At 47.0% G+C, this 121896-nt stretch overlaps 3 protein-coding genes across 4 annotated transcripts; 2 read left to right on the top strand and 1 right to left on the bottom strand.

Annotated features, from left to right (window-relative positions):
* Nucleotides 1–1239: 1239 nt before the first annotated feature.
* Nucleotides 1240–37327, top strand: PAPSS2 (3'-phosphoadenosine 5'-phosphosulfate synthase 2). Its single transcript, XM_058029228.1, has 12 exons — nucleotides 1240–1296; nucleotides 18760–18865; nucleotides 20291–20526; nucleotides 21402–21540; nucleotides 21800–21918; nucleotides 22038–22151; nucleotides 22756–22867; nucleotides 28311–28516; nucleotides 29937–30072; nucleotides 31554–31822; nucleotides 33505–33734; nucleotides 35319–37327. The coding sequence occupies exons 1-12, from the start codon at nucleotides 1276–1278 to the stop codon at nucleotides 35458–35460; spliced, it is 1830 nt and encodes a 609-aa protein (XP_057885211.1). The 5' UTR covers nucleotides 1240–1275; the 3' UTR covers nucleotides 35461–37327.
* Nucleotides 37328–38755: 1428 nt separating this feature from the next.
* On the bottom strand, nucleotides 38756–55130 carry ATAD1 (ATPase family AAA domain containing 1). 2 transcript variants are annotated; one of them, XM_058029232.1, is made up of 10 exons: nucleotides 54966–55130; nucleotides 51952–52126; nucleotides 50563–50661; nucleotides 50229–50349; nucleotides 48337–48537; nucleotides 47039–47145; nucleotides 45246–45335; nucleotides 43617–43667; nucleotides 41470–41606; nucleotides 38756–40174 (listed from the first exon to the last, which is right to left on the bottom strand). In XM_058029232.1, exons 2-10 carry the CDS (start codon nucleotides 52111–52113, stop codon nucleotides 40054–40056), a joined length of 1089 nt encoding a protein of 362 aa, XP_057885215.1. In that variant the 5' UTR covers nucleotides 52114–52126; nucleotides 54966–55130; the 3' UTR covers nucleotides 38756–40053. The 2 variants fall into 2 exon arrangements, with proteins under 2 accessions (XP_057885215.1, XP_057885216.1); XM_058029233.1 differs by having other exon boundaries at nucleotides 41500–41606.
* A 6786-nt stretch (nucleotides 55131–61916) lies between these two features.
* PTEN (phosphatase and tensin homolog) lies at nucleotides 61917–115103 on the top strand. The gene is made up of 9 exons (XM_058029231.1): nucleotides 61917–62062; nucleotides 79553–79637; nucleotides 85680–85724; nucleotides 90329–90372; nucleotides 94276–94514; nucleotides 99965–100106; nucleotides 102347–102513; nucleotides 109716–109940; nucleotides 111499–115103. The coding sequence occupies exons 1-9, from the start codon at nucleotides 61984–61986 to the stop codon at nucleotides 111682–111684; spliced, it is 1212 nt and encodes a 403-aa protein (XP_057885214.1). The 5' UTR covers nucleotides 61917–61983; the 3' UTR covers nucleotides 111685–115103.
* Nucleotides 115104–121896: the final 6793 nt, after the last annotated feature.

Here is a 121896-nt window from a genome sequence, read left to right as displayed (position 1 = left end):
TTCAGGGACCTGAGCTTTTCCAGCAGTGGGAGACCGAGGATTTGGGGCAGAGCTGTCAGTCACAGCATTTCTCTTCCCCTCACCTTCTGCCCTTTGTTTGCTGGGAGGCTCCTCTGAGTTTCCTTTCAACTTTATTTCGTATTTTTGCCAAACCCTCAGCGACCACCCTCCAGCACCGCCTATTTTAAACATCCCCTTTACCATCCTCATCCTCCTCAGGAGCTGCTTTTCCCTCAGTAGCGTTGTGTGGGCTGCCGTTCCTCCTCCCTCTCCCCTCCCTGGCCGTGGCAGCAGAGCCCCAAGCTCCTCATTTCAGGTCCCTTTTCCCAGGCACGGTGCCGGAGCTCCCTGCCCGCCCCTCACGGGGGCTGAGAGCGGGAGCTCCCTGCCCGCTCCTCACGGGGGCTGAGAGCCGGAGCTCCCTGCCCGCCCCTCACGGGGGGTGAGAGCCGGAGCTCCCTGCCCGCTCCTCCGGGGCTGAGAGCCGCAGCTCCCTGCCCGCTCCTCCGGGGATGAGGGCCGGAGCTCCCTGCCCGCCCCTCCGGGGGTGAGAGCCGGAGCTCCCTGCCCGCTCCTCCGGGGCTGAGAGCCGGAGCTCCCTGCCCGCCCCTCACGGGGGATGAGAGCCGGAGCTCCCTGCCCGCTCCTCCGGGGATGAGAGCCGGAGCTCCCTGCCCGCCCCTCACAGGGGCTGAGAGCCGGAGCTCCCTGCCCGCCCGTCACAGGGGCTGAGATCCGGAGCTCCCTGCCCGGTTACCGCGGGGGCCGGGCCAGAGCTCCCTGCCCGCTCCTCCGGGAGGTGAGAGCCGGAGCTCCCTGCCCGCCCCTCACGGGGGCTGAGGGCCGAAGCTCCCTGCCCGCTCCACCGCGGCTGAGGGCCAGAACTCCCTGCCCGCCCCTCACGGGGGCTGAGAGCCGGAGTTCCCTGCCCGGTTACCGCGGGGGCCGGGCCAGAGCTCCCTGCCCGCAGCTCCCTGCCCGCCCCTCACAGGGGCTGAGAGCCGGAGTTCCCTGCCCGCCCCTCACGGGGGATGAGAGCCGGAGCTCCCTGCCCGCTCCTCCGGGGATGAGAGCCGGAGCTCCCTGCCCGCCCCTCACAGGGGCTGAGAGCCGGAGCGCCCTGCCCGGTTCCCGCGGGGGCCGGGCCGGAGGAGGCGGTGGCGGGGGCGGGCACAGGGCGAGAGGGGCCGGCCCAGGGCCGCGCTACGTGTCCCGCAGCCCTTATAGGGCTTCCCCCGCCGGGCCCACCGCAGCAGCCGCAGCAGCAGCAGCACTATGGCGAGCCGCGAGCACACGGTAGGGACGCGCCGGGAGCGGGGCTGGGCTGTCCCCGAGGGTCCCTCTCCCTGTCCCTGTCCCGCGCTGGGATCCGCGGGCAGCGGCAGTTCCGGCACCGCTCGGGAGTTCGCCGCCCCATCCATCATTACTCGGCATGGATGGTTGGGCTGCCCGAGCATCCTCGGCATCCCGCACCTGCCCCGCGGGTCCCTCCGGGCACGGCCGGGGCTCCTGTCCTGCCCCGCTCGTGGCTTTTGGGGTGTCCCCTGTCCCGGTGCCAGGCGAGGCGCTCACCGCCGCCGTCAGGCTCTCAGCATCGCGGCAGAGCAAAGGAATCGCAGCTCAGTGAGAAATTCGAATTGCAAATCACGGCCGCGGCAGGCAGACACCGCGTTCCGCTCGCCAGCTGCCCTCCCCTGCTCCTCGGGGCTGGGTCCCTCTGGCTGTGTGTGCGTTTTCCAGGTTTTAAATCAGAACCAGAAGAAATCTTGACGTAAGTCTTTAGGGCTGCTTTCTGCTGGTTGACTCGCTTTTTTTCCCCTTAACTTTGCCATAAACTTTTCCGATGGATTTGATGCATTTTGGGCACAGTGGCAATCTGTCCGGGGAGGAATGCACCCAAACCCACACGGAACAAAGCGAGCCTGTGCAGCAGGGTGTTCTTGGAAAAGCAAAAACCTGTGGTTTAGGGATTATTTCAGGCAGGGGAGGTCCGATCCGTGAGCTGTGTATGGGAGTTCTGTTCATGGCTGTGACAGGAGAGAGGTATTGCTGAACTTCCAGAATAATCCCTCTCCTTTGCCTCCACCCTGGGCTGGAAAAATGACCTTTATAAGCAAGTTTGTGGCTGACCTTTGTGCCGTGGCTGTCAAAACAGATGCTATCAGCTTGACAGCTGTAGGTGGATTTTGGTGTGCTTATCTGCCAGGTATCCGTGGGGTGAGAAAAGGCGTGATTTGGCTAATTACAAGAGGTTTGGGGAGCGATGGTGAAACGGTGATGTCCCATTAGTGATCTTCCCGTGCCTTGCCAGGAAGATGTGGTTGCACAGAGTGTGAAGGAAGTTCTCTCTCCAAACTGCAACCTCAGCAGCTCCTTGGTTTCAGCCATCTCCAGTTGATATCAAAGGCCTGGATAAGGAATTTCACTTTGTTCAGGGTGCTTAGACCTGTTTTTTGTGCCCACAGACACTTTTTGTGGCTGCAACAGCCAGAGGTGTTCCATTTTAAAATGAAGACACAATAATTTATCCTGTTGAGATCCCTATTGATACAGCAGTAGGGTCATCCTTCCGTTGCCCCTTCTTATTCCCCATTCTTCATTCTCCCAGTAACACAAATCCTTATTACCCCTAAAAATCCCTGTTGCTGCTGAAACCTCAGTTTTACCACAGTTTCTCTGTCCCACAGGCTGGATTTTGTGAGGCTGGATGTTACCAGCTTTGTTCACTGAGGGGATGTCAGAGCTGGGTTTTGCAGGTGATGCTGTCAGCTGTCAGTTTTGGAAAGGCACAGCAGTGGCAGTGAGCTGGACCACGGTGTTATGTGACAAATTGAATAACTAGAAGCCCAGCTTTTAAACCCTCAATTCAGCCTGAATAATGCTCTCTGGAGTTTGAATCTGATGTGAGGATGCTTTAATTGCACACCTATTTATTAATTGTTATTACGGTAAGGTGTAAAGAAGAAAACTTTTTTTTTTTTTTTTGCTTCTGCATGTGTTGTCCTTAAAAATGAGCACAGCACCTGAATTCTGCCTTGTGTGAGGACCAGAGTCTTGGTGAGCAGGAACTTAATGTGGAACCACTTTGTGCTCCCTTCATTTCTGCTCACCACACTGCGAGAGGCTCGAAGTCCTCTAGGTGCCAGGCAGTTCCCTGCTGTCCCAGCCCTCCCCGACAGAAAGCATTTATTGCTGGCCGGTTTCAGGCCCGGCTGTTTGGGCAATGATGACCTTAGGGGCTCCGTGTCGCTCCTGTGTGCCTCCACGGCCAGCCCGGCTCTCTGTGGGGAGCAGGAGTGCGGTGCGGGAGGCGGGGCCGCCCTTGTTCATTGTCGGCCCTTGCACAGCGCGGCTTTCAGGGCAGCTCCCGCTCCCACCCCGCGGCATTTCCGCGGCCCGCGGCGCTTTCCCGACGGCCGGCAGGACACAGATGGAGCACTGTGCTCCGGGGAAGCTTGCCCAGAGCCCAGAGGCACAGCCCTGCCTGCCAGGGGCGCTGCCTGCGTGCCTTCGTGTCCCCTGGGCTGCGTGGAAGTGCGGCTCAGCGCATGGAGCCATTGCCAGTCCAGCCCCCGGTGAAGCTTCTCTTAGCTTTGCTTGGGGAGAATGAGAGGCCAGTACTGAAAGTGCCTTTTTCAGAGGTGTTCCAGCTTTGTCACCCGCCTGTCACCTGTCATCTGTCACCTGCAGCAGCATCTCCAGGAGTGTGGCTGGTGTGGCGTTGTCACAGGGCTTGCAAGGGTTGCAGGGTGAAGAGAGAGGTGAGAGTGTTGACCTCGTGTTCAGAAGGTTGGATTTATTATTTTATGATATATATACTACATGATAACTATGCTAAAAGAATAGAAAGGGAAGTTCTCAGAAGGCTGGCTAAGCTAAGAATAGAAAAAGAATGAATAACAAAGGGCTGTGTCTCAGCAGAGAGTGAGACCCAGCCCTGCTGTGAGTAGTCAGTAAATCCAAACATCTACCTGAGACCAATCACAGATCTACTTGTTGCATTCTACAGCAGCAGATAACCACTGGTTACATTCTTTTTCTGGGGCTTCAGCTTCCTGTGGGATCTCAGCACCTCAGGACTGAGGTGCAGAGTGACCGAGACCACCCTTGGGGGGCTCGGGAGTCCTGGAATGTTGCCAGAAGTGTCTGGTGGCTGGACTTTGATCCTACACAGGAGACGACACCTGTATGAGGATGGGAGGATTTCACTGGGGTGAATGGTGAAGGGATAAGTTAATTAGAGTGTGAAACACAGGGTTTAGGATTTCTGTACAGGGGGGTCTAAAGAAGTAAGATGGAGGAATTGGGGCGTGTCCTGTCCTTCTTCTTCTTCTTCTTCTTGGCCTCCATCTTCTGTGGTGATGGTGGCACTTTGGGATTGGTTATTACTAAAGGTGCACTGGTCAATAAGGGTGAAAGGTATTGGGGAAAAATGATAAATATTGTATACGTAATTTCGAGTATAAAGATAGGTGACCGCCCCGGGGGCTCTCAGTGTGCTCATGGCTGGCTGCTGTGCAGACCTCTGTCTTTTAGACCTCTAATCTTTTAGATAAATAACTAATAAACACTGAAGACCGAGAAAAAACCTGAAGCTTCTTCTCATCCTTTGGAGCACGGGCTGCCCAAGGCCACCCTGGGCCTTTCCAGGCCATAAAACAGCCGAGAAACCGACAGCTTCCCAGAAGGGAAAATCCTAAAGAAAGGATTTTTATGAAAAGATGTCTGTGACATGGCATCCCTGGCTGGCAGTGGGATGTGCTTCCACAGCCCCACAGGAACTTCTGCTGGCACACTTGTGTTTGTGTAGGGCTTATGTGCAAATGCTGTGGGCTTATTTAAATTTATTTAAAGACCGGCAACAAACCCACAAGATCAAATCAACCCTGAGGAAAGAGGTTTAGTTTCTTTGCCTAAAAGCTGCTCTCATGTTGGAAAAAGCAGAGCTGCAGGGCAGAGTTCAGGTGGACTGAGTGGTACCCCAGGCAGAGCAGGAACACATGTACATCTCCATCGATTTAACTGCCAAGCAACATGAAAGAAAAAGCTTATTAGAACACCCAAACCCTGCATTCATCACTCTCACACTTTCTCTTAACTGTTGCCTTGAAAGTGAAGAGCAAAACAACTTGAAAGGTGTTTATTTTCAAAGGTGTTAATTTCCAAAGCAGTTCTGAGTAGCTCATTGCAGTGACACTGCCTGGGGGACAGGGCAGCAAAGCCACGATTGCAGAGAATTAGCCTGGCTTGCTCTGCACTGAGTCACTCCATAAAGTGAGTTTTCTCCAACTCGTGTTTTATGCAGCGAGTCACAGGCTGCTTGTTCTTCCAGCATGATTTATCCTGTGGAGCACAGTGCCCAGCTCATTGCACCGTGACATCCAAAGGTGATTGTTTCCCATGCTTGAGATTTCTTGCTTGATTTTCTATTACTTTGTTTGCTTTGTATCTCTTTTCTTCAGAGACCGTGGAAAGGTGAGGTGATTAACTTCTGCTGCTTTGTTAATTACAACTTTCTCTCCTTTTCTTCACTGTTAGAAAGTTCCCTTTCCAGTCTCTTGCTGTTTCATTCACTTGGTTAACAACCACCCTCAGCTCTGTAAGAGCAGACAGGTTCGGGTTGGGGGATTTCAGGGAAGAAAAGCCAGGAAAAGTTGCAGGTTTTTAAATATGAATGCCTTCTCCTTTCCATGCTGATCCCTCCAGGGCTTGGGGAATGAAAGAACCACCTTGGTGTGGTCAGAGCACCTCTGCTGGTGGTGGTGGCAGTGGTGCTGCCACTGCCCACACATGTGCACTGCAGCTGCAGCTCAGATTTAGGCCAGGGAGTTTTGTTTTTCTGGAAGGTTTTCAAGACAAACTCTGACATATTTGCCTTTTTTTTTTTTTTTTTTTTAATTATTATTATTTTAACTGGGCTGATGTTGATCCTGGAGGGTGCCTTTAGAAATGAATAGCCTATCTGAAAGCAGGAGTTTTAGATAAACTCACAGCTGGATGTGCCCCCAGAAGATAAGGGGCACGCAGGGCCTGGTGTGAATGCTTGAACCTGTACTTTGGTCACACTTTGCTCCTCAAAAATCCATTAAGAAGAAGGCTGTGTAATTCAGGTTGCCATTTCTGAATTTGCTGTTATCATGAGTGGGGTGGCACAGCTGAAGGCAGTGAGAAATAGCTCCTTAATGGGCTCACAGCTTAATCATTCCCAAGTGAAAATTGACCCCGAGTGTATCATTAACAAAAGGAGGGATGCAGAAAAGCCCTGCCCGTGCCTCATGCCTCGGGATGCTGGGAGCTTGGGATTTGCCTTGGAGCTGGTAATTCCTTGCTAGCACTGCCTCCTGGCCCTGCCTGAGTGGTCTTTGCTCCTTTGCTCACAGCTTGGCTCGGTTACAGCTGCATGTGTCAGAAGCTTTGTCTGCTGAGTGGGTGCCAAAACGTGTTTGGAGAGCAGAGCTTGAGGGAGGAGCTGTTTTACACAGATTTGATTTGATTTTCTGTGAGCTGCAGCACTTTGAGTCTTGTTGAGAGGAGCTTTTTGTGTGCATTGCTGGAGAACAACCATCTGCACCTACATTTCCAAGACTTTCTGACCTGGAAGTCTTTGTGGCCTCTCTGGCAGAACAAAATGTTTTCTTCCATATCAAACTGTATTTTAGCTTCCCATTGTGGTGCATAAAATTGGGAGATCATTTTTGAGGCCTGCCCAGCCCTTCTGATGGGAAGACCATTAGGCTGTGTTGCCAGTGGGTGTTGGAAGAGAGGGAAAAAGTCATTTTAGAGGAGGGGTTCTTTACAGGGCTGCTCTAGGGGGGTTAACTGGGCACAATGGCACCCCAGCTGTGGATGAGGCAGCCCATTCAACTCTGGGAATGCTCATTGCATCCCTGGGAATGCTCATTGCATCCCTGGGAATGCTCATTGAAACCTGGGAATGCTCATTGCCACCTCTGGGAATGCTCATTGCATGTCTGGGAATGCTCATTGGATCCCTGGGAATGTTCATTGCATCCCTGGGAATGCTCATTGCACCTCTGGGAATGCTCATTGCATCTCTGGGAATGCTCATTGCCACCCTGGGAATGCTCATTGCATGTATGGGAATGCTCATTGCATCTCTGGGAATGCTCATTGCATCTCTGGGATTGCTCATTGCACCTCTGGGAATGCTCATTGCCACCCTGGGAATGCTCATTGCATCCCTGGGAATGCTCATTGCAACCTTGGGAATGCTCATTGCCACCTTGGGAATGCTCATTGCCACCTTGGGAATGCTCATTGCATGTATGGGAATGCTCATTGCAATCTTGGGAATGCTCATTGCATCCCTGGGAATGCTCATTGCATCCCTGGGAATGCTCATTGCATGTATGGGAATGCTCATTGCATCTCTGGGAATGCTCATTGCATATCTGGGAATGCTCTTTGCATATCTGGGAATGCTCATTGCATCCCTGGGAATGCTCATTGCACCGCTGGGAATGCTCATTGCATGTATGGGAATGCTCATTGCATCTCTGGGAATGCTCATTGAAACCTGGGAATGCTCATTGCACCTCTGGGAATGCTCATTGCATCCCTGGGAATGCTCATTGCCACCCTGGGAATGCTCATTGCCACCCTGGGAATGCTCATTGCCACCTTGGGAATGCTCATTGCATCCCTGGGAATGCTCATTGCATGTATGGGAATGCTCATTGCATCCCTGGGAATGCTCATTGCCACCCTGGGAATGCTCATTGCCACCTTGGGAATGCTCATTGCACCTCTGGGAATGCTCATTGCATCCCTGGGAATGCTCATTGCATCCCTGGGAATGCTCATTGCATCCCTGGGAATGCTCATTGCATCCCTGGGAATGCTCATTGCATCTCTGGGAATGCTCATTGCATCTCTGGGAATGCTCATTGCATCCCTGGGAATGCTCATTGCATCTCTGGGAATGCTCATTGCATCCCTGGGAATGCTCATTGCATCCCTGGGAATGCTCATTGCACCTCTGGGAATGCTCATTGCACCTCTGGGAATGCTCATTGCATCCCTGGGAATGCTCATTGCACCTCTGGGAATGCTCATTGCACCTCTGGGAATGCTCATTGCATCTCTGGGAATGCTCATTGCCACCCTGGGAATGCTCATTGCATCCCTGGGAATGCTCATTGCATCTCTGGGAATGCTCATTGCCACCTTGGGAATGCTCATTGCCACCCTGGGAATGCTCATTGCACCTCTGGGAATGCTCATTGCATCTCTGGGAATGCTCATTGCCACCCTGGGAATGCTCATTGCATCCCATCCAAGCTGCTCTGGTACCCTGGGGATGGATGTCAGGGATGTGGAGCAGCCTGGAGTGCAGAGGAGCTGCTCTTCACTCCTGTCATTTTTATGTCTTTGTGTTATGGGAGCTGAAGTCTTCATCTGCTGCTGGTTTCATTCACCTCTGCCCTCCTGTGGTTGTAAAAGTGGGGGTGATGGCACCCCCTGATGGTGCTGGGTGTTTGCCTGAATTTGTGAGGGACCAATTGACAACAATCTCCAAGGAAAATGTGGAAGTGTCCTTGGAGCAGCCTTTGGGCAGCATGGAATGACCAAGGGCTGTGCTTGCAGCTGCTCTAGGGAGGGGAGGGGAAATGCTGAGCAGCCACTCATCCAGGAGGGTTCCAACATCCCTGGTGCTGATTTAGGGCAGGGTCTGGGTGACCCTGTGTGCACTCACACACTGAAAACTCATCTTGCAGCTTGTGGGGCTCAGATACACAGAGAGATGGAGCAGGAAAACTTCGTCCTCCTCATCCTCACCTTGCACTGGTGTCCTGCAGCTGGTTTTGTAGAGCAGCACATGGAGTGGTGCAGCAGTGCAAACAGCCCTGTGTTCATCCCCCAGGAATTCTGGGGGCACTGAGAGGTGCTGAGTGAGGGGAAGGTCTGGCCTTGTCTGCATTCCCAGTGGCAGCCAGCAATGAGTTTATGGCTGGGACAGCAGTGCATTGTCCCCCCCTCCACTGATTTACAGCCTGAGATAGCAGAGGCTGTGCCTTTCCTCCTTGATGAACTTTCCTTCCATGAATTCATCATCATGGTTTTTTCCAGCCTCTGAACTTCTGGCCTGTCAGGCAAAGTTCTCCCATTTAACTATGTCCTGTGTGGTGCTTCTGGCTGAGCTCCCCTGAGCTCCTCCCCGCTGCTGCTTTTGCACTTTGAAAAGCCTAAAAAAGGTGCTGAGGTGGACAGAGGTGTCCTGTGGCCTGCAGGTGACCATTGACCCCACAAAGTCAGGCACATGGGGCACAGAGAGCGGGTTCAAGGCTGGACATCCAACCTGAGGCAGGGACAGGCACACACTGAGCCCACCAGCCTGGGCTGGAGCCCAGCTTTTCCCCTTCCATCAGGTCCTGCAGAGGAGAAGCCTCACAGAAGAATGAGTTCTTGTACAGAATCCCAGAATTATTGAGGCTGGAAAATCCCTGCCAGCCCCTGGAGTCCCAGCTGTGCCCAGTGCCCACCTTGTGCCCAGCCCAGAGCACTGAGTGCCACCTCCAGCCCTGCCTGGGACACCTGCAGGGCTGGGCACTGCAAAGCTCCCTGGGCAGCCCCTGCCAAGGCCTGGAATTGAATTCCAGAATGGAATGACAGAACTGGGATTGTGGGTGTGGAGTTTGAATAGAAGTGTGTGATATCACATGGTGGAAGAGTTAATAGTTTAAAGTTTTATGATACAGTAATGTATATAAACAAGATGGAGGTTTCAGGGCAGAGGCTGATCCTTCTTCTTCACCTTCTTCTTCATGGGTTTGGAGAACTGTGTAACTGGATAAAACGTCCACATTGCAGGCCATGGGTGGTTGGTTATTGGGTTAAAAGTAAAAATAATTCAGGTGTCATTTCTTAATTGGACAGTTTATCCTTAAAAAGCCTTGCAGAGAGAGATGCAGCTCCATTTTTAGTTTGTTACAGTGAAGTTCTGTAGAACTCTGGGTTTGTGAGACTGTGACATGGATAAGAACTAATTCACCCTTTGCATGCAGAAATTGCTGCTGCTGTCCCAGCTGAGCCTCCCCTGGCCCAGCCTGAGGCCCTTTCCCCTTGTCCTGTCCCTGTTCCCTGGCAGCACAGCCCGACCCCCCCTGGCTGTCCCCTCCTGGCAGGGAGTTGTGCAGAGCCACAAGGGCCCCCTGAGCCTCCTTTGCTCCAGGCTCAGCCCCTTGCCAGCTCCCTCAGCCCCTCCTGGGGCTCCAGCCCCTTCCCCAGCTCCCTCAGCCCCTCCTGGGGCTCCATTCCCTGCCCTGGAATCAGAACTTGATGCATTTTAAAACCTGAAGCTCCTTGAAACGCAGATCCTCTGTAGCTCCTGCTGCCTGTGAAACCCCTGGAGCTGCTCTAAAGGCAGAGGGTTCCTTTCCTCAGAGGGACATGCTGGGCATGATAAAAGGGGGTGTCTTACCCCCATATCACTGAGCCCTGCTCTGAGGTTTGGGGTGCCTGTCCTGCCAGTGCAGGAGGTGGGACATGTACAGTGCCATATTTACCATAGAGAACCACAACCCACAAATTCAATTCCTCTCATATTCAGGGGAGAAAATAAATTATTTACATGTGGATACAATTCCTACCTGGAAATCCTTTTGATACTGAAGTTAATGTGTAGTCACAATCTGTACCTTTGCCCTCTTTTCCTCTTGTTCCTGCACTCTGAGGGACTGATACTCAGTTTCCCATTTCTGGAGCCAGATCTTTCTCTCCAGGAGAAGGCAGGCTCCTGTGTTCTGGGTGTTTTCCTGGCAGGCATCAAACCAAGGCAAGTTCTTCTGCAATGTCAAACCCATTGTTTGCACAAGGAGCAGGGACCCAACTGCTCAGGTGGGTTCAGCTGGGGGAGATCATTTACCAGAACAGTTCTGAATATTCAACTTTGGGCCACCATGGAGGGGTTTCGTGTTTAAATTGTTCTTTGTGACAAAATGCTTTGTTTGTTAAATATTTGCTGTCCCTGCAGCTGTCCCTTGAGATTTCAGGAATGAAAATGGGCAGATTTGTTTTTATAACATCTGTCCTGGCCTTCCAAGTTTATCCCAAAAATGCAGGAGCACAGGGTGAGTCAGTGGCTTTTCTGCATGGAGGAAATGACAGCAGTGACATCACTTCATTCCAAGATAAGGAAACAGATTTCAGTCCCCAGCTGCTGATCTGGCCTCACAGTGTAGAAATCAGCATCTGATTTAGGGAGTTACTGGAACATGAGCCTGATTTTGTTGATTCTCTTCTCTTTTTTTTTTGTCACAACTTGATTGTGACAACCCAAGCTGTGTGAATTTATGCCAAGAGAAAAAATATTTGAGCTGCCATCAGCAAATAAGGTCTTGCTAAGAGCTCAGAAATTCTTGTGGCTTGAGAAAACACGGCTTCAGCTTAACAGCAGCTTGAAAATCCTGTGTTGGTGAGGTTTGGCATCTGCAGCTGTCTGGCTCCAGGCTGAAAGGCTGCTTGTTTTGGGGCACTGGGATGGCTCTGCTGCTCTCCTGAAGGTTTTGTGTGCTGTGTTCCTGGCAGGGCCCTGGGGGCAATGCCAAAGGAACAGGCAGAGAGTGCCAAGGAGAGCCTGAGCTGCTGGGCTTTATTCAGAGCACTTCATCCAGGCTGCAGAAAGGGATCCCAGCCCTGCACCCTGCCTGCAACCGGGGGGACACAGCAGTGGCACTGCCCAGCCCAGCCTGGGAGAAAACACAGTTCCTGTCACCTCCAGGTGCTGGGAGAGGACACTCAGCCCTGGGCAGGGGACAGGGGGACAGCAGAGGGGAGCAGGGAGCTGGTGACACAGTGGGGACACCAGGGAGGTGGTGGCACAGCAGGGACAGCAGGAAAGCAGTGGCACAATGGAGACACCAGAGAGGTGGTGGCACAGTGGGGACGGCACGGGGGCAGTGGCACAGCAGGAACAACAGGAAGGTGGTGGCACAGCAGGGACAGCAGCATGGGAGCAGTGGGGAGGTGCTGGCACAGCAGGGACAGCAGGAAAGTGGTGGCACAGCAGGGAGACCAGGGAGGTGGTGGCACAGCAGGGACAGCAGGAAGGTGGTGGCACAGCAGGGACAGCAGCGTGGGAGCAGTGGGGAGGTGGTGGCACAGCAGGGACAGCAGGGAGGTGGTGGCACAGCAGGGACAGCAGGAAGGTGGTGGCACAGCAGGGACAGCAGCGTGGGAGCAGTGGGGAGGTGGTGGGCTGTACAAAAGATGCCAGCAAGGTGCCACTTCCCCATCTGGGGCTGCCTCCTGGGGTTCAACAGGCAAAATTCCCAGGGTAGCTCCTCCCTGCTGGGGTTTTCCCTGGGGAAGGAATGGGGCTGGTCTTGCAGCATTTGCTGCCTCAGTGCAGTGAGTGAGTATCTGGGGAAAGCCCACAGGGTTTGGGTTCCAGGAGCTGAGCTGGAGTGTGAGACATGCCAAGGTTTCTCATTGTTCCTCAGTGTGATTGTAATCAAATCTCTGCTTCCACACACAAAAGCCCCGTTTTCCCTCTCTTCCTCCTTTTCTTTGGAGCAGCAGTTTTGCTCTTCTTCAGCAAATGCCTCTTTTACAGGAGGTTTTCCCCTCTGGTTGCTCATGGATACAGTATCACCCTTTTGCCACAGCAGCCCTGGTAAAAGAAAATAATTTTTAAAAGAAAAATTTGACACATGTAATTTTTATACACCAAATGCATCTGGTAGGAACAAATTTTTTTTGTTTTGTTTTTTTTTAGAATGCTGGCAGGAGTTGGGAGGGTTTTTTTAATGATAGAGTAGCTCACTCTCCTGAGGCTTAGGGAAGTGTTTGACCTCAGAATGACAGAACCTCCTGGGCTGGAATGACCCACAAGGATCATCAAGCCCAATTCCTGACCCTGCACAGGACACCCAATAATCCCTCCACGTGCTTGATCCCACTGCTTGCCTGTCAAAGTGAAGGCTTGCTTGATCATTCCATCATTTTAAAAGCCCATTTGCAAACAGGATCAGCTGCAAACATTTCAAAAGCCTCTATTTTTATTTAGCTCCAATTTTTCCTTCCTGCAGACGTGTCCAGGCCGCTGTACCAAAATAGGGTGTGTGTGAAACGCTTGGCTGGAAAAAAATGAATCATATTCCTGGTGCTGTGAGCTTGCCCTGTAAATAAAAAGGCAGCTGGGGCAGTCCTGACCCTGCCCTGGCTGCTGGGTCAGGGTTTCCCTGGGCTCTGAGTGCTGCCAGCTGGATGCTGGTGCTGAGTGAGCACGGGGCTGCTCAGCCTCAGCGTGGTTTCAGGAGTGAGAAGTGAAATCCCTCTCCAGAGCAGGATGCTGCTGCAGCCTGCCACGAGTGCAGCTCCTGGCCAGCTTCCAGAGCCCTGTCTGTGCCAGCTGCACCAGGCAGGGGTCAATTGAGGGCACCATGAGGAGCTGGGCTTGGATCTGATGGGCTTTCTGGTGCCTCATCTCCTTGTGCAGCATCACAGAGCTCTGCCTGCTCTGGGTGGCTGAGCAAGGGTGTTGTGTGCACTCAGGGCATCTCTCAAATGTCCTGCTCAGCTCTGGAACGTGGCACTTGCAGTTGGTTCTTGCTTTGCTCCCACTTGTGATGCAGCCACGTGTGGGATCTCAGCGCCTCAGGACTGATGTGCAGAGTGACTGAGAGCACCCTTGGGGGGCTCGGGAGTCCTGGAATGTTGCCAGAAGTGTCTGGTGGCTGGACTTTGATCCTACACGGGAGACGACACCTGTATGAGGATAGGAGGATTTCACTGGGTGAATGGTGAAGGGATAAGTTAATTAGAGTGTAAGACACAGGGCTTAGGATTTCTGTACAGGGGGGTCTAAAGAAGTAAGATGGAGGAATTGGGGCATGTCCTGTCCTTCTTCTTCTTCTTGGCCTCCATCTTCTGTGGTGATGTTGGCACTTTGGGATTGGTTATTACTAAAAGTGCACTGGTTAATAAGGGTAAAAGGTATTGGGGAAAAATGATAAATATTGTATACGTAACTTCGGGTATAAAGATAGGTGACCGCCCCGGGGGCTCACAGTGTGCTCATGGCTGGCTGCTGAGCAGACTCTGTTGGGCCAGGAGAAAATCTTTTAGATAAACAATTAATAAACACCGAGACCGAGAAAAGATCTGAAGCCTCTTCTCGTCCTTTGGAGCGCGGGCTGCCCAAGGCCACCCCGGGCCTTTCCAGGCCATAAAACAGCCGAGAGACCGACAGGCACGGAGGTGCTGGTTGAAGAACTGGGGATGTGGAGGCAGGAGGAGGTGCTGCCCTAAGGAGCAGAGTTTGTACTTGAAACCCTACTGGGAGATGGTAAAAGATGGTAAAATATTCATGCAATTTGTTGGGACAGCCCTAAACCCAAAAGGGCAAGAGAGCTGGGGAGGGGTTCTGCTGAGGAGCAGCTCAGGGAGCTGGGGAAGGGGCTGGAGCCCCAGGAGGGGCTGAGGGGGCTGGGAAGGGGCTGAGCCTGGAGCAAAGGAGGCTCAGGGGGCCCTTGTGGCTCTGCACAACTCCCTGCCAGGAGGGGGAAGAGCCTGCAGGGCTCAGGCTGTGCTGCCAGGGAACAGGGACAGGATGAGAGAAAACAGCCCCAAGTTGGGCCAGGGGAGGCTTAGATTGGATATTAGGAAACTTTGTCGTGGAAATGGTTGGAGAGCATTGGAATGGGCTGCTCAGGGGGTGGTGAAATCACCATCCCTGGAACTGTTCAAAAAACATGTGGATGTGGCCCTTGAGGACATGAATTAGTGAACACAGTGGTGGTACTGGGTTGATTGTTGGACTTGATGATCTTAGAGGTCTTTCCCAGCCTTAGCACCTCCATAAGTCTGTGATTATAAATATATCTTGTCTGGTGCATTTTCTATTAAATGTGCAGTGGTTCTGCTCCCAACAAGCATCACTGATGTCTGGGAGAGGCCCCACAGACCTCTGTGCTTTTACCTGTCAGATGAGAGGAGAAGATGCTCCCTGATAAGATCTCCTTGAGCAGTCACACACAATTGATGTGGGCAAGCACAGCTCCTCCTTTCCAGGGCCAATTAGCTCAGGAGGAGCTGAGGTCACTCTTTGGGGTGCCATGAACTGAGCAATGATGGCTCTCAGAGCACAGGACTCTGGTGGCTCCTCTCCTCTCCCAGAGGCCACATCTCAGGAAATCCTCCTGCCTCTGGCTGCAGCCTGCTTCCACACAGGAGGGCAAGAAGCTTCTTCCCTTTGGAAACTAAGCCTAGAGACCCTTGTCAGGACCCAGGACATCCCTCTGGCTGTCCTGAGCAGCCAAGAGCCCTGCCAGGGTTCTCACAGAGCCCAAAATGCCTGTGTGGTTTTGTTTATGACCCATGGAGCAAGTTCCCAACCTTAGGTAAAGATCTACAAGCCATAACAAATAAAGTAGAATGACAGTGAATTTATCACGGGGTGAAAAAGTAGATTTTGGGGTTTTTAGAATGGAGGTTCAGGGGGCAAGATGGAGGGATCTGGGTGTGTCCAGCCTTTCTCCTTCTTCTTCTTCTTGGCCTCCATCTTCTGCTGTGATGTTGGCACTTTTGGATTGGTTTAGAGTAGAAGCTCACTGTCTAACATAGGTGATGGGTATTGGGAAGTAATTGTAAATATTGTACACATAGTTTTTAGTATAAAGACATAACACCACCCCAGGGACAGGCAGAGTGCCTGGACTGTCCTGCTGGACAGACCTCAGCAGGACAGGAGAAAAGATTTTATAGATAAGGAGCAATAAACAACCTTGAGACCAAGAACTGAAGAGTTCTGACTCCTTCTTCGAGCGCCGGGCTGGGAAAAGAGACTTTCCAACTTTTCTTGGGGTTACTGTGACAAGCTAAAAATCCCAACAGCCCTTGACAGGCAGCTCAGTCAAGGCTGATCCTAAAGATCTCCGTGTCCCCCTGTTTGCCAACCTCATGGAGGGTTTCAGTAGGAAGGGAGACCAAAAACAGGGTTTGGTTTCTTGGTCTGCTGCAGCCTCAGCCCAAGGTTTGGAGTGATGTGTTTGCTTTTTTCTCATTTCCTGGATGAGGTAAGGCAGGGTGGGCTGAGCACTGAGCTCATCCAGACAGGGCCAAAGAGCAGAATTCCAAGGAATGGGGAGAGTGTGGCAGTGTCATCTTTAACCATCTGTCTGGCAGGGCATGCACAGCCCTGCTGGGACATTTATTGCCTTGTTTGGGGCTGAATTACAAATCAGAAGTTCTTCTCCCAAACCTCATTCCCTTGACCCAGACTATGACATGCTTAGTGTCCTAAATTGTCTCTGCTTTAGGGCCCATCACCTGATGATGATTGAATTATCTACTTAAATATGTTTGATTTGCAGTAGTGACAGGGTTAAAACCCCAAGAATCAAATCAGCAGGACAGCCCTGCATCTGATTAAACCCCTCCACTGCTTCTCTCTGCCTCCCATCCATCTTGCAGGAAATGCTGTTCCTAGGCAAAAATCTCTCCAAGATTTGCTGTCAGGCCATTAATGCTCAGTTTTCCTGGTGCCTCTACTCCTTTCCACCACAGCTCTGGCTTCCCAAACCATTCCTAGCTGGTGGATGATGAGGTGGAAGTTGGTCATTCCCATTCCCAGCTAATCAAGCTCCCAGCCCAGCCATCCAGTTGCTCAGGGTTGGGAAGAGTTTCCTGGGAAGTTCAAAGAGGGCTGGAAAACCTGAGGGGTTTGGTACCATCTGGAGCTCCCAGCAGGTGGGAGAGGTGTGACAGTGCTGCTGAATTGCAGAATTGCCCTCAGTGCTGCTTTGCCAAGCACCCAAAGGTGCCAGTGTGCAAAATAACAGCTCTGAGATGCTCACCCAGGGCAGCTTTATGGCACAGCACCCTGTACTTAGAACAATCTCCTTACATCAGCCATGTAGGAATGTGCCAGATCCTGCATCTTCCTGAGCTACAGACATTATCATGGCTCATCTCCTGTGGGACACAGCCTGAACTCCTGGGGATGGGAGAAAATTCATCCATGGTGCTGCTGTCTCGCCTCTGAGAGCTCAAAATGGTCAAACTTTTGACAACCCCCCACGAAAAAAGCCCACAAAAAGCAACAAAACAGAACAAACCACAGAAACCAAGTCTTGAGTTATTTTATTCTCTGAGTCAGAGGATGTGGAGCATTCACTCACCTTTTCTGGGGCAGGTCTAGAGATGTTTTGGGTTTTTTATAGGAGCACAGACTGGTTTGTGTTGGAAGGGACTTTAAAACCATCCAGTTCCACCCCCTGCCATGGGCAGGGACACCTTCCACCATCCCAGGCTGCTCCAAGCCCTGTCCAGCCTGGCCTTGGGCACTGCCAGGGATCCAGGGGCAGCCACAGCTGCTCTGGGCACCCCTCCCAACCTCACAGGGAAGGATTTCTTCTGTACAACTAACCTCAATTTCAGTCTGAACCCATTCCCCTTGTCTGTCACTCTGATGAACAGTCCCCTTCCAGCTTCCCACAGGCACCCTCAGATACTGGAAAGTTCTGTGAGGTCTCCATGTTGCTTCTCTTCACCTCTTCTCTTCTCTTCTCTTCTCTTCTCTTCTCTTCTCTTCTCTTCTCTTCTCTTCTCTTCTCTTCTCTTCTCTTCTCTTCTCTTCTCTTCTCTTCTCTTCTCTTCTCTTCTCTTCTCTTCTCTTCTCTTCTCTTCTCTTCTCTTCTCTTCTCTTCTCTTCTCTTCTCTTCTCTTCTCTTCTCTTCTCTTCTCTTCTCTTCTCTTCTCTTCTCTTCTCTTCTCTTCCCTTCCCTTCCCTTCCCTTCCCTTCCCTTCCCTTCCCTTCCCTTCCCTTCCCTTCCCTTCCCTTCCCTTCCCTTCCCTTCCCTTCCCTTCCCTTCCCTTCCCTTCCCTTCCCTTCCCTTCCCTTCCCTTCCCTTCCCTTCCCTTCCCTTCCCTTCCCTTCCCTTCCCTTCCCTTCCCTTCTCTTTTCTCTTTTCTCTTTTCTCTTTTCTCTTTTCTCTTTTCTCTTTTCTCTTCTCCTCTCTCTGCATATGTATCCAGGATATATTAATATCCTTGTTCCCTCCTCGTTCTTTCCCTTGTGAGTTGGGAACACCATCCTCACAATGAACAAGGTCTTGTGGATATTTCATGTGCAACATTCCTTGTGGAGGTGCTGATGCTGGAGCCAGGCTGTTTCACCTGCAGCCCTGCAGAGACTCTGTGGTCAGCAAGGTTAGGAAGCAACAGAATTAGGAAGCACCAAAATTCAGGCCTCTGGCTCAGTGCTGGTGCCTTGTTTGCTTGGGAATGCACATGGACACATCAGGGGTTGTTTCTTCTGCCTCCCATCCCATGTGTGCCCAGCTCAGGGCTGCTCCTGCTGCAGTTCTTGTGTTACACAGCCAGTAAATTAGCACCTTGTTTTGCAAGCCTGATTAAAATAATAGCTGAGGCTGTCTGTGTTTGAAACTGTCGAGAAGGCAGGGAGGGTGTCCCTGCCCAGGCTCTGTGTCCTGCCTGCCTGCAGGGGGATCAGTCACCTGGCAGAGTCACCTTCTCCCTGCTGGCACGAAGGCATCACCTGCAGAAACACCCTGGGCAGAGGCAGAGAGCCTCCAAAAAATGAATCTGTGCTGCTGAGACAGAAATCCAACTCACACCAAAGCACCGGAGTTCACCGTGTGACCCACCACACCATGCTACCTCATTGATGGATTTGCATTTCTCTGCCATCTGTTTGTCCCAGCAGACATTTCCTTTCACCCCAAGGAGAGAGCAGCCAAGGTAACAGAGGTGCTTTGTTGTGCTCTGTTTTCTCAGGGGTCCACCAACGTGGTTTACCAAGCCCACCACGTCAGCAGGAGTAAGAGAGGACAAGTGGTCGGCACCAGGGGAGGATTCCGAGGCTGCACAGTCTGGCTCACAGGTATTTCTGTCAGGCTGTGAAATGCAAGCCTGGCCTCACCTGTGCCAGTGTGGCTGCCAGGTGGGGATTTGGGACCTGCAGGAAACGTCAGCGCTCCCTGCGAGCCGCGAATTGCAAAACATCCCCACGTGGGAAAGGCAGCCACGCGGTGCTGGCGCAGCAAGATGTGCTCCCTGGCAGCTGCTGCCCAGAACCAATGTTTTTATGGATTTCCCAGCTGCTCTCAGGCTCCTTTGAACATGTCAGAGGCCCTCAGGGTAGCACTTGTTGTTCCCAAGTGTGTAGCTGAGGAAGCCTTGGCTCCACTCCAGCCAGGCTTTGACAGTGGAACGTAGCCGGGGTTGTGCGAAACGCGGATGTTTTCATTCAGGAGTTCTGGGAAGTTCATTGGGACATGCAGGCCTGCTGGGTTGGGTTTGAGGCAGCACGAGGCAGTCACCTTGTCTAGAGAACAAACACTCCCAGCCACAGAGTCACACTGGAAGCAATCCCTTGCATTTGTTTTGTTGCCCTTCTCTTCTGTCTTGAAGTATAAACTCGTTGTTTGGGGATTAGGGGCTGCCAGAAAGGACAATTGCATTTCCCATTTCTAATATTTAGACAAGTCTGTCTTTTGCCAGTTGTCCAGTTGTTCCTTTGCTTGTTAAATATTGGCATTTTCTTTGGCTGCTGGAGGATGTTAAAGGACATGCTTGGAAGGATTTGTAAAGCCATTCTGATTTGCCTTCCTGTCACCTTAATTTGTAGATGCTGGATTAAAGCACATTTCTGTTCTGTTCTCCTCCTCAATTCTGAAGTGCCCAATCTGCTTTTATATAGTTTCTGAAGCCAAAAGCCCAACCCAAGGCAATTTCCTTCCTTTTCTGAGTATTACTCAAAAATCTTGTGTCTGGAAGATTTGAGCTCACCTGGCTGATGGTTATTCTTTGAAATACACTCCTAGAGAAGCAGGTGATGGGGGCCCTTTGCTGCCAGAGCCTCTCCCACTCCACGTGGTTGCTGCAAGACCCTCTCCTTGGGTTCAGAATGGCAGAGCAGCTGGCTCTTGACAGTGGGAGCAGGGGGAGGAGGAGGAAGATGAGGAGAGACCTGGAGGAAGCAGCATCCTTTCAAACCTCCCCTGGTTCCTGGAACCTTTGTGTTCCAGCATGGCCTGGCAAGAGGCACTGCTGGGTTAGACCCCTCCAGAGGATGGGCTGTAGATGCTTTTCTCAGGGCATTAATGCCACCCCTCCAATAATAAGGGTTGAAAAGGTGAAGGTCCATGTATGAAGGTTCATCCTTCATTTGTGGAGGACAAATCCAACTTCCTTTAGGAGGGAATGAGGTAAGGAGCTTCAGACAGAAGGAGTTTGGCCACTGGTGTCACTTGTATTTCACTCTCTTGACCTCAAACCTGACCCCTCACTCTTCTGCCTCCCCCAGGCCTTTCTGGAGCTGGCAAGACAACCATTGGCTTTGCTCTGGAGGAGTACCTGGTGGCTCATGGCATCCCCTGCTACTCCCTGGATGGTGACAACGTGAGGCACGGCTTGAACAAGAACCTGGGCTTCTCGGCCCAGGACCGCGAGGAGAACATCCGGCGCATCGCCGAGGTGGCGCGGCTCTTCGCCGACGCGGGGCTCGTCTGCATCACCAGCTTCATCTCCCCCTTCACCAAGGTAAGGGTGGGAAGATCCCAAGCATCCTGCTCTCTTCTCAGCTTCACCTCACATGATGAGGATGGTTTGTGCAGAGGGTTTCCTAAATGCACAAGTGCTTGGTAGAACACTGCTGGCACAACCGCGCGCGGTCGGTGTTTGGAGGGCAGCGGCCTCGCTGGATAAATTCAGTGCTGCACATTGATGAAAATCTAAGATGAGTTTAAGATCTCCTTGCTGTTAACTCCTCAGAGGTAGGAAAGAGTCACAGAAGCAGCACAGAGGTAAATGCACAAATGCTTTGTAGAACGCCACCGACGCACAACTGTGCGCGGTCAGTGTTTGGAGGGTGGCAGACGTGCTGGATAAATTCAGTGTTGCACACTGATGAAAAACTAAGAGGAGTTTAAGATATCCTTGCTATTAACTCCTCAGAAAAGAGTCACAGAAGCAGCAGCCTGTCCTAGACCTATCACTGGTTTTTTGGAAGATTTGACTGCGATTTTCACTTCCGTAGCTGCTGTTATCAGGGTGATGCAAGCAGTTCCTTTTTTCATAGAATCAAGGAATCACTGATTGGAAAAGACCTCTGAGATCATCAGGTCTGATCGTTTTCACATAGGGCAGATAATTATTCACAATCTAAAGTTCTGCTGTCTTGCCTAACGAAAAAGTCTTGAGGTTTTGCATGAGAAAAGATGAAAACAGATTGATGATGTAGATTTTTACAAAATTTTTTAAAGTATCTTTAAAGAAAAGGAGGGAAGTGAGATGAAAAACCTTATTAGAACTAGTGTACATTGAATAAATCTATAAGAAAGATGAATTTACTTGTGTGAAAATCCAGGGAGGTGTTTTTGCTGCAATTCGGATTTTTCCTATCTTTCTTCTAACAGGATCGTCAAAATGCACGAAAAATTCACGAGGCAGCTGGACTTCCTTTCTTTGAAATCTTTGTAGATGCTCCTCTAAATATTTGTGAAAGCAGAGATGTGAAGGGCCTGTACAAAAAGGCAAGAGCTGGAGAGATCAAAGGTATGGAGGAATGAGATCTTATTTTGCCTTTTGCTTTCCAAAGCTTTGGATGCCTTGTCCTGGCAGTGCCATAATAGGGCTGGGTGTCTAAAGGCCCTTTGTAGTGCACAAAAGGATCCTGTTCCCCTAATCTTACTGTCACAAGTGTCACTTGTACCCAGCATGGTTGAATGCCTCCTGGTTGTTTGTACAGTGTTCTTGGCTCTGAGGCACTGATTATTCTATTAAACAAATTTAATTTGGGGTTAATTGTCCGTAGGATTCACGGGCATTGACTCGGAGTACGAGAAACCCGAAGCTCCCGAGCTGGTGCTGAAAACAAACGTTACATCAGTGTCTGAGTGCATCCAGCAGGTCGTGGAGCTCCTGCAGGCACAGGTGGGTCACTTTTGTGTCACCATCACTGGCAGCTTTGGAAGCCAGCTTTGGGACACTGCCTTTTTGGTGTTCCCCTTAAAAACAGCGTGTTACAAGTGCTGCCTGTCTCTGTCTTTCAGAACATCGTGCCCCAGGGCTCAGTCAAGGATGTTCTGGAGCTCTTTGTGCCTGAGGATAAACTCAGCAGTGTCAGGGCTGAGGCAGAGAAGCTGCCAGCACTGGAGATCACTAAGGTATTGTCACACACAGCTTCTGACACTATTTAGCTGTGGAAGCTTCCAGGGGGATGTTGCCAGAGGGGCCTCTGTTCTCCTGATGGCCCTGACTTTTTGTGGCTGTGGTTTATGGTGAGCTGAGGTGGGATCCTGACCCTCAGCCATTTTCTGCCATGTGTGCTGCAGGGTGTCTGTCTCCTCTGCTGTGTTCATACAGCCCCACAAGTTCAAGCTGCCAGAGGGGCAGGGTTTGGTGGGATATTGAGGGGCCCTGGCACAGGGTGCCCAGAGCAGCTGTGGCTGCCCCTGGATCCCTGGCAGTGCTGGATGGGGCTTGGAGCAGCCTGGGACAGTGGAAGGTATCCCTGTCCATGGCAGGGGTGACACTGGATGGCCTTTCAGGTCCCTTCCAACCCAAACCAGTCTGGGATTCTAAGTTGTGCTGTGAAACTGTGTGAGTCTGGCTTTAAAAGCCCCAAGCTACAATCTTCTGTGTCTTTCTCCCCTTATGAACATCCTGTATTTGAAGCAAAACAAAATGAAAATGCTGTTTCAGCAGAAGGGGAGGAAAAGCAACCTCTGAGTGTGACAGGAGTGTGACCCCTTTGGGTTTGTTTTGCAGCTGGATCTGCAGTGGGTGCAGGTGCTGAGCGAAGGCTGGGCCACTCCTCTGACAGGATTCATGAGGGAGGCAGAGTACCTGCAAGTGCTGCACTTTGACACCCTGCTCAATGGTATGGATCCCCTGTGTCCTCCTGTCCTGCCTTGTGGCACGCTCCTGAGGGTGGCCAGGTCACCCTGCTGTGGGCACAGCCCTGGCTCACAGCTCTGACATCTCTTGTGGTGCTGCTCAAACCTTCCAGCAGTGGTTGTGGGGCTCTTGGCTGGACCAGGGTGTAAATAGAGATGCACACCCAAGGCCAAGGGAGCAGGGAGGCTGCCAGGAGGTGGGAGGAGAAGGCAGCTGCTCCTTGGAAACAGGAGCAGAGGCTGGATTTGCCCCCCACCCCATTTCCCTGCTTCTTCAGGGGAGTAAATCTGATTTATCTATGCATTAGCAGACTGCTAGAGGTGCTTGAAGTAAATCTGATTTATGTTAGCTTGGAGTAAATCTGATTTATCTCTGCATTAGCAGCCTGCTAGAGGTGCTTCATCCCTGGAAGAGGCAAAGAGGGCTCAGGTGATGCCCATCCACAGCTGGGACTGGGGCACAGATGTTTCTACCCCGTTTCTCAGCTGTGGATGCTGTTGCTGGGACTTCACCTACACATGGGTGCTCACACTGGGGTTTGTAGAGCTGGCAGTGATCTCTGCAAAGGTGAGCAAGTCCCTTTGAGCCTTGCATGCCTTCTAGATGGTCCTGTGGTCCCACAGGGCAGAGATTTGCTGCTGTTGCTGAGATTTGGGCACAGAGGCAAAGCTCAGGCCTGCTCACGTTGCACTGTGGGAGTGTCTGTGAGTGGGGGCCCTGCTCCCAGACACACCATAGCCTTTCACCTCCTGCCCAGTGTGCAAACAGCACTCAGGAGCACATGTCCCTGTTATCAGAGCCTCCTCTGTGCTCTTTGAGCTGCTCTTGTGCCTGGGGAGGTCGCAGAGTGCCCTGGGATGGCCACGTAGCTCCAGAACCCTGTACTTTGTGCTCAGGCTCATCCCAGAGTGGATCTGGTTTTGGGGTGGCCCCCCAAACCTGCCAACACCCCTGAGCACATCTCTGAGCTCTGTGGGCAGGTGCTCAGGGTTTGTAGAGGAGCAGGGGATGAGCAGGGTTTGTGGGGAGCAGGGATGAAGGCCAGGAGAGAGAGCAGCTCTGCAGGGGATGAGCTCTGTGTGGCAGAGGGCAGCAGCCTCTGGAGATCCTGTCTCCACAGGGCTCTCCAAACTCAGCATCAGTGTGCTCAGGGTGACATCTGAGTGGGAGAGAGAACACCAGCTGCTCCTGGAGAAGCTTTGGGAAGTGCTGCAGGGCTCCATCTCACTGGTGTGGCACTGCCCAGCAGAGGCTTGAGCCTGCTCTGCTTCCCAGAGCCATGGTGCCCTGGGCTGGCTGATGGTCTGGGCAGCTCCTGTGGGTTTTTGGGGACACTTGTTCAAGCTCAAATCCCTCCTGGATGCTCCAGCAGGTGGGTGGTGTGCTTTGTGTGGGGCCCCCAGGAAGGGGATGGACCTGCAGCAATGTGACACTGCCAGGAGGGGTGACAGTGACACTGGAGGTGCTGGATCACACTCAGTGTGAGGCTGTGGTAGGACCATGGCCACGCCAGCAGGAGCTTTTAAGTGCTTTGAGTCTTGAAATGGTTTCTGTGACATGCCCCTGAGTGTTAATTATCTTAATTATGTTTGTGTTCTCCCAGGAAAGAGGCGCTTGGGAGCTGGTATGTATGGAACTGTTCTCAGGCTCTGCACAAATTACCTCAACTGAGATTCTTTTTTACTATAATTTTTTGAGATTTACCAAAAAAACCCCACAAACCCTTGAAATTACTATGAAATTATTACAGCCATGGCCCATTTATGATCCAGGCAACTCTGACACACCCCATGTCCCAGGGACCAGTCTGCACAAAGATCCCAGTTGTGTAATTTTGTAATTACCTGCACTGGAATGATCTTTTGTTACCTCTCCATCCTGCATTTGGAAATGGAGCCTGAAGATCTTCACTTTCAGCACCATTTGTTGGTTTCATAATGCAGCTTTAATTTTTTTTCCCTGTGCTGGCTTCATTGACTGATCATTATTAATATGATTTAAATGTATGAAGTTGATATTGATTGGATCCCATGTGAATATAATTATGATTATTCATTGAAATTGCTGCCTGGCAGATGAATGATAGCCAGTCATGAATTTAAAGTAAATGCAAATATTTTCATAAAAATTAAAGTAAAAATCTATATCATAGCCAAAATCATCAAATTAAGACTCTCAAGGGTCCAACCTGATTTCAGTCAGATCAGAATGAATTGAATCAGTGATTTGTTTGTGACTGGAAACCCATCAAAGAGACTGGTTCTCCTGTATTAACACTGGAATATTGTTAATATCCAAATATCCAAGGAGGACCTCAGTGGAACACTGGGAAATTTGGAGGGTTGGGTTAAAACCAACATGATTTCAAGCTATTGAGGGACAACACTGAAATTAGAAACTAGGTGTGCACTTACAGACTCACACAGAAAACAGATTAAAAATGGGCAGTGCAGAGATGTAAAGGAGGAGTAGCAGCAATATAGAGATAGCCAGGAAAAATCCCAAACAAGAAAAAAAGAAAACAAATTAAAACTGAGTATGGTGGGAGAGGCAGCCCAGGAGGTGTGCAGGGCATGGGGGGCTCCAGGGAACACCAGCCTGGGGCCATCCCCAGAGGTGATTCCCCTGGAGGAGAGGGCATTTTCCAAACACGTTGAAATTTTTCAATTTATCCAGGGTTGCATTTTGCCAGCACATTTAAATTTTTCACCTTCACAAGCAGCTAACAAAGAAGAACCAGGGCAAGGGAGAGTGCAGGAACTAATGAAATGCTCCAGGTATCCTGGAGCCACCTCTGGCCCTTAGATAAGAGCTTTTATATTCTGCTAACATCACCATTTATTAGCAGTGCAGAGGAAACTGCTGCAATGACTGATTTTCCATGAAAACCTCTGTTTCCTGTGCTCCTAGGGCTGCTTACAATTCTTGTCCATGCAGGAGGGTGTTCAACCCTCCCCTTCAAGGGTTGTGAGCATCCCCATGGTGCTGCTGGTGTCCCTGTGTCCTGGTTTAGGGCAAATTTGGGAGAAAACCTCCAAAGGGGTTCCTCTAAAAAGCAAATTCAAGCAGCTCCTCCCCCAGCTGGTTCAGGAAAATATTTCCTTGGAGAAAAGTGCAAAAAAACCTGTTTATTTAGCAGGCAAAGCATTCAGCAGCACAAAAAATTATCAATATTAAACAATAGAACCTCTCACTGTTCTGAAGAGATGGCAAACTCAGAAAGTCCTTTCTGTGGGCTGTGGCTTGGCTCACTCAGTCTCTTATCAGTCCTTTATCAGTCCGTTATCAGTCCCTCTGGTGCTGGAAATGCCATGCCCCAGGCCCAGCCTTGGTGGGCCACAGGTGGAGCTGCTGGTTCTCTTCTGGGTGTTCAGTCCAGAGCAGGTTCAAACAGTTCCAAGAAAAGGAAAACCACAGTCCAGTGAAATTTTCTGCCTCAGCTAGCTAGAAACTAACTAAAAGCAAAGCAGAGCTCTGTCCTGCTGTCTGTCTGTGCTGCAGACACCACAGTTGTGGCACTCACATTCTCTGATAAAATCCCTTTGCCCAGGATTTTCTCCTGGGAAGCTGAGAAGCCTCAGAGAAAAAGGAAAACAATTCTTATCTCATTTGCTCCTCTTGTGTTGTGCTCATGTGGAATGTGTTTGGAGATTGTTTAGCACAGGTGATTGGATTCTGGTATGAGTTGTTTTCACTCTTTTGCCAGTTGTGTCAGGACTCTGGAGAGAGTCACGAGTTTTTCATTATTAGCTTTTTAGCATTTAGTAAGTATCTTTTCTGTATTCTTTAGTATAGTATAGTATTATTTAATATAATATAGTACCCTAAAGTAATAAATTGCCTTGTAAGAACATGGAGGCAGATTCATCATTCATCATGAATGATACCTGGGACATTCCCAGCAAATACTGTAACACAGTCAAGGAGAAGGATGCAGGGAGCAAGCACAGTTTGTGATAACAAACCCCACGCTCCTTCTCTCCTCCTCTGGCTGTCAGAACAAATCTTAAAGGTGCAAAACCTATTTCTGGGCTAAACAGGGGATACAATTCAGACCATAAAGCCACGCCAGGACATCCTACAGGACATATAGTGGCTGCAGGGTGCTGAGCCCTTTTCTGTGTCTCTGGGCAGATGGTGTGGTGAACGTGAGCGTGCCCATCATGCTGCCCCTGTCAGCAGAGGACAAGCACCAGCCTTTGCTTGGTTCAGGGCGTCCCCAGCAGGCTGAAGGGCCTGGATAGCTCAGCCCTCTCCAGGACAGAATGTCTGAGTTCCCAAGCAGTTCTCAGCCACAGGCAACCTTAGCAAGCTTAAGTGAGATCGGCTCTTTAGTGATTATCAGCTCATTGTGATTTCAGCCCTTCAGCTTGCTAGGTGCCTAGGCAGGCAGACACCAGGAGAGAGAGGAGAAGGCTGTTTGGAGTTCCACAGTGATGTCTTTATTGGATCTTCTGAGAAGGGTTCCAGTGACAGCTCTTCTACCAGAACTGGGCTAAACCAGCCCTTTATACAGGGTACAGGGGGATCAGAAATGGTCCAGTGGCAAGGGTTAAAGGAAAGTGACCTATAGGGTTACAGAGAGATAAACAGGGGTTCCAAAAGGCAGAAAAGGGTCTTTCTAGCCCATTCACCATGACTTGGCATTTCCTATCTTTAGGCTTCTGCACACCATGGGACCCTTGCACAACATTGCAGACTGCAGGGTGCTGAGCCCTCTGTGTCTCTCTGCAGATGGAGTGGTGAACCTGAGCGTGCCCATCGTGCTGCCCCTGTCAGTGCAGGACACACAGCAGCTGCAGGGTGCTGAGCTCTTCTATCTCTGTGTGTCTGAGCAGATGGAGTGGTGAACCTGAGCGTGCCCATCGTGCTGCTGCTGTCAGTGCAGGACACACAGCAGCTGCAGGGTGCTGAGCTCTTCTATCTCTGTGTGTCTCTGAGCAGATGGAGTGGTGAACCTGAGCATGCCCGTTGTGCTGCCCCTGTCAGTGCAGGACACACAGCAGCTGCAGGGTGCTGAGCCCTCTCTCTCTCTGTGTCTCTGGGCAGATGGAGTGGTGAACCTGAGTGTGCCCATTGTCAGTGCAGGACACACAGCAGCTGCAGGGTGCTGAGCCCTCTCTCTCTCTGTGTCTCTGGGCAGATGGAGTGGTGAACCTGAGTGTGCCCATTGTCAGTGCAGGACACACAGCAGCTGCAGGGTGCTGAACCCTCTCTCTCTGTCTCTGTGCAGATGGAGTGGTGAACCTGAGTGTGCCCATTGTCAGTGCAGGACACACAGCAGCTGCAGGGTGCTGAACCCTCTCTCTCTGTCTCTGTGCAGATGGAGTGGTGAACCTGAGCGTGCCCATCGTGCTGCCCCTGTCAGTGCAGGACACACAGCAGCTGCAGGGTGCTGAACCCCTTCTCTCTCTGTGTCTGTGCAGATGGAGTGGTGAACCTGAGCGTGCCCATCGTGCTGCCCCTGTCAGCAGAGGACAAGCAGCGGCTGGAGGGCAGCGAGGCGCTGGCGCTCAGCTTCCAGGGCCGCCGCGTGGCCGTGCTGCGCCGCCCCGAGTTCTTCGCGCACAGGAAGGAGGAGCGCTGCGCCCGCGTCTGGGGCACCACCTGCCCCCGGCACCCACACATCCAGGTGGGTCCTCAGCCCTGAAACCTGCCCAGGGCATGCAGAAGGGAATTCTGCCAAGGTTTTGGGTGCCAGCTGTAAGAAATCGTGCCTGGCCCAGCCCACACCATCTTACATAGGACAAGAGGCGCTCCACGTGGGGACAGTCCTATTTTATTTCCAAAATTGAAGAGCACCAGGTCATCCAGGTGACTCCCCAGGTGGAAAAAAAGAGGGAATGGTCTCCTCCCAGGGGGATTTTGAGCTGAGGGGAAGGGGGCAATGTGATACAAGTGAGGAGGGGTAAACCAGGAGGAGGTAACCAAAACTGAGGCTAAGAGGGAAGAAGAGGAAGACCATGTGATGATAGAATACAAATGATGTGAACAGTGCCAATTACCAAACACCCAGTGCAAATAACTAAATAACTGTTTAGTGCAATACAACACAGGTGGGTCCTGCCCCTCCCTGCCTGCCACAGGAAGCACAGCCTCGGGGCTGAAACCTGGCCAGGGGAGGGAGAAATGAACTTTTCCAAGGTTTTGAGGGCAATGGGTTTCCTGTCTGAGCTTCCAGTCCAGCTCCTTGCTGGGAACCAGCCCATCCCAAGCAGGCAGGACTGATTTTAGTTGGCCATCAGCCCATCCCAAGCAGGCAGGACTGAATTTTTTGGTCACCAGAATCCCAAGAAGGCAGGACTGAATTTTTTGGCTACCAGCCAATCCTGAGCAGGCAGGACTGATTTTTTTGGCCACCAGCCCCTCCCAAGCAGGCAGGACTGAATTTTTGGCCACCAGCTCATCCCAAGCAGGCAGGACTGAATTTTTTTGGCCACCAACCCATCTCAAGTAGGCAGGACTGATTTTTTGGCCACCAGCCCATCCTGAGCAGGCAGGACTGAATTTTTTGGCTTTTCCCTACAGGCAGCCAGCAGAGTTGGTGTGTTTTTGCAGCTTCTCTCTTCCCCCTTAGTCTGTGGCAGTACAAGGAGCATTGTCCCTCAGAAAGGGAGAGCTCTGGGTTCCACACAGTGCCTTGAGCTTTCTGCCTAAAAGGGCTACAGCTGTGGTAGTTCTTTCCCCTCCCTTAAAATGCCTGGTTTAATTCATCAGCAGCAGGTGTGTGCCTTACAACAGGCTCATTCCTCCCGTGTGTTCCCAGCAGGAAAGCAAAGAGGGAGCTGGAGGAAGGTCTTGTGCCTTCCTGCAGACTGCTGGCTGCCAGAGGGGAGCCCAGCACACAGCTGGGGGGACTGGGTGGCTGCTGCCCCATTGGTGAGGTTTTGCTGCCCAGGACATTTGTTCACATGGTCCCTGCAATGATGTTTTCCACCTGAGAGAAGGGAAGGTCATCCTACAGTGGGATTGAGCCTCACACTGTTCAAAGGAGACTGGGAGAAGGAGGGGTGTGCTGTCCCCTTTGCACTGAAGGTGTGTGTAATTCCCAGATGGTGATGGAGAGTGGAGACTGGCTGGTTGGTGGAGACCTGGAGGTCCTGGAGAGGATCAAATGGAACGATGGGCTGGACCAGTACCGCCTGACCCCGCTGGCTCTCAAGCAGAAGTTCAGGGAAATGAATGCTGGTGAGTGCCCTGGGTTACACCAGTGGCAGGGCTCTTGCTGCCCCACCAGGCCTTGGTGGGATCCATGATGTGCTCTCAGCACTTCCAGGTGGCTTCTGGATGCCCCCAAAATGGGTCTGTTAGGGAGGGTGGGCAGTAAAGGGGACTCAGGGCATGGCACAGGTGGCACAGGGCAGTGCTTGTGATGGGCTGTGTCCCCAGTGGGCTGCTCTGAGGGCTGGGATCCTGCTCACATCCCCCCTGGCAGGTCAGATCCTCTCTGCACTGACATTCTTGGCCTTCACACCTGGGGCACAGCTCAGCTGTCTCCTCCCAGCTCTCTGTCCCATGGAATCCCAGAATGGTTTGGGTTGGAGGGACCTTAAAGCTCATCCCATTGCACCTCTGCCATGGGCAGGGACACCTTCCATGTTCCCAGGTTGCTCCTGCTGGTGGTGCCAGCAGGATGGCAAGGGTCAGACACCCACCCTCACATGGGGGAAGAACATTGGCCCTCCTGCAGGTGCCACTGAGCTTGGGGAGGTGACAGGTCACTAAAGACATCAGTGCAAGTGTCCACTGCAAACGTTGTAGGAGAGCTGATGGGGCTGAAAGCAGGGAATGCAGGGAATAAAAGGGAATGCAGGGAAAATAACCCTGGCAGGGTGATATGTGTGTGTGAAACATTCAGGGTCCTGTTTGTGTGGAGACAAAGCACACACTGCTCTGCCATGGCACACAGGGCACACACAGCTCTGCCATGGCACACAGGGCACACACACAGCTCTGCCATGGCACACAGGGCACACACTGGGCACACAAAGCTCTGTCATGGCTGAGACAGGGCACACACAGCTCTGCCATGGCACACAGGGCACACACTGGGCACACACACAGCTCTGCCATGGCACACAGGGCACACACTGGGCACACACAGCTCTGTCATGGCACACACTGGACACACACACAGCTCTGTCATGGCACACAGGGCACACACTCAGCTCTATCATGGCACACAGGGCACACACACAGCTCTGCCATGGCACACAGGAAACACACACAGCTCTGTCATGGCACACAGGACACACACACAGCTCTGTCATGGTACACAGGACACAGCTCTATCATGGCACACAGGACACACACAGCTCTGCCATGGCACACAGAGCACACACAGCTCTGCCATGGCACACACACAGCTCCGTCACAGCACACAGGGCACACGCAGCTCTGCCATGGCACACACTGGGCACACACAGCTCTCTCATGGCACACTGGGCACACACCCAGCTCTGCCATGGCACACAGGGCACACAGGGCACACCCAGCTCTGCCATGGCACACAGGGCACACAGGGCACACACCCAGCTCTGCCATGGCACACACTGGGCACACACACAGCTCTGCCATGGCACACTGGGCACACACCCAGCTCTCTCCTGGCCCTGTGCAAGCCCACAGTGTGACAATGACCCCCGTGTCCCCCCGCCTTTCCCTTGCAGACGCCGTTTTCGCCTTCCAGCTGCGCAACCCGGTGCACAACGGGCACGCGCTGCTGATGCAGGACACGCGGCGGCAGCTCCTGCAGAGGGGCTACAAGAACCCCGTGCTGCTGCTGCACCCCCTGGGCGGCTGGACCAAGGACGACGACGTCCCCCTGGAGTGGCGCATGAAGCAGCACGCCGCCGTGCTGGAGGAGCAGGTCCTGGACCCCAAGTCCACCATCGTGGCCATCTTCCCCTCGCCCATGCTCTACGCCGGCCCCACCGAGGTAAGGCGGCCTTGGCTGCTCAGCAGGGCTGGGCAGGCAGCCTGTCCGTGGGGCTGTGCTCACAGCCTGCCTGCAAAACCTTGCTGGAGCTGTGGCCTCACTTTTTGGTCTCTGCGTGGTTTGTCTGTGTTTGCTGCTGCAGCATCTTCCTGGAGATGCTGCCATCCATCCCCTCCTGGGCTGTGGAAGGCTGGGGCAAAAGGACACAAACAAGAATCACCTTGTTCTGGCAGGCAGGGACATTGATTTGAAAGCCCTTGTGTCCCTAAATCAGTGGGATGAAAGGGGCAGATGCTGAACATCCCCTTCCCTGTGCTGGGCATCGCCGCCTTGGCACGCAGAAAATTCAAACGGACCCAGCCCATGGGAATGTGCTCCTTGTTGGTGGAGTGACAAAACTGTCCTTTGTCCCCCCAAAAAGGAAATAAACCCAGAAGTTTCTCTCTTTAATTGGGTGAAAGACACCTCATAGGATCTGGGGGGCTTCACCTCAAACTTAAAGATAGCCAATTGGACAGAAGCCAAAAAGTCCCACCTGAGCAATTCACTAGAAAAAGAAGAGAACAAAGAAACAAATTCTTTTTGTGAGGTGTTTAACCAGGAGAAGAACCTCTGGCACCTGGCTCAGTTTTTCTCTGTAAAGAGTTTTGTTATTTTGCCTTTTATTAAAACTTTTTTGTTTCCAACACTGCCACAGAAGCCATCCTGCTGATTTTATGCCTTCTAAGGTAGCTCAGCTATCTTGGATGTGAAATAGATCTCCAAGAGCTTGTGAGACCTGGCTCAAGGAGACTCATATTTCACCAGCCCAATTCCCTCCCCCTGCCTGTGTGTGAAAAATGCCAATCACTTTAAAAAAATTTTAAAAGTTTAATAGTAATAGTAAAAGTTTGATAGTAATAAACTGTTATAAAAATAGCAATATAATGAGAGTAATAAAACTTTGGACAATTGAGTTTAGGACAATATGAGGCAATAAGAACAAAGAGTTATGCACGGTCTGGGTGCCTTTTTCTGGGCAAAATAAGCCCAAAAAATGACCCATGTTAACAGGATTAACCCTTAAAAGCAACAGCCTGTTGCATATTCATACACCTCATCCATGATGCATAAATTCCATTCAAACACAGGATTCTGTCTGGTCATCGTCAACTTCTTCCAGCTAATCCTAATCCTAATCTTCAATCCTGAGCAAGGTGGGAAGAAGTTCATTTCTTCTGATAAGAGGGCAATAAATTCTCCTTCTCAGAAAGATTTAGGTGTCCTGTGGCTGCTATCTCACTGTGAGTCCTTTCTTTAGAAAAAAAGTATCCTCCATAGCAGTTTCTATTTTAACATTGTTATAACCTAAAACTATGTTTCACGCACTACTTAAGAAAATTAATACAGCATTACTTTCTAACACAACACATATAAAATTCATTACTGTCTGTAACTCTTTGTTTCTGTTGTCTCAAATTGTCCAAATTATTATTACTCTAATTATATTACTTTTTTTACAACCATTTTATTACTATTAAACTTTTAAAATTTCACAAACAAGCGATTGGCGTTTTTCACAACATACAATCCCCATTTTAATAATTGTGAGAAGCCAATCATAAAATGTGCATTTTTCACCCAAAACCTGCCCCGGGCCCTCCCTGTGCCCATCGCTCAGTGCCCGTGTCCCCTCCCCGCAGGTGCAGTGGCACTGCCGGGCCCGCATGGTGGCCGGGGCCAATTTCTACATCGTGGGGCGCGACCCGGCGGGAATGCCGCACCCCGACACGCGGCAGGACCTGTACGAGCCCACGCACGGCGGCAAGGTGCTGAGCATGGCCCCCGGGCTCACCTCCGTGGAGATCCTGCCCTTCCGAGTGGCTGCCTACAACAAGACCAAGAGGGCCATGGACTTCTACGACCCCAAAAGGTAAAGGCGGCCCTGGTTCCTTCACGGCGCGCGGTGGCGGCTTTCTGGGGACAGGGAAGGGTCCCCAAGGAGAGGAGTGGGGCGGAACCTGGGAAAGGCACCTGTGTGTTCCACCAAGAGGTGTCAGGTGGAACTAAAGGTGCCACCAGGGAGGACAGGCAGCACGGGCTGGGGGCTCAGAGCATGTAGGAAGGATGGGAAGTGTTGTGGACACTGCAGCTCCTCTGGGATGAGGAGCCCTGGGGGTGACTCGGGGTTTGTGAGGGTCCCCAGGAGGAGGGAAGAGATGAGAATCTGACTCCGAGTTCTCCGAAGGCTGATTTGTTATGATATGATATGATATGATATGATTGATATGATATGATTGATATTATATATATTTGGAATGTGGTCTGGACATTGTTTACCAACATGTGAATGTTTAACTGTTTCTATGTGAATTGTTTTAAATTACTATTATATATTATGTTACATTATATTACATTACATTACATTACATTATATTACATTATATTATATTACATTATATTATATTACATTATATTACATTACATTACATTACATTATATTATTTGGAATGTGGTCTGGACATTGTTTACCAACATGTGAATGTTTAATTGTTTCCATGTGAATTGTTTTAAATTACTATTATATATTATGTTATATTACATTATATTACATTACATTATATTACATTATATTATATTATATTATATTATATTATATTATATTATATTATATTATATTATATTATATTATATTATATTATATTATATTATATTATATTATATTATATTATATTATACTATATTATATTATATTATACTATATTACATTACATTACATTATATTACATTTTATTGTATTACATTATATTATATTATATTACATTATATTATTTGGAATGTGGTCTGGACGTTGTTTACCAACATGTGAGTGTTTGACTGGTTCCATGTGAATTGTTTTTAATATAGATTATATTCTATTATATCACATACCATATATCATATCTCATATCATAACATATCATATAATTTGGAATGTGGTCTGGACATTGTTTACCAACAGGTGAATGTTTGATCAGTTCCATGTAAATTGTTTTTAGTTAATATAATATATAATATATAATATATAATATATAATATATAATATATAATATATAATATATAATATATAATATATAATATATATTATTTAGTTAATATATAATATTACAATATATTACATTATATTATAGCCATATCAATGCTATACTAATACTATACTATAGAAAAAGAAAGGATACATCAGGAGGCTTAACAAGAATGATAATGAAAACTCGTGACTGACTCCTCAGAGTCCAACACAGCTGGCTGTGGTTGGTCATTAATTAAAAACAATTCACATGGACCCAATCAGACATTCACCTGTTGGTAAATAATGTTCAGGCTGTATTCCAAAGCAATCAGATAATTATTGTTTTCATTCTTTTCTGGGGTTTCTCAGCTTCTCAGGATAAAAATCCTGAGCAGAGAGGGTTTTTCAGAGCATATCCTGGTGGTGTGGGCCAGCAGTGCTGATGTCGCCTGTCTCTGTTTCACACAGGCACGATGACTTTGACTTCATCTCGGGAACACGCATGAGGAAGCTGGCTCGGGAAGGGGAAAACCCCCCCGATGGCTTCATGGCCCCCAAAGCCTGGAAAGTCCTCACCACCTACTACCAGTCACTGGAGAACAAGAATTAACTCCTCCTCCTCCTCCTCCCTAGAAAATTCAGCCTGTATTAATAGTGAGCAATGATCCATTGATTCCCTGTGACACAGATCACTTGCCATGACCCTGGGATGTTCCTACCTGGGTCAGAGTGTTTTTACCAATCAGAAATACTTTCAGCCTGATCCTTCTGCCCTGAAGCTGCTGGGGGTGTCCCCATGGAGTGGAAGGGATGGGGAGAGGGCCCTTTGTTCCCAGCTGGCACCAGGACGTGCCACGGTGCTGCCAGTGCAGAGGGGCCCAGGGCAAATCCTGCCCGTGCCCTGCCTGGAGCAGAAATGAAGAAGTGCCTTTCCTCATTGTGCCTTAGACAGTTTTTGCTAATTAACAGCAGAATCTTTTTAATGCCTCTTTTTATAAAAAGGACTATTTTTAAGATCAGCTGTGACCACCTCCAGTTCCTTGTGGCTGAGCCAACTCCTCACTGCTTCCTTCCTTCCTTCCTCCTGCTTGACCTCTGGGCTGAGCATTCCTGTTGCTCCAAGTTCAGGAGCCTGTGAGGATGTGCCGTGTTATCCCTGGCACAGGAATCCACCCCTGCACTCACAGCCCAGCTGGGGAGCCTCTCCCGGGAGGCACCACAAACCCCGAGATCCCTGAGAAAGCTCTGCACAGCGAGGAGAAGTCAGCGATGCTGGCACTGTGCTTCCAGGTGGCAGCATGGGCTCCCCCTTCCCTCTGCCCCAAAGGCAAATCCGGGACAAAACAGCAAAGTCACGGCACCAGGAGGGTCTGGAGGACCGGCTGAGAGAGGCTGCAGCCTCATCCACACCTGTGACCTGATTTATTCCGTGTCTGCGGATGGGACAGCCCGAGGGCGGCAGGAAAGAAACCCTTGTCCCCCAGCCCTGTGTGGTTCTGCTGCTGAGCCCAGGGCCCGGTGCTGCCCCAGCCTGGCTGTGTGAAGTCCCCGCGGTCCTTGTCGCCTTCCCCACCCTCACCCGGCACGGACATCGGCAATGCCCCGCCCGAGGCTTTCCCGCTGGCTCGCGGGAGCCGCCGAGGTGACAGAGCGGCGACAAACAGCGGCGGGACAGCGTGGGGCACTGCGGGAGCCCGGGGACGGTGGCAGCGGAGCAGGACGAGCAGCGCTCGCTCATTGCAGCCTCGCTGCGGGTTGGTGCGCCTGGCCCCGGGTGTTCAGCAGCGGCCCCCGGGGCCCTCGGGATGTCCCCAAGGAAGGACAATCAAGGACAATCAGCGTTCCTCTCTTCTCGTGCTCCTGTTTGAGCTCCAGCAGGATCCACGCTCAGCAAAACCAACCTGCTCTTGCTCAGTACCATGAGCTGCAACCTGCTCTGCTGTGCCCAGGGCACACTGCCTAAACCTTCATGTATAACTGGAAAATATCCTTCAAAAAGGGTTTTTAGAGTCTTTTTTTAAAGCATTTGGAGGAAATCTGTGTTTCACCTCAAGGCAAATGCTGCAGCCTCTGTGGGAGCTGCCAGAGCACCAGCACCAGCCTCACCCAGCCAGGCCCCAAAAGTGACATTCCCAAAAGTGACATTCCCAAAGGTGACATTCCCAAAAGTGACATTCCCATTTAGGATTTCTAAGGAGTGAAACAGCACTGTTGCTGCTCATCATGAAATAATCCTGTCCCCCCCAGTGAATCCAGGTGGTCACAGCAGAACACAGATGTTGTGTTATCATTTTAAACCAGAGTAGTGTCCTGATTACCTCTGATTGAAGCACGTGGACTGGGGGGTTTGTAGTCTATTTATTAAAGACATGAGACTGGAATTTGTACCTCAGCTGATGCATCTCATGATTTAATATATTCTGAACTCGATACTCTATGAAACACTCACTTTTAGTACAAATAAATATTTATATGTGTAAGCAGCTGTCACTTGGTGCTTTTTGGGTGGAGCTTTGCTGGAGGCTGGCTCAGCCTGGGCCGTGCTGTGCTTGAGCAGCTGTGCCTGAAGCTGTGGGAGAGGAATTGGGCTCTTCCCCCTTCAGAGAGGCAGGATCAGGTGCTGAGGGCTGGGCCGAGCCTCTGGAGCCATGGGATGAAAGCAGCCACGTCCCAAACCCTCAGCCTGTGGAGGAAATTTCCAAGGACTCCCACAGCAGCAACAAGAGTGGAAAATGCGGGAGAGTTCCTGGAGAAGAGGAATTGCACTCCAGCTGCAGAAAGTGCCCCCAGGAGCAGTCAGAAGTGACTCCCTGTGCCTCTCCAGCCAGCTCCGAGGAGTTCTGGGCGGCAGGGAAAGGCAGCTCCAGCCAGAGCCGGGATTTTGGAGGCTCAGCAGTGACCAGGGGCTGTCCCGGGTTTGTCCTGCTGCCGTGCCCGCCCTCGGGGTGACATTAACCCCTGAGGGCACACCTCACACTCAATGAAAGCCAATCGAGACCTGCCCGCGCTGGGGTTTTACCGAGCAGGAAACAGCCTGGAAATAGAGTACAAAGAGCCCTCCAGCACTCGGTGCACTGTCTGATGTCAAACTGCAGAGCCAGCAACCTGAACTACTGCCCTTTTATCCAGGTATTTCCTGGAGAAAATGAAATATGGGTGATATGGGGCAGTGTCGCTGTCATCAGCCACTGGAGGAAATGAGAAGGAGCCAGCACCAGAGGCAGGAGGTGCAGGGGGAGCTTCCCAGGCTGGCATTTCCCAGGTGTCACTGTCCCAGGCTGCTCCAGCCTGGCCTTGGGCACTGCCAGGGATCCAGGGGCACCCACAGCTGTGCCAGGGCCTGCCCACCCTGCCAGGGAACAATTCCTAATTCCCAATATCCCATCCAGCCCTGCCCTCTGTCATTTTGAGGCCATTCCCTGTGTCCTGTCCCTCCATCCCTTGTCCCCAGTCTCTCTCCATGTTTCCTGCAGCCCCTTCAGGCCACAGTTTGGTGACCCCAGAGCTTCTCCTGTCCAGGTGAGCCCCCCCAGCTGTGCCAGCCTTTCCTCCCAGCAGAGCTGCTCCATCCCTCTGCCCATGCTGGTGCCTGCCCTGGATCCCAGGCTCACCCAGCCCCAGCCCTGAAGTGATTTATGGCATTTACATCCCAGACTTTCCCCATTTCCAGATCCCAGCAGTTCTGCTGTGCCTGAATTCCTGCAGCCCTGTGTTAGACCACTGTGCATCTCCCATTGCTTTGGATATAGGGAAGAAGTCTATGCAATGATTCCATTGTTTTTATCCTCCCCCTCCCATTTGGTTTTAGGATTAAACTGGCACAAACTCAGCCCTGCATTCCAGGGGCAGGACAGCAGGGAGCACGCTGAGCTTGAGGGACACTGTCACCAGCCCCTGACACCGTGTCATGGCAGGGCTCCAGCCCTCCTTATTTCACTTTATTTTCCTTTGCAGTGCATTTGGTTTTACATCATTCTGTGCCTCCAATGTTTCCCTCCCCTCACAGGCAGCAGAGCTGTGACACAGCATCCCACCCTGGGCTTTGAACATTTAATTCCCTTTACAGATTTGGGCTCAATTAGTGCACAGTTCATACCATTATATGAAAAAACCACAAGTTTTTGACTACCTCTGACAATAACTCCACTAAAAAAAAAAAACCCCAAACATTTTTGCCACTCACATTTGTAACCCCTGGCCTTTATCACAACAGAACGTTACAAGAATTCACCAGAACTGGTACCAGCAAGGACAGCACGTTGCTAAACCACATCAATAAGCCCAAAATCCATTTCCTCCTCTTGAAATTCACAGATCTGAGCATGGGACAGAGTCAAACATCACAGAGTGTCTCTGCTGTGCCTCAGGGCTGTGACACTTCAGGGGATGGTGCCACGGTGGGGCTTGCAGAGACCGAGGGAGAAGCAAGTCCTGGGGACAGTGCACAGGAGCCCAGAGAGCTCAGAGAATGTGGGGATTTAGGAAAGAGCAAGTGGGGTTCTACTCTAGCTGCTCACAGCAAGGGAAAACCAAAAAGAAAATCAGCCTTCATTTAAAAAGCCTGCAAAAGCAGAATTCATAGAAAAATTAAAAATATTCAAACATTCTTACAGAGTCATTTACTATCTTGACTAAATGGCACCAGATTTCAAGTGGTCATGTGGAAGAAAAATCAGTAGCATTTCAAATGTTGCTTTGTTCTAGGAGCAGTTTCTATCCTGGCATTTGCTGCTAAAAGGTACAAGTGAACTGAGTATCGAGGAACCTTTTCCCTATACAGCTTCTGATTTGGTTTGCTTCAGGAAGGAAGTAGAAAAGATTTTCCATACTCAAGTTATCTACAGATTATGTCTATATATATGTAAAAAAAAGTGTGGCTATGTACAGGTCCTGCACTCACACAGCCAGCCCGTGCCAGGCCCTGCCCCTGGCCCTGGCAGCAGCCACTCCTGCTGGGAGGCTCCAGGGATCCCTGGGGACAGCACTCAGGCTCCTGGGCTGGCCTCAATTGTTCCACTCATGATCTGTGCTTCCACTCCCACTGGGAATTGCAATAACTTAAGAGGTTGTTGTTGTATAAAAACGATTCCAGGAACAGAACTCCCTTTGCCACCCCTGCTCCCACCCCCTGACACTGGTTTTGCTAACTGATTACAGAAGTCAAACTAAATCACGTCAGGAACTGCAAACACACTCTTTTGTCTTAATCAAACACGATCTCCATGGCCAGGTTCTGCATGGAGACATCCTTGGATTTCCTCATCTTCTCGATGGCCCTGTGGAGATCCTGCTGCTGCACGGGCCGGATCTCATCCTCATCGTGCCTGGGGAGAGAGAGACACCAGCCAGGTGAGGGGCCAGGGCTGGGACAGCTGTGCCAGCTGTGCCCACCCTCACAGCCATCCCTGCCACCAGCAGCTCTGCGTGGATCCACTGGAACCACAGAACCACCGAGGCTGGAGAATCCCTGCCAGCCCCTGGAGCCCCACCTTGTGCCCAGCCCAGAGCACTGAGTGCCACCTCCAGCCCTGCCTGGGACACCTGCAGGGCTGGGCACTGCAAAGCTCCCTGGGCAGCCCCTGCCAAGGCCTGGAATGGAATTCCAGAATGGAATGATGGAACTGGGATGATGAGTGTGTAATTTGAATATGGAAGACTTAAGAGTTGAAGGTTTTAGAATACAGTAATGTATATAAACAAGATGGAGGTTTCAGGACAGAGACTGATCCTTCTTCTTCACCTTCTTCTCCATGGGTTTGGGTGGTTTTGTGTAACTGGATAAAAAGTCCACATTGCAGGCCATGGGTGGTTGGTTATTGGTTAACAGTAAAAATCATTCAGGTGTCATTTCTTAATTGGACAGTTTATCCTTAAAAAGCCTTGCAGAGAGAGAGATGGAGCTCCATTTTTAGTTTGTCAGAGTGAAGAACTCAGGGTTTGTGAGGCTGTGACATAGATAAGAACTAATTCACCCTTTGCATGCAGAAATTGCTGCTGCTGTCCCAGCTGAGCCTCCCCTGGCCCAGCCTGAGGCCCTTTCCCCTTGTCCTGTCCCTGTTCCCTGGCAGCACAGCCCGACCCCCCCTGGCTGTCCCCTCCTGGCAGGGAGTTGTGCAGAGCCACAAGGGCCCCCTGAGCCTCCTTTGCTCCAGGCTCAGCCCCTTGCCAGCTCCCTCAGCCCCTCCTGGGGCTCCAGCCCTTTCCCCTTCCTTTGACACGCTCCAGCCCCTCCATGCACCCAGGGTTGCTGCAGGCATGGCAAACAGCAGAGGGATGTCCCAGCGCTGTGGCAGCAGCAGGATTTGGTGGCTCAGGAGCTGGTGCACTGAAGCCTGGCACTAACCAGAGCAGCAGCAGGACCTGGTGCACTGAAGCCTGGCCCTAACCAGAGCAGCAGCAGCAAGATTTGGTGGCTCAGGCCACCTCCAGCTTGGACACCTTGGAACGAGCAAGGCGCCGAGCTGATTTTCAGAGCCAAAAGCAACAAGAGGCAGTGAGCTGTGAGGGGCTGTGCACAGTGGCAGCAGGGCAGGGCAGCAGGACACTGCAGCAGTGTGTGGCCCTGTGGCAGCCCAGCCCCAGGGCAGCAGCAGCAGTGAGGTGCAGCAGCCCCACGTACACGTCCTCCTCGCAGGCGTTGTTGACGTACTCCCGCACGCAGAGCAGCGCCGCGTCCCGGCACATCTCCTTCAGGTCACTGCCCGAGAATCCGTCTGTCTCCTTGGCCACCTGCAGCAGGTCCACGTGGCTGTCCACCTGTGGGGAGATGCAGCTCAGCCCAGGGACGCTCCAGAGCCAGGGGCTCTGCTCTACAACAGTCTGAGATCGTCTTCGTTTGGCAGCTTTGGGGAGCTGAATTATTCCCTCGCTCTTGGAATCTCCAAGTGGGTCACACCATCACATGTGTCAGCTCATCAAACCCTGCCATTGGCTCCAAACCCACAGAATCTCAACCTGTCATGGACATAATTGATGGAAAATCCTTTCATTAGGATCTTATGTCCTGAGAAGCTTCAGCTTCTCCATGTTTTGCTGCTTTGGAATGAGATTTGGAGAACTGTTCACCAGCATGTGAAATGTCTTTACTTGATGGCCAGTGACAGCCACCTGTGCCAAGGCTGTGAGCAGTCACAAGATTTTCCTTTCCTTTCCTTTCCTTTCCTTTCCTTTCCTTTCCTTTCCTTTCCTTTCCTTTCCTTTCCTTTCCTTTCCTTTCCTTTCCTTTCCTTTCCTTTCCTTTCCTTTCCTTTCCTTTCCTTTCCTTTCCTTTCCTTTCCTTTCCTTTCCTTTCCTTTCCTTTCCCTTCCCTTCCCTTCCCTTTCCCTTCCCTTCCCTTCCCTTCCCTTCCCTTTCCCCTTCCCTTCCTTCCCTTCCTTCCCTTCCCTTCCCTTCCCTTCCCTTCCCTTCCCTTCCCTTCCCTTCCCTTCCTTCCCTTCCCTTTTCCCTTCCCTTCCATCCTTTCTTCTATTCTTTTAGTATAATTCCAATATATCATTTTTTAAAATATAATATATATAATAAAATAATAAATCAGCCTCCTGAAACATGGAGTCAAGATTCTCATCTCTCCTCTCCTCCTGGGACCCTGCAAACACCAGCACTCCAACCATCCTTACTCACCTTGGCAAGTCCTTGTGGATACATCCTGGGAACCCCTGAACATTGGTATATCCTGCACTGATCACACTCCTGCCTGGCAAAAACTGCATCCCAGCAATAGTGACCCCTTTTCCCAGGAGCCCACATGAGTTTCTCACCTGTTCCTGCTTTACACAGCCCCAAACTGGGGGATTTAGAGGCAAAATTCTGTGTCTAACTCAGTGCACTGGGTCAGGCTGAATTCTTGCCAGGCAATACCTCAGGTTTATTCCATCTTTTTATGGCATTTATTCCTTTCCCACCACGTGCATCAGTTTTTCCTTTTCAAAAAGTTAAATCCAAGGCAGTCTAATAAAAGGCTGAAATTCAGGGGTGACTTCTTTCAAGACAGAAACTATTCCCTAAAATCATGGTTTAAGTCAGGCAAGGAAAGAGGAGGGCAAAATTCCCCTTGCAATGTGAAGTCTGAGCTTCAGAGATTCAATTCCTCCTCCTGTGGGATCACCAATACAGGCTGTTTTTTTTATCTCCCTGAAAAACTAATTTCTGTGGTTCCCTGCTGGTGAGCTGTCATTTTTAGGCCTCTTAAAAAAAAATTCAAGTTGGTTTTACTAATAAAAGATACTTAATAGGCTGGAGCTCAGCCTACAGACACTTTGCAACATAAACTTGAAGGCAATTAGTGGTGCTGATTAAATTTGGGAGGAAGCTCTGAAGAACAGGGATTCCCTTTCAGGTGTGCTCACACCTCATCCTTTCCTTCTCCTCTGAAATTTGAATTATGGATCAAAAGCAGCACTGCCAAAAAAAAAAGCCATTCCTCCTCACTTGAGTTGAGCCAAGAAAGAGTTAAAGAATCAGCAGCATCTTGATTTCCTTCAAATTTCCTTCCCTGATCTAAACATGATTCACCTGCACCTTTTTGGAGAGAGCAATCTCTTCTCTTGTAAGAGAAGAAGCAAATGGAGGCAGAGAACTGCAGTCACTGCTCAGAGGGGCTGATTCACCCAAGCCAAGAGCCACAAAGGATTCCCAAATTCTCAGCACAGTGCCCTGGCAGATCACCTCAGCCTCAGTGCAGGGCAATTCCAAACCACACATTCTGCAGGGCCAGGGCTGCACTGGGGGCACCAACGCAGCCATGAGGCACTGGCAGGAGCTACTCACATTTTCATTCTTCAAAATCAGCTTCAAGATGGCCTCTCTTTGCTTCAGAGCCTGAAACAGAGGAAACTGAAGTTACCAGAGGACAAAAATGAACACTTGTGACGTCCCAGGGCTTTCAGTCCCTTCAGTTCCCTCACCCAGGACACGTGACACACACTGAGGGAACCTCTCTGATGGCAAATTCCCTTCCACAGGTGAGGCTTGGGAAATTCTAAACCACACAAATCACACACTGTGTGATTCAAAACTCCCCCAAAACCCCACAGAAACCCCACACATCCCATGGGTACATCCTGCACTAACCTGGATCCCAGAACAGTGACCCCTTTTCCCAAGAGTTTCTCAGAACTCTGCTGTCTGCACACCTGATCCTGCTTTGCACAGCCCCAAACTGGAGGATTTAGAGGCAAAATCTTGTGTCTAACTCAGTGCTGGAGGTTACTGAAGAGTCATTCCTGGGAAGGTCAAACACAGGCAACAGACCTGGGGTTTGTGCCTGCCAAACCTCACTTCCATCATTAAAAAAGGGGAAAAATCCCCCCACAGACAATCTGGCAGCTGAAAAGTTGCTCCTCTGTCCCAAAACCCACTCCTGCCATTTCCCTCTGCTTTGCAGGCAGTTTTTGATGAGTAATTTGGGGCCTTTTCATCTCAAACTCAGTTATAAAATCTGCAAGGCTTTCCCTGCTGCCCCTGCCTGTTCCCAAGCCACAGCACAGCAATTATTCCAGCTGCAGTGAGAGCCAGGGCCAGTCTGGGCTGATCACAAAGCCCAGAGCAGCTGTAAGCTCATGGCAGGGCTCTAGGGGGGTAAGGAAAATCTGTTCTCCTGGGAGAGGGAGCCAATCCCTGCAACCTCCCAGGGCACAGAATAAAGATGGGGCTTGATAGAATGGCACCACAAAGTCCTCAAAGCCAAATTTTTGTCCTCTGCTAACTGCAGGAACAGCTGGAGATGAGGAAGGTGTGTGGAAGCACAGCTTATAAATGTTACACAGGTTATAAATGCTGTTCCCAAAGGGATCCACTCCCATGGAGGGAAAGTCAGTTCCAACAACACGGGCGTGGGAACACAGCTCCTCTCTTGCACAATCAATAAGAATTTTACTCCTCCAGTTTGCTCTCAGCAAAAATGGATCATGATTTCTGTAGCCAGGAGGGAATCCAAGCACAACTGAACTCCTGATAACACTGACACAAAAATGTCTGGTCACATCAGCAGGCATTCAAAGGTGAAATAGCTGGGAAAGGATGGCAGGAGCAACATTTGGAGTAAGGACAATTGATAAAGAACTTAAGAAATAAATCACAGAACCATGGAATGGCTTGGGAGCTGAAATCCATCTCATTCCAAGCCCATCACAGGCAGGTTTTCCAGTGTGGAAGGCCTGAGCAGAACTCAGTTCCAAACCAGCCCTTCCCAGTGTGCAGCACCCAAACAGCTCCATGCCCAGAGGAGAGCAGGGCTGAGCAGCTCAGGCTGTTGTTCCAGATAAAAAAACCCAAGAGATCAAAACTTCACCTTAAAAATCTGAGTTCTGGATGTGCTTGGAAAAGCCCTAAACCCAGGTGAGCAGAGGCAGCACTCCTGCAGGGAAAGCCCCCTGGGGCAGGGCAGGCAGGACTCACAGGCTGGTTGATGTGGAAGCGGGTGGGCATCCTCCTCATGATGGCAGAGTCCAGGTCCTGGGGCCTGTTGGTGGCTCCCATGACAATCACCTGTGTGACACCAAGAGACAGAAACCAGAGCTGGGACACAGCCACAGGCTGGGAATGTCACCACCAGCCAGGGATCTCCCCCATTTCCAGAAGTTACATAGAGGTTTCCTGGCACTGATGTCAGCAAGGGCAGCCCTGGTGCCACAAACACCACCTGGGGGGGAGATTTCAATGAGCCCAACTTGAAATCACAAACCCCAAGGAGGAACTTAAAACTTCTGCTTGTGATGTCACTCTTAGTTCCTGGTGGAATTTAAAAGGAGATATTTCAGGAAGGTGCTTTAAAATGTGGTGGTTTTGTGCTGTGCTGGAGAAAGAATCACAGAAGGTTTTGGGTTGGAGAAGACCTTCAAAGTCATTTTGTTTTAAACTCTTCATCAGCAGGGACACCTTCTGGGAGACCACCATGGCAAGGGGATCACCTGGTACCCACATGGTGTCTTTTAAACATTCAAAAAGGCATTCCAGGAGCTCCAGGTGAGCAGAGGGTTAAAGGTGCCCGAGGCAAGCCCAACACCAGACAGTGTTTACCTCCCTGCAGCACTCCACCTCTTAACCCCAGAACAAATTTACTCCCCATTCACAGCTGCCTTGTTCTCCCATGTCTCACTCCAAGCTGTGTGCACGGTAAACAGCCAGCCAGGACAGTGACAAACGACAGGGTGGTTAATCTGGGCTGCACGACAGTGACAAACGACACGGTGATTGTCATTACCCTGGGAGGGCCAGCAGGGCTGGTAGCCCGGCAGCGTCACCCTGCCACCTAGAGGCACCGGGATGGCTGGCTCGGGCATGATCCACACTTCTCTGGGCTTCATTTTCCTGATCCAGGAAAAGGAAACCTTTCCTCAGCAGGTTTAGCTCACAGCTGAGTGTGGAATTCCAGGTGGGATCAGCACATCCACCTCAACATTTCCCTACAATTTCCTTCAAGCATTTGGGATTCTGGTTTTTCTTACAAAAGGCCAACACTGCTGAGCTTGAGAGACCCCAGATTGTCTCAGTGCAGGGAATGAAGAATTTCATTTGCTCCAAGGAATTGTCAGTGTGCTGGGTAAAAAAGGTAATGCACTGTGCTTGGAAGATGGGATCACCTTCCAGTGAAGGGTTCATACCACTGCTTTTTACTGATGGGGACCTTTAACCCTCCTCAGTACCTATACATCACTGGTTTTTACTCATTTTGGGGAAAAATCAGCTGAAAAACATCTTTAGCACATGCTTGGGAGAGGAGAAAAAGCTGTTTATGGAAAAATACACATTTGAAAGGCTGAACATTTTCAATTTAGAGAATAAATGTTCCATTGAAGGGCTTTAAGATTATCCCAGGTGACACCATGGCACTTCAATCAAGAAGTGGTGTTTCCAGATGAGATGGGATGGGCTTTAAGGTGCCTCCCATCCCAAACCATTCTGGGATTCTGAATAACTCTAATATAGCTTTCTGAATTCAGAATCCCAGAATGGTTTGGGATGGGAGGCACCTCAAAGCCCATCCCATCTCATCTGGAAACATTTATTGATTAAAACCAAGCTAAGCACAAAGCCAATGTTCTCAGGAATGACCTGTGGATACAACTCCCCTCATTCCCCCAGAGTGCTGGGAATCACTGACAGGTAAAAAGCCTTTGGCATCCCTGTTCCCAAGCAGCTCCAGCCCCAGAATCCCAGCTGAGGGGATGAGGGAATGCCTGGGGACTCACCTGGCAGTTGTAGTCAGTGTCCAGCCCATCCCACAGGCTCATGAACTGGGCTTTCATCATGGCCGTGGCCTCGTGGTCGGTGCTGGATCGGTTCCTCAGGAAGGAATCTGGGCCAAAGCAGGGATGCAGTCACTGCCAGCCCCATTCCCCTCAGGAATGCACTCCTGGGCTGCTCTCCCAGCTCATGCATGCATTTTCAATCAGCACTGTCAGCACACTGCAAGTGCTGCTAAGGGTGACAGTGGATTCTCCCCCATTCCTAAGCTCCTCTCTCCAAGGACACCACACAAGTGTGCCCCCATCACAGGGGATTCCCCACATCCTGTGCTCCAAATTTTCACCTGCAGGAAAATTTCACCTTTCACCTTAACCTGCATTCATGGAGAGCAGCCTCCCTGTTGGACCCTTCTCTAGGTCTGGATTGAAGGCCCTTAAGACAGTAATTCATGCTGGGATTCAGGTGTTTATTATCTCTTATCAGTAAAACAGTCTCACTGCTGTGAGTTCTGCAGCAAGGCACCAAATGGCAACAATCTCTTGTTCCAAGGGCTTTCAAGACTAAACTGTCCAATGAAGAGCTGACACCTGGATTATTTTCCCTTTTAACCCAATAACTGATCCCACAGAGCTGCCATGGGGACTTTTCTGCCCAATTCCAAAATGCCACCCAAACCCATGGAGAAGGAGGAAGAAGCAGCATGAAGAAGAAACCCAGGGTGACACCCTGTGCCCTCCATCTTGCTTCCATCCACAGCACACTAAAAATCCCAAAACCTCAATTTCTCACCAAGTGATGCACCTGCACTGCTCTCTGTAATCTACTGCACACTTTTGTGGGTTCTGGTCTGTTCTGGAGTTTGGGAAACTTTCTCCATGAGTGAGGGACAAAGTCAGGGCTCCCCTGGGGGTCAGGGTCAGAGAAATATTCCCAGTGCTCTGGGTTTCCACAGCTCCCCTCCTATTCTTCTGCCCCATGAAATTCCCATTCCAGAGCTCTCCTAAAACCATATTTTACCTCTCTTATGTGCCCTGACAGCAGAAGCACTGAAGTGTATTTGTTGCTGGGTTTCCTCATGAACAAAAATAAGTAGGAATTTGTTTTACTTGTGAATTCCTCCACTACCACCAGGAAAGAAACCCATTGTTTTTCCTAATGTGCCACCATTCCTCCACAATTCTATTTCTCCTCCTGAGCCTTCTTTTGAAGGAAAAGATGACAGCAGATCCATACATCACTGAGCCTACAGTTCAAGGCCACTCTGCTATGGCTACTGATAAAACAAAAAAGAGATTTTTACCTATTTCATCAATAAAAATGATGGATGGCTGGAGCTTTATGGCCAGGGAGAAGACAGCAGCAGCCAGCTTTTGGGATTCTCCATACCATTTATCTGTCAGTGTGGAGGGCTGCAGGTTGATGAACCTGCACCCAGCTTCCTTGGCAGTGGCCTTGGCAATCAGGGTTTTCCCACATCCAGGGGGGCCATAGAGAAGAACTCCTGGAAAATTCACAGAGTTAATGCTTTAATGCAGGCATTCAAAGGGAAGAAATCAAACCAAGGGAACACCATTCAATCAGAGGCTTTAAGGTAATCCCTGTTAAATTACCAAAGACAATTCCCTGTGGAGGAATTTTTCCCCTTTTTAGACAGGAAAACAAATGTCTCCTGAGAGGAGACATTTGAGAGATGACTGATTTATTGTGGGGCTGCAACATCATCTTTAAGTTCCCTTCCAACCCAAACCACTCCATGATTCCATTTTATTCCACACCCAGGACAGAAAATTAACCCCTATTTATGTCCTGGCAGGTTTATTTACAGCTCCTTCCAGCCCTGCTAATAAAACTTAGCACAGAGGAGTGAGGAAAGGAAAAATCCATCACACAACAGACCCACAGACAGTTTAAACAAATTACCCACAATTAAACATGACATCTTGTATTATTTTTAAACTTGTCACACTGCAAGAATTCACAGGAGTGTTTTTCTAAACACAGTTACAAAGAAAACAATTTCAAGAGCAACATTCAGTTAAAAGAACCCAAAACACAGGGAATTATTGAGGTTTTTTTCTCTGTTTATGTGAGTGATGCCCACAAACATCATTACTCTGGAGCAGTGATTTCCTATTAACACCCAGCACAAGCACTTATAAAACTGGGGAGCAGCCTGAGCTGGAAAATCTGCTTTAAAAAGATAAATAATAATAATAAAAAAAAATTTTCCTTCAGCTTATTAAATCATGGCATTCATGTAATTTTCCAGACAGCTTCAGTTTGTGACTTGCACAGAAAGCAGCCTGGAAAAACTAAACCAGCCACCAAAGTGCTGCATTTTCCATCCCTTTGAGCAGCCTTGAGGGGCTCACAGAGCCAGGTAGCAATTGAGAGCTCCAGAAATCAATATTCAGGGAACAAAGCTGTAAATTTGGGTGTTTTGTCCAACATTTTAGGTTTAAATTCTGCTTTTTTAAAAAATCTTTTTCTTCAGTGAAATACAACAAATAAGGCTGCAGGGATTTCAGCAGAGTCCAACTTGTGTTTTACTGTGGAAAATGAATCTTCCACCTGCCCTAACACTGTGTAACCCAACTCTAGAGAGAATCAAGGGATCTCCAGAGGAAAAATGGGATTTCTGTCCTGCTGAATGATGGCCATTTCTAGGAGTGTCAAAGAGCAGAGTTAGAGCTCAACTCTGCCAAAGGACAACACAGGAAATGACAACTGAGGCAGTTAAAAATGCAGGATACAGGGATTGTAATGGCCTGGGGTGCCAGGACACAGGGAATGGCTTCATGCTGACACAGGGGAGGTTTGGGAATTAGGAATTGTTCCCTGGCAGGGTGGGCAGGCCCTGGCACAGCTGGGGCTGCCCCTGGATCCCTGGCAGTGCCCAAGGCCAGGCTGGAGCAGCCTGGGACAGTGGGAGGTGTCCCTGCCATGGCACTGATGGGATTTAAGGTCCTCCCAAGCCAAATGATTTCATGATGGACATCATAACCAAAATTGCTTCATTATTCAGATCAAACTTCCTCACCAAAGCAGGGGAAGCAGGAAAATCTGAGGATTTTCCCTGGCATTGGTCCTGATGTTTGCACTTTGACCTAACAACCCACTTCCTCTTCCCTTTCTGAAAAACCTTTTATATTTCAAATATCAAGATATAAATCCATCACATTCTCTTCCTACCTTTTGGGGGCTGTAAGAGCCTGGAATTCTCAAACAAATATTTCTTCTTGATGGGCAGAATGACAGTGTCTTTCAAATCTGTGATGACATCATCTAAACCTGCAATATCACTCCAGGTCACCTGCAAGGGAAAAAACAGTGCTGGGAATGATCAGCACTGATCCTGCCAAGGAAAAGCACCCACCAGCTTCAAAGAGTGGCTTGAAAATGAAAGAGAAAAGGGATTAAAACTCTCTGCTCTCAGTGATGCAGTTTCACATCACAGAATATTTCCACAGAGGTGCAAACAATGCGAGCCAGGGACAAAAGGGGATTTTGCAGGGAAGTTGCTCACATGCATGCTGAGAGGGTCCACCAGGTGGGCAGCAATGCTCATCTCATACTCAGTCAGCTTCACATTCTTCACTCCTATCTGCTTCATCAGCTTTTCAGCCTGGGGGGAACCAAACAGCAGGAAAATCAAAGGGAAGAAATGGAATGCTTCACTCAGAAATCAGCTTTTTTAAAGAACTGCTGGTTGTGGTTTGAAAAGCTTCTCCCTAAGAGGTGAAATCTTGTTTAAGTTCTGCTGTTTCCTAATGACTTTGTTGTCACTTGAGTGAAACCAAGTCAGATGTTTCAGTTCCCATCAAACAAATGCTTGGACCCTCACATGCCCAAACCCACAACTCCTCTGTTATGACCTAAAAAAACAACCACAACAAACCTTAAAACACAAAGTGTACCCCCCAAGCCTCCAGAACACTTGGAGTTTGGTATTTTCACATGACTCAAGGAGAGATTAATGTATTTTTAAATTCCCAGAAGCCAATCAATTTCTAATATGTGTTCAGTGGGTTTTCCCTCATTTACAAGGAAAACTCATTGTGCCAACACACTTGCAGAATTCAGTTTCTCTTTCTGCTCAAAGTTGCAGTAAGTCCAACAAGGTTTTGGGACAGTTCAGCCCAGCCTCTTAGATAACAGCTGGCACTGAATCCATTGGGAAAGTTGGTTTTCAATTGAAAAACTCATCACAAAAGGAAAACCACCCAACACAGGTCGCTCAAAACCTGTGAAATTCTTGTCAGTCAGAAACCAAACCAAAAGAAATCTGCCACATTTCCAAAGTAAACCTTTAACTTTTGGTTCTGAAGGGCCCCTAAAGCTTTTGCAGAGCACAGATTGTTCCAGTTCAAGGTAAGCAACGAGGCTTTTCATTTTTTCCCTCCCCCCACCTTTCCAAGGCATTTTGACTGCTGGTGAAGGTCTCTGCCTTCACTAAGGTGCCAGAAATGCAGAGCTTTCAAGTTCTCTTTTAAGTTAAGAATTAAGTCCAGGTTTAAGAATTAAGAATTAATTCTCAATTAATTTTCAAGGTTTAAGAATTAATTAATTCTTAATAATTAATTCAAGGTTTCCAAAAGCAACCAAGAGATTGATTTAAGGCCACTGCTGCTCAGCAAAGGTGTCAGAAGCAGAGGAAGCACGAGGCTCACAGAATTGCTGAAAATGAGAGCAAACAGCTCTGATTTTTAGCAACAGTTTAGACCCACAGTTTTGCCACCACTTCAAGCTGAAAACTGCAATTTGTTACACAAATTTGTTCTTTTTCATTTGCTCTACACTGCAATTTGTTATAAAACCTGAACGCACCGACAACTAAACCCCGAGACTGCCTAACAAACCCCAGCTCCCCTCATTCCTCAAGATGCCAAGGAAACAGTGCAGAATGCAATCCTACCTGCTTCTGAGCTTCCACCTTCTGCTTCCTGGTGGGGTCAATGGCATCCACCATCCACTTGATGGTGAAGTAGGTGACGGCCCCGAAGATGGTGAGGCGGAAGATCAGCCCCACCACCTCGTTGCGGCTCAGGGGCCGCGAGAAGGCCTCGGCGTGCACCATCCTCCTTCCTGCCCTGAGGGGAAAAGAGCAAAGGAAAGGGAAATCAGAGCTGGAAAAGCATCTGCAGGGGGGTAGGATGTCGGTGGATAAAGGGGGTTGTGCAGGGAGTTGGGGTAAGTGAATGGAGAGAGGCAAGACAAGAGGATGGGATTTTGGGAATTAGGAGTTGTTCCTGAGGGTGGGCGGGCCCTGGAATGGATTTCCCAGAGCAGATGTGGCTGGCCCTAGAAAAAAGAAGCACAGGGAGGGAAGGAAAGGAAAATCAGAGCTGTAAAAACACCTGTATGGTGTTGGAATGTTGTTGGATGAAAGGTGTTGTGCAGGGAGCTGGGGTAAGTGAATGGAGAGACAGGAGAAGAGGGAATGGCTTCATGTTGACAGACAATGGGATTTTGGGAAGCTGGGGCTGCCCCTGGGAAAGGGAAGGACAGGGAGGGAAGGAAAGGAAAATCAGAGCTGTAAAAACACCTGCATGGGGTTGGAATGTTGTTGGATAAAAGGTGTTTTGTAGGGAGTTGGGATATGTGAATGGAGAGAGGCAGGACAAGAGGATGGGATTTTGGGAATTAGGAGTTGTTCCTGAGGGTGGGCAGGGCCTGGAATGGATTTCCCAGAGCAGATGTGGCTGGCCCTAGAAAAAAGAAGCACAGGGAGGGAAGGAAAGGAAAATCAGAGCTGTAAAAACACCTGTATGGTGTTGGAATGTTGTTGGATGAAAGGTGTAGTGCAGGGAGCTGGGGTAAGTAAATGGAGAGACAGGAGAGAAGAGGGAATGGGTTCATGCTGACAGACAATGGGATTTTGAGAAGCTGTGGCTGCCACTGGAAAAGGGAAGGACAGAGAGGCAAAGAAAGAAAAATCAGAGCTGTAAAAACACCTGCATGGGGTTGGAATGTTGTTGGATAAAAGGTGTTTTGTACAGAGTTGGGGTAAGTGAATGGAGAGACAGGAGAAGAGAGAATGGATTTCATGCTGTCAGAGGATGGGATATTGGGAATTAGGAGTTGTTCCTGAGGGTGGGCAGGCCCTGGAATGGATTTCCCAGAGAAGCTGTGGCTGCCCCTGGAAAAGGGAAGCACAGGGAGGGAAGGAAAGAAAAATCAGAGCTGTAAAAACACCTGCATGGGGTTGGAATGTTGTTGGATAAAAGGTGTTTTGCAGGGAGCTGGGATATGTGACTGGAGGGATGGGACACAGGGAATGGCTTCCCAGTGCCAGAGGGCAGGGCTGGATGGGATACTGGAATCAGGAATTGTTCCCTGGCAGGGTGGGCAGGCCCTGGCACAGCTGTGGCTGCCCCTGGATCCCTGGCAGTGCCCAAGGCCAGCCCTGGCACCACCTGGGATGCTGTAAGGCACCTCTGCCCATGGACAGGCTTCCATGTCCCTTCCAACCCAAACCAGCCTGGCATTCTGTGCTCACAGTGGGCACAAATTTCACACTCCCACTGCCACTTTGGGGGCACTGCTGACCCTGAGTGCCCACTGCTGGAGCCAGGGAAGTCCAGGATTGAAGCACAGAGGTTTTTCCCTGAGAGGAAGCTGACAGCAAAGGCACCTGGCTGCCACATCAAGGAGCAATCAGCAATTCCCATTTGATTAAAAGGAGGTTAAGAGCTGGAGCCTGCACCTGGCAGGATGCATGGGGAGTTATTAATATCCCTGGAAAGCTGAAAATGCTGGATGTGGCACACAGCTATCCAGGGAAAAGCCTGGCTGCTGCAGGAGCCAAGCCCAGAGAGCACAGCACCCTCAGCCCTGAGAACAAAGGGCACAGAGGAAAGAACTGTGCTGAAACTCTGGCAAAATGATTTCTAAAATCAGGGTCCAGCTCTTCCCCAGCTCTGGGAGGGATCTTCTTAAGAATCCCAAATCCCTCCTTGGGCACTGCCCCATTTTCCTTCTGCAAGGGCAAAACCAGCAGCAGCTCCTGCCACTCCTTGGCCACTCTCCAAACCGAGCTGGCAGCCAGGGCAACGCTGGAGCAGCAGAGCCAAATTAACCTGGACCCCCTGCCCGGGGCACCCACAGCCAAATTATCCCTGGATCCCCCTCCTATGGCACCCCTGGAGCCAAATTATCCCTGGATCCCCATCCCCAGGGCACCCAGAGCCAAATTAACCTGGATCCCCATCCCCAGGGCACCCACAGCCAAATTATCCCTGGATCCCCATCCCCAGGGCACCCACAGCCAAATTAACCTGGATCCCCCTCCCTAAAGCACCCAGAGCCAAATTAACCTGGACCCCCCTCCCAGGACACCAAATTATCCATGGATCCCCATCCCAGGGCACCCACAGCTAAATTATCCCTGGATCCCTGCTAAAGGATGTGAGGAAGCAGCCCGGAGCCAGGGGATTGTGCGTGTCCTCCTCAGCCCGATTTGTTACAATAAAAGGGCTCTGTAGTCACTGAGCAAGGAGCAAACCTGCCCAAAACCCCGTGCAGGAACCTCCTTCTTATGCAACGCGTGCCCTGAGCGCCAACCGAAAGGAAAAGCTCGAACAGCGAGGAACCGAAGCAGAACGTGGCCGAGGGAAGCCCCAGCCCCGCACAAAAGCCGAAACCCGGCGGAACTCGGCGTTTGCCCGCCCTCGGGGCCCGCGGCGGCTCCGCGCTCCCGGTCAGGCGCAAAAGGGAAACCAAAAGCGGCAGCGGCGCCGGTTCCCGTTCCGCTGCGAGGGCACGCTGCCGGGAAAGCCGGGCAGCCCCGCTGCAGCGCGGGGATCCCCCGCGGGGCCCGGCAGCCCCGTCACGGCAGCCCCGGGCAGGGCCGGGCCGCGCCGCCCGTGACCTTCCCGCCGCCCCGCAGGTGCGGCGCGGCCGCGGCCGCCGTCCCGCCGGGGCACTCACCGTGCGGCGGCTCTCCGGAACACGGCGCGGGCCGGGCGGCAGCAGGAGAACGAGGAGGAAGGCGAGGAGGAGGAGGAGGAGGAGCGGGAGGAGAAGCGGAGCAAAAACCGGCGGCGGCACCGAGGGCCCGGCAGCGGCGGCGGCGCGTCCGGCGCTTCCTCCGTCCGTGCGGCGCTCACCGCCCCGCCCAAAGGTTCCGGCCGGCGGCGGCCCGCGCGAAGGTTCCGCCCACCGGATGCGGGGCAGCCCCGGCCGGGAGGCGCCGGGAGGGGCCGGGAAGGGCCCGGAGCCACCGGAGCCACCGGAGCCACCGGCAGTGGCCCAACCGAGCGGCTCCACCGGCACCCCCCGGGCCGCGGCCCCCGCCTGCAACCGCCTAACGACAGCGGGAACTCCGCTCGAGCCCCGCTGGCACATCCCACTCACGGTCAATGCGTGTACAACGCGTTAAGTGCAGAGTTAGCATCTAAAACAATACATAGAAAATATAAAACAGGCGTATGTACACATATTTTATATAGAGAGATATAGATACAGTTTATGTATCTATAAAATATGAAACGCGCATATATACACGTTATATATATAGAGAGCTATAGATACAGTTTATGTATCTATGACAAATAAAACGTGCATATATACACATTATATATATAGATATATAATTTATGTGTACATAAAATATAGAACATGCATATATATATACATATTTTATATAGATAGATATATAATTATACATAAATATAAAACATGCATATATACACATATTTTATATAGATATATAATTTATGTATATCTAAAATATCTATTCTATACATATAATTTCTGTATACATAAAATCCAAAACACGCATATATACACATATTATATATATAGATATATAATTTATGTATATATAAATATGGAACATGCATATATATACATATTTTATATAGATAGATATATAATTAATGTGTACATAAAATATAAAACATGCATATATACACATATTATATATAGATATATAATTTTTATATATATTGAAAGTGAAGCATGCATATATACACATATTATATATAGATAGATATATATTTTCTGTACATAAAAAATAAAAAACATGCATATATACACACATATATATTGATATATAATTTATGTATATACAAAATATAAAGCATGCATATCTACACATATATATAGATAGATATATAATTTATGTATTCATAAAATATAAAGCATGCATATATATGCACATTTTCTATAGCTAGATATATAATTTCTGTATACATAAAATATAAAACATGAATATATACACATTTTATATATATAGATATACAATTTATGTATATATAAAATATAAAGCAGGCATATACACACATATTTTATATAGCTAGATTTATAATTAATATATATTAATTATATATACAAAAATTATGTATACAAAAATATAAAACATGCATACAAACACATATTATATACAGATATATATAATTTATGTATATATAACATATATATATTATACATATATCTAATTTCTGTATGTATAAAATATAAGACATGCATATATACACATTAGATATATAATTTCTGTATATATAAAATATAAAGCATGCATATATACACATTTTACATAGCTAGATATATAATTTCTGTATACATAAATATAAAACATGCATATATACACATATTTTATATATAGATATATAATTTCTGTATATATAATATATATAATATATATAATTCATGTATATATAAATATAAAACATGCATATATACACATATTATATGTAGATATATAATTTATGTATGTACAAAACATAAAACATTCATATATACACATATTTTACATAGCTCGATGTATAATTTATGTATACATAAATTGAAAACATACATATATACACATATTTTATATAGATAGATATATAATTAATATATATTAATTATATATACAAAAATTATGTACACAAAAATATAAAACATGCATATATACACATATTTTATATAAATAGATATATAATTTATGTAATTTATATAAATATAAAGCATGCATATATACACATATATCTATAATTTATGTATACATAAAATATAAAACCTGCATATATACACATATTATATATAGACAGATATATAATCTATACATTAAAAATAAAACATGCATATATACACATATTTTATAGAGATATATAATTAATAAATATTAATTATATATACAAAAATTATGTACACAAAAATATAAAACATGCACATATACACATATTTTATATATATAGATCTATAATTTATGTATATATAATATATAAGTTATATATAATATCTATATATAAAAATAAAACATGCATATATACACACAGTTTATATAGTTAGATATATAATTTCTGTACATATAAAATATAAAACATGCATATATACACATAATATATAGATATTTAATTTCTGTATATATAAATATACAACATGCATATACATCCATATTTAATATAGATATATAATCTATGTACACATAAAATATAAAGCATGCATATATATACATATTTTATGTAGCTAGATATACAATTAATATAAATATTAATTATATATACAAAAAAAATCTGTATACAAAGATATAAAACGTGCATATATACACATATTATATATAGATATATATATAAATTCTGAATATATAAGATATAAAACGTGCATATATACACATATTATATATAGATATATATATAAATTCTGAATATATAAAATATAAAGCATGCATATATACACGTATTTTATATAGATAGATATATAATTTCTGTATATATAATATATATTATATATATAATTCATGTATATATAAATATAAAACATGCATATATACACATTATATTATATATAATTTATGTATACATAAAAATAAGACATTCATATATATACATATTTTATATAGATAGATTATATAATTTTTGTATATATAAAAATAAAGCATGCATTATATACATATTTTATATAGATAGATTATATAATTTCTGTATATATAAAAATAAAGCATGCATATATATGCATGTTTTATATTGATAGATATATAATATATATATTAATTATATATGCAAAAATTATGGACACAAAAATTAGAAACATGCAAATATACACATATTATAGATAGATAAATAATTTCTGTATATATAAAAATATATATATTATATATAATTTCTGTATATAATATGAAACATGCATATATATACTTATTTTATATAGATAGATATATTATCTATATATTAAATATAAAACATGCATATATATATTATTTTTATATTTTTTATGTGTGTATATATATATATATATATATATATATATATATATATATATCAGCAGCAATTTCTCCAGGCAAATCCTTCCCTGTCATGCTGCTCCTGCAGGCTTGGATGATATAAAAAGTTTATCATCTCCTGGAGCTTTTTGGTTTTCAGCTCATCTGTACCATTGTGCTCGTTCATTCCTGGAAAAAAAAAAACTATTTAGGACCCTTCTGGTTTCCTTCCCACTCCTGGGAAAAAAGTGACATCTGTTTTGTGCAATTAAGGAGAAATGCAAACACACACACACACAGAGGAGGAAAAGCAGCTCGAAATTTACATTTTGTCACTGCTGTGGTGGTAACCTCTGAAAGAAATCCCATCAAAAATAGTTTTAAAAAATGTGGGGAAATGCAAATTTTCAGGGCGGTGGCCAGGATTGGATTGGGCTCCAATTTATCCAGATATGGAAGGGTTCTGCCCCAATTTATCCAGATATTGAGGGGTTGTGCCCCAATTTATCCAGATATTGAGGGTTGTGCACCAATTTATCCAGATATTGAGGGTTTCTGCTCCAATTTATCCAGATATTGAGGGTTGTGCTTCAATTTATCCAGATATTGAGGGGTTCTGCTCCAATTTATCCAGATATTGAGGGGTTCTGCTCCAATTTATTCAGATATTGAGGGACTCTGCTCCAATTTATCCAGATATTGAGGGATTCTGCTTCAATTTATCCAGATATTGAGGGGTTCTGCTCCAATTTATCCAGATATTGAGGGGTTTTGCTCCAATTTATCAAAATATTGAGGGGTTGTGCACCAATTTATCCAGATATTGAAGGATGGTGCTCCAATTTATCCAGATATTGAGGGGTTCTTCTCCAGTTTATCCAGATATTGAGGGGTTCTGCTCCAATTTATCCAAATATTGAGTGTTGTCCTCCAATTTATGCAGATATTGAGGGTTGTGCTTCAATTTATCCAGATATTGAGGGATTCTGCTCCAATTTATCCAGATATTGAGGGGTTCTGCTCCAATTTATCCAAATATTGAGTGTTGTCCTCCAATTTATGCAGATATTGAGGAGTTGGGCTTCAATTTATCCAGACACTGAGCAATTGGGCTCCAATTTATCCTGATATTGAGGGGTTCTGTTCCAATTTATCCAGATATTGAGGGTTGTGTTCCAATTTATCCAGATATTGAGGGTTGTGTTCCAATTTATCCAGATATTGAGGGTTGTGCTTCAATTTATCCAGATATTGAGGGGTTCTGCTCCAATTTATCCAGATATTGAGGGTTGTGTTCCAATTTATCCAGATATTCAGGGGTTCTGTTCCAATTTATCCAGATATTGAGGGGTTCTGGTCCAATTTATGCAGATATTGAGGGGTTCTGTTCCAATTTATCCAGATAGTGAGGGATGTGCTTCAATTTATCCAGATATTGAGGGTTCTGTTCCAATTTATCCAGATATTCAGGGGTTCTGCTCCAATTTATCCAGATATTGAGGGATTGGCCTCCAATTTATCCAGATATTGAGGGGTTCTGGTCCAATTTATGCAGATATTGAGGGATTTGGCTCTAATTTATCCAGATACTCAGGGACTGTGACTGATTTCCTTCCCAAATTTCGCGTGGGCTTTCCACTCGCAGCTCCAGTGGAATGGGCTGGCTGGAAAATGGGATGTACTGGGAGCCACGGGGTTATACTGGGAGGAAAAGTGGTGGTGGCAGCACTGTCCCCAAAGCCCTTACCTAAAACCAGATCCAGGGGTTGGGAACACAACTTAAAACTCACACAAGTTGGGATGGCTTGGGAACCTCAACCCAGGTCATTCCAATCTGGCCTTGGACACTTCCATGGTATCAATTTTGGGGTTTGCAGCTGGAGGAAATTGGGAATGTGGGAATTGAGGGGGTTCACACGGAGCTCTGTGCCCACCAAGTGCTCCTGAAAGGTTGGCACAACGATAAGTGGATGCAGATCAGTCCCAAAGATATTTAGCCTGAAAAGCAGGAGGAGGTTGTGGGAACAGCTTTGCAGTGGGAATAATGGTGGTAGAACATCTCAAGGTGCAACTTGGTATTTTTGAAAGGAATTATATCATAGAGCATTTGCAAAGGGCTGGAGGATGCAGCAGCCTGGGAAATCCCTCTGTCTGATATTCTATTTTATTTTGAGCCCTTAAAGGTAATTTCCTGAATTTAAAACAATAAATTCCCAAAAAGTTACAGCTCTCAGCTCAGAGTGCAAAAAGCCTTGTACAATGGGGTTTATCCCCTAATATTTTACATAAAGACTGATTTAGAGATTTCTAGGCAGGGTTTTCTCCCTGCCAGGTGAAGTGTGATCAGCGTGGGAAGGAGAATGGACAGAAAGCTCCGTGGAAACCCCACGGGCTGCTGGCTGGGCTGGACTGGCCTGAGGGGACTGGCATGTCCCTGTCCCCCAGCTGGGCTACCCCGAGGATATCAGCAGCGATTTCTGCATGCAAAGGGTGCTCAGGCCTTGGCAGGGCTGCCCAGGGAGCTTTGCAGTGCCCAGCCCTGCAGGTGTCCCAGGCAGGGCTGGAGGTGGCACTCAGTGCTCTGGGCTGGGACAAGGTGGGCACTGGGCACAGCTGGGACTCCATGGGCTGGCAGGGATTTTCCAACCCATTTGATTCTGCCCTTCGAGGGCAGCAGGCGGCCCCGAGCCCCCTTCCCGCGGTGCCCCGGTGGCTGCAGGGGGCGACAGGCGCTCGCTCACTGCGCCTCCTCCGCTCCACGCCAACCCCGGGGGGCGTGAGGGGAGGAAGCCGAACCCCCTCAAGGCGCCGGGCTGACACCCCTGCCGTTGCCTTTCCCCGCAGCCCGTTCTTCCCCTCGCCTTCCTCCCTCCCAGCTGGGCTGAGGAAGGAGGAGAGGAGAGAAGAGAAAAGGCGAACAAGCGGCAGTGCCGGGGCTCGGGGGCTCTGAGGGGCTGGGGGCCCCCGGCCCGCGCGGGCCCCTCACGGCCACTTCCGCCCGCGGGGGAGGCGCCGCCGCCAGCGCCCACGTGACGGACGCAGCACCGCGCCGCCTCACCGTATCGCTCGTATCCCTCCGCTCTCCGCTCCCCCCTCGTCCCCCACCCCCTCTGTGGGGCGAGGAGAGCCGGCGGACAGAGGGGTGCGGATGGTGCGCGCAGCGTGATCCGTTCCCCCGGTCCTCCCGGTGCGCCGCTTCGCCGCTTCTCCGGTGGCGGGGTGGGAGGGACTACTTTGTGTGTTGGCGGATGCGTCGCGTGGGCGTGGCGGCGCCGCCCGCCGTCCCTCTCGGAAGCCGCGGCCATGATGGGCGCCCCGCGCCGGCGAGCGCTGCGGGCCGGGGGATGAGCGCGGCCGTGCCGCCCTGAGGAGCCGCCGCCGGGAAGAGCCGAGGGAGCGACCGCCCGGCCCCCGGGGCGGGGAGCGGAGCGGGGCCGGGCCGGGGGCGCGCCCCGCGCCGCTGTCACCATTGCCGGGGCCCGGAGCGCCGCAGAGCTGCTCCCCCCGCCGCCGCCGCGCTCGCCCCAAACACGGCGGCGGCGGCGGCACCGCCCGCAGGGGCTCGGCGCGGCTCCCGACGCGCTCGGAGGAGGAGGAGGAGAAGGAGGAGGAGGAGGGAGCGGCAGCCGGTGCCGCCGCCGGGAGCCGGGCCCGCCCGGGGCTGAGCCGCCGGAGCATCAGCGCCCGGGGCCGCCCGGTGGTGCCTCGCGGCCGCCGCCCGGGCCCTGCGCGCTGCCCCGGAGCGGCCCCCGGCTGCCAGACATGACCGCCATCATCAAAGAGATCGTCAGCAGGAACAAAAGGCGATACCAGGAGGATGGCTTCGACCTGGACCTGACCTGTATCCTCCTCCCGCTCCTGCTCCCGCACGTCCCGCGATTGCATCAGACCCGCGCGGCGTTACCTAACGCGCTGCCCCCGGCCGCTCCGCCGCCCGCCGGGGCTCGCCCGGGCCGCCGCGCCCTCCCCCGCCGCCGCCGCCTCGGCCGCCTTTTGTCCGGGCCCGGCAGATTAACGGGAGCTCCAGGATTAACGCCAGCGCTCCTTGGCGGCCCCCCCGAGCCGAGCCGAGCCGCGCAGGGGCCGTGCCCTCCCTCCCCCCGGCCCCGGAGCCCCCCGCTTATCTCCGGCTCCTTTGGTGCTTGGGCTCACGCAGCAAATGCGCCCGACCCGCCGTGATTTGCGTGCACAGCGCTTTATCGATATATATATATATGTCTATATATTTTTTTTTAATTTAGTAACTCGTCTTGAATCGCGATTATAATCGTGGCAGGCCTGTGGCTTTCCTCGGGTTGCTTCAGTGCAAGGCTGTGTCCTCTGCCCTGATTTCCAGCCCTCCGCTGAGGCAGAGCTGTACCTTAGCATGCAGCGAGGCTCTCCATGACAAGAGGTGGCAATCGCTCCTTCCAAATTCTAAAAAAAACCCCAAAACGGCCAAAACTCACCATATTTTTTATTTTTCCCGAGGATGTGTCACAAACGAGAGCGTGTCGGGTCTCCTGGAGGAGCACTGTACAGAATACTTATTCTGGAATAAGTAATTAGCGTGCAGTTACGGCTAACGAGGCAAAAGCCGGTGTGTAGTTTTGGTGGCCTTTGGAACAGATGTGCTGGGCAGATGTTTTAGCCTGGAATGCTCATGGTGGGTAGGGGCAGGGTCTTGCTCCGTGCTGGGAGAAGGTTGGTGCTGTGGGAAAGGTTTTGGGGGCAAGAACTTTGCTTAGAAGTTGGGAAAATGAATATTGACAGCAGTGCTCAGAGCTGGGCTTCTCCCTGTGGGGAGATGTTTCTGTTCTGCCACGGGATTAGGTGGAAATTTATTGGGTTTTGGAGCAATTCCATTCAGGTCTGAGCAAGTGCTCCAAATAAATCCAGTTTTTGAGCAGGATCAAAGCTGCTAAAAGCTGTAGGTAGTACAGATCTCTTGCTTTTGCATTGAGCCTTGGCCTAAAATTTTGATGGCTTTAAAACAACCTGAGATGTTCTGGACTTCAGTTTAGCATTTAGTTAAAAACCCCACAGCTCTGGTTCATTATTTTTGCCTTATGTTTGTGATAAAAATACTTTTAGGCCTGGATTTTTAGGTTCTTGCACTTGGTGATTTTGTTGGCCGTTGTGAAGATTTTGTTGCCTTTATGGAAAGAGTTAAATGGTGGCAAAACCAAAAGATTTTTCCTTCACAGTTGAAGAGTTTGGTGTTTCAGGCATCTTTGCCCAGATGTGCCCTTGGTAGGGAGAGATATTTTGACCCAAACACATCTTTTTAACTGCTCATATCCTCCCAGCAAGAAAATCAGTGAATGCTGAACCTCGACTTTATTGCTCAAGCTTTCCTAATGATGTGTCAAGTGCTGATTGCTTATTTTGAATTTTAATTCTTAGAATTTTATGTTAAAACACTGGGCTTAGGCTGGTGTTTCTAAAAGGAGCAGCTGGCTGCAGTCCTGCCATGAAAATTGTGGAAAAGATGGTATGGATTCTTTAATGATAAAAAAAAATATTATTGGAAGAAGTGGTTTTTTTTTTTTTTTTTGAACAGATAATTAATGAATGAGAACTTCTGTGCAGTGGCTTTGCATGAAGGCTGATGCTGCTGCAGAAGTGAAAGTTGAATTTTTTCATCACTTTGTGCAGGACTCTCATGGAATTGTTGCTCACCATCCCTGGTAGCTGGGAATAAAAGCCTGGTAGCTTTTCATTCCTTCCACACATGGCCATGGATTTAATATCACAACCATGGGATATTAAAGGGAAAAAAGAGAAAACCTGAAGCCCAGGTGAGCTGTTGAAGGCATGGCAGGAGGGGCAGCTGTTGAGATGCTTTCTCAGGGTAGCTGCCTCTGTCCAGCCAGTAGGGAAGGGCAGCCAGGAATTGGACATTTGGGAAATGGAGCTCTGGGTTCCTCCTGCAGCTCCAGAACCCTCAGCAGCTGCTGCTCAGCTCCTTTAGGAGCTGGGGAGTGAAATGAACTGCAGTGAGGGCAGGTGAGGTGTCTGTGCTCTGTGCTCTGCCACGTCCCCTGTGAGCAGAGAATTTTGGGCATGGGTGTTATCCAAGGCCTTGCAGGAACTCCTGGGTGAGGTGCTGGAGTATGGATGAGAGATTTTTGGGCATGGGTGTTACCCAGAGGCCTTGCAGGAACCCCTGGGTGCCCCAAGCAGTTCTGGAGTGTGGGTCAGAGATTTTTGGGCATGGATGTTATCCAAGGCCTTGCAGGAACTCCTGGGTGAGGTGCTGGAGTATGGATCAGAGATTTTTGGCCATGGATATTGCCCAAAGGCCTTGCAGGAACTCCCGGGTGCCCCAGGCAGGCTGGGTGAGGTTCTGGAGTGTGGATCAGAGAATTTTGGGCACGGATGTTACCCAAGGCCTTGCAGGAACTCCTGGGTGAGGTGCTGGAGTATGGATGAGAGATTTTTGGGCATGGGTGTTATCAAATGCCTTGCAGGAAATCCTGGGTGATGTTCTGGAGTGTGGATCAGAGATTTTTGGGCATGGATGTTACCCAAAGGCCTTGCAGGAGCTCCTGGGTGCCCCAGGCAGGCTGGGTGATGTTCTGGAGTATGGATCAGAGATTTTTGGCCATGGATGTTATCAAAATGCCTTGTAGGACCTCCTGAGTGCCCCAGGAGCTGCTGGAGTGTGGATCAGAGATTTTTGGCCATGGATATTACCCCAAGGCCTTGCAGGAACCCCTAGCTGCCCCAAGCAGTTCTGGAGTGTGGATCAGAGATTTTTGGGCATGGATATTGCCAGGAACTCCTGGGTGCCCCAGGCAGGCTGGGTGAGCTGCTGGAGTGCCAAAATCCTCGGTTGGGCTGTGTCAGAGCCTTTTAAAAGTGATCTTGCTGTATCTTGATGATCTTGATGCCTTGATCTTTGCAGTACAGGACATTGTGGTTGGAGCCCCGAGTTCCTGAGGAGCTGGGTGAGAATCCTGGTGTGTGTAATGTGGGATTTCAGCAAAGGGAGACAGCATCTTCCCAAAATCAGTGAAAATGGGCCTGGGTGTCTTTAAAAACCACCCTGCTGCTGCTTGTCATCTAATCAGATGTGCTCTCTGAGCACTCTTTATGCACATCTTGGGAAAAATATTCTGAACTTAGAAGAAAAAGGGTTTTAAAGGTGGAGACATTAAATCAGCTGTTTAATACTTCAGATAGTTCTGTTTATTTGGGTTTTAATTAATTTCTGCAGCCCTGGATACTTTTTGGTGCCCGTGGGTGAGAAGGAAAGTTTGGATTCATGTCTTTCTTCTCTGATGGTTGCATTTCTTGATGCTGCAATGTTTTCTGAGGCGTTCTGTGTGTTATTTCTGAAATTGTGCTGTTTTGTGATGCCCTCTTTACAGCAAAGAGAAAACCCCTCCGTGCAGCAATACACGGATTACCTGTGTTTTAACAGCTCTGTGTGTGAATTTAGCAAATGGCAATGAATGTAACTGCTTCTTGTGGATGTCCTAGCTCGGTTAAACTCTGCCTGCCGTGCCCAGGCCTCCTGTCAGGGTGCAGACGGGCGGCCAAGCCGAGCCTGGGGCTCGACTGAAGCATGTGGAACTCGTGACCTACATAGTGCTACAAACTGCAGCAACATTCAGGCAGGGGAGATGTTGGGAGCAGTTTACACGTCTCACACGTCCTTTGTCTCGTGGAATGAAAGGCAGGGGGAATGCTGAAATTGCAGCAGGAAGCTCCTTAGAATCTCTCCTTAGGATCTCTTGACTGCTTTATGCTGTTTGCAGTCCTAAAGCTCTTTGCATTTTTAATGAAATCTGAAATTATGGGACTTGACTCAAAATGGCTCAGCTTCCAGGAAAAAAAAAAAAAAAAAAAAAGTGAATTAGTAGCATGAGGTCTATACTGTGTTTAAAAATAGAGCCTGAGCTGGAAATGCCATTTGTTTAAAAGACTTGGGCTCATTTTAAAATTGAAGTTTGTTAGAGGTTTTGTAACGAGTTTGTCTTGTACACAAGCACAGGGAGGGTTGAGAAGAAACTGGAAGAGACCAACTGGCAATGCATTTTATTGGTGGGAAAGGATTTCTTTGTTCTGAAGTAAACCATGTTCCTTAGCAGTGTTTGGAGCCCAGCAGACTGATTGTGCTTCTGGAGCCTGGGATGGTGTTGGGTTTTGGACCAGATCGGTGCCAGTTTTGCTCTGAATTCATCTCAGAAGCCTGGGGCTCAGCAGAGTTTCAGTTCCCTGCTTGGTGCAGGTTGTGTTTGGTCCCAGGAAGATTTCTGCACTTAGCAAGGATGAAGGGTTTGACCTGTCAAAGGTGGTGATTGCTGCAAATGTGTTCCTGCATTTTCCCTTCTGGGGTTTCACATGGGCTGGGTCATTCACTGCTCCCCACAAGCCAGAAAACCCCAAACCCTGTGCCATGGTTGTGTGGATGGGGGTGTTGGGCACCTAAAACCTTCAAACCCCACATTCCAGCAGGTGCTGTGGGTGCAATCCCATCCAGAGTCACCCAGCCCCTTCCTGCCCTGCTTTTCCACTGCTTTTATTCAGAAAGGGACTTAAAAAAAGCCCTCACAAATTCCAGCTCATCCCTTTGCACCTGTGATGGAGAATTCTTAGGGAAATGTTTCAGCTTGGATCAGAAATTGTCAGTGCATGTGGAGGCTGTTTGCACAAGCTAAACTCCAAATTCAAAATTACCTTCCTGTGCACACTTTGAAGTGGTGGCTGTGTGTTCTTCTCAAGGTGGGCAGAGAAATGAGGGCACCCTGCATGGTATTTCTTATCTGGTGACCTCTTAAAAATGCCCAGCCAGGGTGATTGATGATTGGAGCTTGGTTTTAAGCTCAGTTAAGTTGAGGAGTCTTCAGAACATGCAGAGTTTTGCTGTTAAACATGAAAAGGGTGATGCTGGATCAGCTGCCAGCTTTGCTAGGACCAGGTCTGAGTGTTTTTAAGGAAAAATCCAAGTTTTTTATTACTTACACTAAGACTGATGAGGTGCTGGCACTTGAGGGGTTGCTTTGTGGGGTTTGCTGGCTGAGGACAGCTCTGTCCCTGTTGAGGAATTGTGGAAATCCCTCCCCACATTGACTCTGTGTGGTCCAGCTGCACTCTTGGAGGATGGTGAATTTTGGAAATGCATCTTTCTAGGAATGTCTGCTAGCCAGGAAAGCCTTTCTGTGCACAGGATGGTTCCATCTGCCTTCCCCTGACCTGGGAGGGGATGGAGAATTGAGTGTGCAGCTTATGCAACACTGGGGCTGCTGCAGTAGAACCATGCACAGAGATTAGCTGGCTCTAGATAACTGCTGGGCTGGGGCTGGCACGTTTCTCTGGGACAGAATTCCTGTTGCTACACTCAGAACACCAAGAAGAACTTGCCAAAGTGTTCTGGGGCACAGTGACTGCTGTAGAGACACTGAGTATTGATGTCTTAAAACATTTGATAGAGGAATACAGAATTATCCTAATTTTCTCCCAGAAGAGAGGTAGCTGTACTCTTCATTCTCTCCCTTGTAGCTTGGTTTGGACACCTAAATCCTCTTTGTTGTTGATATAATTAATATCAATTGATATAATTTGTTCAGTAAAATATGGCTGAAAGGATGTTGTGTTAAACCCCCCTCTGCTTAAAACCATAAAGCCAAACCTAAACCTCAAGGAGTACAAACACAAAGTTGAAATGTTCTATGTAAGTTTTTGCAGGTTGTGAATTGCTGAATAGTTCCTAAATGAAATTCTATTTCTAATGGATTAATGTTGTTGCCATATTAATGCTGCATAAGCTGACAAATTATACCCTGGTACCTTAGCCAGAATCTTCCCTTACCACAGGTTTAAACATGAAAATGTTGTTGTAGAATGATTTAAAGGACAATTGTTGTGTTCTGACAAACTGCAAGAGAGGGGAGGGAATAGGCAGCTGAGCTGTCAAATCCCTTAATTACATTAGAGACCAAAGATTGTGTCATTACTCAGAACTGACTCCTTCCTAGTTTGGAGCAACTCAGAGCTCTGTGTGATTTTTATTCATTTGCTGTGCATGCTGAAGGTTAATTTATTGCATGGCTTTTTCAGGGAGGAAATTGGGATCTGTAGCCTGGAGTTGTGTGTGGTAATTCCTGGATCTGCCCTGTGCCTCATCTTAAATCCTAGGGGAGGTGTGGGTTCCTTGGATTTGGCACTTGGGTGAAGGTTTTTTGGGATTTCCTGTGAGGTACTGGAATGGTGATTTCTAGGCTGTAAGAAGAGAATTTATTTGGAAATGTGTGGCTCTGTAGAGCAGGATGTCTCCTGAAACATGGATTATTTGTGGGTGGTTGAGTCTCCTTTGGGCTCTGTTAGTTTTTGGACGTGTCTTAGGCCCAGGTTGATATTTCAGATGTAAACAAATCCTTGTTGCAGTTTCTACTTAGAGCCAGCATCTTCTTTGCTCCTGTCATCATCTGCCTCCTCTGCTCTTGCCTGTGAGGGCCTGGGAAAAAAAAAAAAAAAAAAAAAAAAAAAAAAAAAAGAATTTTGGTAGAATGGAAGTAAATAATTGTGCAATTAGGCCCTGTATCATGCTGCATAAATCTAGGTTATCTTAATAACAATTCTTAGGCAATGGAGCTCAAGTGGTGGCTCTGTGATTCAAATGGTAATTGACTGTGCAGCTAAAAAAATTCAACTCCACTGCTCTGTGTTTGGGATGATGACTATTGCAAAAGCTGGCATTGTTCCCTTTAAAGATGAACTCCCAGCTCCACAGCGTGCAGCAGTGCAGAAAAACTGCTTCATATCCAGTTTTTTGTAGTGAAGTGCTTAAGAAATGTCTTTATAAACTTAATTCTGCCTTTGTGGAGCTGTGGTATAATAGCTTTTAATTGCATGATTAATTTTCTTACAGGGCTCTGCTCAATTCATGGCATTGCCTGGGTATATATTGGGCTCCAAGTGAAGAGTTGTGGATTTTCTCTTCTTTCATTTCTTGTGTGGGTGACTTGGAGAAGTAATGTCCTTTTTTTATGCTAACATTTAGAGGAGGGAAACACCAGATCTCATTTGGATAAAATTATCTATTTGGAGCTTTTTGTTTGAGTAGTGCTTTATTAGAATAGCTCTGGGTCTTGTTTTGCCACTCACCTTTATTTTCTTTTACACATTAAGCTTTGATCAATCCATACAAACCCTGCTTTTTATAATTTCTGTTCTCTGAAGGTTTTTACTGTGCTGTGTTTATTTATTTTCTTTTGACCCACCCCACACACATTAAGGTTTGATAAATCCATACAAACCCTGCTTTTTGTAATTTCTGTTCTCTGAAGGTTTTTAGTGTGCTGTAGCCCCACAGCTCTTTTAAATTCCCTTGTCTCTGAAAGTTTTTGGATGTTCTTTCAGCCTTGCAAAAAGTTGAGTCTGAGCCATTTTTCACTTCCTGTCAGTAAATATCAAAGTAGTGACTCCTCTGTGCTGGCTTCTCTTTAGTGAACAAAATTCCTGTGTTTTTCTGGGGGTGTTTGAGGTTAGGACATGCTTAAGTACACAGTGGTGGTTCAGGGAGATGCTGCAGAGTGGGGAGGTGTGCTGGGAGCACACCATCACATCTCACAGCTCTGCTGGAAAGGGCTCATGCTGAGTTGGATGGATGGTGGTTAGAACAGGTCAGTTTGACACTTAAAAACTCAATCTGAGGTGTGGTGGTGCAGCTTCTCCCAGCATTGCTTCCTCTGCAGGGGATCTGCTCAATCCCTGCCTCATGTGCACAGCTGGATGTGGCACCCACAGGGTGGGGATTTGATGGTGCCAGAGCATTTTCCAAGCTCAGTGATCCTGGCATTCTGCACCATCATCCTTGGGCCACCATGTGTTGTGGCTGGCTGTGGAAAGATGGGATGTGGCCTTTCCAAAATGGCAGCAGAAACAAAAGAACTTTCTTTCCTGGATCTCTGCATGTTTCCCTCTGGAAATCTTTTGGGATTGTAGGGCTGAGTTAGGGACTGGAGCCTCAGTCTCTGCCTTCACTTTGTATCAATATCAGAGTGTGGTGCATCATTTGTTATGTTCCTGTTTGCTCTTTGTGAATGGGCAGGGCAGCTTTTCTGTGCCTTTAATATAGTCAGCTATTTTAGAGAAGGGTTCCATGAGATGGGATTCACAAGGATCATCAAATCCAGCTCTTGGCCTTGCTCAGGACACCCCAACAATCAATCCCACCCTGTGCCTCAGAGCATTGTCCATACATTTCTTGCATCTCCTGCTTCCTTTACTCTCTGCATGCTTTTGTATCTTTATTTATGATTCCAGATCATTTGGAAATGGAAGTTTCAGGTGCCTTTTCCTCAGCCTTTGGCAGTACAAGCTGTTCTCTAGAGCAGCCATCATCTTCCATGCCTTTGTTACCATTTTTCTCTTTCTGCTGTGAGGTCTGTGGGGTTTTTTCCCCCTCAATTTTAACGTGACCCCATTAGCAAAGCCTCTATATGGCTGAGAGTTCCTGGACACATTTCCTACACCCCACAGATGAAAGGAGAGATTCTTGCTCTGGGATGACTCCCAATATAATAAACAGGTCCAGAAGTGAGTTGTGGATGTAGACAACCTGGCATTTCCTCCTGAGGCATCTTCTGATTTATTTCTTTATGAATTTGAGTTCCCCTGCAGACCTTTGTAGACCTCATGTGGGCAGCTTTGCCTCCTGGATATGAAGGAGTTGCAGTTGTTGCATTGCAATTGCAGGCTGAAAGCTTAAAAAAAACCTAAAAATGGGGGGGAAAAGAGAATCCTTGTTGGAATATGGAGCCTATTTCTTTATGAATTTTCTTTATGAATTTGAGTTCCCCTGCAGACCTTTGTTGACCTCATGTGGGCAGCTTTGCCTCCTGCTTATGAAGGAGTTGCAGTTGTTGCATTGAAATTGCAGGCTGAAAGCTTAAAAAAAACCTAAAAAATGGGGAGAAAAGAAAATCCTTGTTGGAATATGGAGCCTATTTCTTTATGAATTTTCTTTATTTCTTTATGAATTTGAGTTCCCCTGCAGACCTTTGTTAGCCCCATGACCTCATGTGGGCAGCTTTGCCTCCTGGATATGAAGGAGTTGCAGTTGTTGCATTGAAATTGCAGGCTGAAAGCTTAAAAAAAACCTAAAAAATGGGGGAAAAAAGAGAGTCCTTGTTGGAACATAGAGCATCAAGGGGTTAAATGCATTTCTTGTAAATGATAAAATGTTTCAGCCACATCTGAGTTGGTCCCTTTGCTTGTTGTTCAAGGCACAGATGGTAGAGTTGACAAGTGCAGCTGGCTGGCTACAAGGAATCCTCCTTTGCTCTGAAGAACTTTCTTCCTGTTCATTTCCTCTCTACTTCCTGCTGATCCAGGCTCCTAGAAAAACACTAAAATGATTTTGCATTTCATGCTGGCTAATGGAAATGCTGCCTGGTAAATAAAGAAGGCACTCATGGGTATAGCTTAAACAGCATGCATGTCAGGAAAGTCTTCAGATTTGCCTGGATATATTTTCCTGTGTCATTTTCTTTTTTGTTCTTGGGATGCTGTCAAGCAAATGGCACTAATAAGAGCTTGGCCATTTGTCAGGGCTCTTAAATCTGTTTGAGGATGGAGTGTGGACACTTCTTGTAACACTCCCCCTGTAGCTCCAGGCTGTCAAGCTGTTGAACAGTTAGAGCAGTGCTGGTTTATTTTCTCCCTTGCTGTTGCTCTGTGACTTGTTAAAGCTGGAGTTAAAGGGCTGGAGGTCACCAGGGGAACGTTTCAGCCCAGCTGTGCTGCCACAGCTCCTGAAACCTGCAGGCTGATTCAGACAACAAAGCAACTTGGGGAGCCTTCAAAGCCACTCTGTGCCTCTGCTCCTGGGCTCTGCTGTCACATGGGACGTGGCAGTGACAGCTTGGCCACCCCACGCTGGTGGCTGTGTCCCCTGGCAGGCAGGCAGGGGGTGAGGGTGACACAGAGCAGAGCTGGCAGCAGATGAGGAGTGGGCTGCTGGGGAGCAGATTAAAGCAAGGCCAAACCTCCCCTGCCTGAACTGGAAGTGAAAATTAACATTGCTGGCAGTTGTGGAGCTTTTTTCAGGCTGTAGATTCCTCAGTTTAAGGCTGTTCTTTGTTAAATGAAATTCCAGTTTGGGAGCTGGAAGCTGAGGGTTGGGAGAGATGGACTGTTGTTGTTTTATTTGCAGGTGTCAGGTTCAGGGTGTGCAGGAAGATTTTTAGCTCCAGAGCACAGCTTGAACAGCCCCATCATTCACAGCTTCAGGAATATTCCTTCTTGGACATTTCCTTTCTAAAGAAACACAAAATCTAATGTTTGCTAGGTCTTCTTGAAGCCTTTGATTCACAGAATCCCTGAATGGTTTGGGATGGAAGGAAGCTGAAAGCTCAGCCAGTTCCACCCCCTGCCATGGCAGGGACACTTTCCATGATTCCAGGTCACTCCAAGCCCTGTCCATCCTGACCTTGGACATGCCAGGGATCCAGGGGCAGCCTCTGTCAGGGCAGGATTTCTTCCCAATATCCAATACAAACCTTCTATCTATCAATGGGAAACCATTCCCCTTTCTCCTTTTGTTCCAGCCCCTTGAAAATACTAATATTAGTAAAATTGCAAGGGGCTATGAGTTTAAAAGTTCTTTTTCCTTTTTGTTTTGATGTAAAACTCATCTCAGTGTTGGATTTCAAAAGCTCTGTGTAAATTCTGTAGCACTGGCCTGCCTATAAAATAGGAGATGAGGTCGTTTGCTCTTTGTTTTCCTGTTATAGCCACCTTAGGAGTGGAGTGAGGATCACGGGTTAAATACTTGGAAATGTAGGACTTCATAAAACCCCTCAGACATTCTCATGATGTTCCAGTTACTGACTGGCAGTGTTGATCATTGCAGGAAAAGCTGCAGCTGTTGCTTTTTGCAGCTTCCTTGTGACTCTTTAAGAATTAAGAATTGGTAAATGTTTTGCTATGCTTTTTTGTCCACTTTCCATTATTAGGAAAAAAGTCTGAATTTGTGAACAAAATCAGTTAGAGGACCAACATGAGTAATTTACTTTTATATCTCTATGTATGTAAAAAATTGCAAGTGTATACTGCATATTCTTTAATTTGGTCTTGGCATAATGTGAATATATAGACAGCTATTTTTGAAAGTGATTATAACAGCTGATTTGCATAATGATCCAGGATTTTTCTCATAGCAACTGGAAAGACTGTCATCTTCAGCAATGTGGGGATGATTTCAGCCTTGAAGGAGAGTGTTTTGTTCAGTGTGTGAGCAGCATTAGAGCATTGCTGCAGTGCCACATGGATTATTTGCATTGCTCTGCTTTCTGCATTGACAAAGCATCATTGTGGCACGGGGTGATTGAGCAGATAATGGGGTGTGGTGATTTTAGGGTTCCTTGGGCACAGCACAGTGATGTTTGGCTCCTTTGGAAGTGGAGTTGTGCAGCTGGTGATAAAAAACTTGAGTGGAGGATGTTGTGGTGTTCTGCCTTGTGTGTTATGGGGCACCAGAGCACAGAGAAGGGGTGAAGCTGCCATAGTGTGACCAAAGGAGGGACACAGGGGTGGGGAAGGGTGTGGAGGGGTAGCAGAACAATCTTTGAATAACCCCAGAGCCAGGAGCACTGGGATTGTCCACAGGAGGACATAAAGGGCAGAGCTCAGCACGGGCTGCAGCTCCCAACTCTGCTCTCTGTGCCTGGGACAGACCCAGGAATGCCAGGGCAGGTTCAGGTTGGATTTTAGGGCAAGGTTCTTCCCCAGAGGGAATGGGCACAGCCCTGAGGGTGCCAGAGCTCCACACAGGGTGGAATTGTTGGGGTGTCTGTGCAGGGACAGGAGCTGGATCCCTGATCCTTGGGGATCCCTCCCAGCTCAGGATATTTGTGATCCTCTGATCATAAGTCTGTCCAATAATGTTTTTATTATCAGCACTAAAATCCCACCTTCCATGTTTACAAGACTGAGAAAGGAATGAGTACTTTAAAAACTGTTAGAACCATTTTTGGGAATGAGTATCTTAGGAAAGAGCTACTTTGGCAAAATGTGGTAGGATTTATCTTTTATGCTTTTTAAAAAGCCCATTTCAAATCCTTGTGGATCCTTGTGGGTTCCTTCCAACTCAGCATATCCTGTGAAATTTTGGTAGTTACAGCACTTTGGTTGATTTTGTTTTTGCTGAGGCTTTTTCCATTTTTGTTTTCCTGCCTTAAAAAAAAAAAAAAAAAAAAAAAAAAAAAAGCTTGGAATTGATGATGAGCTTGTTGCACGTTTTAACTGATCAGTTCTCCCAGATTTCTAAAATTAGCAGTTTGGTTACCAATTTCATGATGATTCAGAGTTCTCCCTTTGAATGGAAGCCCAGCTTCCCAAGCTCCTGTGTAAGAAATCTCATCCTGGTAGTGAATATCTTAATTTCAGCTTTGGAAATGGATGTTGAGTGAAGTGAGGTGCGAGAAGGGCTGTGTGGAGCTGCAGTGTGTGCCTGGTGAGAGCAGAGCCTGCTGAAGGTGCTGCTCAGGGGATGGTTGCTCCTGAACCATGGTTGCTCCTGTGCTGGTGCCAGTTCTGTTCAATATTTTTATTGATGACATGGATGAGGGTTTGGAGTCCTTTATTAGCAAATTTGCAGATGACACTAAATTGGGAACGGGTGTTGATCTGTTAGAGGGACAGAGGGCTTTGCAGAGGGACTTGGAACAGTTGGATGGATGGGCAGAATCTAATGGGATGAAGTTCAATAAGTCCAAGTGCTGAGTCCTGCACTTTGGCCACAACAACCCCTGCACCGATATAAGCTGGGGACGGTGTGGCTGGGCAGTGCCCAGGCAGAAAGGGACCTGGGGGTGCTGGTGACAGCCGGCTGAACGTGAGCCAGCAGTGTGTCCTGGTGGCCAGGAAGGCCAAGGGCTCCTGGCCTGGATCAGGAATGGTGTGGCCAGCAGGAGCAGGGAGGTCACTGTGCCCCTGTGCCTGGCCCTGGTGAGGCCACACCTGCAGTGCTGTGTCCAGCTCTGGCCCCTCAGCTTGGGAAGGACGTTGGGACGCTGGAGCGCGTCCAGAGGAGGCAACGAGGCTGGAGAGGGGCTGGGAACACAAACCCTGAGAGGAACCCCTGAGGGAGCTGGGGGTGCTCAGCCTGGAGAAAAGGAGACTCAGGGGTGCCCTCATCACTCTCTACAACCTCCTGAAGGGTGGCTGTGCTGAGCTGGGGGTCGGTCTCTTCCTCCAGGCAACAACAGACAGAACAAGAGGACACAGTCTCAAGCTGCACCCAGGGAGATACAGGCTAGAATTAAGGAGGAAGTATTTCACAGAAAGAGTGGTCAGATACTGGAATCATCTACCCAGGGAGGTGGTGGAGTCATCATCCCTCAAAGAGTTCAGAAAAAGACTGGATGTGGCACTTGGTGCCATGATCTAGTTGAATTGTTAGAACATGGGTTGGACTCGATGATCTTTCAGGTCTCCTCCAGCTTGAATTTCTGTGATTCTGTCAACTGGTCCTTGAAGTGATCAGGGGCTGTCCCTGTCCCTGAACAGGGATTTCATTCCTCAGCATGGGGATAAAAACAGGCTGGGAGGATGCAGGAACAGCCATGCCCTCCCCTGCTGCAGATTTGGGGTAGTTTTTCACAGGATGGGTAGAAGAAGTTGGCTTTTTGACAGCTTTTCCATTTAAGTGATGAAACTTCAATTTCTGCTCTGAGATTTAATTCATCTGTGCACACAGCAGCACCACTTCCATTCTGTTCTTCCATCTCTAAAGCAAAGGCTTTCTTTAATTGTTTGAAGCACCACAAGAGCTCCAAAGCAGCACATCAAGGCTGCCAGAGTTGGCCAATGCTCTCAGGGGTGCACAGGATGGAATTGTTGGGATGTGTGTGCAGGGCCAGGATGATCCCTGTGGGTCCCTTCCAGCTCAGGATATTTGATGTTTCTGCATCTCTTCGCCGTGCTGCCAGGAGTATTTCTGTCAGCACGTAAAAAACCCCAGAATTCTCTCTCTGAGCACTAAGATGGGTCTGTGCTTGCTGTTCCTGCCTGCCTTGGAGCAGCTGGAGCTGGAAGGGCGGTGCTGGGGCCGTGTCCTTTGGCAGCAGCCCTGTGCAGACACCAGGGTGAGTCAGCAGTGCCTGGGAGCTGCATTCCAGCCTAATGCCTTCAGATAATCACCGAGGTGCTTCAGGACCATTCTGCTGAGGTGGGGGAGACATTGGCTTGCCTGTTGATAAAAATTATCCTGTTTTGTAAAAACAACCCTTCCTCCCTATGAGGATAACTGTTGGGTATTTCATTTTGAGCAACAGTTGAGTTGGGATTTTGTGCCGTCAGGTCACACAAAACAATTGTAGTGAATCAGCATCCCAGGCTCACAGAACAGTTGTGGTTGGAAGGGACCTCTGGAGATCATCCAGTCCAACTCCCTGTCCAGGCAGGGTCACCTGGAGCTGCTGACACTTCCAGGTGGGCTTGGGATGTCTCCAGAGAGAGAGACAAACTCAGCACCCTCTCTGGGCATTGCTCTGTTACCCTCCAGGGAAGTTTTCTTCCTCATGTCAAGAGGAAGAAAATACATTCATAAACAGACTCATATTTCTCACCTCCCCTCCTTATTTCAAGTATTTTCTCGTTGTCTTTCCTTATTGACATGTTGTGGAACACCTTTTCCAATTCCCACTTTTGGCTTAAAATGTAAAAAAAATTGTAATAATCACAGAATCATGGAATGGTTTGAGGGACCTTAATGGGTTAAAGCTCATGGTTTAAGGGACCTTAATGGTTTTGAGGGACCTTGAAGCTCATGGTTTAAGGGACCTTAAAGCTCATGGTTTAAGGGACCTTAATGGCTTTGAGGGACCTTGAAGCTCATGGTTTAAGGGACCTTAATGGTTTTGAGGGACCTTAAAGCTCATGGTTTAAGGGACCTTAATGGTTTTGAGGGACCTTGAAGCTCATGGTTTAAGGGACCTTAATGGTTTAAAGGGACCTTGAAGCTCATGGTTTAAGGGACCTTAATGGTTTTGAGGGACCTTAAAGCTCATGGTTTAAGGGACCTTAATGGTTTTGAGGGACCTTAAAGCTCATGGTTTAAGGGACCTTACTGGTTTTAAGGGACCTTGAAGCTCATGGTTTAAGGGACCTTAAAGTGGCACCCCATGCCATGTTCAGGGACACTTTGACCATCCCAGGCTGCTCCAAGCCCCGTCCAGGCACTGCCAGGATGAGTTTTAGCATTCCCAGTGCCTCCTGCTTGCCAGGTGGGGATCAGTCAGTCCAAGGCTGCTCTCCTGGTCCTGGAGGGCTTTGCCTGGCTGCAGTTTGGAGCAGGAATGGCTGGGAGCTGTGCCCTTGAGGCAGGAGCTGAGGAATGGAGCCTGGGAGCAGCCAGGTTATTTTGGAACTTTTTATCTGCCTGTGCTTGGAGGCTTTGGTGTTTGGAGCAGTGTGTGAGCAGGCTGGAACGCTGCTGTTGAGATGTTCTGTTCCCTTGGCTCAGGGGGTGTGTCTGCCTCTCTCCCATCTTGCACCAGCTGGGAATCCTGGAAAGTATCTCCTGTCTCAGCCCCTGGGAGAGGGGAAGCATCTGAACGTCAGGATTGCAAATCAAAGTGTGAGCAAGTCACTGGCAATTCAGTGAAGTTTGGGCAGCTGTCCCATGGGTGATGCTGCAGCTGAAACTGAGTTTTGTTTGGATGTGTCAAAGTGAAATTGTTTTCTCTCTGTTGCCAGCATGAGGGCTTGTCTTCCACAAGACAAGCAGACTGATATTCTGGATTGTTTTGCTGTGGTAATTGGTGGTTTGTGATGGTTTGTGTAGCCCTGCTGCTCAGATGCACAAGGAGGGGCTTTGGAGGAGAAAAATGCTGGAGCTGGGAGTGGGGAGGAATCAGGAATTGGGAAGGAGGAGGGAGTGATGGGGTGTATCAGCCAGGTAATTCAGTTAATAGAATATCAAACCATGATATGATATTCTTCTGCTTATGGCAGGGAATAACTGATAAAACAGTGAAGACTTTGCTAATTATATCACACCTTTTGTTAATTAAAGAGGTGTGAACTGCTTGCTGAGTAAAATAGATCAGAGGGAAATTCAGAGTTTGTGATTTGAGGTTATCACAAGCTTTGTAAGTTAAGCACTTTAATGTTTTGTTGGGTTTTTTCCCCAATATGTGTTTTTTTTAGTGTTTGGGCAAGTACAGAATAAACTGCAAACCAGACACAAACCTGTTTCCGTGTCTGTATTTAAAACAGCCACAAATATTTATTTGGCTTACTCCAAAACTTTTCCATATTTTTTTCTCTTTGTCTGTACAAATGATCTGTCGAATGGTCCAAGCAGACCAATGCCTATTAATACTTGGATTACAACACAGTAAATGCTAATTTATTTTTTTTTTCCAAGAGTACAAAACATTATTTCCGTGTATTCAGTTCCTGATGTTTTTCTGAAGCCTTGCAGTTAATGGTGTCAATGCAGAGCTTGCTCTGTGCTGCTCTGCTCTTGAGGACTTGTGGGAATTTTGCAAGGGTGGAGTAGAGTAGTTTGTGTCCTACTTCAGGCTTTTCTTTGTGCACACAACTGGAATTTTTGCCTTTGGGAAGCCACTGCAGTATCTCCCATTCTCTCTTTGGAGCATTGGTATATTTTGACCATGAAAATAAAAAACAAATTTTAAAAGGTTGGGATAATTTAGCTTGAGAGAGCCCTCTGGAAATCACCTCCTCCAGCCCCCCTTTTTAAAGCAGGGCCAACTTCAAACATATCATGCTTTGTTCTTGCTCCTGCTAAAATTAGTTTGAGGAGGAGTATGTTAATGTGGCAGGCTATGGGCTGTTTGGAGCTGCTGCTTTCATTTCTGGTTCACTCTTCAGCTGAGCTTTTTCACTACATTATCATTTCTAATAATGCTTTAAACTTAGGAGGACTTTCTTTTCTAGAACTCTGTTCAAAAAAAAAAAATCCTTATATCATTTCACCACGGGGAAAATAAATACCAGTCATTTTCTAGCAGTTTTGACTTCTTTATTACATCAACTCTAAACTTCAAATTTTCTTATTTGCCCTTTTTCCTTAGCATTGATTTGTTTGCCTAAGAGGTACTTTTCTTAAATTCTTTTATCCTGGGTTGCTTTTGGCAACTGAATCGCAGGTAGTTCAGGATAAGAAATGAGAATATTTGTTCAGAAGTGGGTAATTGTTGGGGTTTTTTTTGATAAGCAAAGTATATAATCCTTTTTAGATCTGCACATTCCCACCTATTGCATGCAGTCTGATTTGGGTACAGTTAAACATTTGATTAATATCCATTTAATGCTTTTGTAGACATTTCCCATGCTTTGTAAACATTTCCTTAACTTGAATATTCAGATATTTATCCAAACATAATTGCTATGGGCTTTCCTGCAGAGAGGCTTGAAGGAGTGTACAGGAACAACATTGATGATGTAGTGAGGTAAGGCTTTCTTTTTTATTTTCTTTAACTTATAAAACTTTAAATAATCTTTTCTGTGCTCATTTATGTCCTGCTGAGGAAACCCTGTGTGTTCTGACTTGTAGAAATGCTGAGTTTTTTTGCATTTTATAGATGTTGCCTCAGTAGCTATCCTGAAAAATGTTGGAAACAAGAAAAAATGGGTAGCCTGGTGCTCTGGGTTGATCTTAAATGCATATAATCTGCTTTTTTAATGAGAAAATTTGGTTGCAGTAACTTGTGTTGCAGTAAAAAAAGGTTATTTACTTATAGAAAGACATCAATCCAATGGCTTTATTCAGTGTCAAGAGTTTCCTCAGGTGACTGATGGTATTTCAGGATAAGTTTGCTTTTATCCTTTCTTCAGTTGATAAATGAAGTGCTTGATTAGTAAATTCTGATTTCAAATAGAAAATGTTGCAAACATTTGTTTCAAACAGTAAATTTGAAACAGAAGCATAAAAGTAAATGACTTTTAATAAAGGCTTTTACATTGGTTGTGTTGAATAATTATGGACAAGGAGAAAGATGACCTAAAATCTGTTGCTGCTGGTAGAAAAGCCCCTATAGATTGTCATTTTTAACTTCAGATAAAATCATTACTCTGAACTGCTGGCCACAACTGAGAAATAGGTGGTGAGTGTTGTAGGAACACTGATACAATTCATTTAGTTCAGACCCTACCTGGAGACTGTGAGAAGCTGTGTTAAAACCAAACACTTGGTAGAAGCCGCCAAAAGTTTGTGGTTTTAGGGTTCAAAGTTGTGATTTTGTTTTTGAAAAGTGGTGCTTTGAGAGAGATCATTTGAAGGGAGATCATTTGAGAGGGATCATTTGAGAGTGATCGTTTGAAGAGAGATCATTTAAGAGATTTTTGAGAAGAATCATTTGAAGGGAGATTATTTGAGAGGGATCTTTGAGAGAGATCATTTGAGAGGGGTCATTGGAAGGGAGATTATTTGAGAAATTTGAAGAGATTATTTGAGAGGGATCTTTGAGAGAGATCATTTGAAGGGAAATAATTTGAAGAGAGATCTCTGAGAGGGATTATTTGAAGAGAGATTGAGAGAGATCATTTGAGAGGGATTGAAGGGAAATAATTTGAGAGACATCTTTGAGACGGATCATTTGAAGACAGATCATTTAAGAGAGATCTTTGAGAGGGATCATTTGAAGAGAGATTATTTAAGAGGGATTATTGAGAGAGATTATTTGAAGGGAGATTATTTGAGAGGTCTTTGAGAGAGATCATTTGAAGACATTTGAGAGGGATCATTTGAAAAGAGATTATTTGAGAGTGATCTTTGAGAGAGATAATTTGAAGGGAAATCATTTGAAGAGAGATCTCTGAAAGGGATCATTTGAAGAGAGATTGAGAGAGATCATTTGAGAGGGATTGTTTGAAGGGAAATCATTTGAAGAGGGATCATTTGAAGAGATTATTTTAGAGGGGTCTTTGAGAGACATCATTTAAAGGGAAATCATTTGAAGAGAGATCTTTGAGAGGGATCATTTGAAGGGAGATCATTTAAGAGATCTTTGAGAAGAATCATTTGAAGGGAGATTATTTGAGAGGGATCTTTGAGAGAGATCATTTGAGAGGGGTCATTGGAAGGGAGATTATTTGAGAAATGTGAAGAGATTATTTGAGAGGGATCTTTGAAAGAGATCATTTGAAGGGAAATAATTTGAAGAGAGATCTCTGAGGGATCATTTGAAGAGAGATCATTTGAAGAGAGATTGAGAGAGATCATTTGAGAGGGATTGAAGGGAAATAATTTGAGAGACATCTTTGAGATGGATCATTTGAAGACAGATCATTTAAGAGAGATCTTTGAGAGGGATCATTTGAAGGGAAATCATTTGAGAGGGATCATTTGAAAAGAGATTATTTGAGAGTGATCTTTGAGTGATCATTTGAAGGGAAATCATTTGAAGAGATGGAGAGAGATCATTTGAGAGGGATTGTTTGAAGGGAAATAATTTGAGAGAGATCTTTGAGATGGATCATTTGAAGACATCATTTAAGAGAGATCTTTGAGAGGGATCATTTGAAGAGAGATTATTTAAGAGGGATTTTTGAGAGGGATTATTTGAAGGGAGATTATTTGAGAGATCTTTGAGAGGGATCATTTGAAGGGAAATCATTTGAGAGGGATCATTTTGAGAGAGATCATTTGAAGACATTTGAGAGGGATCATTTGAAAAGAGATTATTTGAGAGTGATCTTTGAGAGAGATCATTTGAAGGGAAATCATTTGAAGAGAGATTGAGAGAGATCATTTGAGAGGGATTGTTTGAAGGGAAATCATTTGAGAGGGATCTTTGAGAGGGATCATTTGAAGAGAGATTGAGAGGGATCATTTGAGAGAGATTATTTGAAGGGAGATTATTTGAGAGATCTTTGAGAGGGATCATTTGAAGGGAAAGCATTTGAGAGGGATCTTTGAGAGAGATCATTTGAGAGGGATCATTGGAAGAGAGATTTGAGAGAGATCATTTGAAGACATTATTTGAGAGGGATCATTTGAAAAGAGATTATTTGAGAGTGATCTTTGAGAGAGATCATTTGAAGGGAAATAATTTGAAGAGAGATCTCTGAAAGGGATCATTTGAAGAGAGATCATTTGAGGGATCATTTGAAGGGAGACTATTTGAGAGGGATCATTTGAAGGGAGATTATTTGAGAGGGATCATTTGAAGGGAGATTATTTGACAGGGATCATTTGAAGGGAGATTATTTGACAGGGATCATTTGAAGTCCTGAGCTCAGTAGCTCTGTGAGATACTCAACCTTTGGTGTGAGGATCATGCAGGAAGGTTTTCAGGGAAGATCTTGGCAAGGAGGTGCTTCTCCCAGCTGGGAGGTGCCATGGGGAGTGTCTCATAATGGTGCAGAGTGTTCCCACACAGCATCCTTGTGTCTGAGCTGGGTTTGGTGGATGGAACCCTCAGGCTGGATGGCTGCAGGCAGAGTGGTGTGGGCAGCAGCTCCTGGTCCCTGGGGACACCAGGGGACAGTTGGGCTCTCTGAGGGGCTGGTGCTGCTCAGCAGCTCTGTGGGTGGCACTGACAGAGGGATTGAGGCACCCTCAGCACGTCCAGCTGTGACACTGAGCTCTGGGTGTCAGTCACACCCTGATGGATGCAGAGGCACCTGCTCCAGCCTCATGGAGTCCAGCAGAGTGAAGTGCATCTCAGGGCATCTCCCAGCATCAATCCAGGGCATGAGCAGCTGGAGCAGCCCTGGGGGTGCTGGGGGTGAGAGCTGGGAGCCAGAACCCCCCTGTGCCCTGGGCTGAGCCCCAGCGTGGGCAGCAGGGCAGGGGGGGATTCTGCCACCTGGAATTGTGGTGCTTCCAGCATTAGAAGGATGTGGAACTCTTGGAGCAAGTCCAGAGGAGGCCACTGAGTTCTGATGGGGCTGGAGCCATGGCAGGGCTGGCACTGGATGGGCTTTAAGGTCTTTTCCCACCCAAACTGTTGTGAGATTCCTTGATTCTACAGCTGCTGGCAGGCAGAGCTAGGGCTGCAGGAATTTCCATGGGGATTGCACCCAGCTTGGACAGAAGGTAGCTGAGCTCCTCCATCCCCACCCTGGGAGGGCTCCTCAGCCTCACCTGGCAGTCAGAGCTGGGCAGGCAGTGCCTCCCTGCACAGCTGCACTCAGCTGGGCTCCAGGGGCTTGGTTTTGCATGTTCCACTGTCATGACGAAAATCACCATCCACAAATAGCACTGAGAGTGTCAGAGCCTGGAGCTGGGCTGAGCTGGCTGGGGGAGGTGCAGTGCCTGCTTTCTCTGCTGCCCTGGTGAGCAGGGCATTGTTCCTGTGGTAGATTAGATATTGGGAATGAGGAATTGTTCCCTGGCAGGGTGGGCAGGCCCTGGCACAGCTGGGGCTGCCCCTGGATCCCTGGCAGTGCCCAAGGCCAGGCTGGAGCAGCCTGGGATGGTGGAAGGTGTGAGGGGTGAAAGGAGATGAACTTTAAATCCCTTCCAACCTAAAACATTCTGTGATTTATCCAAAGTCAAGCCTTTGCCCCTGTCCCACAATTTTCAAAGGTGGAGTTCATCAGGGACTGGATAGTCCATCAGCTTCATGAAAAGGTGCCTCTGACTGCTGGGAAAGAAAGCTGCCTGGAAATGTGGAGTCTGTGGCTTGAGAGGGACCTTAAATGCCATCCAGTGCCACCCCTGCCATGGGCAGGGACACCTCCCACTGTCCCAGGGTGGCTCCAAGCCCCAAAGTCCTGCCAGGGATCCAGGGGCAGCCACAGCTGCTCTGGGCACCCTGTGCCAGGGCCTGCCCACCCTGCCAGGGAACAATTCCTTCCAATATCTAATCTAACATGGGAATAATATAAATAAATATTGATAGGCAGCAGTCTTTGAAGGCCCTCTTCCATTCACAGCTTTGAATTCAGTAGCTTCTGGATGAAGGAAAATACATTTTAGTGGTTGAGGAGGTAGACATGTATAAATTAGATTTTTGGAATGCCTATATAATTATTAAGCTGTCCATAAACACTGATCAAAAGGAGCAGTGATCACCTAAAAGCATCATCAACCAAATTAAGATAAGCAGAGATGTAAATTGAGCTGCAGGCAACTGGATGCTCAAGTATTATTACATTTGTTACCTTTTTAAACAAGAAGAAAATGTGATCATGCAGCATTCTGTATGTTGCAGTCCTCATCTACTCCAGTAATTTATTTATTATTTTTTCCAAGTGCTTTTTATGCAGAAATGCAAGGTGCTCAGGCTCCTGAGCAGTTGGTATTGAGTCAGGATCCAGCTTTTTTCTGAAGAGCTGGTACCCTGACACATTCCAGCCTAATGCTGGCTGAGAACTACAACCTGCACTGCTGCCTGTCTCCTGTGAGTGACACTTGGAGAGGTTTTGCATGGAATTTTGTCCTTAAAAACATCCTACTCCACTGTGTGGGTACTCCTGGGAAAGCAGAGCCAGCTGTCCTCGCTGTGGTGTGTGTTAACAAACAGCAACATCTCCTGAAACAAATCCCTGTGTCCACCATCTTCCCGAGGCTCTGCCAAGCTGCCAACAGGGGCACCAGTGGCACTCAGGGAATTCTTTTTCCTCCTTCACTTGGGAGTTTCCCATCTGTTCCCATTTTAGTGCAGGCCTTTAACCACAGAGCTGTTCTAGGTTCTTCTGGAATATTATGACTGATAACCAGAGCTTGTTTTTGCTTGAGCTTTCCAGGATTTTAGCAGCTAGTGTTTCTTTTCAATTTGAACAGCATGTTCTGTCATGGCTAATTAAATTCCTTCTGGCTGATGTGCAGATACACACTGTTGATGATGTTAAGTGTAAACATTTGCATGTTATTTCTTCTTGCACATTGCCAGGTGACACATCATATATAATCACAGCACTTGTGATGAATCATGCTTGCAGTTTGGCTTGTAGGGGAAGTTTGTGTTCCAAAGTGAGCATGGGAATGAAATGAGTGTGGAAAAGTGCAGTGGTCCTCCTTCCAAAACCCACAGGATCACTGGGGACAGACTTCAGTGGCAAATAATAAAAATCTTGGGGTTGAAATGAGTTATTTTGGCTAGAACTGGAACACAAGAGTTATTTTACCTGCTTTCCTTCCTTGTGGCAAAATATTTGGCACAGGTGATTAAATAGGAAGTGTTTCCAGATACCTGGTGTGATCAGTGCTTTCTGTTTGAAAATAACCAAGCCTTCCTCAGCTCCTCACAGTGACCTGCAGGTGTTTTAGGAGTCAGGAAATCAGTCCATGTGCAGTAAATATTTCAGTTTCAGGTCAGACCTTGCTTCCCTTACTTGCATTAGTGGTGTTCCATTAATCCATGCTGTTGGATTATTTGGATGAGTGAGGTTTCCAACTCTGCCTCCTTGATTTTTGGGGCACTCTGGGACTGGGAATGCGGAACTGCTCATGCTGGGTGCTGCCTTAAGGATGCTGCAAATTAAGATCAATATTATTCAATGTATATTCACACATTCTTTTTTTTTTTTTTTTTCTCTTGAAGGTTTTTGGATTCAAAGCATAAAAACCATTACAAGATATACAATCTGTAAGTATGCTCTTAAAGATACATTCTCCAAAATAATGACTCCTAAAAATAGCTGAGCAGTGCAAGTGCCTTGTTGCTGTCCTGAAGCAGAGCTGGAGATGTTTTGCACATTTCTTAAAACAATTAAGGCTGATTGAGAGCCCTGGTACTTCATTTAGTGGAGCTGAGTGAGGTTAAATGAAATGCTGGTGTGTATTCATGTTACTTGAACGTTTTTAAATGACTTGGCATGCAGCCCATCTGCAGCTTGGGCCATGTGATTAAAAAGTGAAAAGTAATTCACAGCAGGCTTTCTGTCCATGTATTCATGTCCAATTGCCAAATGAAGCTTTTCCTGGTTTTTTTTCCTCTATTTTTTAAAAAAATCAAACTGCATTGGTACCAAGGTTCTGTTTGCTTCCTCCCTTTTCTTGTGTGTCCCTGTTTATTACTTTAAAAAAGCTCTTGGAGCAATTGTTGCTGATTTCTGACTTCTCTGAAAATTTAGTTCTGCAGAAAGCTGGTACTGTTACAGGAGTTTTCTGGTTTTGGCTTTATTTTTGGGGGGGTTTTGTGCTGTTTCTTCATCTAATTTATTCATTAGCTTAGACTAATTTCATTTGTATAAATGGCTTAGTGACGTCAAAGAATTGTGGTTTTCCTACCCCTCATTTATTTTCCTAAAAACCCAAGTTGAAAATTGACACTCAGATCTGTTACAACTTTAATATTTTTTAAAATGAATATTTTTAAACATCTGCAGTAGTAGAAAAATTATTGTAGCACTGAATCTGTCAAGTCATTAAAGCAAATATTTAAAAATAAGGATTTAAATCTGCCTCTAGCTTAGCTAAAGGATTGTGCATCAATTTCCCTGATATTGGAGAGAAGTAACAGTAGAAATTGAGGAATCTTCCAGTGGTCATTGAAGTTGTTGTGGGGCAGAAGCCATGAACAGCTTTTTAAAGTTTGTTAGTGAGAAGAGCAGTGATGAGACAAATTAATTTGATGTTTCTGTTGCTGCTCTGTGTGTTTTCAGCTGTGGAAAAAACTTGTCCAGGTGTGCTAAAGGTTTTTGTTTTCAGTTTCCTTATATAAAAATTTATTTTCTTGTTGTTAACTGCAAAACAATCGCAAATGAATCTTGCTAGAATTACTTTATTCATCCTCAGATGAAAAATTTCAGAGGATAAAATTGTCTGGGGATATATTAATGCTTGTGCAGGCCAAATTTATAAACATAAAATGCCATCAGGTGACTTGTGGCAATGTTTGCTCAGGAGATGGGAAGGAATTGCATCCATCAGGTGTTCCAGAGAATTCCATTTCTTCAGATGAAGCTGATCCTTTGTAAATAATGATCTATTGTCTGTGTTTCAAAGGAGTAGGTGGGAGTTCAGAGGAGTTACATGATTAGAGTCAGAATTATTTCAAAATCTGTCATGGGATTTGAGTTCCCTTAAGGTAGCTGTTCCCTGAAGTTGATAATAATGTGTGTATTGAGCAGTTTTATCTAAAAGGATTTAGAGATTTTTGTGAAACTATGTCAGTTATGCCCCATCCTCACATCTTGGCTTTTAACTCCCCAGCACTCTGAGTTTAATTTTCCTCCTTGTGTTGCTCCTCTCTTGTTTGCCTTTGCTATTTCTTCAGTATTCTCTTAAATCTGTTTAAAATCCCCTTTAAATCTGTTCTTGCACTTGCATCTCCTCACTTCCCATGCTGCCAGGTTGTCACCTGCCCTGTTGTCATCATCTCCTCCTTCTCCACTGGGTTTCCTTGGGCTGTCCTGCAGGCAGGTGCTTCAGGGAAGGAGCTGGGATGGAAATGGGGATTTTCTGTGCTTGCTGTGTCCCTGGGGCTGGGCTCTGGCTGATGGTGACTTTCACCTGGCAGCACTTGGCTTCTGGCTTGATTTAAACTCACTTTAATCATAAGGACAGCCAAACCCTTCCTTAACCCCAAAAATACCAAAAAAATTCAGATTTCACCTGGAGATCTGCTGCTGTTTGAGTTATAATAGTGTTTAAAACCCCACCCCAAATGCACTTGAAGCATTAAGCCCCACCAGTATCCTCAGATTGTGTGCTGGTGGGATTTCTGCTGCAAATACCCACAAATTCAGTGCAACTGAGCCAGGATTGTGTTCAACCATTGCTTGTGTATCCTTGGTATCAACAAAACTTTTTTAATCCCTCATGGTATTCTACTCAATGATACTGTCTAAAAAAATTGAGGAATCTTCCAGTGGTCATTGAAGTTGTTGAAATCTTCCAAATTTAATGGTTTTTCTACCCATTTGTGGATTTTTTTTTAAATGTTTTTAAGACTTTCATCTCTTACTCCCCATTTGAGCTGGGTGTTTCTTTAGAAGGAAGCATGAAAGTTTCCTGGATAAAATCTTTGTGCTACCTGCTTTGCTTCCTAGCAGCTTCCCAAATCCCTGTGCTGCAGGAATCTTTCCTGCATAAAATGCTTTGTGTGTTTGCAGCTTCCCACATCCCTGTGCTGCAGGAAACTTTCCTGCATTAAATGCTTTGTGTGTTTGCAGCTTCCCAAATCCCTGTGCTGCAGGAAACTTTCCTGGGTGAGATGCTTTGTGTGTTTGCAGCTTCCCAAATCCCTGTGCTGCAGGAAACTTTCCTGCATAAAATGCTTTGTGTGTTTGCATCTTCCCAAATCCCTGTGCTGCAGGAAACTTTCCTGGATGAGATGCTTTGTGTGTTTGCAGCTTCCCAAATCCCTGTGCTGCAGGAAACTTTCCTGGATGAGATGCTTTGTGTGTTTGCAGCTTCCCAAATCCCTGTGCTGCAGGAATCTTTCCTGCATAAAATGCTTTGTGTGTTTGCAGCTTCCCAAATCCCTGTGCTGCAGGAAACTTTCCTGCATAAAATGCTTTGTGTGTTTGCAGCTTCCCAAATCCCTGTGCTGCAGGAAACTTTCCTGGATGAGATGCTTTGTGTGTTTGCAGCTTCCCAAATCCCTGTGCTGCAGGAAACTTTCCTGCATAAATTGCTTTGTGTGTTTGCAGCTTCCCAAATCCCTGTGCTGCTGGCTGCTCCATCCCCTTTGGATGGACATCCTGCATCCAGCTCTCTTCTCAAAGGCTCCAGTGCCTTTGAAAATAATATTTTTGGGAGTCTTCTCTTAAGTGCCAGCTTAACCTGGTCACTGTGATTGGAGCTGTGAGAGCTGCCAGGCTTTTTGGAGCACAGGTAGAGCTGAGAAGGTTCTGGAATTCAGGGAGAGGGAAGCTCTGGGAGCAGCCCCAGCAGAGCTGCCACAGAGTGGCTGTGTCCTGGGCAGAGCTCTGGGAGCTCCAGTTAGAGTCACACAAGGAGCAGCCCAAAGGTTTGTGTGTGTGAAAGTGTCAGCTCAGCTCCATGGGGCTGAGAGATGAGTTCATGGCAGTCCTGAAGCTGCTGTGGGAATTGGAATAATCCTGGGAAGAGCACAGGCTGTGTCAGAACTGGACATCCAGGGGTGATTTCTCTGCTGAAATCGCTGCAGCACTTGTGTTTCAGCTCTTCCATAGAATCCCAGCCTGCTTTGGGTTGGGAGAACCTTCAACACCATCTTGTCCCTTCTCCCTGCTGTGGGCAGGGATGCCATTTGCCAGCTCAGGCTGCTCAGGTCCCCATCCCAGCTGGTTTTAGCAGGATTTGAAGCAGGATTGTTGTCACTTTTCCTTTTTCAACTTCGACTCACATCATCTTCCCTGCAGGGAGCAGCTCCAAGGGAAATTCTGGAGGGTATCCATCCACTCTTTCTTTCTTCCCCTTATCCCAAAATCTGATCTGGTTGTTCTTAAGGTGCTGGTTTGGCTACTTTAGGGGTGGTTTGTGTCTCATCGCTGCTGTTTATCCCTGGCAATAGCAAACCCAGTGTGGTTTGCTGTGCTTTTGTCCAGCTGGGGAGGGTCTCTGAGTGGGTAGAGGCTGGTACAGCTCCAAAGCTTTCAGAAATGTGCTGCAAATACCCCCAAATTCAGTGCAGCTGAGCCAGGATTGTGTTCAACCATTGCTTGTGTATCCTTGGTATCAACAAAACTATTTTTTAATCCCTCAATGTGCCATTTCCCAGGTCTGAGGGGGAATGTGGCTGCTTGGCCTTCAGGGGTGGGCTTAAATTCAGGAATCAATGCCAGGGACAGCAGTGCCACAATCTCTGCTTGATCCAGGTGATCTCTGCTAATATTAATGTGGATTTCCTTGTGATCCCCATTGCTCTGAGCAGCCACACTGCTGCTGAGGCACCCTGAGCTGTGTTTGGCTTCAGCATCCCTGCATGAGGGTCACAGCTCTCTGCTCTCCAGGTGTTTGGCAGCACAAAGCTGCTCATGTCAGGGTTAGAAGGTGCACTCTCAACTCAAACTTGCATAAATTGAGTCACACTGACTGAAACACAACCATGCACTACAATTACCAAAGGGTGAGTATTTGCCTTTCAGGAAAATAATTCACTTTTTAATGAGCAATCTGCTGCAAAACATTTTTTTTTTTTTTTTTTTTTTTAGTTTTTCTGTGTGTAACCTCTAGTTTTAAATCATAAAGGTGATGGGCATGCATGATTTTCCAGGATTTTTCCTCAGAGACTTGTCTTGAACTCTTGTTTTTCTTTTTCAGATGTGCTGAAAGACATTATGACACGGCCAAATTTAACTGCAGAGGTAAGATTTTACTGCCTGATGTGTGTTCTCTTTAAACCCCAGTGAATGAAGGCCTAAAGGAGGAGCTGATGAATAATCATGGGGGAGATTTGGGCACAAGGAATGATGTCAGATTGCTTTGAGTCATTGGAAAAAATTTGCTATATTCTTGGTGCTTTCAAAAAAGTGTGCTCCTGACAGTTAAAGATCAAAATCTAATAAAAAGTCTACAGTTGCAAAAAAATTGCTGCAGGATGGGTTGCACAGAAGTTTCAGTTCAGTGAAATACAAATTCCTTGTACAATTTTTGTGTGAAGCACAAATTCCTTGTACAATTTACGTGTGAGGCACAAATTCTTTGTACAATATACACCTGAAGTAGAAATCCCTTGTACAATTGACATGTGAAGTACAAATTCCTTGCACAGTTTCCATGTGAAGTACAAATTCCTTGCACAGTATACATGTGAAGTAGAAATTCCTTGCACAATTTTCATGTGAAGCAGAAATTCCTTGTACAATTTTCATGTGAAGCTCAAATTCCTTGCACAATTTTTGTGTGCAGCACAAATTCCTTGCACAATTGACAGGTGAAGCACAAATTCCTTGTACAATTTATGTGTGAAGCACAAAATCCTTGTACAATTTATGTGTGAAGCACAAAATCCTTGTACAATTTTACATGTGAAGTAGAAATTCCTTGCACAATTGACATGCGAAGTAGAAATTCCTTGCACAGTTTCCATGTGAAGCACAAATTCCTTGTACAATTCTAGTGTGAAGCACAAATTTCTTGCACAACTTTTGTGTGAGTTAAAAATTCCTTGTACAATTTTTGTGTGAGGCACAAATTCCTTGTACAATTTACATGTGAAACATAAATTCCTTTTACAATTGACACACGAAGCACAAATTCCTTGCACAGTTGGCATGTGAAACACAAATTCCTTGCACAATTTTCATTTGAAGCACAAATTCCTTGCACAATTTAAAGCACAAATTCCTTGTACAGTTTACATGTGAAGCACAAATTCCTTGCACAATTTTGGTGTGAAGCACAAATTCCTTGTACAAATTAAAGCACAAATTCCTTATACAATTTCCATGTGACCCACAAATTCCTTGCACAATTTAAAGCACAAATTCCTTGCACAATTGACATGTGAGGCTCAGAGGAGTCTGTTTTTTATGAAGGATGGAGTTGGAGAACATTTAAACCATTATCTATGTGTAAAAAGCAACTTTGGGAAGATCTGGCCGAACTTTCAGATGCTAAAATAAAAATCAATTCCCGTGTGATGTCTCTTAGAGATGAGTTGGGTCTTAGACACTGCAGAGCTGCCAAAAGCAGAGGGGAATCTTTCAGGGGTGCTTCTGACCTTGACTGATGTAGTTTTGTGTCAGAATTACCTCTCCAGGTAATAAATAAATGCAGATTTACCTTGTTCTTTGGGCAGAGGAGCATTTCTTGCTCACAAGTTGTAATTCCTTCAGATGAGGGGAGATGAGGAGTCCTTGTGCCTACAGAATCATAGGAGATGAACAAATTCTGGGCTTCCTCTGCATCATAGCAATGGCTCAACTTCTATTTTTCATTATTATTATTTTAAACCATCCAGCTAATTATGAAAGAGGGTTTAGAACGTGACCAGAATGTAATTGGCTGCTTTCATAGCTGAATATAGAAGGGCTGAAATTGTCTTGTTGAAGTCAGAGCTTCTGATTTGCTCTCAGGATGTTGAATGACAGTGCCCAGAAACCTCAGTCAGCAAGGAAAAAAATATTTTAGGATCTGCTGGAGCAGTGCTTTGGGGAAGAAGAGAAGAGGACATGTTCTAATATGGCCACAGCATATGTTTGTTTGAGTTTCTGCTTTCTGATACGGGGGTGCTCAGCTCCCTTTGCTGTCAATCCCAGCCCCAAATGCTGCTTGTGACAGCACCTTTCACAGCTCCTCTGCACAAGACATGCTGTTTTTCATTCTCATCCTCGAATTAGTTAACCTCAGATAACCAAATTGGTGACTCAGGACTTCCCTAAGCAGAGGAACAAAAGTTGTACTTGAAAATCTCCTGAAGTGAACTGACTGCAAAGGGAACTGGTGATTGTACTGAGCATGAAACACCAGAATAGTTCATTATTCACCCAGGATGATCTTGCATCACATTAAACCCCAAACACTGAAAGCTCTTCATCTTCTTTTGGAGGTAGCTTTGTGTCCTTGGTTTTTCCAGTTTCTGAAATCTTTCCGTGCTGGAATTGTCTTCTGCTTTGCCACAGGTTTTCTTTTTTTAAACTCTTCTATGTGCTATGGGATTTTTCTTGCAATGTGTAGGGGCTGGGAGAGGGCAAGCAGGATTATTCTCCATTGTAAGGAATCAAAATCCATGGAGGAGCTGCACCTTCTCAAGGCCCTACTCAAGACTGTGCAGCTTAATATTTCCTTCCTCTTAATCCCTGCACAGCATCCCAGGGCACCCATTTCATCTTCTCACCCCAGCTTTGAAGAAAATATCACAAGTTTTGCTTTTGATTCCAAATCTTTAAAAGCATCTTCAGCATCCTGTGACTGCTTGGGAGTTTTCATGCTGTTCTTTCAGGATTTTTTCATTCCCCTTTTCATGGGAACCTTGCTGGCTGTAGCTGTGATAAACTCAAAGCCATACAGACAAATTTGCAGCTTCTTTTCGTAGAGATTTCTAAATAAATTCCATCTTTAATTTCACATAAAGCTTTGGGGATCATTTGGGGAGCCTTTGGATCTTCCATGTGGAAGAGTTCATGTGTTCATGTTGTGTTGCCTCTTTAGCAAAGATTATTTCTCAGCTTCCCCATTTGTTCTGGGAGATGAAGGGGGCAGTCTGAAAACCAGAAGGCTGTGGGCTTGTCCTGCAGTCCTTCAGCAGTTCCATAACTTCATCCCTCACTTGTGCTCTTGGAGTCCTTGGGGATTCATCAAAAGGAGCCTTGCATGTGTGACTAGGGAGTGCTGCTTACAAAACCACTACAGACACTTGCCAGAAAAATGAAATGCATTCATTTTTAGCCCAGAAAAGGAAATGGTGTTTCTAGCTGAGAATTTTGAAGTGTAGCAGAGTTGTGTTTGTGAGATCCCAAGGCTGGGGGTGGAGAATTGGGGTGCACTTCACCAAGTGCTGTTGTGCTGAAACCAGAACACTGTGTGTGGTTCTGGTGGTCAGGGTGATGTTGTCCTTCATCTGATCTGAGGTGGGAGAAGTTTGGGTGCTTCTCTCTGCTTTTAGTGCTTATTTTTAGTTCTCTTGAGTTTTCTTGCATTTCCTGCATCACTGGAAATTCTTTTCATCCCTAGAGGGAAGAGTGTGTGTGAGTACACCAGTATCAGAAAGGACAGCATTGTTCAGTGCTTTGACTCTAAACCCATAAGCATTGCCAGTGCCTTCCCTGAGATTTCTCTCCCAGTTACCATTTTTGATGTATGGAAATGGCAGGTTTTTGTTTCACAAAGCCTTTGAGCAGATTCTGAGACTTTGTCCCCAGTGTAGACCCAGCCATGTTCAATAACTTTGCTGAAAAGTTCCTGTTGTCTCCTCAGTGACTGAGGCCTGGCCTTGTTCTCTCTTAGCAGGTAGTTTAATTATTGCTGGAGTAATGGCTTTTCACAAGGTTATTCTGTGTGCCAGCACGCTCTTAAATTCTGGAAAATTCATGTTCCAGAGCCTGTGCAGCTCAACTTTATAGAGGTGTGAAACAGTTGCTCCATGGAGCAGGATGAATGGAGAAATGTCTGCTTGGGATACACTGAATAATCCTGGAATTAAATATCAGTATGTGAGGTGAGGGGAGGGGTGATTGTGACAAGCATGTAAAAATGAAGTTATTCAAAGGTGACCTGAGCTTGCTTTGCCTTTTGAGGTTCTGATGAACTCCTCCTTCTCCCTGCAGTTGCACAGTACCCTTTTGAAGACCATAACCCACCACAGCTGGAGCTCATCAAACCTTTTTGTGAAGATCTTGACCAGTGGCTAAGTGAAGATGACAATCATGTGGCAGCAATCCACTGTAAAGCTGGAAAGGGACGAACTGGTGTCATGATTTGTGCTTATTTGTTGCATCGAGGCAAGTTTTTAAGGGCCCAAGAAGCCCTAGATTTCTATGGGGAAGTAAGGACCAGAGACAAGAAGGTGAGTTGTTGCTGTTCTTCTGTCCCTCTACCTAAAACTTGCTGCTTCTCCTCCTTGAGATCTGTTTGATGTTCAAACCCTTTAGGTTGTGTTGTCTGATTTAGCTCCACTAGGATTGGATCAGTGCAGTTGGAAGTGGAAAAGCTTTAGTCACAACATTAAATCTGATTTTAACGTGTTCTGTCCAAGAAGACCTGGACAGTTGATTTTAAATGGCTTTTTCAGCATTGTTTTGCTGAAAAACAGAGGGGCAGTGAACTTTCTCATTCAGCATTTTCAGCCCAAATGAGAGGATTGTTCCAGCTGATTTTTGCCTGAATGGATGAGTTGTTTATCTCCTCAGGTTCCCTTTACTGCTGTGGTGGGGTTTGGAGGTGCATAGGGGAATATCCCATTACTGTTGGATGCCCCTTGTCTGTAAAGGGTAGTTAAGGACCTTTCTGGCCTCATTAATGAGAATTTAACCTCCTTATTTGAAATCTTCTCCTAAGATGATAAGATGTGACTTTTAAGGTGATTTTAGCAAGTTTCCCTGCTCATCTTCCATTATTTCCCTGAGTATGTTGAGCATCCCAGGGGGTTCATCCCTGCAGGCCAGTTCCAACCTCCTCAAGCACAGAGCTCTCCCTGCTCCTGCAGAATTTACACAAAGTATTAATTTCAGTGTGTTGGTCTCCAATAAGAAGAGCTTTGTGTCTGAAGGCTCTTGAGAGCATAAATGTCACATTAAGAATTTTAGAATATGGCTGTTAATTCACTGGAAGGAGTAAAACTCCTCAGTCTGCTCTGCTGACAAGGTGGAGATGTTATTCCATGTGCTGAGCTGGTTGTGGTGTCAAGATCAAGATTTCCCATCAAAACTTTATGGCTTTTGGTAAAAGTGCATGAGAGTGGCTAGGAATGAACAGTGTGCTGAATAAACAGAGTAGATTACTCCTGCTGATAAGGGTTATCTCCAGAGCTGGATAAGGCAGCATGAAAACTACACAGTGAAATGCTGTGCCTCAGTTTCCCTTCATGAAAAGAAGGTTGTATTACTGCAAGTTGGGTGTTTGTCAGTGCCCTTGGGCATCTTGGAGGGGAGGGAGAGCTCAGTAAACAGGAGCAGGGAGAGCCTTGTTTACCTGACTGTAAATACTGTCTGTAACCAGCAACTTGTTTTGGTTTCAGTGTCTCTACTGCAAGAGTTGAATTTTTTTTCCCTTCCCAGCTCTACTTGAGCTTGGTTATCTTGCTGTGGCCAGTGGGCAGCATGTGATTCACATAATCCTTCAGTAGTGTTTATAAACAGGTATTGCAGGGCAGGTTTCTGGAGCCTTTCCTTCCCTTGTGGCCCATATTTCAGTGTTATATGTCAAGTGCTGCTCTCTGATTTGATATTTCACCACACCTTTGTAGAACTGACTTCCTCAATTCAAAGTCAATGAGGCATCAAAAAAGCTGTTTGCACAAAGGAGCAAACAAATGCCTTTTTTCTTTCTTTTTGGGCCAACATAGCTATGATAAAGGAAAACTGGCTTTAATAAGGACAGGTTTTCTTGGTTTAAAGCAAGGACAGCTTTGCACCTGTAGCTGCTGAGAGCAGCTCAGCTCCAATCCCTGCTGCCATTGAAGCTCAGAGCAGAGTGCTGCTGTGCTGGCAGGAAGTGTGAGTGTAATTGCAAGAGGAAGTGTGACTAATTGGTCAAGAGCACAGCCCTGAGTACTTCTGGAGCCAGATTTTCCCAAGTGCCTGCTGGGAACAGCAGCTCCAGGGAGGCCTTTGCACCATCAAGTGAGAGTTGGTGGAGTGAGGCTCAGAGTTGCTGGTTTTGTGCTGAGCAGCAAGACACGGCAGAGGCCAGGCTGTCTCTGAGCAAACCCTCTCCTGGGGTATTTTATTTCCTCCACAAGCTGCCTCTGTTGGCTTCTGAAACTCTTTGTAGTGGGGGCAGCTTAGTCAGAAGAAGGGAGTGGTGAAGATTAGGAAGTGTGGGCTGCATGGTTGTGTCTGTCTGGCTCCACCACTGCAGAACATGAGTGACTTTTCTTTTCCTTGTGACCCAAAGGAGACAAAGGCTTTGCTGAAATGGGATAAAGACCAATATTTGGAAGAAGTAAACCCCCAAAAAGTCTTCTAAAGGAGCTGCTGCTGTTTGAAGTGATTAGTTTATCCCACTTTTTTCATATGGTAGATATGACACTACTGTGGTGACAAAGGCTGGCAGCTTACCTTCCCACAGCTGGAGAAGGTCTTTATTCGTTCCTGCCTGTGCCTTGGAGGGTTTTGTGGTGAGGATTAGGCTTGGAAAGCAGCTCAGTGGAGGGGGATCAGAGATGATCCACTCAGGAGCATTCTTTGAGCACCACGGAGTTTTATTTTCAAGGGTGCCTCCTAAGAGTTCTCATGTGGGGAAAGGCTGAGAGAATTGGAGTTCTTCAGCCTGGAGAAGAGAAGCCTTGGGTTGACCTAATTGTGGCCTTTCAGTACCTGAAGGAGCTGATAAGAAAGATAGAGAGAGACTCTGTACAAGGGCCTGGAGAGCAGGACAAGGGGAATGGCTGCATGCTGGGATATTCAGATGGGATATTGGGAAGGAATTCTGCCCTGAGAGGGTTGGGAGTGCCCAGAGCAGCTGTGGCTGCCCCTGGAGCTCTGCAAGTGTTCAAGGCCAGGTTGGACATTGGGGTTTGGAGCCACCTGGCACGGTGAAAGATGTCCCTGCCCATGGTGTGACACTGGATGGGCTTTAAATCCCTTCCAGCCCAGAGCATGCTGTGTTTCTGTGGTGTTGCTGTAAGAGAAGAGGAAGTGAAACCCAATTAGTTTGTGTGAGGAAGCCTCAGAATGACCCTGTGAGCAGGGCAGAGTTCCCATGTCTGGTGTCAGGGCTCATCACTTGTGCTGTCTGTTTGGGGGACATGCTCAGTGCCAAACCTGCTGCTCTGAGGCTGTAGCTTCACCCTCACAGCAGGCTGTATCCTAAAGGGAATATTGTTTCCAAAATACTTGTTATTCATGGTCCTGCCTGTGCTACACTGAGAGGAGAACCTGACAATGTTTGGGAAACTCTGGCATAGGGACCAGAGGAGTTTATCTCACTTCCACTTAAAAATTGTGGTGATAGATGGGAAATACAAGCTTGAACTACTTCCCTGTCCTTACTTTTCTGGAGTAAAAGTGAGTGCTGCTTGATTGCACCCCATGGAATATTGTTAGCTTGTTAGGAAAGTGTTCTGCTTGGAATTCAGACCTCTGGAAATGGAGAACTCAAAGAGTTCTGCCTCAGTGGGACTGCTTTTAGGGTTTTAGGGTCTCAGGATCTAAAGCTGTGTCTCCAGGGAGTCACAAACTATGGCTGGAGGGCTAAAACTGCCCTGTTGGACAAGATCTGGCTTTGCTGTGCTTTGGACTCTCAGTGTGAAAGTTGTTCTGGTCCCAGCCTTGCTTGTGCTAGGTTTTTCCTTAGGACACATCCATTATGGCCTGAGGAAGCTCTGGGCAGGCAGGAATGTGTTCTCCTCACCTCTGTGCTTTCCTGGCAGCCTGGCCAGCTCTGCTGGGGCTGGGATTTGCTCAGATCCCAGGAAGGAGAACTTTGGAGCTCCCTTAAGGAGTGGGTGTGATAAGCCCTGGGGACATGTGAGCCAAAAGCAGCCAGTGTACAAGGCTGCTTGGGAAGGTCATTGTGCAAGTGCTGCAGGGAAAGGGCTTTTGTGTAGTTTAGAAGCAGCTCAAGTGATAAGGAGACATAATAATCAACATTTAAAAACAAATGGCAGGAAGTGGCTATTTTCATGTGTGCATAATAGAGATTTACTAAATTAAAAGCACTCTTAGCTGCTGGCTGTTGTGAGGTGAAACTAAAAGTTTATAGGAATATGAGGTCTAGGTTGTGTCACCAAATGCTGCCAGATTTGTGTGTGAAAAATCTTTGTTTATCTCCAGTTTATTCCAATTCCACCTTCAGCTTTAATCAGAAAGATTCCTTACTGATGCTGTTGCAAGTCTGCAGTTACAGGTTGTTCTAGACCATGTAATGCATTTTCTGGGAAATGAAACAATTTTTCATCTCTATTAATTTTTACTTGAAAGTATTGGCTCTAAAAGCTTTGAAAATTTTCCCTTATTTGAAGCTTTGAGCTGATTTAAAATCAGTAATAAAAACATTCTTAGGTTTTATGCTCTCAAGGCAAATGTTTACCTCAGGGTTTGAACACTTTGGGCTGTTGGGCCTGTTTTAGTGAAACTTTCCACATTTTTGGGAAAATATTCCAGGATGTTTTGTAAAGAGAAGGCAGCACCAGGCTTGAGTACAGTGATATTAGCAAACATTAGTCTTTTGACTTAAAATCCTGTAAAAATGTAATTCCTGTAGTGGTAGATTTTAGAATTCCTAAATGTAGTGATGCTTTAAAGTTTGAGTATGTTCAAGGCCCCTCTTGTTAAACATTTTTTGCTCTCCATCCCCAAAAAAGCAGCAGCATGAGCCTATTTTTGACATGACCCTCAGGCTGTCTGTGGTGTTTGTTTTTAAGAAATGAGAAAAATCTGCATTCTTTGCTTCATTGCTGGACATGGGTGTTTGGAGAGCACAGAATCACAGAAGGGTTTGGGTTGGAAGGGACTTTAGAGGGTTGTTCCAGCTCTCCTGCCATGTCAGGGACATCCCAGGGTGGCCTTGGACACTTCAGGGGCTGCCACAGCTTCTGTGGGCACCCTGTGCCAGAGCCTCACCACCTTCCTCTGGCAGTGGGAAGCCATTCCCCTTTGTCCTTGTCACTCCAGCTTCCTTTTCCATGTTTCCTGCAGCCCCTCCAGGTCCTACAAGGCCACAATTTGGTCACCCCAAAGCTTCTCTTTGGTGTGAAGGATCCCAATTCCCTCAGCCTTTCCCGGTGGCGGAGGTGCTCCATGCCCTGAGCCCTGCTCTGGGTGCTGCTCAGCAGTGACTGAGCTGCTCTTTGGGCTGGAGGTGATGAGCAGGAACCAGGTTGTTCCAGCTCTCCTGCCATGTCAGGGACACTTTCCACTATCCCAGGCTGGCCTTGGACACTTCCAGCTTCTGTGGGCACCCTGAGCCAGGGCCTGCCCACCATCCTGGGGAAGGATTTCTTCCCAATATCCCCTCTGGCAGTGGGAAGCCATTCCCCCTTGTCCAGGTTCCTTCTCCATGTTTCTTGTTGGCCCCTTCAGGTACTGCAAGGCCACAATTTGGTCACCCCAAAGCTTCTCCTCTTTGGGCTGAAGGATCCCAAATCCCTCAGCCTTTCCTGGTGGCTCCATGCCCTGAGTACCTGGCAGAGCAGTGCCCCGCTCTGGGTGCTGCTCAGAGTATGTTCAAGGCACCTCTTGTTAAACATTTTCTGTTCTCCATCTCCAAAAAAGCTCTTTGGGCTGGAGGTGATGGGCAGGAGCCCCTGAGTGATGTTGCTCCAAGGATTTTAACCCTTGTTTTCCCTCTGTTTAGGGAGTGACAATTCCCAGTCAGAGACGCTACGTGTACTACTATAGCTACCTGTTAAAGAATCACCTGGATTACAGACCAGTGGCACTGCTGTTCCACAAGATGATGTTTGAAACAATTCCCATGTTCAGCAGCGGAACTTGCAGTAAGTACCAGCAGCCCTTCACCTCTGCCAGGGAGCCTGGTGCCATTTGGGATGGGGTGGTGGCACCCAGAGCTGCACATCTTGGAGGAAATCACATGGAGGCACCTCACAATCCAAAATCTGCTGGTTTTGTGCGCTCTGGGATCTCCCAGGTGTAGGTTGGGAAGCACTCATGACTATTTTACTACATACAAGTGTTTTAATAGTTTGAAAATAAATGATTCCATCTGGAAAATATCTCCAAGATTGAGTCCAGTCTGTGCCCAGTCCTCACCTTGTCACCCAACTGAGTGCCACATACACTCCACCATTTTATGTATATTTGGGTATTTGTTCCTCACTTTTATGAAAAACCTCCTTTTTTATTTTTTTTAACACAGCAGCTCTTGGGAAACATGAATTGCTGCAAAACATTTGCCTGGGTACATACCTAATTAACTCTGGAATAAACTTTGCTTTATGTGGAGCTTTCTAAAGCATTAATACACCTGTAAATGATTAATCTCATTTGCTGATACGCTGTGTTAGTGAGGAACAGCAGATTTGGGGAAGTTTTGAAATGCAAAAACAAATTCTGCTGTGTTACAGGGCAGTCACTGCCTTGTGTTGCGTGCTTGGATTTTGGTGGTGGAAAAATTCTGCTGGTTTTGCTTTGGGGATTACAGCAATGTGTAATTAATTCCAGTGCCTCCTGTGGCTTTGATTAAAATTGCCCTGTTAATATTGTTGTGAGACAGTACCTGAACATGTAACACACACAAGAAACAACGGGGCAGCTTGTCAGCCTGTACAGGAGGAGGGAGGGAGGAACCTTTGCCAAAATCCCTGTGTGGAGGTCACAGATTTCTGCAATTACCACTTATTTCATGTTTTGGATGAACTGGGCTGTATTTTTGAGGCTGAACTGCTCAAGTGAGTGCTGACTTGTGTGTCCATGGGAGGATGTTGGGACAGACAACAGATTGCCCAAGCACCTGAGAAGATAAATAACTGCAAAGCTCAGCAGTTTTATGCTCTGCAATATTTTAAGTTTCTGTGGAGTTCTCAGTGATTTTTCAGAATGTGAAATTGATGGTGTTGTGTCTTTAGCTGTGTTGGCAGTAATTTTACCAACCTGGTCACTTTGACTCTGCCTTCCTTGGTATCGTTGTGCTGCTCTAAAGGCACAGACAGGGCAGAGCCCAGCCTCTGGGGCACAATGAGGGGCTGACAGAGTTTCACAGCTCTGAGGGTTTGAGGGAGATAAGGGCAGGAAGAGAAGGGTGTGTGGAGACCTCACAGCACCTTCCAGGCTCTGAAGGGTTTACAGGGAAGCTGGAGAGGGACCTGTAATAGGAGCTGTGGTGATAGGACAGGGGGGAATGGCTTGACACTGGCAGAGGGCAAATTTAGAAGGAATTGTTCCCTGGGAGGGTGCCCAGAGCAGCTGGGGCTGCCCCTGGATCCCTGGCAGTGCCCAAGGCCAGGATTTTGGGGCTTTGGAGCAGCCTGGGACTGTGGAAGGTGTCCCTGCCCATGGCGGAGGTGGGAATGGATGGGATTTAAGGTCCCTTCCAACCCAAACCATCCTGGGATTCTCTGAGCCTGCCAGTAATGTTTCATCACTGGCCCTTTCAGCAGCTCTACAGGACTGTGTCTGTCCTGACCATTTCCAAAGCACCTCTTCCTAAACTGGACCAAAAACCCCTTTTATTTAATTTCAGTGTTACCCCTGCAGATTTAATTGGGGAAGCGATGCCATGGCTGGCATTTCTCTGGTGCTGGTGATTTACAGGACCAGCTTAGGCTCTTCTGATGGGTTTTCAGTTCAGTTTTGTCCTTGTTTTACTTTATTTGTGTAAGAGTAGAGTCAGTTTGTGCTGACATGACCAGCCAACAACTGGAAAAAAAGGTGAGAGAGAATAAAACCTCTCACTTTATTCTGTGCAATAGAGAGGAGGGGGAAAATGCAAGGAACAGTCAAGTAATTCACATTTTACAGTCATTCTGTTAAAAAGAAATAACATTTTAGGAACTCCCTGGTGGCCTGAAAGTATTGCCATGAAGGACAGAAGTCTCAAGGCTGTTTGCAGTAGCATCTGGCAAAGTTTGATCCCCTGTGGTGTCAAACCCTTAAGAGAAATTTAGCGAACTTTGAAAACATCACAGCTCACGATTTTATTTCTTATACCAATGTTGTGCTTTTTTTTTGCCACTTTGGAGGTTTTTCTCACCAAGTGCCACTGTGTTTTGTCCCACAGATCCTCAGTTTGTGGTGTACCAGCTCAAGGTAAAGATATTCACCTCCCCTTCAGGACCCTCACGACGTGAAGACAAGTACATGTACTTTGAATTCCCCCAACCTCTGCCCGTATGTGGTGATATCAAAGTGGAATTTTTCCACAAACAGAACAAGATGTTGAAAAAGGTTGGTTTCTATGCTTTTTTCTGAAAAATGTTGTCAAGCCAGCCCCTGATGCTTTAGGGTTGGGATGTTGGTTATTTTTCAGGGATGTAATCATGACATTTAATTCTTTGATGTCTGGTTTTCCCAAGGAGCCAGTGGACCACAAAATGAAAGTTGGATGTTTATGGAGTTGTGAGATTAAGTACAAAGGTTGGGTAAAAATGATCCTGAGGTCTGTATTGCAGTCTTCTGGGTAGTAGTGAGTAATCTAATTGAGGAAGAAACATTCACCTTCTAAAAATAGACTTGCATACTGAGCAAGTTAACTCCAGCTGTTTTCTTCACTGAATTTTCCTGAGGTTTGAGCAGGCACAGAAGATCCTGTCTGTGCTCTTGGCTGATTTGTACTCATCTGTCAAATTTAGCTGAATTTCTGAGATAATTGAGTTCCCACGCACTTTGTAAAAGTATCTCTGCAATCTCTTCACCACCTCTCTGTTCCCAGCTGCAGTGCCTTGACATGAGAGGTTTAGAGAATTCCCTCTGAGCTGAGGGTTTTATTAGGGTCTCAGTTATGGAAAAAAAAAATAAATTAACCTAGGACTTACTTTGAAACCAAAGTCAGCCAGTTCTTAAAGCTGAATTCTTGAAGTTCTGGTGCTTGTGCAGCCACTTTGGATCTACCAGAGTGAAAACTGAGGATGAGACTGTGCTGATTAAAGGCTACCTTGATATTTGCTCTTTAAAACTCCTCATCACTGTTGAGTGGAGGTTAGAAAACTTCAGAACATTCAGTGAGTGAATTCCTAAAAGGAAGAAATGCTCAGGTGGATCAGGAGAAGAGAAGTGATGAGGTAACATCACTCAGAGCTGTGCACACAGGTTGTAGCTGCCAGTGTGAGTGAACATGCACACTGCTGTGTGGGCTTGCTTGTGTGAACAGGTTTAATTCAGCTGCTGCTGTCTGCAGAAGTTTCTGGACAGTTCCTTGGTGGCCCTGTTTTCCTTCTCTGCCTGTTTGAGGAGATGTTTTAGTTGCTCAGTGCAGTTATGTGCAGTAAAAGCATTTTCAAAGTAGAAATTCAGTTTCAAAGCTGAGCTTATTGACATGCAAGCAGGCAGCTCTGAGGAGAGACTTCTGCAGGAGCACCCAGATGAGTGCTGTGGGCTGAGCATGAGGGATGCAGTGGGGAGCTGAGGCAAAGCCCCAACATCTCAGACATTTATCTCCCCTCTCCTGTCTGAGCTGTGAGTTTGTTGTCCTTTGCCATCTCCAGTAACACATGGAGTGCAGCCAGACCTGGTGGAAGTGCTGTGCTGCCCTGCCCATCCCTGCACTACCAGTGTGCACCTCAGGATCTTGGCTTGCAGCCCCAGGAACAAGCTGCTGTTTTGTTTTACCCCTGGAGATTTGTTTTAAAATTTGTTTTACCCCTGGAGAGAGCACTGAGATGCAGAGACTCTGCAGTGGGAGCCCCTCATGAGCACCCACAGTTTCTGCAGGATGAGCTGGGTCCTCAGGAGTGTCTAGAAGTGCAGAACCACAGCAAGAGCATTACTGTGCTGGAGTTTCATTTCAGAGTCAGATTGTGGTTTCATTTCTGAAGAATCTTTGTCATTTCTCAGTAGCTGGTTGGTTGTTTTTTTGGTTTTTTGGGTTTTTTTTCCTTTTTGTCTATTCTTATCAAATACCCAAACTGTTTGGGTTCTGTGGATTACAGGTAGTGCAGAGGTGCTCAGTTTCTCAGTGTTTTTGGCCTGGTAGAGCCAAAGAAATGGTGAAGATGGTTCTTTTCACATCTGCAAACTTTTCTGAGATGGAAACTGCTCCTTCATCACCTAGTTAAAAAAACACCTTGATAATCTCTCTAAAATATCTGTTGAATCAAGTGTCTTATTGTCTCAGCTTTCAGTATGAATGGAGGACAGAGGAAAATAGGTGTGAGATGTTCCACAGTTGTGGTAAGATCACCTCCCTTAGCTCTGCTGCAGGCTCAGGAGCTGATCCTTCCACATGGTCCTTGCATAAAGTGAGTGAGGTGAGAACAGGGCAGAGGGGAACATTGGTGCCAGAGGATCCTACCTTGGCCCAAACTGAGCACATTTCCCTGTCCTTCCTTTCCTGCATCAACTATCTGCACAACTTTACCCAAAAATGAAGGCCCTCCACTGGGGAGACTGATATTTTAAAGATCCCCTCATGCAGTGATCACCTAATTAATGAGGAGCACCATAATTAGGAGCAACAGCATCTTATCTTTCAGAGATTCTAGTTTATTAACCAGATTTATGACAAGTGGAATTGTAAGTCTGTTTCCTGCCACTGGTTCTTGTTCTTCACAGATTTTCTGTTAGCAGATTACAGGTTGCTAAACAAATCTTAAAGACATCACATATTGACCAGTCTGAATTTTAACTTTAGCATAATAAAAACCCAGGAATATCAATTAAATAATATCAATTATCACCTGTATTTGCTCCCAAATTTACCAATCCTTAAAGACATCACATATTACCAGTCTGAATTGTAACTTTAGCATAATAAAAAACCTGATAATATCAATTAAAAGTGTAATTCCTGGTCCATTCTAAACCTCAGGCTGGAGAATGGCTGTGTCCCATCTCTGGAGGTGAAGAAAATCTTTGCCCTGGCTCTTATTTGGTGTTTGATAACACTGATCTCAGCTGAAGTGCCCCAGATTCCCTCGCCTGTATTTGCTTCCAAATTTCCCAATCCTTAAAGACATCACATATAACCAGTCTGAATTGTAATTTTAGCATAATAAAAACCTAATAATATCAATTAAATAATATCAATTATGACCTGTATTTGTTCCCACATTTACCAATCCTTAAAGACATCACATATTACCAGTCTGAATTGTAACTTTAGCATAATAAAAACCTAATAATATCAATTAAATAATATCAATTATCACCTGTATTTGCTCCCAAATTTCCCAATCCTTAAAGACCTCACATATTGACCAGTCTGCATTTTAACGTTAGCATTATAAAAAACTTAATAATATCAATTAAAAGTGTAATTCCTGATCCATTCTAAACCTCAGGCTGGAGAATGGCTGTGTCCCATCTCTGGAGATGAAGAAAATCTTTGCCCTGGCTCTGGTTTGGTGTTTGATAACACTGACCTCAGCTGAAGTGCCCCAGATTCCCTCACCTGTATTTGCTCCCAAATTTCCCAATTCTTTGAAGGACAGCATTATCTGCAGAGCTCTCTGTGAGGAGGGCCCTCCTCAATTTTGGATAAAATCATTATCCATAAACCAGACCGAACCTAAATGACTGCAAACACCTAACAGTGCAGAGTCAGAGTGAGATTTAAAGCAGCCACATGTTCTTTCTTTTAATGGCAAAAGTTAATTTAGGCAAATTCAGTGGCTTTTAGGAGCTGACTTCAGCCACAGGACCATTGGTACAGGGCTGACAGCCTTGAAAAAGTTCATCCCTTCCATGGTTTCTGCCACCTGGCATCAGTTAGGAAGTCCCCAGCTCTTGATCTTTTCTTGTCTAATCAAGTTGTTTACTTTATCCTCAGACTGTTTCTTCAGTGAGCTGTAGCTCCTTCCTTTCAAGAATGAAATGCATGCCCACATGAGAACAAAATGGCTTGGGGCTCAAGTGCTGTGGCTGTGGATGAATTTCTGATGGGTAGAAGTTTGTAATTTGGGAGATTTTCTTTTTTGAACATGGCTTTTTCTTGTAGCTTGACTGTTCTTCCATCTCAGACTGCTGCTGTAGTTTTGCTGGGGTTTTTTTGTAGTTTTTCCACTGGTTTTGCTTCCATGGATCCCTGCCTTTTTCTTCCAGTTATTGATGTTGACATGATAATCTGAAAGTATTTCAGAGTATCCTTAGATCACTCGGTTCAATGGGAGCCTGTTTAAAAATAATACAGAAATCTCCTCATCTTGCTGCCTCCAGAGCCTGGGGCTGGAGGAGACCTTTTTTTGGGAGTCCTCCCAGTAGAAATGAGAGGGAAATGTTGATGTGGGTTTAATTTGTGAGAGTCAGTGGTGTTTTATCCCCAGACTCCAGCGTGGGAGGGCTGACAGCATTGTTTGAGCAGTTGCATTTCATCTCTCAAGCCTAGAGATAAGTTCTGCTGCAGAGTTCAGCAAGACTTTGGGCAGTTGCTGTTTAGCAAACGCTGAGGAATGAACTCTGAAAATGTCAGAAGGACTCAGTGTTGATCTGCAAAATGGTACAGGAAGTTCCATCAGGGGAACAGGCTGAACCAAGATCCCATTCTTGGAGAGCATCCCCAGCCCCTCAGCGGGTGCTGCAGAGTCACTGGGACTGCCCGAGGATCTCTCTGCAAAATTCAACTCTCAGCAGGACATGGGAACTCCTGATTGATGCTTAAATCTTGGATTTGGATCCCAGTCTGCAGCCAGAGAGCAGCTCTAGAGTGGAGAGTGTTTTTCTGTCAGTCTGAGACACTGCACAAGGTGGGGACAAGCATTGTGGGATTAAATCAGCCTCTGTCTCAGCTGATCCTGCACTGGAGATTTATGGCACAGATTTGGTTATGGGAAGAAGTACATCTGTGGTTTATTTTTTTTTTTTTAAGACAGATGTCTGTGATGTAACTGGAAGTGAAGCAAAACACATTGAAAAACAGTCTCTAATACTTTTTTTTTTTTTTTCAGAAGTCTATTCATTAACTTGTGTTATGTGAGCACTTGGTCTGGTATTTTGATTTGCTATATAAAGCCTGAGTTCAGTTCATGCCTTGATTTTTAAAATTCCTATCTTTGGCCCATATTACATCATCTTTCCTCCTTGTCTCTCATGAAATATCTTGGGTCCTGATGCTTCAGCTAAATCCTCACTTTGAATAATGGATTTGCTCTTCAGTGAAAACAGTGACACACTTATCAGCCTTAAGAACTAATTCCAAAAAACATGACCAAGACTTCCCTTAATTTGAGTGGCCATGCCATGTTCCAAGACCCATGAACTCAGTTTATTAGGCTAATTAAGTTGTGCAGTGGGAAGGAAAGGAAAACAACTTGATGTTTTAAAAAGCTGGAGGGAGATAAAAGGAGAAATGACCAGCTCAGCTGAGTTGTAGTGTTTAGTTTGAGTCCCTGAGGACCTCTGCAAATTTGTCCCAAGGAACAGAGATTAAAAGCTGTCTAGGGAGAGGTTTGTGAGTCCCCCCAGCCCTTAAAGTTCCAAGTAAATCCCTCCTGGTTCTGCACTCATGGAGCTGAAGGTGAGGCATGAGAGAAGTGTGCCTGCTGCTGGCATTGATCCCACCCAGGGGCCTCTCCTGTGGCACCAGAGGGGTTTCAGCAGCAAAGTGCTGCTTGTCTCTGCTGTGACCTGAGCAGGAGTGAACCTCTCACCTCTCTGGAGTTCTTTCTGAGGGACTCACTGTGTGGCTGAGGAGAAACCTGGGTTGGGGTACCCAGAGCTGGTCTTCACAGAGATTTTGTCTGCTGCTTCTTCCTCTGGGACAGAGACATCAGCAGAGTGAAGCCAGGATATTCATCCTCAACCCCAGACCCAGGCAGGGCATTTTTAAGGCTTTTCTTGGGGAAAGAGGAGGGTGTGAAATGTGTAAGCAAGAACCTGCTAACTGCTGCCTCCCATGGAAGGGCTCCAGCAAGGCTTCTTCAGAGTGGGGTGGCTTGGAGGGACTCAGTGGCACTGGGAAACATCTCTTAGGCTCCCCAAACAACTCATTTGCTAGATTTGATTCCCAAAGTGCTGGAGAGAAGTGGGGAACTCAGCTACCAGAAGTGTTCCTGGCTGGATTTTTAATTTCTGTCCTGGGGTCTCTCAGGTGCTTACAAAAATGCAGACAAGCTGGAAGTGGTTTGTAGGCTTTACCTAAAATACTGAAAATGAGTCTGCTGCCCTTTGGCAGAGAGGGACACTTGTGAATTCCCAGTATCCAGCTGAAATAAATTTTTGAGGAGGATGAGTGTGAGTTAAGTAGTCCAGCTCCTCCCTGCCTTCTTTCATTGGCTCATGAAAGTCCTGTGGTATTTTGCTGGTGCCAAAGTGCCTTCAGCAGGAGGCTTGCCTGTGTCACACACACTGGAACCACTTCTGTTCCACCTCTGATTTCCCCCCTGCATCCTTACCAGCAGAGATGAATGGGAAGATAGGGCAGGATGTGAATTTTCCAGTAAGAAACTGGAATGAGAGCTCCTTGGTAAACCAAAATATGTGAGTTAGCTCAGAAGGAGTGAGTTTGTGTTCTGTGTAATACCAAGGAATGTTAGGTTCTGCAGTGGCTTCCTTTCCCTGCAGCTTGAGCAGCAATGCTGACCCTTGTGGGAAGAATTGACCATTTACACCTTGGATCTTGAGCCTGAAAAGGGACATCAGAGTCACAGAGAAGATTTTGTGTGTAAAGAGCAAGTGGAGGAAGCTCAGTGTCAGAGGGAGAGTTTGGTGTGGCAAGGAGAGCTGACCTTGTGCCAGTGTCAGAGTTTGGTGTGCCAGGGAGAGCTGCCCTTGGAAACAGCAGCTCAGGGCTGGCAGAAATGTTCAGGATCTGTGGTACAGGACCTGTGGTGCAGTTAGGGCTGTGGCAGAGGGGAGACTCAAACTGCTCAAGGTCATCTGTCAAGTTCTGCTTGGGCTGAACATCCTTCAGCTGCCTTGGCTTGTCCCTAAAACCTTCCTGCTGGCCAGCAGGCACTGGCTCTGCCTTGCTCTCAGTGCTGCTCAGCAAAGCTCCCAAGAATCCTTGGCTGATTTGTGGTTTTGCTCAGTTGTAGCTATTTCTGTATAAAATCAAGAGAAGCTTTCTGTTACAGGGGAGATTCAGTATTACTCACCTCAGCTGGTTCACACAGGTTATTTCTTGGGTTTAGGAATTGCTTGGCAAGTTGTGAGCAAAAAAAATCTATTTATGCCTTGTGATTGTAAGTTTAAGTTTATTGAATTTATTACTGTCTGCTTTTATTGCAGGTATGATAGTTTTAAGCTTAGCTCTCTGAGTGACTTCTAAAAGCTTAATTGGTAAAAATTGAGCTTGATGAATGCAGATTTTTGTGTTGTGTCCAGGAGATGTGGTGAAAATGTCTTTGCATGCAATGTAACAAATGCCATACTGTTGTCCAAGCAAGTTTTGCCTGATATTCCAAATCTGTTTTTGACCAGATGCTGATAGCAGTCTAATTAACGTGCCATTAGTGAATACTAAAACAAGCTTGTTTTCTGTCTTCTTCCTCCCCCAGGACAAAATGTTTCACTTTTGGGTAAATACATTCTTCATAGGACTGGATGAAAATTCAGACAAAGTAGAAAATGGAAGTCTAGTTGCAGATCAGGAACTCGATGGTATTTTCAGTACAGAGCGCTCAGATAATGATAAGGAATATTTAATCCTTACATTAACAAAAAACGATCTAGACAAAGCAAATAAAGACAAAGCCAACAGATATTTCTCTCCAAACTTCAAGGTCAGTATATTTTATGTGTGAACAAAGCTGAAAAGCTGCATGATTTGTTTGTCTTGCCTTTGGAGGGACCATGTGAAACTGTGTAGAAGCTGAGTTCATGTGTTGGTATTGCCATTAATTAGCAAAGCTTTGAGCTTTGTGCTTTTATCTGCTTTTTGGGGAGCTGATGCATGTTGAGAGGCTGGGGTTGAAGTCTTCAGGTTGTTCCATGTTTGTCAAAGCCATCAGAGGTTGGGAGAGCTCTGACCAGGTGCCATCTTCCCTGCCTGAGCTGTGGGCTGGGCACACTGAGCTCCTGAGCTGGTTTGCAGCTGTGCCTGTTCCATGGGAAGCACAGGGGAACACAAGGATGATCTGGGGGCTGCAGCATCTCTCTGATGAGGAGAGGGGCTGGGCCTGGTCAGTCTGGAGCAGGGAAGGCTGAGGGGGGATCCCAGCAATCCACACAGACATCTCCAGGGACTGGCAGAGGTGGTGCCAGTGACAGGATGAGGAGCAGGGGCCATACATCACAAGTTCCACCTCAACATGAGGAATAACTTTCCATGGTCCTGGGGACATCAGGAAGGGCATGGCCAGCAGGTCAGGGAGGGATCCAGCCCCTCTGCCCTGCCCAGTGAGGCACACCTGGAGTGCTGTGTCCAGCTGTGGGCTCTGCAGCTCAAAAAGGACAAGGAGATGCTGGAGAGGGTCCAGAAGAGGTCACAGAGATGATTTGGGGTCTGGAGCATCTCTCTGAGGAGGAGAGGCTGCAGGAGCTGGGCCTGGTCAGTCTGGAGCAGGGAAGGCTGAGGGGGATCCCAGCAATCCACACAGACATCTCTGGGGTGGCAGAGGGTGCCAGGCTCTGTTTGTCACTGCTCCAGTGACAGGGTGAGAAGCAAAGGCCATAAATTAAACACAAATTCCACCTCAACACGAGGAAGAACTTCTTCCCATGAGTGTGCAGAGCCCGGGAGCAGCTGCCTGGGCAGGGTGTGGAGTCTCCCTCTCTGGATTCATCCCAGCTCACCTGGAGGTGCTCCTGTGCCTGGGCAGGGGCTAGGACTGGATCATCTCCAGAGGTCTCTGCAAGCCCAGCTGTCCTGGGATTCTGGGAATGCCTTACTTACCCTGGCACTTTAGCTCTGGCGAGTATGAGCCATTGCCAGCAGTGTTTTAAAAGGCATTTGTAAGAATTGCAGCATTTTCTGACTTCCTCATAAAACATCAGCCAGAGCTCACTTGAAGGTAATGGTCACAGCTGCTTGGAGTATTGCTTGGATCAGACTTCCCACACAGGAGTCACCCATTAGAGAGGGTTTTGTTCATTGCTGTGCTCTCTTGCTGCAGTGTCTGGTGCTCTGGGAGGTGGGGAAGGCAGGAGGGTGTGCTGGGCTGTTCTGCAGCTGGGCTGGAAAACCCTGCTGCTTTGCCAGGGTGGAATTGAGAGGCTGGCAAACCTCTCTCTGGGGAGAGGAGCAGGGGTGTGACTCAGGGTAGCCAGGACCTGTGCTGTTAAAAAATTGCTCAGTTAAATCCGGGTTCCCTTTTTAAATGTTGTTTTTTCCTTCCCCAGGTGAAGCTATTTTTCACAAAAACAGTAGAAGAGCCATCAAATCCAGAGGCTAGCAGTTCAACTTCTGTAACACCAGATGTTAGTGACAATGAACCTGATCATTATAGATACTCTGACACCACTGACTCTGATCCAGAGAATGAACCTTTTGATGAAGATCAGCATACGCAGATTACAAAAGTCTGAATATTTTTTTTATCAGAGATAAAAAAGAACCATACAAAAACAAAAAAACATGAAGACAGACAAACTTGAATAAACTGAAAAAAAAAAAAAGAGGACCTTTCTAAATGGCAAAAGGACATAGTGTCAGATTACCAGTTATAGGAACAATTCTTTCCTGACCAATCTTGTTTTGCCCTACAAATCTACAGGGTTTGACACTTGTCCAGTCGGGGGGGTTAAAGAAAGGTTACGTAGCTCTTATGTATATACCTTTTTGTGTCAAAGGACATTAAAACTTCAATTAGGAACTATAAACATGGCACTTTCCCATTTTATTCCAGTTTTATAAAAGTGGAGACAGACCTAATGTGTATGCGTAGGAATTTTTCCTTTTGTGTTCTGTCACCAACCGAAGTTTCAAAAACCGAAAAGAAAAAAAAAAAATATTTACAGGTTCACATCCTGCCCCTTTTTTTGCACTTGTGTGGCAACAGAAAAGTCTGCAGTTGGCTAAGAGATGTTTTCTAGAAGGTTTTTCCTACATTCTAATGCATGTTTTTTGGATGGGGGCTGGAAGGTGATGCTCGGAGAGGAGCGTGGCCTGTGTACCGTGTCCGGCTGTTCCATGCACCTTTCCTCAGCATGCTGCCCTAATTCATCCGGGACAATGGGTGAGGAGTCGCCGCTGTCACTGCTTGTTGTTTGTGCATTTTTCATTTTTTTAAAAGTGTAATGGTGCTAGAAAAGGCAGCTAGAGAGAGTGATTCTGTCTAGGGGTACAGGAATGAACCTTCACGACACCCACGAGACCCGCGCGATGAAGGGAGACAAGGAATTGGGGTCACGAGAAACAAAACAAACAAAAAACAGCAAAAGGAAACACAGCAACAATGACTTAACCATACAAATGTGGAGGCTATCAACTAAAGTAAGAGCTTGAAACAAAATGGTTACAAAATTAGACAATGATTTATTGGGATTTTTTTCTGAATTGTAGTGGCTGCTCCATCTCCTGTGTAATCAAGGCCAGTGCTAAAAGTCAGATGCTCTTAGTGCAAAAACATCAGTCAACATCTTACATTTATATTAGTAGTTTTTCAATCATATTCCTGCTGTGAATACTTCATGTGCTGCCTTGCAAGCTTTATTTTTTTTTTCCCTCTCATGAATATAAAAAGATTTTGTAATGGTGCACAGGAAATGTCATTGGAGATTCTCCAGGTTAGTGTTTGTTTGGAAGATTTCTGATGCATTTATTCAATCAAACCTCTGTCAGCCGTTCCACCCCTTTGACCTTACACATTCTATTACAATGAGTTTTGCAGTTTTGCACACTTTTTTTTTTTTTAAGAGAAAAAAAAAAGTCATTAACTGTTAGGGAATTTTACTTGAATACTCATTACCTGCAATGTTTAAAAAACGGACATTACACACCAGAGACAGGAAACCAGTGTTGCAGTAAATTCTCAACGCTGTAAATGAAGATTAAAAAGCAGAACTTGTCCCAAATACTTTACTGTCAAAAACAACCCCTCTCAACCCACCCAACCTTGTTTTTCTAAGCCAAGTGGCAGTGTTGGATTATTTGTTCCTAGGGTAGGGCTCAAAGTTGGCTTCTGGTGGATGATTGGGTGGCTCAGGAGTCCAGCTGCTGGCACATCCAGATGGGAATGGGCCATGAACAGCTGACCCCAAATTGATGCTTTTTTTAGGGTGTACTACACACATTCCCTCGCTTAATTAACTTCTTGGTGCTGACATGGAAGTTCATGAGCTGTGTTCTCAGCCAGAATTCTGAATGGGATCTGTCAGAGCCCTGCACAGCAGCATTAATGGTTGGAATTTGAACCACACAAGGCAGGACTTCCACTAATTACAATTGGTAAACCGAGGTGTAAAGGGCTTTTAAAGAATTATTTTTTTTTCTTACCTGGTTTCTGTTGGTCAATTCTGCTCCTCAGATTCACAATTCTAACTTGTAACAAAGCTGGTAATACGTTCTGACTTACAGGTTTAATTAGACTTTAATGGATCAAGGCTCAGTGCTCATTGTGACGAGCAGGAGGTGGTTTTCCCTTGGGAACAGGAATTTTAACTCTTACCTTTCCAATCGTGTTTTCACCCTGTCTGGTTTATAACAGTTGAAAGTTGTCTTGTGCTTAAATCAAGCCAAGTGCTCTGCTTGGGTAGAGTTGGCATCCTGGCAGTGCTGCGTGTCCCACTTTGGATAATCAGGATTGGATGGTGCAGCTCCAGTCGGTGACGCCGGATCGGGAATCAGGACGCAAGGATGGGCTTTTGCACTGTTCTTTTTCCTTTGGAATGTGAAGGTTGGAATGAGGGTTTTTGGTTTTTTTTTTTGGTTTTTTGTTTTTAATTTTTTGTTAATGTTTCGACGTCTTTGAGAAGCCTTGCTTACATTTTATGGTGTAGTCATTGGAAATGGAAAAATGGCATTATATATATATATATTATATATATAAATATATATTATACATACTCTCCTATACTTTATTTCAGTTACCACCCCCATAGAAGTTGACAAGAATTGCTATGACTGAAAGGTTTTTGAGTCCTTACTAAAACTTTATTTATGACAGTATTCATAATTAGCTTGAGCTGCATTCTGTAGGTAATCTTTCCTTGAGTTTCCAGACTGTAGGCTTCAGCCTGTTGGGATGTGCAAGAGCTTACGTGTCTGAAACTACTTGAAGGCATCACTTTGGTAAGAGCTTAACTGTAAAGGCCCTGAAGCATCCCCTGGGCTTGGGCAGCCCCAGTGGAAATCTTTGCCACAGCTCCTCCAGGGCAGCTGTGCAAAATCAGCCTCCAGATTCCTCCCCGGGGCACACATTGTAAACTGAAGTGGAGTTTACATGCAGCATCGAAATTAACTTTCCAAATTCAAAACAAAACAAGAAAAAAACCACCTTGAAATAATCCAAAAAGAGGATGCTGGTGTGCAAGTTCCATGTTTAGTGCTAGCAAATGTGTGCAATATGTTAACGATGCCTGTGGTTGCCACGAAGTGCCTCGTTTACCTTCTCAATACTGTTGGAAAGTGTCGTGCATGCAGATGGATGGGGTGGGACTGTGCACTAAAAGGGGCTCCAACTGCAGCGTTCTGGCAGAGCTGCCTTTCTCTGCCACTTCAAATTTTCCAGTCTGTTTTCATATAGCATATATATATATAGATACTAAAAGAAAAAAAAAAAAAATCAGTCTGTTAAGCAGCCTTACTCTGATTCAGCCTCTTCAAATACTATTGTGCTGTGCAACAGTGGCTCTGTGTGTAACTGAGAATACACAAAAACCAAGTATGACATGTACAGGATAATGCCTCATACAAATCAGATGTCCGTTTGTTATTGTGTTTAACAACCCTTTATCTCTTAGTGTTAAAACTCCACTTAAAACTGATTAAAGTCTCATTCTTGTCACTGTGTGGGTGTTTTATTGCAGTGCTCTGAGCTTGGCGAACAGCTGAGACGTTGTAAAGCTGTGGAATTTGGAGCCAGGGGTGCTCCTTGTGCATCCAGGGATTGGAAGGAGCTGCAGCTCCAAAGGCTGCTGTGTTCCAGAGGTTTGACCAGGGCAGCAGTGGGACTCCAGATGTGTGCAGGGATATCAAACCCTCACTGTGGTGTCCTGCTGAGGGGCAGGGGCACCTCCTGGGGCATCAAACCACGCAGGCAGTGTGGTGGTGCCTGTCCCCCGTGCTTGAGAAGCTGCAGGAGAGGTGGACTCATGACAAGGAAAAGGGGAATGGATTCCCACTGCCAAAGGGATACTGGGAAGAAATCCTTCCCTGGCACAGGGTGTCCAGAGCAGCTGGATCCAGCAGGGATCCCTGGATCCCTGGCAGTGCCCAAGACCAGGCTGGATTTTGGACCTTGGAGCAGCCTGGGACAGTGGAAGTGTCCCTGCCATGGGACTGGATGAGCTTTGAGGTCCCCTCCCACCCAAACCATCCTGGGATTCTATTTCATCTCCAAGAGAACTTAATTAAAAATTCGCCTTGTAAATGAGGTGATGTTGCATCTGCTGCATAGTGAGACCTGAGTCACACCTGAGAATTCTTTTCCTGAGGTAGCTTTACATTGACAAGGAGATGCATTTTCCTTATAGAATCCGGATTGTTGAGGCTGGAAAGGCCCTTTGAGATCATCAAGTCCACTCTCAGGACAGGTCAAGCAGGTGATTCTGGGGTTTTTCTGCTTGTTTGGCTGTTTCCAAGCCAGATTTTAAAGTGGCATTTCAATCCTAGGTGGAGTTCCCTGATCCCAGGGTTACCCTGGGCCTGCAGGAGCGTGAGAGGGATGGGGAGGTGACTTCAGTTGGCTCTTGTCACTCCTCCTTCCTTCCCTCTGCTGCTAACACCAGCCCTGGCCCACTTTTGGCTGAGAAACTCCAAAAATCTCCAGTTCTGGTGGCACAGGGGAGGTTTGGGGTCATTGTTGGCCAGGTGGGGCTGAGCCCACAGGTGAGGGTTTGCACCTCAGCACCTGATGCTGCCCAAGCTGTCAGTGCATGTTGACATTGACAACTGAGCTTGGTTTGCATCCAAAAAAATGAAATTAGGGTGGGAAGATGCAGAGGAAGGGCAGGAAGCTCAAAGGAGAGTGGTCTGAACAGGGTTCAACATGATGAGGAGTTTCTGTAACTTCAGAGATCTCTCTATGAAGGGATTCTGCTCAGGAGACAGAAGTGCTGTGGACAGAGGATTATATTTATTTGACTTTTACACTCTTGTCCCATTGACTGAAAGTCCCATGGCCCAGCCCCCATGAGCTAAATGTGATTTCTAAGCAAAAATGCTCATTTTTCCCCTCTGGTGACCCTTGTGGTGACAGAGCTGGCCAGGGAGGTGCTGGGTGCCAGCCCAGAGGACAATCCCTGTGCTCCATGCCCATCCTGTGCTTTCCATGCCCTCTGAGCCCCCGAGCTTTCCCAAGCCCATGGAGCAGCAGCTCAGCTCCTTCAGGTCCCTTTCCATGTGATTAATAATTAATTGTGTCTTCTTTTAAAGCTGCAGCAGAGCTATAAATTGCACTCTTTTAAGAAGGAAAGTCAATGTTAGGAGAATTTTGAAGTGTTTTTCCTGCAGCTGGTTGGTTCTTCTTTGGGTTCTTGTCACCCTTATTCTTTGGTGTCTTCTCAAGCCTAATCTTTCCACATCTGCTAATTCTCTTTTAAAATTATTTTTTTTTTATTTTATTTTATTTTTGTTTTTCCTACACAGTGCTGTGCTAAGAAGATGAGAAAATCTCTTTATTTTGAACTGCTGGGCCCACTAAAATCAAAACCATCACTTGTTTCTTTGCCTTGTGCTCTCTGCTCTTTGTGACTTTTCCTAGTTGGGCTTTTTTTATGGTATTTCATTATTTTTTTTGCATTTTTCCATGTGTTTCTTCTCATTTCCCACCTATCTTCTGTGCTTTCAAACTTCTCAGCCACTGCTCTGTGTTGCAATATAGGACAGGTATTTATTTTCTGCGTGGGTTTTTTTAGTTTTTTTTAAATTTGTTTTGTTGTGGTTTGTTTTTTTTTTTTTCCTTTTTGTCTACCAACCTTTATTCTGAAGGCATAGCAAGGAGAAAAACTTTTAGGTTGCTTTTTTTTAAAGAAAAAAATGAAAGAACAGCTCTGAGAAGCATCAGGGTTGTGCAGGTTCAGCAGATGTGTTTACCTTGGTGAGCTCCTGGTGCTCTGCACAAACCTGGATGTGTTTATCTGCTCTAGTGGGAACAATGCGACTTGTGATGAGCAAAATTAATGTAAAAATTTGCTAATGAACTGCTGGGCTACCCTTTCTGCAAATGTTGCTGTATGGGCTGTACTGCCTACACAAATATTTTAAAAAGGGGTTTAGTGTGGTTTATTTTTACTTTTTGAGGGCTCCTGTGCTTGGTAATTTACTTTGTCTCCCATGGCTAAGCCCTGATATAAATTCATGATTTTTCTTCACGATTTCCTGTTCAAGCTGATAAAAGTTGATATTTCAGAAGCTGAGCTTTGTGCTTTAAATTACCCTTTGTGCAATTCAGGCTGCTTCAGACCCTGAATTTTTGGTGTTCTTTTGGCCTTTGACAGAGTAATTGTGGCATGAAGGTGATGTGGACTCTGGGAGAGGCTGGGAAATGCTGGATGGAGGAATTCCAGCAGCCTGCACAGAGACATCAGGGCTGCCCCATGGCAGGCAGCAGGAAAAAAATGGGCAGGATTCTGTCATGGAAATCTGGAATGGGCCTTTAAAAGGGAAATTAATGAGTCTGGAGGAGAAGGCAGCAAAGGCTTTAATGTAAAGCAGGGTTTGGTAATGGGAGAGTGAAACCTGGTGGGTGGAGGCATGGAACTTGTGAGGAAAGGGGTGATGGCACATGTTTATAGAGATTTGCTGGGCTCCTGCAGGGATGGGATGGCATGGAGCAGCTGATGAGGGGTGGCTGAGAGGCAGCTGGAAGGAGGGAGATGCCTTTGGGAGGTTGGCTTGGGGATCCTTTGCTTTAAAAAGTGTTGGAAACTATGGAAACAGGAGGGCTGACAGCTCCAGACTGGAGTTGGGACTGCAAGCAGCTCAGGAAAACGTTGGGATTTGCGTTGGAGGATGGGAAGGATCAGGCAGCAGTGAGAGGAGACTGATAACAACCACTCACACACAAAAAGGAATTCTGGATATTCCCCTTCCCTCAACAGCAGCTCTTGGGAAGGGTTTGGTTTTTCCCTGACATCTGAATGTGCAGAAAAGCAGCTGTGGCCATGGTTTCTGAGTGTCTGAAGGTTCAGGGGTTCTCAGGCCTCGCTCACCCTTCGAACCAACCTGGGGAGGGCTTGGGGCTTCCTGGAGAAGCTGCAGCCCCTGGGAAAGGGAAGGGCTGGAAGCTCCACTGAGCTGAGGAGCACAAAGCCGCGATAAAAAGCCAGATAGGAAGGTTGGAATTATTTTCACCCCAGCTAGCCCATCCTCTTGGCTTTTAATTTGTCTCTTTTGTGTCAAAAGGAAAGAAAAGCTTTGCATGAGAGCTCTCAGCTCACATGTTTGTGCCTTGGAGCAGGAGAAGGGATGGCACCCAGCGTGTCTGTGTCCTTTTCTGGGGATGGGGGCTGTGCTGCAGCACTCCAGGGAATGCTCTGCCTTCCCCTGAAGGTTGGAGCACAGAAAAAACTCCGCAAGGAGAATTTGCCACCTTCATCTCTTTGTCAGCTCCCCCTGACAGACTGCATTCCCTGAGAGTGAGATCTGGAAAGTTTATTGTAGAGGAGCATGAGCAGAGCTGCCAAACTCTGACATTCACACAGGACAAAGCTCTACCTGTGGGACAAAAGCTGAGCTCTGGCACAGCATCTCCTGGCCAGGATCTGGAGGTGGGAGTGTGAATGACCCCGAGCCAGCCCATTGCCCATGCTGTGTCCTTTGTGTCCCTGCTGAAGGTCCCAGCCTGTGACCAGGAGCTTGCTCAGCTTTGCAGAGGTTGCCTCCATCCATCCATCATTCATCCATCCATCCATCCATCCATCATCCATCCATCCATCCATCCATCATCCATCCATCCATCCATCCATCCATCCATCATCCATCCATCCATCCATCCATCCATCCATCCATCCATCCATCATCCATCCATCATCCATCCATCCATCCATCCATCCATCCATCCACCCATCCATCCATCCATCCATCATCCATCCATCCATCCATCCATCCATCCATCCATCCATCCATCCATCATCCATCCATCCATCCATCATCCATCCATCATCCATCCATCATCCATCCATCATCCATCCATCCATCCATCCATCCATCCATCCATCCATCCATCCATCCATCCTCCATCCATCCGATCCTCTATGCTCTGTCCCTGCAGCTCTGGGTGGCTCTGGGGATTTCAGCTGGTCACAGTGACTTTGAGATGTCTTAGAAAGTCTCTTTTCCCAGCCTGGCTGTCAAAGAAGGAGTCAGAACTCTTCAGTTCTTGTTCTCAAGGTTGTTTATTGTTTCTTATCTTTAAAATTCTTTCTCCTGGCCAGCTGAGGTCTGTTCAGCAGGACAGGCAGAGGCACACTGGTGTTATCTTTTTATACTAAAAACTACCTGTACATTATTTACAGTTACTTTCCAATACTCCAATACCTATCATCCATGTTGGACAGTGAGCTTCAACCTTAAACCAATCAAACAGTGCCACCATCTCCCAGAAGATGGAGGCCAGGAAGAAGAAGGAGAAGAAAGGCTGGGCATGCCCAGATCCCTCCATCTTGCCCCCTGAACCCCCATTCTAAAAACCCCAAAAAAATCTATTTTTCACCCCATGACAAACTAATCATTATTCTACTTGGACTTTTGTGGCTTGCAGATCCTCATATAAGGTTGGTAACTTTTTCCATGGGTCACAATCAGTCACAGGATGCAGCTCAGTGACGGAAGCAGTTGCACACCAGAGGGTTTGGTTGATGCCTTCTGCCTTCTCCAAGAGTCAAAGCAAGCTTGGCTGGACTGTAGGCAAGGGGAGAGGTGAGCAGTCTGGAGCAGGGGGTGTGAGGGAGGTAAAAGGAGCTGAATGTCCACATAGCAACATCTGAAGGGAAACGGAGAGGAATTGAACGGCCCAATGCTGAGTGCTTGCTTTGGGTGGTTGGTTTTGTGGTTTTATTTAGCTCAGTGTCTTGCTGTAAAGCCTTAAAGTGTAAAAGTGACAGTTTTGAATGTACAAGTGTGTAACTGCACAGCTGTTTGGGGTTCTGGCTCACCAAAATGGGTGTCTTGCCCTCTGGCTGGGGGTGACTGCTCAGGGATGAGTAAGAGCAGGGGATGCACATCTGAGAGCAGCCCAGAACCAGCTGCTGGCCCGGGAACCAGAACCACCTCCTGAACCTGGGGTGGGTTTTGTGCTCAGCAGCCTCCAACACGTTCATCTGCAAGGCACTGCTCCCATTTCCCCTCAAACTGATGCAGAAACCCTGGGCATCCTCTTGGGACAAGGTGCTGAGGGAAGTGAGGGAACATCTCCTGAATTCTGTCACACACTCCCAGTCCTTGTGCTGCAAGAGGCAGTGGAAGGACAGCCCTTCTTCATCATCATCATCATCATCATCCTCCTCCTCCTCCTCCTCCTCTTCTTCCTCCTCCAGGTTGGACTCGATGATCTTGGAGGTCTCTTCCAACCCAGTGATTCTGTGAGTTCTGTGATTCTGATTCTGGGATTCTGTGAATTTTGTGAATTCTGTTAATTTTGTGAATTCTGTGATTCTTTGATTCTGTGATTCTGTGAGTGCCCCTGCCCTCACTGCTGGAGCTCTTTCCCTCCCTGCCCTCTTTGTGTTGGATTTCAGATCACGAGATCAAAGTCAGCACTTTCTATCTCCAGCATCTCCAGCACGTGTTCCCTTTCTTTGAAGCCCATTAAGTGGTTTAATTGGGAGACAGGAACTCTTGGTTGAGCATTTGGAATTAATGAGCTGCTTTATCCATGCTCATCCCTCACAAGGATTTTTTTACCTCCCATGTCAGTCGCTCCTCACCTGTTTTCTCCCTCTTTGCTGCATTTGGGAGGTGACCAGGCTTCCATTCCTTTTGTGTGGCTGTGGCACCGTGCAGGTGGCTGGGGAAGGGTTAATCCCCCCTTCAGGGCTGTCCTGAACAGGGGTGATGTTTGTGCTCTGCTCCCAGCTGTCAGCTGTCACAGACATCTTCCATGAGAAATCCTTTCCTTAGGATTTTTCCTCCTGAGAAGTTGAGAGGCCACAGGAACAAAATGTAAACATTGATTATCTGCTGCTGTGGAATGCAACAGGTGCATCTGTGATTGGTCTCATGTGGTTGTTTCTGATTAATGGCCAGTCACAGTCAGCTGGCTTGGACTCTCTGTCCGAGACACAAGCTTTTGTTACTATTCTTTCTTTTTCTATTCTTAGCCAGCCTTCTGATGAAACCTTTTCTTCTATTCCTTTAGTATAGTTTTCATGTAATATATATCATAAAACAATAAATCAAGCCTTCTGAAACACAGAGTCAGATCCTCATCTCTTCCCCCATCCAAGAACCCCTGTGAACAGCGTCACACTCGGCCAAGCCCCAGTGGGGATTTTCCTCTCTGTGTGTCCCCAGAGGAGCTCAGTGCTCTGGCAAGCAGGCTCTGCACAGCCTGGACACTTTGGTCTCACCAGGGCTGCAGCTTTTCTGTCTGTCTGTCCCAGCTGCTGCTGCCAGAAGCTGACTTTTATCTGATCTGT

Source organism: Melospiza georgiana, chromosome 8 (genome assembly GCF_028018845.1).
Source record: "Melospiza georgiana isolate bMelGeo1 chromosome 8, bMelGeo1.pri, whole genome shotgun sequence".
Lineage (NCBI taxonomy): Eukaryota > Metazoa > Chordata > Aves > Passeriformes > Passerellidae > Melospiza > Melospiza georgiana.
This window is presented reverse-complemented; position numbering and strand designations above follow the sequence as displayed.

What these genes read in the sequence shown, in the direction of transcription:
- PTEN (XM_058029231.1), top strand. Translation starts at nt 61,984, where the DNA reads ATGACCGCCATCATCAAAGAGATCGTCAGCAGGAACAAAAGGCGATAC. An exon ending in AACATTGATGATGTAGTGAG is followed by an intron (nt 79,638 to 85,679) that starts GTAAGGCTTTCT and finishes TTTCTCTTGAAG; the next exon opens with GTTTTTGGATTCAAAGCATA. An exon ending in ATTTCTCTCCAAACTTCAAG is followed by an intron (nt 109,941 to 111,498) that starts GTCAGTATATTT and finishes TTCCTTCCCCAG; the next exon opens with GTGAAGCTATTTTTCACAAA.
- PAPSS2 (XM_058029228.1), top strand. Translation starts at nt 1,276, where the DNA reads ATGGCGAGCCGCGAGCACACG. An exon ending in TGGCGAGCCGCGAGCACACG is followed by an intron (nt 1,297 to 18,759) that starts GTAGGGACGCGC and finishes CTGTTTTCTCAG; the next exon opens with GGGTCCACCAACGTGGTTTA. An exon ending in GTTCAGGGAAATGAATGCTG is followed by an intron (nt 30,073 to 31,553) that starts GTGAGTGCCCTG and finishes TTTCCCTTGCAG; the next exon opens with ACGCCGTTTTCGCCTTCCAG.
- ATAD1 (XM_058029232.1), bottom strand. Translation starts at nt 52,113, where the DNA reads ATGGTGCACGCCGAGGCCTTCTCGCGGCCCCTGAGCCGCAACGAGGTG. An exon ending in AGGTGGAAGCTCAGAAGCAG is followed by an intron (nt 50,662 to 51,951) that starts GTAGGATTGCAT and finishes GGTTCCCCCCAG; the next exon opens with GCTGAAAAGCTGATGAAGCA. An exon ending in TGGACCCTCTCAGCATGCAT is followed by an intron (nt 50,350 to 50,562) that starts GTGAGCAACTTC and finishes TTTCCCTTGCAG; the next exon opens with GTGACCTGGAGTGATATTGC.